We start from the raw sequence: 144179 nt of genomic DNA on the forward strand, positions 1-144179 counted from the left end.
TTCCCACCCCCAAGGGATATTGTCCATGTAGGATTGAGTTGTGGATTGGCTGGACAATTCTGTTCATCTTGGCTGAGCTTGATTGGATGATTTTTTTCTGGATCCAGCTAGGGCTTCCACATTAGTTGGGCAACTTAGTTTATTGATCCAGAATGTCCTCCGGTGCGATGGCTCATCTGTTCCTTGTGTCTCAATCCATAGCAGGCTAGCCCAGGCATATTCTCCTGGTTTTACAAAGGTCCAAGAGCCTTCCATATTTGTAATCATCTGACTCATCAAAGAGATCATTCTTTTTTAGCAATGCAAATTCTTTCTTAAACTTCCAATTAGTCTTCAGTATGAGCATTCAATATAGATACATATATGATAGAGCTGACCTTTCTGAAGTTTGGCAGTTCATTTTGTCTCCTTATGTAATAGGATAAGGTTTATTATTAACGTTTTCTAGCCCTTGTACTTACACAATTTTATAGACTTTCTGACGTGATGAGAGGTCTTTATCATTTTGTTCTTGAGCTTGTCAGTTCAATCCACACCAGAATTCTTTATTTCCTTTAATTTGTCTCATTGACTGTTTTACTTCCTGCAGAATTCTTCTCTTTCTTTTGACAGCCCAAGCAGGTTTACAGCAGTCCAGTTTTAGCTATGCCAACATATCTATTCAGCTTATCCTTGGGACATTCAGGAGAAACCTGTTGCAGTCAGTGTTTATGAGCTTTTATGATATTTACTTAACAAATGTGGCCTTCAGAAAACCAAGGTAGGCATTGAATGAGTTGACAAGAAAAATAGAGGATGGCAAATGCAGGCACGGGTAAATGGGAGAGTCACTCTGGAAAGATGCTTATATGAAATGAGGAATATTTTCCCCCTAATGTTAGAAGAAACTCTGCCCGATCATTCATTTTTTCAATAATTTACAGAATCTTGGATCTCTTGAAGTATAAAAACTTCAATATATATATATTGTGTTATATATACAACACAAGCCTAACTCTATGCTCAAAGGCAACTTCTTGCTCACCCCATATACAAAGGCAAGATAACTTATAGTCCAAACTTGAAGGATGATATATAATGAAGTATTTTACTGGAAAGTAAGAATTGAAACCCTCGGATGGATTTTGCTGACAATACAGCAATCTGGGAATGTCAAAGAAGTAGGAAAAAAAGAAAAAGAAAAAGAAATCTTTTATCAGACCTTAGCTAGGCTTATGAGGGTCACTAAGGAGCAAGCTCAACAATAATTAAAAGCTATAAAGTGCTTGCGTGTCCTAAATTATAAATACCTTTACAATCTTGGAATTACAAAAAAGGCTTTTTAAACACCATTATCACTAATCAGTTTAAAATATTATCAATTTAACACTGATTATTGGTAGTAAAACACTACCGGTCTAAAAATATTTCTTGAATGTCTTAATACTGTATTCTGTACTTCCAAGGAATGCAGATGAAAGTAAAATTTACCCTTTTAAAGAGAGAGTAATCTCTCTTGAGTCATAAACTATTTAAGACATTTTGGAAGCTGTGAATATTCTCCTTTAGAAAATGTACATTTGAACATATGTTCAAGATTTAACATTTAGCTTTTGGGGTTTTATGGGCGTTCCAGAAGCCCTCCCATGGATCTTGTAGGGGTGAGTTATGGACTTTACTTGCTCCTTGTGAATTAAGAAGAAACTTAGTAGGAGTCACATATGCCCCTAACTTGCTATCTGATCTTGATAAAGTCATTCAGCATCTTAGGGACTCAGTTTCCTCATCTGTCAAGAAAGGAGCATGGGGTAGATAACCTTCTGGACATAACTTTTTCTGTCCTTTAGGAGCTAACAATCTGTCTGGGAACATGAAATGATCAGAAAAATATTCAAGGCAATATTTTTTCCAACATTTATGAAAAATTTCAAACAAATTTCAAAATGGAAGGAAATTATAGTGACCACTCATATCTCCATCACTTAAATTCTAATATTCAATTTTATCACATATTTATCCATTTAGTCATTCCTCCATTCATCCAGCAGTTTAAAAAGTGTATTTCAAAGTAAATTACAGACATCCCTACTTTCTTCCTACATTTTTCAGCATGAATATCATTGAGTTCAATATTTGTTTATAGTTTTCTTCTTTTGATGTAAAATTTACATACAAAGGAATGCATAAATCTAAATTTCACATTTGTTGAGTTCTGGCAAACCCTATGGTCACTCTTTGTAATTGATTCCTTGCTATACCCCAATTCTTTTGTCCCACCTCTCTTTACTTACCTGGAGAAACCAAAACCGTGCTTAAACCCAACTCTCTAGCCAATAAAAAATTATCTGTATGGTTGAATAAGACTAGACAAAAGCAACTCTGTTGACTATGTGTGTTTTAAATTCATGATCACTGACATAATGCTTCCCAGCAGTTATACTCTATTTGCTTCATCCAGTCTCTCCCACTCTCTAAACAAGTGTTTCTCACGAACTATCTGGGTGAAGGGTCAATTTCTTATCATTTTAAATCCATGATGGAATAATACTTTTGTAAAATACAACTTAAATGAGTTACAAGAAAAATGAAATAAAACAAAGACATACAAAAATGCAAGCCCCAAATTTTTATCATTAAACTTAGCAGTCATAAAATTCTTCCATCCAATTGCTATAAAAGCTTCTACAGGCTTACCCTCAATTCCTATAATTGTCTTTTCATGGACGGATAACAAGGACTGTGAAAAAGCACTAGTCCCCAGACTATGCTCAAATGACTATTTTGTAGCTTCTCCTCCCTCCTCAAACCTTTCCTATTTGCCTGCCCTTCCTCCTGTGAGCTGATGATTTTGCTTCACTGAGATACTTGAAGGAATCAGAAGAGAATTTCACAGGCTCTCACCCTCATATCTACTCACCTACCTCTATCTGTGCCCATACACACCATGCTTTCTCATGTTACTATGGATGAACTGCCATGCTTCTAGAAAAGGCCAATCCTTTTGATGTACACTGGGGTCATGCCATCTCAACTCAGGGATGGGGCTCTGGCAAGTCTCCCCCTCCCTTTCACATCATGATTCCCCCCTCCCCTCTCTACTCCGTCATTCACATCAGCATATAATCATGCTGTTATTTCTCCCAACTTAGAAACCTCTTGGCCCTCTCTCCCTGTCCACACTTAACTTCTCTGTCCTTTTCCTGCAAAACTCCTTGAATTAGTTGTTTATACCAGCCATCTACAATGCCTTTGCCCGATTCTCCCTTGGACCCACTTTAGGCAGATTTTCACCCTCACTACAGCATTAAAACTGCTCTTTTTCTAAGGTCACCAGCGGCTTTCACATTCCCAAATTATTATTCATTTCTCAGCCCTCAGTTTCCTTGATCCATTGGCAACATTTCACAGTTAATGGTTCTGTCCTTGAAACATTTTCTTCTGTCTTCTGGGGTACCATTCTAGTTTGCTTTTCCTCTGACTTTTCCGGCTTTTCCTTTTCAGTTTCCTCTGGTGCCTTGCTGACCTGGAAATGTTGGAGTATCCAATCTTTGACCTCTCCTCTTTTCTGTCTACACTTATTCCCTCCATGATTACATGCAATTTTATGACTTTAAGTACCATCGATAGGCTGATGAACCTCAAGTTCCCTGAACCTCTCCCCTGAATCTCACTCAGATTTCCTATTTGTCCTCTCCCATTGGTATCTAATGAGCACCTGAGCATCTCAAACTGAACATGTCTAAGCACAGCTCCAGATATTCCCCTCTGCTCCCAAATGCTTTCTCAGTCTTCTCTACTTTAGTTAATAGCAACTTTATCCTTCCAAAGCCCTGAAACCTTGGCATCATCACTGACATCTCTTTTTTTTTTCTCATACCCCACCTCTATTTCCTCAGCAAATCTTGTTGCTAGCTCAGTTTACAGGAGACCCAAATGAGGAAGAATTTTTGCATAAAGATCAAAGAGTAATGTTTTATAAAACAGAAATATTAAGAGAATGCCAATACAGCCTCCAGGCTCTGAATATAAGGGATGGAAAATGAGTAGTCTCCACTCTACAGGGCTTAATGGGGTGGTTGGGGCACAGAAAGTTTCCAAGTTCTCCATAGGCAAGAGATGAGTGAGATTTTGGGAAGAGGCTGAGAATGAGAAGAAGTTGCTAACAATGAAATTACTCTTCCAGAGGGCAAAAAGAAGAAACCTGGGGAGGTAACAGTGGAAGCATACATCATCATCATCATTACCATCATCACCAATATATAGTCCAATCTCCCATTAGAAGGATAGTTAAGATACCTTTACACATAGGTGCTTTGGGTTAGACCATAACACCTTGAATGTGATATACATATGGCAGTGTTAACTTAAGAATTTAATGCCAAGACAAGGTAATCAAGAATGAAGTCCCAAATAGCAGTTAATTTTATAAGAATTGAAGAAAAAGGGACAAATATTATATAAGTCCACTTACATGAGATACCTGGAGTAGTCAACGTCATCGACACAGAAAGTAGAATGGTGGCTGCCAGGGCCCTGGGGGAGACAGACAGGAGTTAGTGTTGAATGGGTGCAGAGTTTCAGTTTGGGAAGATGGAAAAGTTCTGGAGACGGATGGTGGTGGTGGCTGTACAACAGTGTGAATGTACTTCATGCCACTGAACTGCACTTAAAAGTGGTTAACATGGTAAATTATGTGCAATGCATTTTTTACCATGATAATAAAAAAAAAAGGAATTGAAGCAGTGTGCTTTTAATGCTTGCTAGTCCAAGTCAGCTCAGAGAATGTCAATTCAGAGACCCTCATAGGGGTCTGACACTGTGGAAAGTATTCTATTCACCTCCTCTAGTTTAATCCTCACCAAAGCCTAATCATGAAAGTATTGTTGTCTCTGTCGCGGAACAAGGAAAACTGGGAGCCCCAAAGTGTTCTTATCCAAAGCCACAGGCTAGTAAATAATGGAGCTGGGAATTATACCCGAGCATATGTGTCTCCAAAGTCTGTGTGCTTTCTATGAGCTAACTACATTACACTGACATAGGGGAGATGTAAACTCTGCTTTAAAAAGTTCCAGTCCATGTTTTAAGCATATGGCACAGTGGTGGACTCCTGGTAAGCACTAGGAACAGATGGTTAAAGGCAGCTCCTTTTATTTTATTTTTTTTACTAGTTTCAGAGGTAGAATTTAGTGATTCATTGGTTGCATATAACACACAGTGCTTATCACGTCACGTACCCTCCTTAATGCCCATCACCCAGTTACCCCATCCCCGCCCCCACCACCCCTCCAGCAACCCTCAGTTTGTCCCCTAGAGTCCAGTGTCTCTTATGGTTTGAAAGGCAGCTCCTTTTAAACAAAAGCCAGACTGTGCTCAAGTTGAGAAGCTGGTGGTGTGATAGGAGCAAGCTCTACGAGAAATGGCTGAGGCCTTGAATGAAAGACCTCTGTTCAGAGGCAGCACTGTGGAAGGACTCATGATTACACATCGGATTTATCAGCCATATCCTCGCACACACAGACAATAATTGCTATCACGGGACATCACCCCCTGGTTAATGCACAACCAAAATATGATGTGCCCAGAGGTAAAATGAAAATTTCATATCTGTACTTTAGAAATATGAGTGTTTTGTAAATATGAGGCATTAAAATGATTTAGATTCCACAAAGCAGTCTGGGAACAAGACCAGTTTTATCAGATGGGTATCATAAAGCTCACTGACGGCCAAAACAACAGTGCCAAAAAGGAATTAGGTACAGACTACTCAGGGAACCTTTATATAATGCCAACTTGAACTTTTCTTCTTTTTTTATTCCCACCAAAACATGTTTTGGAAAATCTATGTATGTCTCCTATTGTATAGAGAACTTCAAAAGACTGAAGTGGACCACTGCAGAAACCTCAGAATACTGTCTTGAGAATACTTCAAATATTTCCAAAACACATCAGTATAAAACATCTGCACGATAAATTAAAGATGCCAATTGGGTTGCCAGTAAAGGCAAAGTTTAATATTCCCAGATGTTATTATATAGTATCTTATGATATGTTGGCTGAGTAGAGTATGCACATTTGTACAACATGGAATTTTTTCAAAATGTAGATCTAATCCCTGGAGATATAACAATAGCAAGACTGAATAAATTGTCTGAAAAGTAAAATTTGTATTTCTCTTTTTTTATTGTCAGTTTAAAAGATGGAGGAAGAGAAAGAGCAAGAAAACAAATTATTCTATTAAATGGTACTTTGTCTTATTGAGGTAGAAAATTCTTTTTTTTTCTGAAGTGTAATTGACTCATAACATTATATTAGTTTTGGGTATATAAGATAATGATTTGATATTTGTATAGTCACTACTATGATCACCACAGTAAGTCTAGTCACCATCGATCCCCTTACATAGTTACCAGTTCTTTTTCTTGTGATGAGAACTTCCAACATTAACTCTCTTAGTAACCTTCAAATATGCGATACCATGTTATTGGCTATAGTCACCATGCTGCACATGACATCCCATGACTTACTTATTTTATAACCTGAAGTCTGCAGCTCTTGACCCCCTTCGCTCATTTTGCCCACTCCCCAACCCAGCTCCCCTCTGGCAACCACCAGTCTGTTCTCTGGATCTATGAGCTTGGTTTTGTTTTCTTTGTTCATTTGTTTTGTTTTCACATTCCACATATAAGTGAAATCATATGGTATTTGGCTATCTCTATCTGACTAATTTCACTTAGTACAATACCCTGAAGGTCCATCCATATTGTTGCAAATGGCAAAATTTCTTTTTTATGGCTGAGTAGTATTCCACTGTGTGTGTGTATGTATACATATGCATTTATATATACATATACATATATATACACATACGTATATATACCATACATATGGTGTTTATATATATATCAATCACATCTTCTTTATCCATTCATCCATCGATGGACACTTAGGTTGTTTCTGTATCTTGGCTATTGTAAATAATGCTGCAATGAACATATGGATGCATATATCTTCTTGAATTAGTGTTTTGTTTTTTTGGATAAATAACCCAAAGTGGAATTGCTGGATAATATGGCAGTTCTGTTTTTATTTTTTGGGGAAACTCCATACCTTTTTCCATGCTGGCTGCACCAATTTACATTCCCACTAACAGTGCACGAGGGTTCCCTTTTCCCCACATCTTTCTTAACTCTCGTTATTTCTTGTCTTTTTGAGAATAGCCATTCTGACTGGTGTGAGGTGATATCTCATTGTGATTTTGATGTGCATTTCCCTGATGACTGGTGATGCTGAGCATCTTTTCATGTGTCTGTTGGCCATCTGTATGTCTTCCTTGAAAAAAATGTCTATTTGGATCCTCTGCCCATTTTTTGATCAGATCACTTTTTTAATTGTTACAGAGTGTGTAAGTTCTTTATATATTTTGGATTTTAACCCCTTATTAAATATATGATTTTTTTTTTAAAGATTTATTTATTTGCGAGAGAGAGAGAATGAGAGACAGAGAGCACAAGAGGGAGGAGGGTCAGAGGGAGAAGCAGACTCCCCGCCGAGCAGGGAGCCCGATGTGGGACTCGATCCTGGGACTCCAGGATCATGACCTGAGCCGAAGGCAGTCGCTTAACTGACTGAGCCACCCAAGCGCCCCTAGATATATGATTTGCAAATATCTTCTTCCAGTTGGTAGGTTGCCTTTTTAATTTTTGTTGGTTGTTTCCTTTGCTGGTAGAAGCCTTTTAGTTTGATGTAGTTACATTTTTTATTTTTGCTTTTGTTGCCTTTGCCTTTGGAGTAAAATTCAAAAAAATCACCTCTAAGACCCATGTCAAGGAGTTTACCGCTTATGTTTTCTCCTAGGAGTTTTATAGTTTCAGGTCTTAAATTCAAGTGTTTAATCCATTTTGAGTTAATTTTTGTGTATGATGTAAGATAGTGGTCCAGTTTTATTCCTTTGCACGTGGCTGTCCAGTTTTCCAAACACCATTTATTGAAGAGATAGTCTTTTCCCCATTGTATATTTTTGGCTCTTTTGTCATAAATTAATTGACCATATATTTGTGGGTTTATTTCTGGGCTCTCTTTTCTGTTCCACTGATCTATGTGTCTGTTTTTATGCCAATACCACTCTGTTTTGATTACTATACTATAGCTTTGTAATATCATTTGAAATCAGGGAGTGTGATGCCTTCAACTTTGTTCTTGTTTTCAGGATTGCTTTGGTGATGCAGTATCCTTTATGGTTCTATACAAATTTTAGGATTCTTTGTTCTATTTCTGTGAGAAATATGATTGGAATTTTGATAGGGATTGCATTGAATCTGTAGATTACTTTGGCTAACAACATTAATTCTTCCAATCCATGAGCATGGAATACCTTCCCATTTGTTTGTGTCTTCTTCAATTTCTTTAATCAATGTCTTATATTTTTCAATATACAAGTCTTTTACCTTCTTGGTTATATTTATTTCTAGGTATTTTTTCTTTCTTTCTTTTTTTGTTATTTATTCTTTCTGAGGCAATTGTAAATGGGATTGTTTTCTTAATTTCTTTTTCTAATAGTTTGTTGTTATTGTATAGAAACACAACAGATTTTTGTGTCTTGATTTTGTACTCTGCAACTTTACTGAATTTATTAGTTCTAATAGTTCTTGGTAGAGTCTTTAAGGTTTCGATATATAAAATCATGTTGTCTGCAACTAGTGTGAGTTTTACTTCTTCCTTTCCAATTTGGATGCCTTTTATTCCTTTTTCCCGCCTAATTGTTCTGTCTGGGACTTCCAACACTATGTTGAATAAAAGTGGCAAGACTGCACATCCTTATTTTGTTCCTGAAACAGAAAGGAAAACCTTTCTGTTTTTTCACTTTTGAATGTGATATTAGCTGTGGGCTTGTCATTATGGCCTTTATTTAGTTGAAGTACATTCCCTTTATTCCCACTTTGTTGAGAGGTTTTATCAAAAATGGATGTTGTATTTTGTCAAATGTTTTTTTCTTCATCTGTTGATATGATAACATGATTTTTACCCTTCATGATCCTTTTAATGTATTGTTGAATTCAGTTTGCTAATATGTTGTTGAGGATTTTCGATTATGTTCAATGGGGATACCTCAAATTTTTTATAAGCATAGATCTGAAATGAATAGTTTTTTTTTTAATTTCAGCATTTATTACTCTGATTGCAGACTTTGGAGAGGACGCAATGGAAGCTAAATATGCTTATTTACTTAGTAAACTCTCTTTTTGAGGTATTGACCATGTTATGGCATACTCCATTTTTAGAATTTCCTATATTTTAAGATGATTGGTTGAATTCTGTCTAGGATGTTCAAAACAAAATGAAACATGGTAGGGGTGGCTCAGTTGGTTAAGCATCCAACTCTCAGTCTCGGCTCAGGCCTTGATCTCAGGGTCATTAGTTCAAGCCCCACGTTGGGCTCCACGCTGGGCATGGAGCCTAATTAAAAAAAAAAAAATGAAGCATGGTAATTTCACAACACCAAAGAAGCCATATTTACATTATAGAAGTATTTTGGAGGATTTAGTAATTCATAGCACCCTTGCCCTGTGGGAATTGGTAGCAAGGATAAAATAGTGGAAGCAGTTTCATTCTGGAAGCTTTCTCCTACTTTACTCCATTTGGAGTTGAGCTTCAGTGGTAATAACCATAGAGACATTTTTAAATCCAAAGTTATTTTGGTTAATTCAAAAGACTACTTTTATCCATTCACCGTCTAATTCAATTATTCAATAGATTATGAACTCAAAATATCATTATCAAAAGCAGAAAGGGAGGGCGCCTGGGTGGCTCAGTTGGTTAAGCGACTGCCTTCAGCTCAGGTCATGATCCTGGAGTCCCGGGATCGAGTCCCATATCGGACTCCTTGCTCAGCAGGGGGTCTGCTTCTCCCTCTGACCCTCTCCCCTCTCATGTGCTCTCTCTCTCTCAGTCTCTCTCTCAAATAAATAAATAAAATCTTTAAAAAAAAAAAAAAGCAGAAAGGGAAAGTTGTTAAGTATGTACATCCTTTATATAGGTAATATAGCTAAGATACCAGTCTCCAAATACTTTGGCATTATGCAAAAACCTTCAGGGGTCAGTAAACTAGGTTTCTAGATTCTATCAGTAGCCAGTTGTGCAATCTCAGAAAAATAATTTCAGCTTTTTGGAACTATGTTTTTTCATTTCCAAAATAAGAATGTGGGGTTAGACTGGTTTTTTGGGTTTTTGTTGTTGTTTTGACCTGCTTCACCATCAGAGGACCTCATTTTAGCAGTTGTCTGGAGAATCCTAGTTGGGAACCACCAATTAGTTTATGTGGTCAATTTAGGACAATTAGGTGTTCCGCTGGCATCACAGAATTCCCAAAGTTTCCTGCAGATTCTAGCATGCCTATCTTCCCTCATCATCATCAACAAAAATGAGTTATGGGGTACCTATTATTTTACCATATTGGACTAGGCAAGGGGATACCAAAAAGTTAAAAAGGCTCCTCTTCAATCTGACTGGGAAGATAGGCTACATGGATTAAATTAAGGAAACAGGGTGATGTGTACTGGGTGATAATGATAACCCCGGGGCCAGAGAGTTTAGGAAGGCCTTTTCAGACAGGACCTGAGAAAGGGTAACAAGGTAGAAGAGGGTGGACCTGTGGGAAAAAGTGATAAGGTCGTGCCAGGTGGGATGAATGGAGTCATCAGAAACATGGCAGCAGGAATGTTCAATGTCTGTCTTAGAAGAATGAGCAGGCCAGTTTGGCTGGAAAGAATTGTATTATTTTTTTTAATTTTTATTTATTTTTATTTTTTAAAGATTTTATTTTATTCATTTGACAGAGAGAGACAGCGAGAGCGGGAACACAAGCAGGGGGAGTGGGAGAGGGAGAAGCCGGCTTCCCGCGGAGCAGGGAGCCCGATGCGGGGCTCGATCCCAGGACCCTGGGACCATGACCTGAGAGCCGAAGGCAGATGCTTAACGACTGAGCCACCCAGGCGCCCTGGAAAGAATTGTATTATTATTTAATGAGTCTTTAATCCCAAATTGTGTCTAGCAGCTTAGTTGTTATTTTAGCAAATGTGGTAGCTATTATTGCTATATTTAGCCAGCCTGTGGTACATCAGACTATCCAACTGTTTACAATTACTTTTATTAACCCTAGGGAAATTATTGATGTGTCTCAGAATCTAACACTGACACAGTGGAACAATCGGCAAATATTTATTGAATCCATATAGTATGCGGTCTTTATGAGGCAAAAGCTAGATTGGAAAGGTTCTAGCCCTAAGGAAGCAGACTAGTTGCTGTTATAAAATCCCCTCCAAGGAAAAAACAAAATAAAATACAAGATTATACAGCCAATTTAGCACTTTAAAAAATAAACCTCCAAACAACCTATACTTACAAAAATGATCTTACTCATACTTATGATGAGAATGAATCACTGACGAATCTAACCCTCTAGCTCAGATCCAGGTCTCTTCTTATCCCCATAAGCTCCAAGACAGTATTTCCTTTCTTTTTCACTCTACTGATCTCTTCATGGTGTCCCATAGCATGCCAAACTTTAAGTTCCGAAAGAACACATCATCTTCTCTCCCCAACACACCATCTCTCTCCAAACAAAATGTAACAGTAGTAGAAACCACTTTCATTGTCGCTACTATCACAAAAAACCAGCCACCAAAAAAACTCCAAAGCAAGCAAAACCAAGCCCGTCCTTTCTCTGGTAATTCTCATGTTGATGAAGGGCACTACTTCCAACAACCCAGTCACCAGGTCAGAAACTTTGGGCCCTGAAAGAAGAGCATGTTGAGATGGGGGAAGATGGCATACGTGAAGGGGGTAGGATTGAGGCTGTTGGGAGGCCAAGGGATGTGACTCTCTTGATTGCTGTATCTCTACAGTACCTGGCACTTAGTTAATTGTCCAATAAATAGTTGTTAAATTAAGTAGAAATTTGCCTAAGAGTGGACATTATTCTTTTATCAAAAGGAAGAAATAAATTAATATTCATCTTTTGCTTTATCTAGATAGCATAAAGTTTGACCTACAGATTCATGAATTGTTACTATTGGTACTTTTGCTCAGTTTCCTCAGGCGCTGAATAGAATTCTGAGAGCTACCTTCAAAGTCTAACCAGTATTTACAGTCTGACTTCTGAGGTAAATTGAACTCAGTGGTTTAAGCAGCCAATTTACAAAAATACTTTTGGAACACACTTGTTTGAAAATCGAGGATTCACTGTTCTGTATGATAAACGCTAAGTGAACATTTCAGGTGCTAGACACTAACAGTGTACTAAGGAGGGCAGAATTGCTTCCAGGGGTGTAAGTGGAAGAACTTTTCAAGATGGAACATTTATACAGAACCTTTAAGAGTGGGCAGGAGTTGGGAAGGCAGAGAAAAGGAAGACGGGCCTTCTAGATGAGAAAAATTATGAACAAAAGCAAGAATTAAAAGGCGTAAAGAGGGATAGTGAGTAAATGTCTAAGTTGCATAGAGAAGTATCAAGATATGTAGAAAGAATGTTACTGCAAGAGCAGTATTTTTAGGAAGATTAATTGGTGGTTATCTGTGGCATGATTTGGAGCTGAGAGAGACTGGAAATGTGAAAATTAATTAAGAGTCTATTTCATAGATCCTGGCATGAGATAATGGTCTAGCCCAGAGTGGTAGTGGATATACCAAGAACATGGAAAAAGATAACAGGAAATGAATGATATTTTGTTACTTCACAGAGCAGAAATTATTTTCTAGGATTTCTGATTTATAACAAATATATAAACTTCAGGGAGATAGTCTCTCAAATACATCATTGCAAGGCCTTGTATTATTTTTCTTGAAGGTAGTTTTTGTTTATTAAAAAATCATATTAATGATATATAATTATACTGATACAGTAACCAGTTGAAATTTTCATTATAAAAAAGGCATACTGACACTTCTATTTCCAGCAAAACTGTGGATTAGACAACCTGAAAAAGTCTCTCATCATAAACACTTGGAAATCAGGGTAAAATAAAGCATCCCCACACACCAAAAGTGAAGACTGAATTGAGAATCAAAACAGTGTGGCAAAAGATGAGGTTATGACTGCCCTGGAGAGTTTATTGGTCTTGTTAACCCAGAAACTGGGGTTTATTATCCCATGCAAGAACATGAGAGGCTTTGGGCCAGTGTCAAGTTGGACACCCCCACAATGTTAAAGCCCCCAAGAATTGTACCCTCAGAGAAAGGGCAAGCTAGCAAAAATCTGTCTACCAACACAAGGAGGCAACCAGGAATTTTTCACCTGTATTCTAGGTGGGCTGAAATCATATCCACTTTAAATTTGTAGCCACAAGTCCTCATATGGATTTGTTGTTTGAATTTACACTATCTGTAGGGGCCCAGGAACTCTCCCACGCTGAGAAATCAACCAAAAAAAAAAAAAATGAGGTCTAGGCTAGGCTGGTATTACTGCTGGAGTGCTTGGTGGAAGCAAATGAAAAACCTTTCTGGAGGGGTATGCCTTTAATCATAGCAGCACATAATTCCCACAGAGGAAGCCTCACAGACTAAAATTATAGAATACATAGGAAATAATCTACTATGAGTGAAGGTCAGCAAATACATCATATGGCATGATTAGACCCCAAGAACTTCAATTAATGGAAGCATTGGTTAGATATTACAAAATATCTGATTTATACAACTGTAGACTCTAAAGAAGAAATTAAGAACGTAAGAAAAGAACAAGTTATTAAAATTTCTTAAAAAGTATTTTGGGGCCTCATTCCGGGCAGATTGCTGGGAAAGGGGACCTATTTGGGCATAAGCACGGCTAAGACTGATGGTTGGGAGTTGTCAGCATTCTAAATCATGATGTCCAGGGAACTGTTACGAGCTTTCATCCTATTCAATTAGTGCCTATGCTAAAAACATCAGATATTTGGGTTGAGGCCTCGTGGCAGGGTTCTCCATGAGGTGGTGATAATTTAAGTCAAATGGTGAAAGAATAGTGGCTGTGAGATTTCTGTCCGGTTGGAGGCAAGGCCCCAGCAGTCCGGTAGAGTGTAGGGTTGGTGATGGTGTTGGGGAGGTGTCAAGGTTAGCTACTGACAAGGACTAGGGTGACTGTCAAGACCCCAGTCAAAAGGGTTTAGGACAGATATATATCTAGGAGGAAAATGGGTTACCAAATAAACTGGGGAAGAAGTCCTGTCATGCAGATTAGGTATGCACAGGGAAGATGGGGACAGGGAAGATGGAGGTCAGGTAGGTACGGGTGCCCTGGATACCACAGTTAGATTATCAAGACTCATTCCATACCCTACGAACTGATGGGAATGGGGTTTCCAATATGCTACCAGGCTTGGTTCAGACTTGTTCACAACTGGAACAAATTTAGGACCTGAAGTTGGGTGAAATTCTACGAGGCAAGCACCAATCCAGTGGACTGTATTTATATATCCACTTACCTCTAGACTGTGCAATGCCTCTAAGCCTTAAAAAAATTAAGAATCTTGCATTAGTATTGGATAATCAAGCAACTGTCATGCCTTTTAATTTACTACAAAATATCATGCAAAAGATTTCTTTTTGCACATGACTTCTATTTAAATGAATGCTCCATCTCAATGAACAGATTTATGATAAATCCATCCAACTCTTTGCTGTCTTCCAGGGTCACTATAATTTCTTTTAATGTGTTTATTTAGAGAAGCACTTTCTCCTATGCTGACAAAGTATTTCTTGAGGAGTGACTTCATTTAAAGTTTTCAATTTAAAAAATTTCATTTAGAATGTTGGACTATTTAGGATGTTTTCTATTTGAGAGATAGAATCCCAGTCAGCCCTGTCCCCACCCTGCCTGCCAGGTTTTTGCCCCCCTACAGCTTAGTCTGGAAGGACTCTGGCAGGAGCTGCTCACTTCTGGAAAGAGCCTGCAGCTTCTGGATTCCCAGGGTTGGGGATTTGCTTCTGAGAACCAGAGAGTCTTTCTGGCTCTCCTGGGTCAGACCTCTTGGGAACTGTGCTGCCAGATTGCTTGTGAGTTTCTAGAAACTCCTGGGCCTTTTGACTCAAATGGCTCCTTGCTTCTCCCCTGCCCTCAATATAGCCCCGCTCGGCCTCAGTGCACCCTCCTGTCATCTCCAGCTCTGGGTGCCTGCTTGAGAGTGGCTTCCAGAGTGTTGCTCGGCTGTGGCTGTGGTTGACGACACTAACACTACTTGGTGGCAATCTTCCAGAGTTAGAAAGGTCTGTTTCCTGTAAAATAGAAATAAAATTCCTAGATTCTGTGTTTTGACTTTGAGGGCAGAGAGGAGGCTAAGGAAAATTGGTTTACCATGTGCTCTAACATTTCCAAAGTATGTTCCAAGACGCATCTCATCTTGAGAAATTCTTTTGGAAAAAAAAGATTGGTTAAGGAAACTCTAGGTTAGTTGGAAAACAGAAATGTAGAAATCTGCATACCATTCTCTATTATGGAAACTCAGATTTCCCAGGAGCATGTTGATAGTTCTAACAAGTCCCATAGTAAAGAAACCTATTTAATTTGGATTAATCAGCGCTTTCCAAACTTTTTGATCTCCATAACATTTTTTGAAGAATACATATTATTATCTTGAAGGAACTAGAACGCTGGGGACCAAGCTTTGGAAAACATTAATTACCTGCGTCTAATGGCATTTGCTCAGGTTTCATTGTCTTTGTAGCTTCTGCCACAGAGGCCCACTTTTACTCTCTGGATCTTTCTTCTTTGTTGGCCTTTGTGACTTCCCTTATTCTGGTGTTCCTCCTACCTCCTCTCCGTGTCCTAAACCTGAGTGTTCTCCAACATTCAGGCCTCAGCTTGAAGTTTTTTATTTTATTTTAATTTTTTTAGTAACTCTCTTCCCTTAGGATCACATTCTACCTTCTGGTTTCAATCATCACCCATATATAGATTTAAAAAAATCAATCCCTAATATCTCTCCTAGCTCTTGTCCGGCATTTCAAAATGCCTCCAGAACATTTTCACTTGTATATTCTGCTGTTACCTCAAATTCAACATGTCTGCACTTGTCTTCCCACAATATGTACCCTTTTCAGTGCATATACACAAACAATAACCAGTTACAGTTCATAAAGGTAGAGAAAGCCCCATGTTAGTAGCAATAAAAAAGATTAAATACCCAGAAATATACGTAATGAGAAATGTGTAAAACCTAGACATGACAAATTTAAAACACTCCTGAAAGCCAAAAATGTAAACTTGAACAAATGGAAAGATATCATCTATTCTTGTATAGGATGAGTCAACATTATAAAGATGTCTTTAAGTCAATTTATAGATTTAATGCAATTCCAAAATAAATTCCAACAAGGTTTTTTTTTAATGGAGCTATATAAGTTGATACTGAAGTTCTTGTGGAAAAATAAACAGGCAAGAATATCCAGGAGAACATTAAAAAATTATGAGAAAAGAAAGACACCAAACAAGATAAACTACCTCATTTAAAAGGAAGGAGATTTTAAGAAAATAAACATGTATCTGCTTTTTTGTACAAAAGAAATGCAGAAAGGGTAAACCAGAAATGAGATTGGTTACCTCCAGGGAGTGAGTGGGAATGGGTAGAAATAATGTGTAGTAAGAATGAGGAACAGTGACACTTATCTGCATATGCCTTTTTATATGGCTTTGACTCAGAACCATGGTAATGTTTCACATGCTCTCCCTGCTCCCTGCAAAGTAAAGAAGTAAAATCATCCAGGACTTGGGGAGAACCTTAAATGGAACATGAAAAGTAATAAATGAACTTAAGTGTATTAAATGAATAACATAATTGCCCTGAAGCAGGTGCGGAAGAAAAGAACTAACCTAACTAACCTTGGAAAATAGTTTTTGACCAGGGCACCTGAGTGGCTCAGATGGTTGAGCTTCTGCCTTCGGCTCGGGTCATGATCCTGGGGTCCTGGGATCGAGCCCCGCATCGGGCTTCTGGCTCGGCAGGGAGCCTGCTTCTCCCTCTGCCTCTCCCCCGCTCATGCTCTCTCTCTCTCTCTAATGAATAAATAAAATCTTAAAAAAAAAAAAAAGAAAAAAAAAGAAAATAGTTTTTGACAATAAATTGTTAGGCTAAAGCCCAAAATCCTGCACAGAAATACTGTACTCTTCTTAGTAATTTTTTTTCTCATGGGGATATGAGCTTGCAATTTTGAAACTACTTTATGTGTATACTGTAATTGAACAAATAAGAAAATATATTGCAGATAATGAAAGCCAGGTTTCTCCCTGTCAGAGAAAGAAGAAATTTTTATTATTATAAATAATAAAAGGGGGAAAACCTAGAATGAATTTTGTGGTATTGGATTAAAATTGAAAGTATTAGTATGAATCCATGGTTTACATATATATGTATATGTGTGTGTGTGTGTGTGTGTAAAACACAAAACATATACATACACACAGAGAGATAGATAGTTTGGAAATAAATATAGACATGTGTGTGTGTGCATGTGTTACTACCTGCACATATATTTCCTATCTTTGTTCATTGAGTGGGCCTGGAAGCAATGACAACCCAATAGCATTGGGCATATCTAACAACCAGATCTTGGTTTCTAAATATCATTCTCTGCTAAAAGAAACCGGAGTTTTTTGGAAAATGGTTGATTCCATGCGTAGGGCAGGGAAAATACAAAATGCACCTGGAACATCTTCTAGTGCCAGAAATAAGGAAATGCTCAAAAAATAACAGAGGTATTTTGAACAGACACAGGAATCAACTTGGACAATTTACCAATAGCCAAGTCTGGAGAAATTTGAGCAAGAAAATAAACAATGATAGTTTGGGATTATAATCAATAGGATAAAATAAATATCCACAAATCCATACTGAAATACATAAATACTTGAATAAATAAATAAATACAAGGGGAGAAGGCACAGCTCTTCCTTGCCGTAGGATTCTAATCAATAAATGTAGAAGGAACGATAAAAACAGAAAATCACCATTAGTTAAACACCAAAGTAATAACTGTTGCAGGCAAGACCCATCAACAGAGTAAAATTAGTGGACAAAATATGATCAGAAACAAGATTGCAGAGTCTTTTTTTTTTTTTTAAGATTTTATTTATTTATTTGGCAGAGAGACAGCGAGAGAGTGGGAGAGGGAGAAGCAGGCTTCCCGCTGAGCAGGGAGCCCAGTGTGGAGCTTGATCCCGGGACCCTGGGACCATGACCTGAGTCGAAGGCAGACACTTAACGACCAAACCACACAGGCACCCCCCGCCCTTTTTTAAAGATTTTATTTATTTGACAGAGAGAGACACAGCGAGAAAGGGAACACAAGCAGGGGGAGTGGGAGAGGGAGAAGCAGGCTTCCCGCTAAGCAAGGAGCCCAATGCGGGGCTCGATCCCAGGACCCCAAGATCATGACCTGAGCTGAAGGCAGACACTTAACGACTGAGCCACCCAGGTGCCCTAAGATTGCAGACTCTCAAAGTATCTCTTACAATATACTTCTTACTTACAAAGAAAAATGTAACTGTACAGTGAAGAAAAGTCAGAGACACTACCTTAACCAAGGGATCAAACTTAACATGACTAGTAATAAGATATATTGACTTGTACCCTGATATGATATACTGATAAAGGCACAACACTGCTTCTGAGGTACTTTTACCAAAAACATATAACGTCAATTTATCATGGAAATATCAGAGAAACCCAGATCGAGCAACATTCTACAAAATAACTGAACAGTATTTTTCAAAAGTGTCAAAGTCATGGAAGACAAAGGAAAAATAAAAACAGAGAAACTGTCATGTATTGCAGGAGACTAGAAACATGGCAACTAAAGGCAATGTGGGAACCTGGATTAGAAAAAGGAAGTTAGAGGGAAAACTGGATAAACTAGTATAAGGTATGTAGATTGGTTAATCGTGTCACATCAATGTTAATTTCTTGGTTTCAGTAATTTTACTATGTTATATTTTACATTTACAAATATACATACATTTTATAAACACAAATACATTACATATGCAAAGGCAACTTTGTATGTACATAAAATGAAAAATTTTACTAGTAGATATAGATACTAGGGAAAACTGAGTGAAGGAAATGGGAACTGTACAATTTTTGGCAATTTTCTATAAGACTAAAATTATTCAAAACAAAAGTAAAGGCAATTAGATAAAATAGGACCCAACTTCAGCTATTAGGAGTATATACTTTAAAACTCAAAAACTGAAATTTTAAAAATTACTGGGAAGGCTAGGATATTAATTTTACTTTTAAGCCTGTTATAATGCATTTTAATCTGACTTACACTTTCCTTAATATGCTTTCTTACTACCATATAATCTGGCAGGGCTGGTAAGCTTAAAGTGTTTTCCAATATGCTATTCTTTTTTTAAAAGCCTTATGTCTTGCTGTAATCATACATTTCAACAAAATAATGGACATTAATAAAAGTGGAAAGATACATGGATAGTTTATCATAAGAAAAACATATAGGCTACTTATATGACCTTTAAATTGTTATTAGATATCAAAGTAATTTTTTTATTATTATCTTTAAAATTTATTCTTTTTTTTTAAGTGGCCTCCACACTGAGTGGAGCCCAACATGGGGCCCAAACCCATGACCCCGAGATCAAGACCCGAGCTGAGATCAAGTCGGTCGATCAACTGACTGAACCACCCAGATGCCCCTAAAATTTATTCTTTTAGGTGTCATCTTTGCTCACTCTATCTTCACCTCATTTTAACGTACTGAGATTCTTTGTTTTTCTTGTTTGTGTTTAAGTATGTGTGCAACTACACTTCTATAGATACATTATATAGGCAGGTTTCTTCTCTCAGATAGGGGGTTCTCTTCTCTCAGTCTATCTATAAATCCTCTGGACGAAACTGGATGAGGGCATGCTGTGTGGAGACACTGAATGCTCTTATCCTTTCTTAAGCTAGTGAAAGGGCTTCTTATTTGAGTTTCTGATACTTCAGTTGCAGTCTATATACAACTAATGTGCTTTGAGTGCTCCACATGCAATGTCTTTTTTTCCTGAATTGGAAGACTAGCCTGATGACACTACTGTTGGGGGGCACCTGAGTGGCTCAGTTGGTTAAGCATCTGACTTCAGCTCAGATCATGATCTCGGGGTCCTGGGATCAAACCCCAAGTGGAGCCCCAGGACCAGCTCCGAGCTCAGCAGGGAGTATACTCATCCCTCTGCCCCTCTCCTCGCTCTCTGTCTCAAATAAATGAATAAAATATTAAAAAGAAAAATTAATACAACTTTGAACAAAGCAGAGGCAGATGTTCTTTGTAATTTTTATACTTGGAATTAGGTTCTCTACTGACAGTAAAATACAGACAAAACTAAATAGAAGATCTCACCAAGATACTAGCCAATAGGATCCATCAGTACATTAAGAGGATTATTCACCACGACCAAGTGGGATTTATTCCTGGGCTGCAAGGGTGGTTCAACATCCACAAATCAATGTGATACAATACATTAGTAAAAGAAAGGACAAGAACCATACGATCCTCTCAACAGATACAGAAAAAGTATTTGACAAAGTACAAACTCCTCACAGTGTAGGGATAGAGGAGACATACCTCAATATCATGAAAGCCATCTACGAAAGCCTACAGTGAATATCATTCTCAACGGGGAAAACCTGAGAGCTTTTCCCTTAAGGTCAGGAACATGGCAGGGATGTCCACTACCACCACTGCTATTCAACATAGTATTAGAAGTCCTAGCCTCAGCAATCAGACAACAAAAAGAAATAAAAGGTATCTGAATCAGCAAAGAAGTCAAACTCTCACTCTTTGCAGATAACATGATACTCTATGTGGAAAACCCAAAAGACTCCACCCCAAAATTGATAGAACTCATACAGCAATTCAGCAAAGTGGCGGGATACAAAATCAATGCACAGACATCAGTTGCATTTCTAACTATGAGACAGAAGAAAGAGAAATTAAAGGGTCGATCCCATTTACAACTGTACCAAAAACCAAAAGATACCTAGCAATAAACCTAATCAAAGAGACAAAGGATCTGTACTCAGAAAACTATAGAACACTCATGAAAGAAATTGAGGAAGACACAAAGAAATGGAAAAATGTTCCATTCTCATGGATTGGAAGAATAAATATTGTTAAAATGTCTATGCTACCTAGAGCAATCTACACATTCAATGCAATCCCTATCAAAATACCATCAACATTTTTCACAGAGCTGGAACAAATAACCCTAAAATTTGTATGGAACCAGAAAAGACCCCGAATAGCCAAAGGAATGTTGAAAAAGAAAACGAAAGCTGGTGGCATCACAATTCCAGACTTCAAGCTCTATTACAAAGCTGTAATCATCAAGACAGTATGGTATTTGCACAAAAACAGACACATCGATCAATGGGACAGAATAGAGAACCCAGAAATGGACCCTCAACTCTATGGTCAACTAATCTTTGACAAAGCAGGAAAGAATAACCAGTAGAAAAAAAGATAGTCTCTTCAATAAATGGGGCTGGGAAAATTGGACAGCCACATGCCAAAGAATGAAACTCGACCACTCTCTAACACCATACACAAAAGCTCAAAATCGATGAAAGACCTCAATGTGAGACAGGAATCCATCCAAATCCTAGAGGAGAACATAGGCAGTAACCTCTTTGACATCGGCCACAGCAACTTCTTTCAAGATACATCTTGAAAGGCTAGTGAAACAAAAGCAAACATGAACTTTTGCGACTTCATCAAGATAAAAAGCTTCTGCACAGCAACAGAAACAGTCAACAAAACAAAGGAGGCAACCCACAGAATGGGAGAAGATATTTGCAAATGACACAACAGATAAAAGGCTGGTATCCAAGATCTACAAAGAACTTCTCAAACTCAACACCCAAAAAACAAATAATCAAGTCAAAAAATGGGCAGAAGGCATGAACAGACATTTCTCCAAAGAAGACATACAAATGGCTAACAGACACATGAAAAAATGTTCATCATCATAAGCCATCAGGGAAATTCAAATCAAAACCACACTGAGATACCACCTTACACCAGTTAGAATGACAAAAATTGACAAGGCAAGAAACAACAAATGTTGGAGAGGTTGTGGAGAAAGAAGAACCCTCTTACACTGTTGGTGGGAATGCAAGTGGGTACAGCCACTTTGGAAAACAGTGTGGAGGTGCCTCAGAAAATTAAAAATAGAGCTACCTTATGACCCAGCAATTGCACTCCTGGGTATTTACCCCAAAGACACAGATGTAGTGAAAAGAAGGGCCATATGCACCCCAATGTTCATAGCAGCAATGTCTGCAATAGCCAAACTGTGGAAAGAGCCAAGATGTCCTTCAACAGATGAATGGATAAAGACGATGTGGTCCATATATACAATGGACTATTACTCAGCCATCAGAAAGGATGAATACCCAACTTTTACATTGACATGGAGGGGACTGGAGGAGATTATGCTAAGTGAAATAAGTCAAGCAGAGAAAGTCAATTATCATATGGTTTCACTTATTTGTGGAACATAAGGAACAGCATGGATGACATTAGGAGAAGGAAGGGAAAAATGAAGGGGGGGAATCGGAGGGGGAGATGAACCATGAGAGACTATGGACTCTGAGAAACAAACTGAGGGTTTTAGAGGGGAGGGGGGTGGGGGGATGGGTTAGCCCAGTAATGGGTATTAAGGAGGGCATGTACTGCATGGAGCACTGGGTGTTATACGAAAACAATGTATCGTGGATCACTACATCAAAAACTAATGATGTATTGTATGGTGACTAATATAACATAATAAAATAAAATTAAAAAAAAAATCCTAGAGAAGAACACAGGCAGCAACCTCTGTGACCTCGGCTGCAGCAACTTCTTGCTAGACATGTCTCCAAAGGCAAAGGAAGCAAGGGCAAAAATGAACTATTGGGATATCATCAAGATAAAAAGCTTTTGCACAGCAAAGAAAACAGTCGATGCAACCAAAACACAACCAACAGAATGGGAGAAGATATTTGCAAATGACATATCAGATAAAGGGCTAGTATCCAAAATCTATAAAGAACTTATCAAACTCAACACCCAAAGGACAAATAATCCAGTCAAGAAATGGGCAGAAAACATGAACAGACATTTCTCCAAAGAAGACATACAAATGGCCAACAGACACATGAAAAAATGCTCAATATCACTTGGAATCAGGGAAATACAAATCAAAACCATGATGAGATATCACCCCACACCAGTCAGAATGGCTAAAATTAACAACTCAGAAAACAACAGATGTTGGCAAGGATGTGGAGAAAGGGGAATCCTCTTACACTTTTGGTGGGAATGCAAGCTGGTGCATCCACTCTGGAAAACAGTATGGAGTTTCCTCGAAAAGCTGAAAATAGAGCTACCCTATGATCCAGCAATTGCACTACTGGGTATTTACCCCAAAGATACAGAGGTAGGGGTCCGAAGGGTATGTGCACCCCGATGTTTATAGCAGCAATGTCCACAATAGCCAAACTATGGAAGGAGCCCAGATGTCCACTGACAGATGAATGGATAAAGAAGATGTAATATATATATAATACACACACACACACACACACACACACAATGGTATACTACTCAGCCTTCAAAAAAAAAAAATCTTGCCATTTGCAATGATGTGGATGGAACTAGAGGGTATTATGCTAAGCGAAATAAATCAATCAGAGAAAGACCATTATCATATGATCTCATTCATATGTGGAATTAAAGAAACAAAACAGAGGATCATAGAGGAAGAGAGGAAAAAATAAGACAAGACAAAATCAGAGAGGGAGACAAACCACAAGAGACTCTTAATCATAGGGACTGAGGGTTGCTAGAGGGGAGTGGAGGGATGGGGTAACTGGGTGATGGACATTAAGGAGGGCATGTGATGTAATGAGCACTGGGTGTTATATAAGACTGATGAATCACTGACCCCTACCTCTGAAAGTAATAATATATGTTCGTTGATTGAATTTAAATTAAAAAATTACAAAAAAATCTAAACAGATCTAGATAAAATTCATGTGGGTTCATGTGAATGACTAGGTTCAACAGTGAAGACAGAAATATTCAGTCACTTATAAAAAATTTTCCAGAGACAAAATGGAAACCATTGCTGTAATTGGCAAGAGGTGCTGCTACCCAATATTAGTTGTTTCTATTCCATTTGAGTTTCTGGGATACTCTTTAAAAAAAAAGGAAGCTGGCAAGTTACCAAATATTTCACACTGAAATTTGAATTGAGCAACAGCTTAAGATGGTTGCTTCAAATTGAATTTAATTTGAAGAATGATATAGTGAAATGTTTTCATTTTATCTGGAAAGGAAAAAATTAAGAATTACCATGAAAAAAGGATGTTGTGCCCCTTAAAGATTGTAAAATTTAAACATGTGCCAAAATAAAGTTTTGTGTAAGATAGTTGGCAAGCTTTTGGAATACTGAAGGTGTACTTCACACCAGCCCAAGAAGTTATTTTTCATATATTTAAATTTGGTATCCTGGCAAGGGCATTTCACTTATACTGAAGAGTTGTGGTAGCTATGGCAACATGACAACTTGAAACATTTCTTAGGTAACATTGTCTATGACTTTAAATGGGTGCAGAAACTCTTTCTTTCCTTTTTTTTTTTTAAGATTTTATTTATTTATTTGAGAGAGAGAGAGCGAGCACAAGCAGGGGGGAGGGGCAGAGGGAGAAGCAGACTCCCTGCTGAGCATGGAGCCGACACAGGACTCGATCCTAGGACCCTGAGATCATGACCCGAGCTGAAGGCGGATGCTTAACCAACTGAGCCACCCAGGCGCCCATACACTCTTTCATAGCACTTGTTACACTTGTCTAAATGGCTTGTTGCCCTAACCATCTTTTCAACTGGATTGTAATTCAGAGCAGACACTGAATTTTGCTCACTATAGTATCTCCATGATGTAGGTGAGGGCCCAGCATTGCAAAATGGGGTCCAATAATTACTTGATGAATGAATGAATGAGTGAAATGAATCTCATTCTCTAAGATAGATTCTAATTTGAAAAGAAGGCAAAGGAAAATATTGGTGGCCATGTCATTGGGCATAATCTTCTAGATGCTGACATTATATCAGAGGTGACTTAGTTCTCCAGCATGGGAACATTTCTCTCAAAGTGACTCCAAGTGCTCAGGAGAGCTTTCAAATTTCTGTTGTCTTAGGCCCATCTCTTTACTGTGTTTTCGACACTCATGTTGTAGACACTCTTGCTTCAGGCTTCTTAATCACCACCACCAACTCTTCGGCTTTGTGTAAGGGTTATAAGGTAAAATATGATAACTCAGATAAAGTTTAAAACCAATGCCAAACTATCATCCAAAGCAAGAGTGTCTACAGCTGATCTACAAAAATTTGCTAGTTTCCATCACACATCATACAGTATTAAGCAATAGTAGTCACACAATGAGATGTGCTTGCCTATCTGTACACAGTCTCACATAAGGACATGCAAACAATAAGGTATTTTGGATGTTGTTCTATTATCTGCATGTGTTCTTCTTTCATTATTACTATAGACGTGAATCTCTGCTATGGAACGTGAAGCTGGTCTAAGATAAATGCTTGGCAGTATCATTAGGGCTAATGAGGTCTATATTATGCAAGGCCTAGATGTAGACAGATCAGACCACTTGCCATATTAGTCACCTTAAAGAAGTTCTATCCAGGGTGATAAAAACACTTTTTTTTTTAGATGACAAAAGTGGCATAAAAATATTTCAGAGAGTTTGAAAAACAACAAAAAGAAAAAAAAATAAAAATCCCACCCTATTATAACAAGGCTTTATCGCATTTGAGAAATGTTTCTTTTCATATACATGTTTTTACGTAGTTGTATTCACAATAAAGCACATTTCCAATTCTGCTCTTTTTACTTAACATAGCATCATTCATGTTTTCCATGTTGTTTTATTCACACATATTATTTATAGCTTCAGAAAGTACATATCCTTGTTAGCCAGCTGTGAAAGGGCAATATATACACATGGGATGAGACAATTGTGTGTGGGTTTTTTGTTTTCTTTTGAAAAACTGTAAGTTTACTGCTCTAGTGATTTAGCGTTAAGTTAGCTCATTACATTTATGTGAAAGTAGTTACTTTCCCATAAATATAGTAATATAATAAATAGCTATATAAATAAATATAATAATTCTGGTAAAGGCATCCTCAGCTTTTCCTCTTAGTTAACACGATCATCTGAATTTCTCTCCTCCTCCCCCACCCCAGGGGCTGTAGTTAAGGCATCATTACATTTTATTAGCCCCTTTATGGAAATAAAAATACTAAACCGCTTAAATGACTTTTGTGGTTTTAAAACAAGTGGTAGCCCCGCTATAGCGCTCTCGATTCTTCTCGTGGACTGTGGTACTATGATATGGGCTGCCTTGCATCTCTTTTCTCATTTTCCTTCATAACAGATCCTATACCTCCCTTGCTGGCTTGATGACTGAACCCATTCACTTGGACAAAGTATTTCATTCAAAGGTGACAACATCCAAACAATTATAATTCTTCCCTGAGATTAATTTATGGAAATTGGGGCTGCCAAGCTAAGAAGATGTCAAGTTGGTGCTATAGGCAGCTATTTTTCCTGCCAGCTAGGAGAAGGTGTGTCTTCAGGGACAAAGAATAAAGCTGAACAGAAATGAGAGGTATAAGGAGAGAGAGCTGACACCCTGGTTCTAGAGGTCTTCATTCAGTTTTGTGAACTACTCTGGTATATTTTCTACCACTACAAGGCAATAAACTTAAACTTGCTTAGCTAGGTTTAATTGTGTCTTTATAACTTGCAGTCAAGAAAGTCCTAACTAATTCAGTTCCTAGAAGAGTAGATAAGACATTTTTCAACCACCTGTGAAAAGCACCCACACTAGATATAGTTAAAAGACTCGACTCCCAGTAACAACATAAAGCTATAAAAGTGCCTAATTTGGCAGAATATTTTGGAAATTTAGCATTTTAAGTACTGTTGAAAACCAGTTAATATTTGAAGCATCCAGGCCCACTATAATCAATAGTGTAGATGTTTCCCAAAGTGTCGTGTTGTAGTCAATATGCCTGCAGTTCATTTGAGGGTGTGCTAGCCTAAAATACAAGAGGGTGGGATCAGAAAGTGAGAAAATGGTAAAAACTTAGTTCTGGGTCGGTCATGATTTCTTAGGAATTAAACAAAATGGACGAAAGTGGAGTTGAGAGATGTAAGGACAAATGATTGCCACATTTCTGTACCCTTTAAAAAATATCTTTGCAAACCCCATATATTAGATTGCTTGTAGTTGTCTACAATTCCATTATTTTTAAAGAAGTAAAAACTGTTAACAGATGAACAAAAAAGCTCTGAGGCATAACATGGTTACCTTAGTGTTTTTAATTGTATTAACACTTTATTTGGATTGATTGAATTATCTGTAATTCATTCTGTTGATGGGGGTGGGACTAAGTTGATAAAAAGGTCTGAATTTATTTTATCATTGTCAAGTAAATAGTTTATTTTTTTATTTTTTTAAAGATTTTATTTATTTATTTGAGAGAGAGAGAATGAGAGACAGAGAGCATGAGAGGGAGGAGGGTCAGAGGGAGAAGCAGACTCCCTGCCGAGCAGGGAGCCCGATATGGGACTCGATCCCGGGACTCCAGGATCATGACCTGAGCCGAAGGCAGTCGCTCAACCAACTGAGCCACCCAGGCGCCCTCAAGTAAATAGTTTAATTTTGAAGGAAGCTCAGCCTAATTTTTTTTTTTAAGATTTTATTTATTTATTTGAGAGAGAGAGAATGAGAGAGAGAGCACATGAGAGGGGGGAGGGTCAGAGGGAGAAGCAGACTCCCCGCCGAGCAGGGAGCCTGATGCAGGACTCGATTCAGAGACTCCAGGATCATGACCTGAGCCGAAGGCAGTCGCCCAACCAACTGAGCCACCCAGGCGCCCAACTCAGCCTAAATTTTATCTTGCAGGCATTTTTCAAAAAAGAAAATATTTACATTTAAAATATTAACATTCTGGGGGTGCCTGGGTGGCTCAGTCGGTTGGGCGTCTGCCTTCGGCTCAGGTCATGATCTCAGGGTCCTGGGGTCGAGTCCCGCATTGGGCTCTCTGCTCTGTGGAGAGCCTGTTTCTCCCTCTCCCCCTGCTCTTCTCTCTCTCTCTCTCTGTCAAATAAATGAAATCTTAAAAAAAAAAAAAAATTAACATTCGGTCAGAGAAAAATGAAATGCAGATAAAATGCCTTAGTATTTTAATGTTAATAAAGTATATATTCATCATGATAGCTGTGTATTTCCTATTTAATATAGTAATATAAAATCTAGATTAGAGACATGAAAATATTTTCATGAGAGAACAGTTTTGCAAGAAAAGTGATTTTGTTAGGGCAATGTTCATATCATGCATAAATGTTTTATTTTAAATAATTGTGTGATTATCCTTTTAGTAACATATGGATTCACTAGCACTTTTGTTTTATAACCTCATCCTTAAAAATTCCAGTGGCTTGTTTTCTTGTATTTTCCTTAATTGTGATCTTAAACAGATCTTCAGTTTTAAATCTGCCAGTTGTTCTAATATAGATGCATAAATACATTTACTCCAGTTGGTTATTTATTCAAAGACAGCTTGTTTGTGGATACCGTCAGGACATCTGCATTTTATTGGATCTAATTTTTAGTAATAAAGACCTCCCACATTATAGATTCTTTCCAGTCTAAATTAGCCTGTGTGGGAAGCAAAGGAACCATCAGTCAGGGAGAAAAAGTGAATCCATATGGTGCTGATGAGTCTGTTTCCCCAGCTACAATGATGAAAGGGTTGAGTATAGACAGTGCCCCTAGCAGATCCCTGTTTCTTTCTCAAAAGCTTGCTAGAACAGGGTTGGTTTCAGTCCCAACCCAGTACCTTTGAGCCAGCCCAGTTCGTCGATGTGATATGCATCAAGCCATAGACACCTAACTGAAATTTTGAGGGCACATTCTCCTTTGCCTCTCATCTTGCTCTGTTTCTCTTGCATGTATGCCAAGTCCCTGGATCTTGCCATTCTCCTTCCACTTTGGGGCTCACCTTTGCCCTTTGGACTTGTTGGATTTTGGATTCCCTGGTCCAATCCTAAGGGCTTTGGTTCACGTTCCCACACAATCTCTACGATGTGGAGAAATCTGTAAAAATATCCGCAAGTGTCAAAAAGTAGTCAAAAATTTTATTCCAGCTTTTAAAAAGTGACACACCAAACTTGGTAACGGAACTTGAATAGGTGACAGATCTTCACTTTTACAAGTTATACTAGTTCACTGTGCAGAGAAACAGACAGGAATTGAAAGCTTTTCTTTCAATTGACTCTCCATATCCTGGAACAGTTCATTTCTCTTGGTCAATATCACTCATGGGATAAGGAGGAGGAAACTGGGCACAGCAGATTCTTTACTATCAGTGTTATCTCCCTCAGCACAAACAAGAAAAACCTATTATTTCAACCCCTGTCAACTCTGAATCTCAGCCAGTGAGAAGATACTGTTTCTTAAAACGTTGCTGTATTAGGGGCGCCTGGGTGGCTCGGTCATTGGGCGTCTGCCTTTGGCTCGGGTCGGGATCTCAGGGTCCTGGGATTGCCTGCATCGGGCTCCCCGCTCCGTGGGAGGCCTGATTCTCCCTCTCCCACTCCCCCTGCTTGTGTTCCCTCTCTCACTGTGTCTCTGTCAAATAAATAAAATCTTTAAAAAACAAAACAAACAAACGAAAAAACCAAAACACTGCTGTATTTATGTTCGTGTACTTTTTTGGGTAAATTTGAATTTAGTTTAACAAATTTCCTAGTTGCAAAGGGTGATGTAAATATTGATGATTTATTTATTTATTTATTTTAAAGATTTTATTTATTTATTTGACAGAGAGAGACACAGACAGAGAGGGAACACAAGCAGGGGGAGTGGGAGAGGGAGAAGCAGGCTTCCCGCCGAGCAGGGAGCCCGATGTGGGGCTTGATCCCAGGACCTTGGGATCATGACCCGGGCTGAAGGCAGACGCTCAACGACTGAGTCACCCAGGCGCCCCTGATGATTTATTCTTAAAAAATTTATTATTTAGTGTAGTGGGTAGAATTTTATCCGCCCCCCCCCCCAAAAAGGTATGTTCAAGTTTCTAATCTCTAGTACCTGTGAATGTGAGCTTATTTAGAAATAGTCTTTGCAGATGAAATCAAGTTAAGATGAGGTCATACTGGATTAGTGTAGACTAATCCAATGACTGGTGTCCTTATAAGAAGAGGGAAATTTGGATACAAATATACTCTGCCATGTGATGATGAAGCCAGAGATTTGAGTTGATGTGTCTATAAACCAAGGAAGGCCAAAGATTGCTGGCAACCTCCAGAAGCTACAAAGAGTCAGGGAAAGATTTTTCTAGAGTATTGAGAGAAAGCATGGCCCTGTGGACACCCTGACTTTGGACGTCCAGCCTCTAAAATTGGGAGAGAATAAATTTCTGTTGTTTTAAGCCATTTAGTTTGTGGTAATCTGTTACAAATTTCTCATCAGTGAAAGGGGGCCCTGGTTTACCAGATGATCTCTGAAGTCAGTTTCACCTGTAATATATATATATATATATTTTTTTTTTTTTTTTAAAGATTTTTAAAATTTTTTTGGCAGAGAGAGACATAGCGAGAGCAGGAACACAAGCAGGGGGAGTGGGAGAGGGAGAAGCGGGCTTCCCGCAGAGCAGGGAGCCCGATGTGGGACTCGATCCCAGGACTCTGGGATTATGACCTGAGCCGGAGGCAGACGCTTACCGACTGAGCCACCCAGGCGCCCTCACCTGTAATATTTTATGCCTCTAAATTTGTAACATATCCTGATGTTTCCTTAATTGTATGCTTGTATATAAACTGTATAAAAAGCCACTTACGGATTTAATGTCTCCTCCTTTTCCTGACCCTCTCACCCCCCAAAAGGGAGAAGTATGTGAAACTTACCTTGTTCTGCAAGATGAGCTTCTTTTGGGTGTCCAGAATTGAAGGGCAAACTATCTCTCGGCTTAGGAGCTGCTCATGGCCTCCTCTCTGGCAAGCACGTTTGAATAAAGGAATAAACACTAATGTCTGTCCATGGACTAATCAATCTAGCAGTATAGTGAAACAGAAAATTCAAGTGGATTTGAATCTGGGCTTCATCATCCTCCCTGAGCAGGCAGTTTAAACTCTCTAAGCCTGTTTCCTTATCCATAAAATGGCGATAACAATACTGACTTTTTGGTTGTTGAGATGACATGAAATAGTGTATACATTTTTAAAAGGAACTGGTATGGTGCACTTAAAAACATTACTTGCTGGGGCGCCTGGGTGGCTCCCACTGAGGTCCTGATCTCAGGGTTGTGAGATCCAGCTCCGCGCCCGGCGGTGGCCCGGCAGCAGGGAGTCTGCCCTCCCCCCGCTCGGGCTCCGCTCTCAAATAAATAATTCTTAAAAAGGAAAAAAAAAACTTGCTTAGAAAATTCTCGCTTACAGAAAGGATACTGAAAACCTCCAGGATCCCTCTTTCCGCCCCCCAGGCTGGAGCCTAGAGCGGTCGGGAACCAGGCACCCCGCCCCCCAGCCGCGGGGCTGCCGCGAGGAGATTAGGACTCGGGAACCCCCGCGCCAGGGGAGGAGCGCGGCGGTGGCGCCGGCGGAAGCGCTCTCCCTCCACTGTCAGCTGCGCCGGAAGTTCCCGGCCAGGCCAGGCGGTAACCTTGGGGTCCTGCCGCTTCCACCGGCATCCGGGTGGGCTGTGCGAGTCCGAGCCTCAGCCGGGACCACGCCTGGTAGCAGCAGGAGACGCTGGGGTTTCAGAAGAGGACGCTGAGGGCCGTAAGGAGCAGAAACCGCAGGCGCGGGGCCGCCCAGCAGCCATGTCTTTAGTGGCGGAAGCCTTCGTCTCGCAAATCGCAGGTAGGACGCGTGGCTTCGGGCTGCGGATGGAGGCGGGGGCGGCGCGGGGCAGTCGCGGGGCAGTCGCGGGGAGCAGCGTGGGGTTTAGGGCTGCAGCTTTGCCTTTTGTGGCATTAGGTGCTGAACCCAGGCCTGGGGATAGAGTCGGGCACGGAGTACCAGCCTCATCTCCCGGATGAGAAAACTGAGGGGGAGACACTTAGCCAAGCTCACACCGCAGGGGCAGTAATAACGTCTTCCTTCTCGAGGGCTTACTTTGTGCAGCTCCGGTTGGGTGCGGAGGGGCTGGGGTGGGTGGAGGAGGCCGTGGGTTGGCATGGGGGGCGTGGCCACAAGGGCCGGGTATTTAAAAGGATTTAGTCTGAGAGTGGGGTAGCCTCGGTCGTGGGATCTGAAGTTTTGGGTGATTGTCACTAATGAGTTGCCCTTGTTACCTGATGCCATTTAAGGGCCACCGAAGTTCTTGCTTCCTCTCCAAGCAACACAATATTACCGTTTGCTAGATCTCTAGGATTCACCGAAATGTCTTTCAATCTACATATACTTTTTAGAAACACCTTTGATTTGATGGACAGTTACCAGGATAAATGGGTACATTTGAAATAAAGTAGTATTTTGGAAATGAAAGTACTGAATGTGTCATAAAATTTGCCAGAATGTTTTTCATTGCATTGCATTTGTGTGAACATACATTTCTTTTTTTCTTTTTCACTTAAATACATTGTTTTCTGGAAGAGAGAGAAGCTCTCACTAGATTACAAGCTTCATGAAAGTAAGGATCTACTTGTTTTGGCCCCCATTGTATCCAGAACACCTATTAGTTGGTGCTCAATAAAAATTTGTGACCTGAATCGTGGGGTGGCTGGGTGATAGACATTGGGGAAGGTATGTGCTATGGTGAGCGCTGTGAATTGTGTAAGACTGTTGAATCACAGACCTGTACCTCTGAAACAAATAATACATTATATGTTTAAAAAAAAAAAAAAGAAGTTAGAAAGGGAAGAATGAAGGGGGGGAAATCGGAGGGGGAGACGAACCATGAGAGAGTATGGACTCTGAGAAACAAACTGAAGGTTCTAGAGGGGAGGGGGTGGGGGGATCGGTTAGCCTGGTGATGGGTATTAAAGAGGGCACGTATTGAATGGAGCACTGGGTGTTATACACAAACAGTCATGGAACACTACATCAAAAAAATAAATAAATAGAAAAAAAAATTTGTGACCTGAATCAATGAATAATCTTGAGATTTCAAACAATGATTATTTCTATTTTTACTGTTTATGTTAAAAGTGAGATCATTGATTTAATTTCCATTTCTGCTATGTGAAAAAAATCAACCATTTCACATTGTATGCTGATTCTGGTATACTCTACCCATATGTCCCAATGTGTGATTTCTTCTAAAGAAAAAATCATAAATGTCTTTTGATAAACTTTTGATAAGTTTGGACTTTTGTTTCAGTTAGTGAAATTTAAGAATTCCTAGGAATTTCATTTGTGTGCCATCTTGGCTATTTGTAATCTATTACTCTAGAAGGAGGCATTTAAAGATGAATAATTCAATAAATGGTATTGGGACACCTCCAAGTCATAACACCACAAGAATAAATTCCAAATGAATTGAAGATCTAAATGTAAAATAAGGACAAAAACCAAATTGTAATAAAATAATTAGGAGAAAATATAGGAGATAGTTTCAGTAATCTTGGGTAGCAGAGGAGGCCTAAGCAAGATACAGAATCCAAAATCCCTAGGAGAAAAAATTGGCAGATTTGATTGCAGAAAAATTTAAAAAGCTTTATATGATAAAACACATAAGTTTCTATAAAAATTAATGAAAAAGACAACAGGATCAAGAGTAAAGGATAGGAACAGGCAGTTCACAAATGGAGAAATGCAAATGGACAATGAACATATGAAAAGATGCTGTCACTAAAAGTAGATAAAGTTTTCCATTTAGTTAGATGTGCAAAAATGAATATGATAATTTCTGGAACTGACAAGGGTATGGGGGAAAATCTACCCTCAAACTGTTGGTGAGTCTGTAAACGTACTTTTTGAGAACTTAATATAGCAATATTGATTAAAATGCCATCCTTTGACCCAGAAACTTCTCAGGGAATTTTTATCTGATAGAAATAGGAGTACCATTATTTAAAACTATATATAGCAATATTCATTATAGCATTAATTTTAATAGCAAGAAACCAGAAATGTCCTAAATATATGTCAAATTATGGTATGCCCACATTATTGCAAATAATAGAAATGAAGAGATACACCTGTTAAATATATTGGCTTGAAATGTATGATTATCTTAAGTAAAAATAAGTTATAGGATGATATATATACTGTATGAACCCATTGTTGTTAAATAAACCCTATGTAAACTTGTATATGTTTATTTAAGCAAAGAAAAACAGAATATTCAGCTCATTTTAACTAGTAATTTCAGAGTAATAAGGGTAGGGAGTTGATGGAGGGTAGTAGAGGAACTACATTTCTGAATTGTTCGAATTGTTACAGTGAGAATATTTTACTTATAATTTAAAATTTTAAAAGATTGTATTTGGGCAAGCAGTGAAATAAGGGGTGGCTAAAATAACAATTTATATGAAACATTATGTTTGACTTAAAAGTGACTTGTAAGTGTGACTCAGATCAAGCAGCTATGCAGAGTATTTTATTTATGGCAATAATTTGATTTTCATGGAAGAGGTCAACCTCAAAAGATTAGAGATACATATCTATATACTCCTATTATAAATACAATAATTGTGAATCGGTTTTTGTAGTTGAGTGCTCTCATTTTTAGTGTATTGCTTATTATTTTTCCTTTCAGTGGTGCTCTAATTTTTAGTGTTTGCTTATTATTCTTCCTTTCAGTGGGTGTGAGCCAACACACTGATACTTCTTTTAGAAACATTTAAAGGCGGGGCGCCTGGGTGGCTCATTCAGTGTTTGCCCTCGGCTCAGGTCATGATCCCTGGGTCCTGGGATCTAGTCCTGCGTCGGGCTCCCTGCTCAGTGGGAAGCCTGCTTCTCGCTCTCTCACTCCCCCTCCTTTTGTTCCCTCTCTTGCTGTGTCTCTCTCTGTCAAATAAATAAATAAAATATTTAAAGAAAAAACATTTAAAGGCGTCTTACATCTATCTGTGATAATCTTTTTTTTTTTTTAAAGATTTTATTTATTTATTTATTTGAGAGAGAGAGAAACAGCATGAGAGGGGAGAGGGTCAGAGGGAGAAGCAGGCTCCCCGCTGAGCCGGGAGCCCGATGTGGGACTCGATCCCAGGACTCTGGGATCGTGACCTGAGCCGAAGGCAGTCGCTTGACCAACTGAGCCACCCAGGCGCCCTATCTGTGATATTCTTGAGAGCCTTATTCTTAAGGCATCTTTTTGGAAGACTTCTCTGAACTCCCCAACTTAAGTGAACCGTTTTTGTCTCTTTACTACCAGTGTATTCTCCACCAAAATCCTGCAGTTCTTATTCCTTACAATTGTACCTTAGTGTTACTCTCTTTATCTCCACCACTGTTACCTTAGTTCAGGACTTTGTCCTTTCTCACTTGGATTACTGTAGTAGTGTCTGAATTGGTTTCCATGTTTCTAGTCTGTCCTCCTTCCAATATAGTCTCCACACTACAAGCTTCAGTGGGGTTTTGTTTATGTTATTTTATTGTTATTTTCCTAAAATGCAAATGTGATTCCTCTCTTCATTAGTTCGGAACTGTCATGTGGCATATAAGACCTGCCATAAGTTAGTCCATCTCTTCAGCCTCATCTCTTGTCACTCTTAAATTCTCACCTTTCTAAACTATTTGTAGAGTTCATCTTTGGCACATACTGTCCTCCGCCTGAAATGTCCGCTTTGCTTGGATAACTCTTGTTTGTCTTTAAGACTGGGCACATTTTAACCTGTAAGTCTCTCTTACATTTTTTCCTGTCAGATGAGAACTGGTTCTTTTTCTCTTATTTTCTGATAATAATTATGATACATGGCCATTGTAGACAGTGAAGTAATCCAAAAGAATCTGAAGAATAAAATAACAATCACCTAAAATCATAACACCCAGATTAAGACTTTAAAGTTTCACCATCATCATTAAAACTTTGGTGAGCAGAGCTTATCTTGTTCTCTGCCCCTAAATTAAACAAACAAACAAACACAACAACACATAATATAAAACGTACATACTTTTTTATAACCTATTTTGTTGTATAACATTGAGATGTGTTTCCTTGTCTAATGGAATTACACATCATCATTTTCAGTGGCTATACAATATTTCATTGTAATGAAAAAATCATTATTTATCTAGTCTTATTTTGGTAGGTATTTAGTGTGTTATATTAGTTCAACCAGAGAAGCAGAAACTGTAGGATCTTGATCTCTAGCTCTAGCTTTGGCTCTTGCTCTAGCTTTGTATCTATGTCTACACACACATGCATGCACACACATACACAAGGAATTGGCTTGTGCTGTTGTGGGGGTTGGCCAACCAAGGACCATGTCCACAAAGTAGGCAGCCAGGAAGGGGGGATTCAGGAGGAAGAAAAGGCACATGCAGCAGGTGCTGCTTGCAGCGTATGAACTCATAGGCCCTCTGTTAAAAGACTTGCAACAAATTAAATCCAGCACACCCAGGATAATTTCCCTTTAGATGAATGTAAAGTCAACTGATTCGGGACTTCATTTATATCAGCAAAATCCCTTCACAGCAGCACCTAAATTAGTGTTTGGGTAACTGGGAGAAGGTGTTTATATGCTACACAATGGCTGTTGCTTCTCTTTTGTCCTCCCAGAGCCTGCTGGAGAATGTCCTTTGTAGCTGACTGTAGTCAGAAACAGTAGAAAGGGAATTCTGGCAACTGTAGTTCCATCAAGCAAGTTGATGTATCCTAAAGCCATACTGGTATATATTATTTTTCTCTGATGTGAACAGTGCTTTCATAAACATATTTGTGTATCTACTGAGTAATTTCTTTGGATAAATTTCTTAAAGTGGAAGAGGATTTTGAATTGTTCTTGTCATTTAATAATATGGAAAGGAAGGGTAAATTATGATTTTGAATTTGAATTTTGAATTTTCTTAATTTTTAATTTTTGCATTAATAGCTTGGATCTTTAGGTGATATGCTTGATTTAAAACTTTAGAAGAGGGATAAAAATAATCCTGAATATTGAATCATTTTCAAAATTTTTTATAACAGCCTGTGTATTTTAAATTTTCATTGGCTTGTTTTTGTTTTTGTTTTCTTTTAAGATTTTATTTATTTATTTGAGACAGAGAGAATGAGAGAGAGAGAGCACATGAGAGGGGGGAGGGTCAGAGGGAGAAGCAGGCTCCCCGCTGAGCCGGGAGCCCGATGCGGGACTCGAACCAGGGACTCCAGGATCATGACCTGAGCCAAAAGCAGTCGCTTAACCAACTGAGCCACCCACGCGCCCCTTGTTTTTGTTTTTTAATGGCAAGATTTTCCAGTACATTACATGAGGTTTTTATTTTTCTTTTTAATTTTTTACTGTCACTGGGGTATATATCCTAGGGGAGGGTGGAGTATCCCCATTTGGGTTATGTGAGCACATTTGGAGCAGTCATTGTAGCCAAAAGGATGGAGTACTGTGATGGACGAGCCTGACTCCCTTGCTTATCCCTGTGCTAGGAGTGGCTCCAGGCTTTAGGGCTCCCCAGAGCCACCAGATACACATAAAAGGAGAGAGAGGTGCTGAACACTAAACAGTAGAAATCTCCCACAGTGTCAATCACTTTTTTTTTTTTTTAAGATTTTATTTTTAAGTAATCTCTACCCCCAACGTAGGGCTTGAACTTCCAACCCCTGAGATCAAGAGTCACATGCTCCAGGGACTGAGCCAGCCCAGTGCCCTATCAATGACTTTGTTCACCTTGCTTTTACACTTCCAATGGACTTCGGAGTAAGTCAGATCTGGCTGCTTACTAAATGTGTGACCTTGGGCAAATTACTTCCCTTTTTAAGCTTTAGGTTTTTTATTTGGAAAATAGTGAAGATAATTTTATATTTTTTAAAGGTGATGAGAAAAGGTAATGATGCTTAGCCTTGTGTCTGATACACTGTAAATGCTCCATAAGTGTTCATTAATTTCGTTTTTAGCTGTTTACCTGTTAGTTTTTCTCTTTTACCAGATTTTGCCTCTAAGGATTGGTGGTCTGTTTTTTAGACATTGCCAAAATGTTTTAGCCTTAAAAACTTAGCTGATAATTATCTAGTTACTGATAATAAGAGTAAGCATCCCTTTTTGAGCCACTGTCCTAGATGATTTAGATAGATAATTGCTAATATTAACAATTTGATCCTGTTTGATAGATATTATTCTTGTTTTATAGATGGAAATTGAAGCTCCTTAGGTAATAGAATATAAAAGTTAGGAACCGGGCCATAGGAGTAAGACAGAACTGAGTTCTAAGCTCAGCTCTGCCTCTTGTTCTGTGATTTTTTTTTTTTAAATTTTTTTACTGTTATGTTAATCACCATACATTACATCATTAGTTTTTAATGTAGTGTCCCATGTTGTTCTGTGATTTTGGGCAGACTTTCCTGGGCCACAGTTTCCTTACAAAATTTGTAAAAGGGCATAAGATGTTTTATAACATATATTAAGCATCCTGTTTTACAGTGGTACATGGTAGATTCTGTTACCACTTTTATTGCCTGAGAGCCTTTGAGGATATTATATTTGTAATGTTATCCTTTTGCTGTTTTGGACAGCATGTTGTCCAAAGTGTCTTTATTTCTAGTAACCCTATATCATCTTTCTGAATGACCTTATTACTTCACCAGTGCCTTGCTATATTTTAAGCATATCAGTTAATTTCATCATACTGTAATTATTAATCTTTTGAAATCAGTACAATATCTGTTCTGTTCTTTATTTGGAAGCTCAGTAAACTATATAAGGGCTAAAAAAAGACTTGCAATATTTCATTTATCTCATTGTGGGCATGTGGGTGCTTAATTATTTAAATTTATTAATAACTTCATTCTAGCAGTAGCATTAATTTATATTATGATCTGGAAAAGTAGTTTTATGGGTTCCATGGAACCCATATGTAAGCATCTTGAAAGTAAGTATTATCAAAACAGGCATGTTTACAACAGTTTGTTTTTATATCATCAATAAAGTATTTTCTATTTCATCCCTCTTCCACGTAAGTACTAGGAAATGTGGACTTTATTTATTTATTTTTTTAGAGAGAGAATTTTATTTATTTATTTAAGAAAGAGAGCGTGGGGGTGGGAGAGGGTGGGGCAGAGGGAAACGGAGAGAGAGAGAGAGAATCTTAAGCAGTCTCAAGCTTAGCACAGAGCCCGGCTTGGGGCTCAGTCTCACAATCCTGAAATCATGACCTGAGCCGAAATCAAGAGTGAGACATTTAACAGATTGAGCCAGCCAGGTGCCCTGGAAATGTGGACTTTAAAAGCAGTTTGGAAGGGTACTAGAAGCTCAAAGAAGTGGAAAACATAGTTTAAAAGTCCTTTGTAAAATCGAAGTGATGCTATTGCTCACAAGGCTTACTGAGAATGCAGAAAGTGATAAAGCTATTATATCTGATAGTCAAAGCTCTTATATCCACATGCCTGACTATCTAATGATGATGGTTGTAGCAGATGATTGAAAAAATACAGTGCATTCAATTCTTTTATTTGTGAAGATAAAGATATATTGTTAGTTTTACTTAGTATTCTGAGGATTCTCCAGGATTGAGGAAGGCACTGAGGAATTATTGAGAAGTTATTGAACTGGCCATCACATTTCAGAGACTCTTCTTTCATTCATATTAGTCATGTGAATAGTCTCATACTGTAGTGCTTATCACCTGGCACATGTGAAGGGGATATTGAAGGGGCAGATGGAAAAGCAAAGCAAAGACAAAATAGGTTCTACTTCAGAGTAGAGGCAAAGTACAATTTATTGAGAGCAATGTGGCTTATTTTATTTTATCATACTTACATTCATGAATAGGTTGGAAACCAAATTCTCAGAGGCAGTGTTTTGTTGCCTTTTAGAAAACTTTGATATGATGTTAAGATCTTGAAGTAAGTTCATAGTTAATCATAAGGTGAGTTTTAATTTTCTTGTATGCTTTATTAACATTCCATACTCTGAAATTACATGATTTTTAGTTTTTAATTTAAAAGATTTGGTGATGGGTACCCCATAAAGATTTGCTAGTCTTATTTCTGTGAGGACTTTTGAGTCATTAACGTTAGCTCAAGCCCTCCATATTTGAGTGAAAATTGAAAGAAAATATCATCAAACTTTTTAACAGTTTTCAGACATTTTTGAAATTTCTTGATAAGCAGTTATCAGATGGACCGAAGATACCAAATGGAGATGAGATATTAAATTCAGGCTTCTCATTTTTTGTTCAAAGACAAATTATAATATTCAACAAATCCAGTTACAGACATTTATGTGTAGAAGTATTTGCCTTGCCAGTAAGAGAAATGCATGTTTTAATTTTTTATTGCTTTGTAAATGATCCTCTATTCTTGAACACTTTTCTTATTTTTGTACGCTCTATAAATGAATCATGGTTTTGAACTTTTCTACATCAGTAATAAAAATGAATTTTGATTGGTTTGTGATAAAGAGGGTTCTTTTCATAAAAACAATCATTTTGTCATGGCAATTCCCATTAACTGTAACTGCGTTAGCAAAATAGAAACCGTAAAAAGCGTTTCATTGTGCTTATACACTTAGCTATGTTTTTGTGCTGATTATATATTTTTATCTTTATGAACTTTTATGCCAAAGAGGTTTCTTCATGACTTAATCCGCATTTGGATTGTCAGAAAAGTTTGTTGGGTATATTTATCCCAGGGGATGTAGTATCCTTAGATATTGTCATGGAATTGCCCCCATGTCATATTCCATTACCTGGACAAACTAGAGCACTGACTAGAACTTCATACAAATAAATTGTATCATTTATTAGACAGGAAGAGGGCCATAATTACTCCAGCATTTATTTCTGTAAGCTAATATTGGCAGCTGGTGCTTTAATGATCTGGCCTTTTGTTAACCTCCTTTTCTTTTGATTATTAGCCTTTACATTATAGGGGAATGTTTGGCATCATGAATGATAAGCTTCTGATTTTTTTATTGTATAAATTAAAAAAGATTGTATGTTAATAAGAATGTAAAAGTAAAAGCTACTTTCTTTTTTTATTAGACATTGTTATAATTGTAATTTTTTTTTTTTAAAGATTTTATTTATTTATTTGAGACAGAGAGAATGAGAGACAGAGAGCATGGGAGGGGGGAGGGTCAGAGGGAGAAGCAGACTCCCTGCCGAGCAGGGAGCCCGATGCGGGACTCGATCCCGGGACTCCAGGATCATGACCTGAGCCGAAGGCAGTCGCTTAACCAACTGAGCCACCCAGGCGCCCCTAATTGTAATTTTTACTGTCCATCAGTTTAACATCCTAGTTTGGCTAGTGGATGAGAATTGGTTATGTAATGTTAACTATATTTGTGGTAATTTATATTTATTTTTTAGTTGAGATTGTGAATTCTTTTTTTTTGAGATTGTGAATTATACTTAAAAAAATATATTTATTTACTTGAGAGAGAGAGAGAGAAAGCAAGCACAAGCATGTGGGGGGAAGGGTAGAGGGAAAGGAAGAAGTAGACTCCCCACTGAGCAGGGAGCCTGACCTGGGGCTCGATCCCAGGACCCTGAGATCTTGACCTGAGCCGAAGGCAGATGCTTAACTGACTGAGCCACCAAGGTGCCCCAAGATTGTGAATTATTCTTGATGTATTTTCTTCTTAAACAGATTTCTCCTTCTTGCCATATATACTTGTACTGATTTTCCCATACTATCATTTTGTGGCTGTTTGGAGAAGGTAAAGTAATTTTAATATTAAATATTTTGAAAGAATATTAAATATTCTTCATTTTTAGAAATGATAGAGTGCAGTTTAAAGACATATAAAGTATGTTTCATTATTTACTGTTTTGGATTATCTTTGTATCATAGGTAAATGGCTTTACCTGTCTGCTTTTTACAAAAAGATTATAGTAAGCTTTGAGTTTAGCTAGCATAATTACATCAATTTTCTCTTGGATTATTTTTTTTCTCATTTCTTGAATAATGTAGCAGAGTTTCTGATGGAGGTAAGCCATTGTAGTCACTGGGTTCCAAATTCTGGGGACTGGAGGTCAGGGAGCCAAGATGTGGCCAGGAAGTTGGAGAGTGAGGTATCACGAAGGTAAATTTCAAGTAATGAGTTAATAAAATGGCACTGACTAGAGGGAGGGTGGAAATGTCAAAATCTATGCCTGAAGCAGTGAATGGAATTTATAAATGTAACATGGTCAGGAGTCAGCTTGGTAACTGATTTAATTCTGAGGCTTCATTCAGATGGATTAATATTTAATTCTGTCTTTAATGATAGATCTGTAACTAATAGTAACTATCAAAACTGTAACTGTTCAGTTACTATTGTAGTATACAAATCACACCACAATTTAGGGATGTAAAGCAGCCATTTTATTATATTCATGGATCCTGTGGGTCAGTTCAGACACATCACAGGAGAGATGGCTTGTTTCTACCTCACAATGTTTGGATCCTCACCTGGAAAGACTCAAAGGCTAGGGGTCCAACAATAGTGGGCTGGAAACATCTGGAAGCATCTTCACTCACATGTCTAAGAATTGCTGACAAGGAACTCAGCTGTGGTGGTTTTCTGGAATATTTATACATGGCCTCTCCATGTGGCCTGGGCTTCCTTGGAGCCTGGGAGCCTCAGAGTAGTCAGTCATTTTACTCAATGCTCCAAAGGCATTTGTTCAAGTTACCAAAGGAGAGGATGCATCACCTTTTATGACCTTGCCTTGGAAGTCTTGAAGCATCACTTCTGCTGTATTCTGTCTGTCACACCAGAGTTAGAAGTCTGCCCAGATTCAAGGGGAGGGGATTTAACTTCACCTCTTTTTTTTTTTTTTTTTTTTAAAGATTTTATTTATTTATTTGACAGAGAGAGATAGTGAGATAGGGAACACAAGCAGAGGGAGAGGGAGAGGGAGAAGCAGGCTTCCCGCCCAGCAGGGAGCCCAATGCGGGGCTCGGTCCCAGGACCCTCGGATCATGACCTGAGCCGAAGGCAGACGCTAACGACTGAGCCACCCAGGCGCCCCAACTTCACCTCTTGATGGGTGGATGGGGTAGGTGGGTTGTTGGTGAGGTTCTAGAAGAGTTTGTAGCACAGGTTATACTGTTGTGGCCATTTTTAAGAATGAAATATGCCACAGTGGACAGTGTGATAATACACTGGTGCAGAGGGGTCAGCTGAGTCTGTTTTAATTAGATCTGGGAACGGACTAGTCCCATTCATATAGGTTCTAAAACAAGATGGGGTGGATGAGAGGTGGGTGTAGGTAGAATGGTGTGTAAAATGGTAGGGTGTTATTGCACATTACAGTCAGTTATCTGTGGAGCTCTCTAAAACAAGCCATGCTTGTATTACATGGCATATCTCAAACCTCATGCATGCACTTGCACACATGTTCCCTTTTTTCTCACCAAAGGCTCGTTATATGTGAAGGTTGAGGGCAGCTCTAGGGCAATTTTTAGGTATATTTTTAAAACACTTCATAGATGATTGGACTGTGCACCTCTTGTTAGGAACCATTAAACAATTTGGAGAGAAAGTGAGTTTATGAGTTTCCACTGTTGAATTTAGTACATATTATTGAGATGTAATCATTCCTTAATTTGCTTTGATGGTTTTATTTCCAGAGTTATAGCAACTTTTTGCTGTCAGGTATCTTTCAGGCTTTAGATAGCAAAAGACCTGCTTGATTCCTACAGAATATATTTATTTGTTAGATTGAGTACCTAATTTGCACCAGGTCCTCACTAGGTGCTGAGTTACCTAGAATAGTAAAACAATTCTTGCCTTTGAGGAACTTAACATTCTTATGTAGGACACATCCATTGAAATGGATAATTTCAATATAAAGTGGTGTGTTGCTTAATAGAAATGGTAATTTAGGAAGTCTTTACTGAGCATGTTTTGTCCCTTCTCAAACTGAATTGGGGTGTTAGATTTTTAGTAAACATCTCAGCTCCTCTCCCTGCCCCTCACCTTCTGTTTGGCACACTTCTGATTATATTTTGGACCCAGTTCAGATTTTATCTCTTCTTGTGAATTCTTTCTTGTCTTCCTCAGGCAGAATATGTACTTTTGGTTTGACACTTCTGTTAGTATTAATTATTGATATATTCTGTAAGCTAGAAATTGTAATAAGGCACTTACATGATTTAGGTAATATTTCCCCTTTTTACAGATGAATATTACAGGTAATATTTCCCCTTTTTACATAATTGAGGCAAGAATAGGTTAAGCAACTTGGTCAAGATCACTCAGATAATAAGCTGTAGAGTTGGGAGGGGAACTCAGATATGTCTGACTTTAAGACCTATGTTTTTCTCTATACCACCTGTATTATTGTATTTTAAACTTTTTAAAAAAAGATTTATTTATTTTAGAAGGGGGTAGAGAGAGAGAGCACATCTGTGCACACGGAAGGGGGGAAGGGGAGGGGCAAAGTGGGAGGGAGAGGGACAAGCTGAGTCTGAGCTGAGCGTGGAGCCCATCACAGGGCTTGATCTCAGGACCCTGAGATCATGACCTGAGCTGAAACCAAGGGTCGGATGCTTAACTGACTGAGCCACGCAGGTGCCCCTCACTCACTGTATTCTAAGTGGTTATATGTATCTCAGTCACCTGTTCTCCCCCCAAACCCCTCATGCTCTCTTACCCACTCAACAAAGTTAGATCCTAGAGAGCAATGATAGTTTTATATTCATATTTGTCTTTTTATCATATTTTGGTAGTTTGGTAGTTTATAAAAACCTATGTTTAGTTAAATGCCTTTAGTATGTATTTTCCCTATGTCTCTGAGGATTTTCTACCTTTTCGCTCTTACTCATGAAGGATTCTGTGACGGTTGGGCTATGTTATCTTGTTTCTTGTTTTTTTGTTGTTTGTTTTGTTTTTTGTTTTTGTTCTTGGGGAATCTTGCAGTTTTGCCAAGATTTTAGGAGGTATGACGACGCATTAAATGCATTGTAGGATCATTTGTTTCATGGCTAGCTGGGAGGAGTGAGGAAGGCTTAATGGAAAGGGGGTGGAGAGGAATGGTCACCTAGCTTGATGTGAGAGACTGAGTATATGTAGAGTACTGAGAGTAGTGAGCACATAGTAGATATTTAAAAACATAGGTCCTGTTACTACAGTGATTGTGTTTGATTTAAAGTAGTGGGAGAATTGCTCCTTAGTTTGAGAGACATCTATTTTCCATTTTCTAGGATTAGATTTGGAGAACTATTACACCTTAAATATTAACATTGTTAACAATTTTGAGGTCTGATATTTGTGTGGGGCTGTTTGTCTTCTCTGGGTTTTTTTGGCCAGAAATTGCACTTTTCATCATAATCAGCTGTTTTTGTATAGTTCTGCTGTTGATCTAATATTCATCTCCATTTCTGAGAAAAGTTCAGACACGGTGTCATTGTTTATTCTTTATGAATTTTACCATTTTTTAAAAGAGAATTCAATTTTGAGTCCTGGCTACCAGGTTCATATCCATAATCACATGTAGTTGGCCTGCTTTTAATTGGAAATTAATGAAAAATGGCTGATTATTTTTATAATGTGACAAAGTCTAAACATGACCATTTGGGAAGATGATGTGTACTTACTAAGAAAGAATGGAAGGTTTTAGATTCAACTTGTATCCACTTTAGCCTCAATTATTGGCTTGTTGATGCTGTGAATTAGTTTTCTTGGCCCTTGTTAACCTCCAGAAGTTTGTTAGTTTTATGAAATTGATCCTTTTTGAAATTGATCTCCAGTTTCACATAGATAGGTTTAGACGGCTCATGTTCAAGCCTCATAATGACTAACTTAATTTTACTTTCCTTATTTATTACATCTAATGGAAAAACTATCATTTAACCACCTTGGTTCCAAAATAAGTGAGGTCTCGATTCATTAATCTTAAAGGCTTGCTCTGGAACACTATATAAAATTGCAACATGTCACTAAGGCATGTTTTAAAACATGGCTTTAAGCCATATGTGCAAATATTTAAGTAGAATAAGATGGACAAAAATCTTCTTGAATAAATTAAACCACACAGGTCCTCACTACCACATTCCCTGAGGCAAATGAATGAAAGAGGTGAAAAGAACTTAATCTTCTATCAGGTGTATTCTGTGTCCCAGGGATAGTCTTTTTTTGTGGTATTTACAGACCATCTGCATCAGATTTACTGGGAGTTCTTGTGGCATGTTTGGATTCTTGGTCCTCATCTCTACAGTATCAGAATCTCAGAGGTTAGGGTTTGGTGGAAATACATAATTTTACGAAGTTCCACAGATGATTCTTACTAAGGGTTGAGAACTACTGTTGTAGGATGATTATAATTGCTTTAATTTAATAATTAATTATTACCCAAGAATGTTTATTTGTGGGCTGTGTAAGAGGTTAGCTGAAACAGCTGTATGTTCACTGACTGGAGCCAGGCTACCTGGGTTCAGACCCTGGCCCTTGTTACTTACTAATACTGTGACTTTGAGCAAATTACTTATGCTTGTGCCTCAGTTTTCTTACTGTAAAATAGGGATAATAATAATAGTGTCTACCTCATAAAGTTGTGAGATAGTTAACATGTCAAGCACTTAAGTGCACAATAAACACAGTAAGAATATTTAAATTTTCATTTACCTCAACTTTATTGAGGTATAGTTTGCATATGCTTTTAAAGTATACAATTCAGTGATTTTTTAGGATATTTACAGAGTTGTGATTATTACCACAAACTGTAGAACATTTCCATCATCCCAAAAAGAAATCCCTTGCCCATTTACAGTCACTTCTATTCCCAGCCTGAAACAACCGTTAATCTACTTTCTATCTCTGTAGATTTGCCTGTTCTGACATTCCATATAAATGGAATAATGCAATTTGTTTTCTTTAGCGACTGGCTTCTTTCACTGGGCATAATGCTTTTGAAGTTTATCCCTGTTATAGCATGTATCAATACTTGGTTCCTTTTATTGCCACATGCTATTCTATTGTATGGATAAACCACATTTTGTTCATCCATTCATCAGAAGTTGGTCATTTGGGTTGTTTCCACTTTTTGACTATTGTTAAAAATGCTGGTGTGAACATTCATGTACAAGTCTTCCCATGGATATGTTTTTTTCATTTCTCCTGGGTGAATACCTAGGAGTAGAATTGCTGAGTCATATGGTAATTCTGTGTTTAGCATTTTGAGAAACTGCCAACCTTTTTATATTCCTACCAGCAGTGTGTGAGTTCCAAATTCTCTACATCTTTTAAACATTTTTTAATTTCTGTCTTGTTGATGATAGCCGTTCTGTGGGTGTGAAGTAGTATCTCATTATTGTGGTTTTGACTTCCATTTCTCTAATGACTAATAATATTGAATATGTTTTCATGTGCTTGTTGGTTATTCATATATCTCCTTTGGATAAAAGTCTCTTCACATCCTGTGCCCGTTAAAAATTGTGTTAGTTGTCTTCAATTATTGAGTTGTAATAGCTTTTTATGTATTCTGGATATAAGATTTATGAGTCTTGGGGCATCTTAGCTGTCATCACCATTATCATTATCTACCTAGATAGAAGTTTAGGTAGTGTTTGACGAAAGGAGATAGATTCTCTTTATTTTCTAGTTTCATTGGGGCCTAATGTTGTGAAGGGGAAGCTCTGCCCTCTACTACTATTCTTGAATTTTCAATTTGTTTGTTTTCTGTCCTCTGCTTTCTGAATGACAGGTTATTAGAACTCATTTGCCTTGCTTAGTAATTCTACTCTATCATTCATTCATGTGCCCTCACTTTGGGTCATTTTAATTGCCCCTATAAAAGGGATCCCAGAGTGTTCCTTAGCTCCTTACACCATGTGAGAACAGAAGGCAGAGACTCAGAAGAGGACCTTCACCAGAACCTGACCATGCTGGCATCCTGATCTTGGACTTCCAGCCTCCAGAACTGTGAGAAAGAAGTTTCTGTTGTTTATAAGCCACCCAGTTGTGGTATTTTGTTATTGCAGCCCAAATGGACTAAGACAGTAGCCTTACCACCATGTTATAGAAAGCTTACCTGCCAGTGTTTTTAGGTTTATGGAAGTGGCACCATGACACTGCACTTCCAACATGAGCCATTTTCTGACATGAACATTGATCTCTGACTATTGAAGTGATGGGAGAATGGTTTTAAACTCTTTTTGTGGTAAGAGTCACTTCCTGCTTGTACATTCTGTGTATTATCTTTAAACATCCCCTATGAAACAGCTCAGGGGACATTGCTATTTAATACTTCCTTGGTTAGTATTTTCTTGGATACAGGGTTATCTTTGAATTGTCCTATACTATAGTCTGCAGGTTGAATTGCTTTAAATCTAACACATAGTTCTTAAAATTCTAGTTTTGATAAAGTTCCATGTCATCAAACTGAAAGTCTAGACATCTTAGAAATCTATTTTAAATGAAAGCTTTATGTCATAACTGCCTAAAACTTGATAGTTGTCTGTGTTGCTATCATGCATAGTAATTATGATCATCAGCATAGTAATTATGTCAAACTAGTAAACTTACTTCCTTCTTTTCTCTTTGTGTCTTGCAGTAACTTGTCCATGTTTGTGAGCTGCCAAATGCTTTTCGAATATTTTGTTATCTCAGTAGTATTTGCATTTATACCTTTGGCAGAAAGCCACCCAAATTTGGAGATAGGTTATACGTGTTTCTTACTCATTTGTATAACACTGTCTAAATAGTCTTAGGAAGCTGAAGAGATGACATCTGTGAGCTTTTGGAATCTAGTTGCCTAAGGATAAACTGGGTTTGACTTCATTAGTGCACAAATGATAGGGTTGTGTAGAGTTATTATAGCATTAATCAATTTGATGGATTGGAAATATGACAGTACTGAAGCAGCATGTAATATTAGTGCCTATTATTCTACAAATTATGTCTTCATCTACATTCATATGCCAGAAGAGTCATGTTGTGCATTAAGAATGCAGAACTTAAAAAACAACAACAGAGGGCACTTCTTTCCATGGCCCTTCCCTTGTCCACTTAGATTAGATCATCAAGAAATAGACTTTGGAATTAAACTTGTTTATTAGGTCATAGCACTTTCATACTGTGGAATACTCTGTATTGAATGGCATAGATAATCTGCCCCTAGAATGACCCAACTTGATACTTGACAGAATATTGCAGGTAAAATGTAGCATGTGTAAGAGACGTAGGCATATATATATATATGTGAATTTATGGGCCAGTAGTTATTTCTCTATAAGTTATAATTGACTAGTAGTAGATTTTTTGTTGTTGTTATATTGTTTTGGTTGATAAAGCTTAAAAATAGTGGGTACCTTAAAGATAATCAAATGAGAAGCAAATATGTATTTTTGGGGGCTGTGGATATTGTTTTACCCTGTGTGCATTTCTAACACTAATTTATTAATTTATGCTTTTGTTTATTTTATCTCACAGCTTTCAAAAGTCCAAGAGTATCCTCTCTCTTTTTAAAATTTTTATTTATTTTATTTTTAAAAAAGATTTATCCATTTATTTGAGAGAGAGAGATAGCGTACACGCACCAGTAGGGGGAAGGACATGGGGAGAGAACCTTCAAGCAGACTCCCTGTTGAGCACAGAGCCCCACGTGTATCACGACCCATGAGAAGATCATGATCTGAGCTGAAACCAAGAGTCGGTCGCTTAACCGACTGAGCCACTCAGGCGCCCCCCTCTTTTTTTTTTTTTAAAGGTTTTTATTTATTTGAGAGAGAGAGAGAGCATGGGGGGAGGAGGGTCAGAGGGAAAAGCAGACTCCCCGCTGAGCAGGGACCCTGGTGTGGAACTCCAGGATCATGACCTGAGCCGAAGGCAGTCGCTCAACCAACTGAGCCACCCAGGCGCTCCCCCCGCCCTCTTTTTATAAAATTTTGTTCTTCTCCAACATAAATTCTTAACAGGAGTGGAGAAAATGTCTTTGAAAAATTTAAAAATACTCATTTGGTTAAAAAAACTCCCATTCCACTGAAGACTGAAACTTTAGGAGGCGTGTCCTTTGCTTCTGGTAAAAAAGACACTAAATGTGAAATAACCATGGCAATTTTGCCTCTGCAGAATTGGAAAATAGGTAAAAGACTAAGGAGGTAAAAGACTCTTAACAAAGTTTGTTGTATAGAAAATTAGCTATGATGTGCTCTGATATTTGTTTTATTTCTAGATGTTCTTTTATTTATATCTATAAAATAGGAATGTGTTTTTTCTTTATAAAAATAATAAAAACTTTCATGGGTCTTTTGCTAAGGACTAAGGAGTCATTCTAATTTGAGATAATGAATTAATGTCGGTCACTAAGTACCTTAGAGTAAGTTATTGCTGTGTTATGAAAATGATGTAGTAGTTTTTTATTATGAAGGAGTTTCTGAAAGATGGATAGTTTACTTTGAAACTCTTGAAATAAAGATATTAGCTTTAAATGATACTTAGACAAAAAAATTAAATCTAGCTTAATTTGTATTTCATATTTTAACATATATTACTGTAAATGCCACATTCAGTTTAGAGCAGTTGAGAAGCCAAGTCTTTAATAAGTAAGGTCTCAGGACCGTAGGATTTTTCACATTCTAGGGACTTACTGCTGAGAAAGATAAAATATTGACATAATAATAGAACAGAGTAGAAAGTAATATAAGACAAGTACAAACTGCTATGGACAGTATAGATAAAAGAGAAATTAAATTTGTTCAGTTCAAAAGCCTTCTTCATGTAGGTGGCATTTAACCTTGGTGTTGAAAAAGGTATAGGATTTGGGTATGTGGTGGTGCAGGGAGTATTCTGGACAGAGGGGAAAAAGTTGAGCAAAGTCACAAAGGTGAGAAAGTATGAAGTATATAGGGGAAATTTTAGGTACTCTGGTAGGATAGGAGGGTCTTGTTGTATTCTCGCCCCCCCCCCCGCATTAATTTGTGTGTATTCTTTCCAACCTTTTCTCATAGTCAAAAAAGATGATTTCACTAGAATAGAGGAGGACTCATCTTTGTTCAAGGTTATATGAACGGCTGGGTTCCCTGCTAAAATGTCAAATAAGTAGTTATTTAATTAGAGCAGTGTTTTTCAAAGTGGAGTGGGGTGTATACCCCCTGTGGACGTAAGACAGTCCTTTGAAGTATAGGAAGAAAGTATTGGAGCTTGGACTTCAATTTATTTTTTAACTCTCATTTCTTTTTTCATATATGCTGTATAATGTGCATGATTTGTTGGCTTAGGAGTATTGACCATATGATATCTAAATCTATTTGAGTCTGAATGCTCAAATCTTTTATTGATAGGGACGTTTTTAAAAAGTGGTGGTGCCTGGGTTAGAGGTGTAGGCTGTGGAAAGGAGAGTACTGAGATGACACGTCAGATAACTGAAGGCCTTGGGTTAGTCTTAGGAGGGCTACAACAGTAATATCAAGTGGGAACTAGTTTATGGAATTAGATTCTGCCAACTATTTAGGCAGCTGTTTGGTATTTTTATATTTGTGTTTTTGGTTGTAGTATTAAAGTTTTCCTGGTCAAGTTTCCCTTTTTTGGCCATGTTGTGTAATTTCTTTATCTTCTCTGCTGCATTGTTAGCCTAAACAGTACAGAGTTAATAATGGTACTGATAGTGGTAATAATAACATTTATTCAGCCAACATTTACTGATTAGGTACTAAGTTCTGGGGATGAAGTGGTAAGCAAAGATCAGAAAGGAACACTGGATTCATGATGTTTATGTTCCATTAGGGGAGATAATCAGTCCTCAAATCAGTGTAAAACTGTTGTCTGTGGTAAGTGGTACAAAGGACAGTGCGTGCTGTCAAGCTTGTAAAGAGAGTATTTGAACTATTCAGGGAGGGTCAATAAAGGCTACCCTGAGGACAGGACTGGCTACAGAATGTGTAGGGTCTAGTGCAAAATGGTAACATGAGGCCCCTTGTTTAAAAGAATTCCAAGACTAACAGCAGAACATGAAGCTAAATGCAGAGCCCTTCTAAGCACTGGCCCTGTGCAGTTGCTCAGGTGGCACATCCAGGAAGCCGGCCCAACATCTCAGCATGTTTGAGCTGAGACACAGTAGGAGTGGGAGATAGCTCCAGGCCAGATACAGCACAGATGAATCTCTGGGGCAGGAAGGAACATGGTGCATCCAAAAACTGGCTGAAGGCCAGTGTGACTGGAGTGTAGAGTAGGTAGAATGGAGTTATGATGAGGCCAGAAAGGTAGAGAGGTAGAAAGGGTGATGTGTAAGGTCAAATTGAGGGATCTGATCTTTATTCCAAGAGCCACACCAACTGTTGATGTGTGGGAAGCATAAAGTTTACTTTTGATGTGCTCATAATACCAGTATCTTGTACCTTGACAACATTGGACAGCAGTCTCTCTCGGTCCCCATTTCCTACCATACTTTTTTTCAGAAGCTTTGAGTTTCACCTTCTGTATGTATTCTAAAGCTGGTCTTTCCCAAAGGCAAGTTTAAAAAGGCACTTCACTCTGGGAATGTTTTTGGTGGTAGAAGTTGAAAATAGCATAGATGAGTCATGAAATTTTGTTCACTATGGAATTAGTTTATGGTCTAAAACGTTTTAGGTCAATGGAAGTAAAACTAGTAACAGATAAAAATGTTTTATTATTGTTTAAGATGTTTCTTTTTAAATGCTACAGATTTTTAAGGTCTTTTGTTAGCACCATAATTATAAATTCTTAATCTCCCTCTTTTCACGTGCTCAGGAGTAAGGGGTGGGTATTGACTTGCCTAACCTTGGGAAAGAGAAATCGGGAAGCAGTTGCATTTTTGGACTTTGTCTTTCATGTAATAGTGTTCTCGGTAAAGAAAACTTCAATTAATATTATCCAAATCAAGAAATAGGCATTGTTCTTTGTCATGTGTGGATAATAGTGTTCATGATTCATGGATTTACTTATGAAGGCAGTTAATAGAGTTCATTTCCTGGAAAGATACTTGCATGGTTGGTTTGTAGATCCATTGCTATGCCACACACTTAGGATTTTCACTTTTGGCACTCTATCGAATAACACTCTAGCTATTTCTTCTCCCATGTCATATTTAAAATGTAATTATTTGAGCTGGTTCATGTAGGCAATGCACTTAAATCGGTGATGTTTGTATACTTTGAGCTGCTCATGGGTGAGATAGGTAGTTGATCATTCCTTGCATACTCCACCACCATTTCTTGCCTCTTGGTCCATGGATAAACTGGAATGCCATGCTGCTAAACTGACATATATATATAGGGTTATATCAACCTACTTCCCTTCTCTTTTTAAATGATAGGTTCTATTTGTGAAGATAACATCAGATGTTTTGGAAGAGTTACTTTCTGAGAATTTATTTTCAACAGTAAATTCTGAGTTGGAATATATTTTGTATACTGGATCAAGGAAAACATACCCCTTCACCCCAGTTTCCATCTTTAGATTCTTATTAATAACAGAAATTTTAGTATTTGTAGGCAACTTCTTTATTTTTATTTGGTCATCAGGTTTCTTTACTTTCACATATGTCTGTTGTATTAGATCTGGAGAATCCATGGTGGTGATAATAAATTAACTTTTACCTGGTCATTGAGAACTCATATTGCTGTTTATATGAGAACTCTGCTATATTGCTGAGTAGTAAAGTAGCTTCTGATTAATCAGAGAATACTTAAATTATATTGAGCATATGCTTAATGCTAAGTGTATGTTATTCCATTGTTTTGAAAACTTGTAATCCATGTCTAGTACATATAAAACCTAGCTAACCGTAAGTTAAAATTGCCAGAATATTTAATTAGAACACCCCATTGCTTTATATAATATTAAGTTCAGTAAAACTTTGATTAGCCAGAATGTTGAGGGAACAGAGTGGTAGATTTAATCTTTCTTTCTACACACAATTAATATATGCAAAACACGGTACAGGGTAGCAGACACAGACGGGACACATCTGTGCCCTCAAGAAACTTAGTTTCAGTATCTTCAAAATTTCTGTAAATTTTATTCTTATGCTTTATTGCTTTAATTAGATTTAGATGCATATAATTGAATCTTCAATGATGTAGGATTTTACAATGAATGAACCTCATTGTATTGTTTCTCATATAGATGTAAATGGTATAGGTGTGCTGACCATACAGTTTATCCTAAAAGGTTATTTTTTAGTAATTTGCTGATGTCAGCTTGTTTTTGTTTCCTTGACTTTTATTTTAAAAACTATTTACCCAGGTTAATTGGGTTCTTATTAAAATTCTGCTTTGTTACAAGTTTACAGTAACATATAATATTTAGTTTTACTGCCTTTTTGGTATGTGAGTTGAAACTCAGTAGCTTTTATATATATGTATAATATTATGAGCAACAGCATACAAAACTATGTATGGTACATTATTTGCTCGAAGTTTTCATGGTATTATCCCTAAATATGAGTCTAATTTTGCATAGCCCAGCCCAAACCAAAAGTAGCATTTATAATTTATCATAATATGATTTTTTTCCTTTTCATTCTAAAGTATGAGTTAAAGCAAATTAAAGGGTTCCTACCCCCTACTCCCTGGACTGTTTAGTGCATCTCAGTGAGAGGTTGAGAGTTATGGTCAAGTCTGACTTCAGGCCTAATATTAGTTTTACTAGCTTTATTTCACATTGTAGGTTCTTACTGCTTCATCATGCTATTCCACTTTGTTTTTGTGGAGTGGTGGTGGTGGGTTCAAGGTAATGGAATGTTCTATAATACAACAGGGTTCTTCTGTATGTTTAAATACTACCAGCTTGGGTGCCTGGGTGGCTCAGTCAGTTGAGCGTCTGCCTTCAGCTCAGGTCGTGATCCCACAGTCCTGGGATCGAGTCTTGCATCGGGCTCCCTGCTTTGCGGGGAGCCTGCTTCTCCCTCTGCCTCTGCCTATCTCTCTCCTTGTCTCTCATGAATGAATAAATAAAATCTTTAAATAAATAAATACTACCAGCTTATAAGGAAAGATGCATAGCTTGAAAGAGATCTATTTGATTCTCTCATATAGTGTTATCCGTTTGAAAATTAACTTTGTTCAAGTTTATAGTAAAATATTGATTCACTATTTTTTTGATAGTGAATCAAGCTGAGTATCTTATTTTTTTAAAGATTTATTTATTTGAGTAATCTCTGCACCAACATGGGGCTTGAACTCACAACCCCAAGATCAAGAATCACACGCTGTCCTGACTGAGCCAGCCAGGTGCCCCCAAATTAAGTATCTCGTAAGTAACATTTTGGAATGTCTGTGTTTGGGAGCTAAAGGAAGAGTAGCATATAGGCTGTTTTCGTTTTTAAATTTTCACTTTTGATTGGGCAAGATGTCTTCCACCTCTTCTCCGTTAAAATAACAACAATACAACTCCCTACCAAATAAACCAACATGCATTTAAAAGAAATTATCTAACCTACTTATACAGGATACCATACAACCTACGGTAGTGTGATTAGTTGCCATATTTAAGGTAACCTTGGCAATTGACTTTACTTAAATGCTCTAGGCAAATGTTTGTGCTTATTAATTTGGTTATTGATATGTTTTTGCCCTATGTATCTAATTATCACTGCCTTGTTTCCACAGCTGCAGAGCCTTGGCCTGAAAATGCTACCTTATATCAGCAACTGAAAGGTAGGTACTTGTTCACAATTAAAAATGGCTACGTATAAAAATATATCTAGGGACGCCTGGGTGGCTCAGTCGGTTAAGCGTGTGCCTTCAGCTCAGGTTGTGGATCCCAGGGTCCTGGGATGGAGCCCCACATCGGGCTCCCTGCTCAGCGGGGAGTCCGCTTGCTTCTCCCTCTGCCTCTGCCCCCCCTCCTCCTGCTTGTGCTTTCTCTCTTTCTCTGTCTCAAATATATAAATAAAATCTTTTAAATAAATAAATTAAAAAACATATATTTGTTACCAAAAAACCACAACCCCTCAGTAATATCATTTACTTCTGAGAGAACGTAAAGAAGGGCTTCTCTTGTATACTTTGTCAAGGAGATTTTGCCTAAACTGGTATCTGCCAGTGTAAAGCAACTATTCATGGCCTGTTAAGGTCCTTAGTTATTACGGACTCAGTATATGGGCTGCTGTAGGCCATGTAAAATGATTGGTTGCAGGAGCACTTGGCACATTTACTGTGCCAGTAGCTGACACAGCAGAGTTTTGAAGTCCTGTGTAAAGTGGGCTCTCAGTAAAAAGGAACTGTTAAAATGTATAGGCTAGGATGGTTCAGGCTTCCTTTAGCAGCTCTTCATATATCATCAGATCACATTATGGACCCCATTTGGGGCTCAGCAGCCTGCTGCAGTTGTCAGAAGACTGCAAAGTAATGAAGACTAATAGGCAGCAGCCCTAGTCTTCTAAGCATGGAATTTTTATTGCAGCAAACTTGTCATCTTTCTTTTGTGTGACAGACCTAGACACACTGTGCAATATTAACTGCAAGCAGGTTTTATATGATTTTGAATGCTTTTACTTTTAACTAGAGGGGTTTGAGCACATACTATTTTACTTAATTTTAATGAAAAGAAGAGGAATAATATTTCTTGAAAAGTTGAAAAACGAATTTGTTTTTAAGTGAGTGACTTTCATTAAATATTGTTGATAAAATGAGAAAAATGATCAAATAGTTTTAGGGGAAATAGTCTATGTTATGTACATATTGTGATAATTTAATCAGAATTATAATTACCCAATAGCGTTCATATAGAACTTCATAGTTACTTTGGTGAAAGGCTGTACCTTTTATTTTTAAAAATAGGAATAGTGTTTTAAAATAAAAATATTTATAAGTATATTTTGCTTGTGTAGCAATCTCACTTTTGACTCAGACCTTTCATTGTATTTCCACAGGGGAGCAAATTTTGCTTTCTGACAATGCAGCTTCTCTTGCTGTGCAGGTAAATATGTAAATAATGTAATAATTTTCACTTTTGAGTTGCAATTATTTTTTCCTCTCCAGGCAGTTTGTGATTTTTCTGTGTGATTTACCATTATCAATATAACATCTCTTCTGTGAAGTGTAATTTTATTATGTTAATATTTTCAGTTAATTGTTGCAGTATATAAAATAAAAGTCTTCATTCTTTTTATAAAAATCACATATGCTAAATATATTCTCTTAGTAGTGTAGCTTTTGGCTAGATATGGTATTGATTATTTGTGGTGATACGTTCATTTATGGACACAGTTATTTTCTAACTTATTTGTAAAGATTTATTTACCACATATTTTTAAGCATCATTCTTTCACTGTGCTCATTCTAGCCTAATCCATTTGTTAATCTTGAAGCAGACATATACTCTTCTCTAGCTATTCCTTATATATTTATTGATTACATTAGTGTCTCTTATTCCCAAACCACTTATTGAATGCAGTAGTTCTTTATGTTGTATACCACAGTTGTATAATCCAAGAAAGGTTAGTGGTCCTGTAAACTTTAAACTACACCACAGGAAGAATAGAATACTTGGGGATTATTTGCTTTAAAAACTAATAGTTGCTTTAAAAACTGTGTATTAACGAACTGGAATTAAAATAAAAACTTAAAAAAAAAAAAAACCAAACCTTTCCAGATATTGCTAAAGGGCTCTGTATAATCTTCACTGATTCTGTTTTCCTCTTCCTTCTCTTCCTTTATCCTGAATTTGCTTATCATATGATGGGACTATAGATAACTTATGCATACATAAGAAGGGAACAAAAATAACTAGTATTATAGATTGCTTTTTTAATTCATGTAAATTTAACAAATTGTCTGTGTTTGATTGTTTTTTTGGTACTTGACTTGGTTTTTTATATTTGTCTGTGTTGATAGATATACCTCTGATTTACTCATTTTTATTGATGTATGTTATCCCACTGTATGAATACACCACAATTTACTAAAGAAAAAGGGAGAGAAATGTTTATGGAGATTATAGAATTAAAATTATTCAAACATTTTGCATATGTAGCTGTTATTAGTGTTAGCTTACATAGTTTGAATCACAAAGAGGATTTTATTGTGCAGCACTAAAATAACTTAAAAGAGAAACCTAAGACATGTGGCATTTTTGGAGATGGGACTGTGAGCTTCTGGAGGACAGAAAGAAAGGCAAGAGAAAAGCCTGTGAGCTTTTGCTGTGTTCTAGGCATGATGGTAAGCACTTGGGTCATCTCACATTTTTTTTATGCAACTTGATATTCTCTGCATTTAGTTACTGTGTCTGATAGCATGTCATTCAGTATATCTTTGTTTTTATTAAGGCAGGGAAAGAAGGAAAAGATGGAAAGAAAGGTATTTGGACAATAATTCATATGAGTATCTATGAGTAGCTAAGTTTCTTTCTTTTAGATTTATTTTAAATCTTTTTACCAAAAATGTAAATTACATATATTTTATTTATTTACCTTTGTTTTATTTTTATTTTTTTAAAGATTTTATTTATTTATTTGAGAGAGAGCGAAAGCACAGAGGGAGAGGGAGAAGCAGACTCCCCACTGAGCCGAGAGCCTGATGTGGGATTCGATTCCAGGACCCTGAGGTCATGACCTGAGCCTCATGAGGTCATGACCTGAGCCGAAGGCAGACGCTTAAACAACTGAGCCACCCGGATGCCCCCCTTTATTTTATCTTTAGATACTACAATTATAACTAGTGAATTTTTTTTCTTATGTTAACTTTTGAGAAGCAGAAATTCTCAGTTGATTATATGCAATAAATGTGGACTTTATACTGCTATTAATCTTTTTCTTTTTTTGGTGAGGGTGAATTTAAATTTGGCTTTCAGATACTAATAACACAGGGTGTAGCATACCAGATGTACTCAGTAAATGTTTGTTAAGCGAAAGGTTTATAAGTGTGGTAAAAGCAATTTTGCCAGATAACTGAAAGCACAAACAAATTATTTGCTGTGTATAAAATAGAATTTTCAATGTTTATCTTTGAAAAAAATAGCTTTCTAACACCGTGAATATTTTAGTTGAAACACTAATTCTTAACCCTCTTTTAATTGCCATTTTTGGGATAACTCTTTCAGGACCTCATGAAAACTGTGAAACATTTCTCCAGAAAACATTCTAGCATACACACACAAATAGACACATACCTAAGCTATTCTGCATATGGTTTCAGGGGGTTTACTGATCTCCTTGCTGAAGCTATTTGGGGATCTCCTATGAAAAGACCCTAAAATTACTGATGTAATTTTCACCAAGTAGAAAGGTATTTTGAGAAGGAATAGAGCAGTGGTTCTTAACTGAAGGAGATTTCTACCCGACAGAAGACATTTGACAGTGTTTAGACATTTTTGGTTGTCATAACTGTTGGGGAGGGTGCTATTGGCATTTACTGGGTAAATGCCAGGATGCTGTTAAACAGCTTACAATGCACAGGACAGTCTCTCCACAACAAAAAATTACCCAGCCCCAAAGGTGAATAGTGTCAATGTTGAGAAGCCCTGGAATGAACTAGTTTTCAGTACAAACCAAGATAACAGTATGTTATCATTAAAAAAATAATAATAATGTTTTAAGTAATCTGGGGAAGGGAAGAGAAAAGAAATCTTAGTGTGTACTTTATTTAGCAACTCTGTTTTTATGGTTCCTATTAATTTACTTTCTCACCATGGCTTCTCAAATCATAGTGACAATTAACAATAAAACCAGAAAAAAAGAGAACCTTTTAAAATGCAGAATTTGCTTAACCATTTCAATTTTTTTGTTATCCTACATATGTCACCTAGATGATAAATTAACCAGCATATATTAAAAATTCTTAGTTTTCTTCAATATTCTTTGACTTGACAGCTGATAGTAGCCATGACTATAAATGTGACTTTTCCAGATATCTGATGTAAACTTTATGGAGTAATTTTCTTCTATATAGTGGACCAGTATCCGTTTAGAAAAATCAGTTAAATGTGTAAAATTGATCAAAACAATGTGACAGGTATCCATAAATTGGATATTTTCTAGAAAATACCAGATATCAAGCATCAGATATTTTAATAGTCTGCCAGTTAAGCCATCAGGAAATTTAAATTTTATTTAAATTTTACATAGACTTGGCATTTATTATATTCCTGGAACTAAGTGGTTAGATCTTTTTTGATTAAAGGAACCCTTATGATTTCAGTTTAAAAGAAAATAAATTTTTCCCCCATGGCTGTTATTTCCTTGTAGATTTACTTTTTCCCCCTCATCCACAAAGTATTGGTATTACCTGAAGTGTTTGTCTAGTCATATAACAATTTTGTATGTTGAATATAGTATAGTATTAGCGTAGCATGTTCCTCTGGTTCTCATGAGCAGAGTGTGTGTGTGTGGGGGGGGGTGTAGCAGTATGTGGATACTGTATAATCAATTTGTGTGTGTGTAATTGGGAAAAGAATTTTGATAATAACTCTGTTACTGAACAGGCAAATCCACAGAGAGAGAAAGTATATTAGTAGTTGCTAGGAGCTGGGGAGAGGTAGAAAGAGGAAGTGAAAGGTATTGGGAATAACTGTTAATGGGTACCGGGTTCCTTTTTGAGGTGATGAATATGTTCTAAAATTAGACAGTGGTGATAGTTGCACAATTTTATGAATATACTAAAAATCAAACTGAACACTTTAATAAAAAGATGAATTGTATGGTATATAAATTATATGTCAATAAATCTGTTATTTTTTAAATTAAAAAAAAATAATTCTGTTACTACTCTCTCACCTCCTAAACTTGAACCACTGTCCAATAGATATGTAGTGTATATAATGTTGGGCACATATGTAGTTAAAAATTTTGTAGTCCCATTAAAAAATGTAAAAAAACCCCGATGAAATGAATTTTAATCATGTTTTATTTAACCCAGTGTATCCAAATGTTACCATTTTAACATGTGATCAGTACAAAATTTATTAATGGGATGTTTTACTTTTTTATATTAAGTTCAAAATCTGATGTGTATTTTACACTTAGAACACATCTCAATTTGTGCTAGCCACATTTCAGGTGCTCAGTAGCCACATGTAGCTGATGGCTCTTGTATTGAACAGCACATATCTAGAAATACAGTATGAGCAAATGCATATGAACTTCCCTTCAGTTTTTCTGAATAAAATGTCTTATTTTCTTCAAGTTTATGACTTTACTGATTTGGTATATGCTGTCTTTTGAAGTAGCTTTACCAAGTGAAATGTGAGTTGGTCTCTTCCAAATACAGTATACCTTAAAACATTACTCTGTTCCTCATCTGTAAAACGGAGATATAATAACAGCTATTTTATTGTATGTCATGAGGATTGGATGTGATAATATATGTAAAGTACTTAGAAAAGTACTTGGCACAATGCAAATATGCAATGAATGTTGGTTATTATTTCCTTCTCTCCTACTCATTGACAGAAGTGTGTATAATCAATGTCAGCAGGAGGAATGGAAGCTTGCAGGCTTTATAATGTCTAAACACACTGAAGTAATTAAAATAAATTTTAGGTTTAAGAATTTTTTTGGAGGGACACCTGGGTGGCTCTGTCGGTTAAGCGTCTGACTTTTGGTTTCGGCTCAGGTCATGATCTTGGGATCGTGGGATGGAGCCTTTTGTTGGGCTCTGCACTCAGTGCGGGTGTCTGCTTGTCTCTCACCCTCTCCTTCTGTTCCTCTGCTCCTCCCCCAGCTCGCGTGCTCTCTCTCTCAAATAAATAAATAAAATCTTTAAAACATTTTTTTTGGGGGGGGACATACTTGAATTTGTGTAACATTCATGCCATACCTAAAAAACTTAATTCAAACAAAGTACTTTTTTAAAGAATGCTGAATAAGATTTGTTTTAAAAGTGAGTTTTTATTGAATACTTTTATTGTTTAAGGCATTCTACTGAGAGCTTTTATGTGAAGTATCTCATTCAATCCTTACCATAACCCTGGTGTAGGGGACTATTATGAACCTCATTTGTGGAAACTGGAACTAAAGAGCTTTTCCCAAGGTCAAAGAGCCCACAGAGTGTGGAGGTGTAAACAGACAATAACAGCAATAATGGTTGAGTACCTACCATGTGCTCATCACTATGCTGAGCCCTTAATTCTTATTAGCTCATTTAATCCTTAAGACAACTTAAGGGGTAGGTGCTATTATAATTCGCATTCTGCAGGTAATGTTAGTAAGAACAACAATAATAACTGAAGCTAAAATGTACACAGCACTTACTCCATGTGCCCCGTCTTGTTAAATGTACCTTTATGTATCATAGGTAACTTTCACACACAGCAACTCTAGGAGGTGGGTAGTAGTAGTATTTCTGTTTTACAGATTAGCAAGTGAAAGTGAAGAGGTTAAGCAAGTGGCTCAAACATACATGGATGGTACTTGGTAGAGCTGGAATGCAAGCCCAGGGGGAGTCTAGAGTCAAGAATTTATGCTTATAATACTTTGTTGCATATCATCAGTTCAGTCCAGGGACACAGATCTTTGAATTTTTATTCAAACATAAGTGGACATTGAATTCGAAAATCATTTCTGACACTTCCTAGCAAGTTATATCTTACAGTTTATAGATTACTTTAAGATGTGAAAGATAAACGTGTCTCTGCTTTTGGATCTCTGAAATGTGATAAAGGCAGTTTTACCTATATTATCAGTTATTGTAAAGCTCAAGTTGGATAATAAATGAGAAATTCTTTTGAAAAAAGTGAAAGGAATAGAAATAGCAATAGCATATTTTATGAATGTATATAATAAAATTGTTACTTTCTAATAAGTTTTAGAAAGGATGTTATTTATTATAGGAAGCCAATTTAAAAAGAAACCTGTTTTCCTTTTTTGTATGGCTTAATCTTTTGTAAAAGTTTGAATTTATTTTTAGAGAGTGTCTCAAACTGATGGTCATTATTAGAATGCTGCATAAAAGAGAATGCTACTTTTTACTTACTCAGTTTTTATACTCCCTGTAAGTAACATTTAAGCTCAGGTTAAGGGAAGTATCACTATTCTACTTAATATTCTCATTACCCTACTTTTTGTGAATGAATACTCTGTCTCTAAAAATGAAAGGGCAGACAACAAAAAAACTATTTTTTTCTGTTGAATATGTTGTCTCATTTAAAAAAGGCAGCATTTTTATAGGCCCTATTAATTCTGGGCCATGAACACTTACACGTCACATCTGCTGATAAATTGTTAGCTGACCCTTGCTTTTTCCTTTTAGCAAAAGATGCCTTTTAGGTAGACATATTAATTAGCAGTTAAATGATAATATCCTCCTGTAGTGATTGGGAAGAGCAGGAGAGAGGAGTATCTCTCTCTCCTTTGGACTGTGAGTCATTTGTGCCATTGGAGAAATAACAGTGATTATGCAAATACATCCACTGTAAACATGTCTTGTCATTCAGATGGCTGCTGTGGACAGCTTACCTTGAGAATGGTAGAGGAAATGATTTTGAATTTTCAGTTTGGTTGGATACATTTTTTCTTTAAACAAGTTGTTCATGGTTATATACAATTTTTTTAAGTGTTCAATCCTGATAAAAATCTAAGTAGGATGCCACCACTGTATATGTTTTAATAGAGAATTATGAGAATACTGTTTTATGAAAAACATTTTTAAAATTGATGTAAGTTAAAGTTTCATGGAGCATAAAAGTTTTTTGAAGTTTGTTCATCCCTTCATTTTGATCATCCTCTGCAAAATGAGGCTTCTGTTTTTACTTTCAGGATTAGAAGAAGGAAAGGAAAGCTTAGAGGTAGAGAGAATTTAGGGAATGTTTATTACGTAAGGGGACTTACAAAATCCTTTTCAGTAGAATTTTAGTAAAATGAGAAAAATGGAGGCTGTAGGATGTTTTCTTGATATCACTGAATTTAAATTCTTCAGACTGAATGTCTTATATCACCTTTTATACAGCAGTATTAAAGTATTTTGATGATTTATGCTTATAAAACTTGGAAGAATTTAAATATATAAAATACGATCTTCAGAAAAGATAATTTAAATTGAGATAATTAAAATTGAACTTAAATTACAAACAGAATTTAGCAGATTAAAAACATTTTCAGTATTAATATTAATTACTCAACATAAGTGGTATGGTATATACAAAATATTTAAATTAGTCTTATAGGATTTGTAAAAATGAAGCATATTCAAAATAGAATTAGGTGGCTATTAGAGTTGTCATTTTTAGTAAATAGTGAAATAAAATGATTTTGCAGGGTAATGGTTTACTAACATAAGTATTTAACTTAGCAAAAATGCACTTTCCTGCAGTCAGGAGAGATTGCAAGTTAGAATATCAACCATATACTTTTCTGTTTAAAAAGTAAATAGCGAGCAGGATTTTAAAATTTGTTGCTGTTAAACAGAACAATGAAGACATAGCAGTAAGATGAAAAAATGACAGTCTATTTTTTAAACAGAAAAGGGCTAGGATTCTTCATTATTAGATATACAGTATCAGCATAATCGATCTAGCAGCATTATATTTGAGCTGAAAATACACTTAAATTTGAGGCCATACACTAGCTTGTGTGAACGAAACATCTTTCATATAGTTCTAAGATGAAATTACCCTTGAATGAATAGCATCTTCATTTATCTTCAAACCTCTTCTGTGCTCTTAGTGTATCTGCTCTTTCAACATTCCACAACAAGAATTACATTACACCATTATACCAGGGTACTTCCTCAGTGTGAAATAGATTGGTTTGGAAAATGAACCTGGCTTTGCTATAAATTACATTCTCAGGTACAAAGGAATTTGTTATTTTGTTTAAAATAGTCACAAATATAATTAAGGTCTTAATTTATGTTAAACTACAAATATGCCTATTACTTTAACTGGATTAGGAACTTAATCTGTCACTTCAGGAATGATACCTAACACTTTTCATTTGTAACCTTAGATACATTATTTCAATTACAGGGTCTGCAGCTGTTTGATATAAAAAATGAATCATTTTGTAGGTAGATTTGTGCATGGTTTTTAATTTTAAAACATGCTTCTTCAGTAAGGTGGAAAGTAATTCTTTGGTTGTCGTCACAGATTTTTCTTTTGTGTCCTGGTAGAATAAGATATGAATTAAAATTCAGAACCATTTTCATTTTGTGCCCTGAAATTGCATGCTTTAAAATAGTCCTTAGTGAATTCTTGTGTGAAATATTTCAAATTTAATTATGAAATGAATAGGAGCTTTGTCCTAAAGAAGAAAATCCAAAGTCTGCTTTCTAAGGATAGCTTTACGTGGTTAGACTGAAAATTGCTTGTTTCCCTATCTAGAATTTGGATAACTTTGTTAATGGGATCTACATACATTTAGAAGCTAAGCTATGTTTATAATCCCTTAAATTCCATAATATTAATCTGTGTAAGGCACCTGATCTTTTAAACATTCAAGAACAATTCTTTAAAATTTTGTAGTATTTTTATATTTTTATTGGCAAGCAATGTTGATTTTATTGCTTAAATACAAAGAGTATTCTTTTGTATTTAATTTGTAAGACAAGTAAATGTTCATTTTGTTTTTGGAATAAAGAAGAGGAAAGAAGGTAGTTGGTGCTGTTTATTGGTAAATGATCCAATGTTGAGTTACTATTAGTTTATCACAATGAATACATATACACAGGCTAGTGTATGGCCTCAAATTTACATTCTGTTCTTCTACTTTTACATATTAGTTAGTTTTACATATTAGTACCTCAGTTAATCTGCCTAATTAATTGTATTCATTTTAGAAATGAGAATTTCTATTTTTTACATATCCCTGCCGTCTGCTATTTAGCTTGTCCTAAGAATTTAAAATTTGTTGGATTTTGTTGTTGTTGTTGTTGTTTTTCTCAGTTGGGAGTATTTATCTGTAAATAATAAAACGCTCATTATAGGAGCTCAAAAAAAAAGTAGTTTCCTTTCTTGACTCCCAAACTGTTCGTTATTGAGTGCCAAATATGTGACTGGTATTGCTTTAGGTTCTTGGGTTATAGGAATTATTCTCTGTGCCTTTGACTATCTTATAGCTCCTTATACTTAATATTGACCTTACAACTTACTTTTATTTATATTTAATTCTAACAGGGAGAGCTTGTATCTTTTCCTATTCTGGTTATCTTTTTTTTGTTGCTTTCTTTGTGAATTGATTTTTTTTCTACAGCTGTCAGATGTTGATGTATCTAAAGTTGAGTCAGATATTCAAAAGTAGTTTTCAGGTGAGAGTTGTGTTAAGGGAGATTTATTCTCTGATGTGATCTGTCTCATATGTTCTCTTTTCATTGTTCATTTCATGTTTTTGATACCAGATTTGCTCTATTTAAAGCTATTTATGCTCATTGAATTGTGGTTTCTGATAATTTTTTAAGTTAAATTCCTGTTACTGTTTTTCTCAAACGTTATCTGCTTATGGATATATTTGTCATTTTATTGATTTTTAAAAATAACTCTGAATTTAACAGGAGTTACATTTAACTTTTTAATGCAGGGAGCTTTGGTTCCATAAAATAACAAAATACTAATCTTTGTTGTAGCTTACTAGTTTTCTACAAATTTAGGTATGTTTTCATTTATTATTGTGAATACCTATGGCTTAGTCATTGAGCAAATGTTACATGGGAGCCTATGGTATGCTGAGGATGAAGTAGTGAACAAGATAGACATGGTCAGTGTGTGCTAACAGAGCTTACATTCTGGAGGCCTTTTATCAGTTCATTTATCAGCTTCATCAGTATGTGTGACTTTGAAAAATAATTCATAAAATAAAAGTTTATGTTAATATCAAAACATCTTTATTCACTTACTTTTGCCTTGTTTAAAAGGTTTTATATAAGGTACATACTGCAGTCATAGAAATCATTATTTACTCTTTACCTTATTATTCTTTAAAAAAGTACTTTTGGTTCTGTTTGCTTATTTATCCTTTTAATATCTATTTAGGGATTTTTTAATTTTATGCACAATTTTACTATTTTGATTATAAAGGAAATTATTTATGTTTTTCTCTTAAGGAGGTATTAAAGGGTAATAAGTGAAGTCAACTTTCTTTTGAAATCATGAAGGTTAAGCAGTCTTTCTTCCTTTACAAATGGATAAATGAATATTGTTACTAATATTATTACTGTTAATCTTAATAATACCTTATATTTATTGAACTACTATGTGCCAGATAGTATATAAAATGTTTACATATTAATACCTCAGTTAATCTGCCTAATTAATTGTATTCATTTTAAAAATGAGAAAGCTTATGAGGTAAAGGAACTTGAGATTCTCAAGACTGCTGCTCTGTTAAGCCTTATCGTTCCTTATTGACTCTTAAAATTGATACAGAGGATTTCTATTTTTCTTCCTTTTTTTTAAAAATTTTTTTAGTAGGCTCCATGCCCAGCATGGAGCCCAACGTGGGGCCCGATCTCATGACCAAGATCATGACCTGAGCCAAAATTGAGTCAGACACTTAACCGAGTGAGCCACCCAGGTGCCCCCTTCTGCTCACTTTTTAACCAGATTATTTGTTTGTTTGTTTTTGATGTTAACTTATGTTAGTTCTTTTTATGTTTTGGATATTGACTTTTCAGTTTTTAAACTTAGTGGGCTATAGATGCAGGGGACAGAAGAGATCAAAGATAACTGTTTTTGGTTGTTTTTTTATTCAGCGTAATAATAATAGCTCTACCCTTTTCTTAACACCTCAATACTACCATACTTGCAGGAAAATATTGACAAAGATTATACGGATTTATAGGTACTTTTGTCACCTCTTCCACAAAAGAAATGAGGATGGCCTTTAAGGTTGGGCTTCTCAACATTTGAGTAGAATTGCTTATATGGTTTCAAAGCATATAACTGTGCCTTAGTGACCAGGTCTTTGAAAAGAGAGCAGAGTTGTCTACTAAGTGATATTAGAGAAGTCCATCTTAAAGACTCCCAAGTCTCCCTCTTCCCACCAAAACCTGCTCATCCCACAGTTTTTTCTATTTTGGTAAATGGCAGTTCCATTATTCTAGTTGTTTATGTCAGAAACTTTGAGCCATCTTTGGAGTCCTCTCTTTTTTCCTATATTCACAGCCAGTTGTCAGCAAAACCTTTTGGCCCTAGCTTAAAAATACAGCCAGAATCTGACTTCTTGTTCCCTTCAGCACTCTTGTCTTAATCCAGGCCACCATTATTTCTTGCCTGGATTGTTGCAGAATCCTTCTGACTAGTGCTTCTGCTTCTGTTCTTCTACTCTCTACAGTCTAATCTTTGTATAGCTGCTTGTAATCCTTTAAAATATTAGATTCCAGCAATCAGCTCAGCACCTTCATGTGATTGTTCATCTCACTCAAAGTAAAGGTCAGAATCCTTAAAATTATCTGGAAGTCCTACATGATCTCCTGGTTATCTTTGATGTCATCTCTTAACACTCACTTCCTTAATCTGCTTTGTCAGATTGGTCTTGTTCCTCAGACACACCACTTGGAGCATAAGACTGCATGAGCGCCTTTGAACTTGGACTGCTCTTCTCTTAGATATATACATGGCTTGCTCCCTAACTTTCTTCAGATTTATGCTCAAATGTTGCCTTACTGGTGAGCCCTTATCTGACCACTCTACATATAACAGCAGGACCTTCATACTGCTTTGTATTTCTAAGTAGCAGGGATCACCATACATATTTTCTAGTTTGCTTATCATCTGTCTCATTGGAATGTGAACTCCATGAAGGCCTAGAATTTATCATCTGTCTCCATTGGAATGTGAACTCCATGAAGGCCTAGAATTTATGTTCACCGCTGTTCTCTCAGTGCCTAGAACAGTTGTGATACATAGTAGCTGCTTAGTAAATCTGTATCAAGTATGTGGATGAATGCATAAATGCTTTCCATTCATTCTTCTAGATAATCAGAATTGTGTCTTCCTATCAAGTTAGTTCACAGAAAGCTATGCATTAGACCAAATAAATTAGCCTTTTGCAGGCCTTATTGAGTTGTGTTTTAATGTTTTGCTCCAAGGCTTTAGAAAAGAAATAATTTCTTTTCAAAAAGCAATTCTGCATATGGTGTATGTTGTCTCATGTCATTCAGTAGCCCTTAGAGAAGATCCAGATGAGAAATGTCTTTTGGAGTTTAGTATGAGGAGTAGTTGAGGAGTGACCCCATTCTTTTTTGAAGACTACAAATACTCCATTGATGGATTCACTGCAGTTTATAGAATCAGTCTCTTATTGATGGATATTAGGTACTGTTATTATTATTCTAAGTATAAATATTATAAGTATACTAAAGTAGGGTTTAGGCATGAATATCGTTACATATATCTTACGAAATTTTATGCGGATATGTTCATGTATTTCTAGCAATACAATTGTGGTGTCAAAAGATATGTACATTTAGGATTTTTGTAGCTGTTGCCAAACTAACCTTGTAAAAGATTGCATTGATTTATACTCCAACCACTGGTTGAGTATAAATTTTGTGTTTTAAATTTTGACTAAGCAGTCTTTTAAAAAATGTTTTTATTATCAGAAGTTTCTGTTGCTTCATTAAAAAAATTCACATAGGATTAGAACTAGAAGATTTACTGAGTTTTAGACTTCTTTAGTCTTCGTTTTGTGACTTGATGTATTTTCAGATTTTCATGTTTATGCATTCATTTATTGAGCTGATAATCATTATCTGGCATGTAACTGGGAATTACAATAGTAAATGCTAGTTTTAGAAGACAGAGGTATCTGAAAGGAGGAGCAAGAAGAATCAGAAGCTTGCCACCATATTACTGAAAGATTGCTATAATAGGATCCCTGCCTGTATTCCTGATATTCTGTTATCTACAACATTTGAAAGGGTTTTCCCAGCATTGAAGCTGCTAGTTTTATAATCTAATCAAAGCAGCAGCGTTGTTATTTACAGTAACAACTTTTGAATCTAGGATTTAAGGTATTTGTAAGGGTTGAATTGACTGGTAACAGATTGTTCTTGTTCTTTATACTTTGGGCTTTGCTTTCACGTATGTGCAAATAATGTATATTTTATTTTTCAAAATCATTCTTTATGAAAAAATCTGAGCCATGGTTCCCAGAAGATATGATTCAGAAGTAATTACTAAAGAAATAGAATTTAGAATCTCCATGAACATATTCTTTCTATATGATTTTCCCCCCTCAGATTAATAATTGTTTTATTTAATTCATTTGGGTAGTTTTCTCTCCTAAACTCTGAACAATAATGCTCCCCCTCACAATGGTCAAAAACATCAGATTCTTTTTTTTCTTTTTTTCTCAGAAATACTACCTTTGAAACTTCTGTTCCTTCTACTCTAATTGGAACAGTTCCTTTCTCTACTGGCTTCAGAGCTGTTTTCTTATGACTGCTGTTCATCATCATCCAGGGAATTCTCTTTGCTTTTCTTTTATGTTGGATCCCTTATTCTCTGGATCCTGTATTCTTTTTTTTTTTTTTTTTTTTGGTTCATTATTTTTATTTTGTGCAGCACATTCTTCATTAGCTTTCTGAGAAAGGGTACACGGGAAATAAAAATTTAAAGACCTTGCTTATATGATACTGTTTTTATTCTTTCTCCACACTTGATTAATACCTTGACCACATGTAGAATTTTAGGTTGGCAAGATTTTTTTCTTAGCATTTTGAAGGCCTTGTAATACCATCAAGCTTTGGGAGTTGCTGTTGAGACATGAATGTCATCTATTTGCTCAGTCCTTTGTATGCTTCACTTTTCATTTTTCTGTTTTCCCCTTTCTTTTCTTTCCTTTCTTCCTTTCTCTCCTTTCTTCTCTCCCTTCTTTCCTCCCTTCTTTCCTTTCTTCTTTCCTATATGCTGTGATCAGATCCCTTAAACTCTTTTTATGTTTGTGTGTTCCCATATTAAAATAGGCATATTTGTTGTACCTACCTCTTGGGCAAAGCTCTTATGCAAGTACCTGGCACATGGTAGTAAGTGCTCAATAAATATTAACTATTAAGTTTTTCTTTAAAGTTGTCTTTTCTCTGCTATTTTTCTTTCCTGTCAGTTCCTTTTTTGTGGCTTATTTTGGCTCTAAATTTTATGTTGGAGGCTTTCCTCAAATATCTATTGGTCTGTGCTAACAGTTTATATTTAAGAGCAAGGCACTAAACAGCTGATGGGGAGGGCGCCTGGGTGGCTCAGTTGGTTAAGCGACTGCCTTCGGCTCAGGTCATGATCCCGGGGTCCTGGGATCAAGTCCCACATCGGGCTCCCCCTGCTCTGTGGGGAGTCTGCTTCTCCTTCTGCCTCTGCGTGCCACTCCCCCTGCTTGTGCTCTCTCTCTCTCTCTCTGTCAAATAAATAAATAAAATCTTTAAAAAAAAGAAGCTGTGGGCGCCTGGGTGGCTCAGTTGGTTAAGCGACTGCCTTCGGCTCAGGTCATGATCCTGGAATCGCTGGATCGAATCCCGCATCGGGCTCCCTGCTCGGCAGGGAGTCTGCTTCTCCCTCTGACCCTCCTCCCTCTCATGCTCTCTGTCTCTCATTCTCTCTCTCTCAAATAAAAATAAATAAATAAATAAATAAATAAAATAAAATAAAGAAGCTGATGGGGAGATGAAGGAGATGACATGTAGGCCTCACTGTAGACTGCACAGTGAACTGCTATTTTTGTTGGTTACTATTCCACCCTCCCCCACCCCTACCCAAACTATCAGCATTTGTAGGGCTTTTCTACAGTTATCTCTCTTATCTTGGAGGGACTTAATTTGGTTGCCAGTGTATGGGAGCTGAGAGGGAGAGGGCTGCTGTGGGTCTCTTCAGTCAATGTGTGCACTCTCCCTTAGCCTTTCTCTTTTCAGTGTGATACCCCTACCCCCACCCACCCAGTGCCCACTGCTATTCTTGAGACTTGAGTCAGGAGTCTCTCTGTTTCGGTTTCTTCCAGAAAATGAACCTCTGTCTCCTACCAGGTTGGGGGGCGGTCTAGTTGTGTGATGCTTATACAGACTTTCAGCCACTCTTATTTTTAGTTCTTTACCTCACCTCTGCCTTCTGTGGTACTTGGTGCCTCCAGTTTTGGAATCTCCCTAGTTTCTGTGATGTGGATGCATTGATTTTTTTTCCTCTGCATATTCATAGGCTTCAGCTTCCTCTGCCCTGCTGAGTCTGTTCTTCATCTGACAGAAATGGGCAGACCTCTCTGGTCGGCTTTGGTCACCTCTCCCCTTTCTTTGTGTCATTCTGGGTTTATCAGTTTTCTATTTCTTCACTGTTATTTTAGTAGAGTTTTTTTTTTTTTTTAAAGATTTATTTATTTGAGAGAGAGAGAAAAATCTGTGTGGGGGGAGGGGCAAAGGCAGAGGAGAGAGAGAATCTCAAACAGACTCCCCAAGGAGTGCAGAGCCCTATGTGGGGCTGACCCCAAGACCATGACCTTGGCCAAAATTAATGAGCCACCCAGGTGTCCTTATTTTAGTAGAATTTTTGAAAGATTGCAGAGATGAACGTGTAACTTCAGTTCTTCATGTTTAACTGGTTATGCATTATCTGGTATTACTCTCTCTTTTTTTTTTAAGGAAATAAAAAAATGTATCAACATCCCTTCAATGAGTTTTTTTGATGTTATGAATTTCATTAATTTATTCCATATGTTGAAACTACATCAAGCTTATTAAATTTCAGGGTTTAGAAGTCAGGTACTGGATACTGTGTTCTGTGTATATGTATGTGTGTTTAAAAAATTCCTTACCATTCAGGGGCGCCTAGGTGGCTCAGTTGGTTAAACGACTGCCTTCGGCTCAGGTCATGATCTCAGGGTCCTGGGATCGAGCTCCGCATTGGGCTCCCTGCTCGGTGGGAAGCCTGCTTCTCCCTCTCCCACTCCCCCTGCTTGTGTTTCCTCTCTCGCTGTCTCTCTCTCTGTCAAATAAATAAATAAAATCTTAAAAAAAAAAATTCCTTACCATTCAAAGAATGAATGTATTTATTGAGTCTAGTTTTAATTTATTCATTCTTAAGTTCTTAGTTTTCACATGTTCATAAATTTATGTGACCATTTTATCAGTTGGAGTTGCTTGGCAGAGTAAACTTATATTAGTTCTCTTTAAAATTGAAAGTATTATGGTGCTTAATGTGTCACTGTCATCAAAAGTTGATTGATCGCATGCAGAGTCTGTGGACACTAATATTGTGCAGATTATTTTTATAAAATATTTAGCCTGATCACTTTCAGATGATGTCAGCCTGTCTTGCTAAGGTGTCTTTTATGCACTGATTACCATTGCTGTAGATCCATGTTGTCTAATAGAACTTCCTGCAATGATATAAATGTTCAGTTATTTGTATTGTCCAATAAACACAGTAGCCATTAGCCACATGTGGCTCTAGAGCACTTGAAATATGTCTAGTGTGACTGGGAAACTGAATTTAAAATTTTATTCAATTTTAGTTTATTTAAATTTAAATAACCACAGGTGACTTGGTGGCTACCATATTGGGCAGCACAGTTCTAGATTCTGATAGTATGTACTAAATTTTTGGTGCAGATTATTTTATATTGTTAATCACTTGAATTAGTTTGGAATAAAGTATCCAGCTGAAGAATAGGAGTTAGCGGAGTTATCCTAAATTTGCTTCTTATAATTAGAACTACATTTTCTCTTTGGATTTACATAAGAATAAAAATACGAAGACTGCAGTTTCAGAATTGAAAATAAAATGTGTTTTAGGTTGGTGTATCATGCCGTTTTATTTGGGGGCTGATAAGAAATGGAAAGTGAAGGTTGAAATTATTATTTTGTAACCTCTCAGGAATTTTCTTCCATTCTACAAAAGAAAGGAGGAACTACTGTTTGAATCAAAGCCTAGTTTGGATTTAACATTTTTATATTCTCAAAGACAGTCATAGTAGTGTTCTGTTTTATATTTTTAACGTTTGAATGAAAATACTGTGTGCCATCAGACTTCTTTGTAAACTGCAGGTTAATACATAAAATTTCTTTTGAATCGGGGATAAAGAGTAATTGTAGTAAATGCTGCAAAATTAATCTTTGGCTAACTACAGTTATGCCATCAGTTGAGGTCTGTGGTGAGTTGAGTGTTGCTAAATTGGTCAAAATGCAATCAGTTATATTTTAGTAAAAAAGTGAAAAATTCACAGGCCTGGAAACACGGCTTTGATTGCAGAACATTACCATTTTGCTTAATCCTTTTTGGTGAAATACAACTTTTTGAAATAGTGGTTAGTACAGTTACACTGTACATTTAGTTTAGCAAAATATACAATATTTACTATTTTTATAGTAGTATAATTGTTAACTAACAAGGGAATATATTCAGACATTTAAGAAGATAGTATTAAGTAGTTCTTTCAGATTCTTTTTGTTCTTCTCTGAAGGCCTCCATCCCCTTTTATTTCTTCATTCTCAGAAGATGATTTCTTTCCCATTTCATAGAATGTGAACATTCTCTCATCTTCTTGTCCTTCTTGCTTATCAACTGCAGTCATTACTGGCTGCAACCACCCCTTGCGTTAGAGTGGGGAAAGTGTCCTGTTTCCTGGCAGAAGACCAGATACCTGTATCTGTGCTCTTACATCCCTTTTTACCTTCTCATGGATCTTGTATGCCTGTTACTCTACCTGTTTTTTGTCCTTTCAGTGTGTTTCCGCTGTGTTTTTTTCTTTTCTATTTATGTTTTAACAGTTTCAGCCTTTCTTTATCATCGGGTACAGATACATATGTAATAGGAGGAAGACCCTTCTAATCCCTTCTTCCTTTTCTTATCCATTCTTCTTGAAAGAGCTGCTGATACTTCTTGTCTCTAATTCTTCCATTCCTAGCAATCTGTGTTTTTTGATCCTACTCTATACTTGTGGGTCAGTCAAGTAGTTCACTATCGTTGTTACAATTTGGGAGCACAGGACTCTGAGAAACAAACTGAGGGTTCTAGAGGGGAGGGTGGTGGGGGCTATGGGTTAGCCTGGTGATGGGTATTAAGGAGGGCACGTATTGAATGGAGCACTGGGTGTTATTCGCAAACAATGAATCATGGAACACTACATCAAAAACTAATGATGTAATGTATGGGGATTAATATAACATAATAAAATAAAATTAAAAAAAGAAAAAATAATTTGGCAGCACAGGTTATAGTATTTAGAGGACAGTATACACTTAAACAGACACAAAAGAGTCAACTTCTGGTTGGCTGAGGCGGTGTTTAAAGCTAGAAACAGTAATTATTGATGAATTAGTTAAAATTCACTTTGGCTATGAGTTATAGAAAACCCAAAATAGCAGAGACTTAAAAAGATCGAAGTTTATTTCTTCTTCTTACAAGCACAGGTAATCCAGGTTCGGTGACTCCATGATTCTCAAGGAACTAGGCTTTACTCTTGTTGCTCTGCCATCTTCAACTCTCAGCTTCTGTTTCATGGTTCAATTTGACTGCTGTGGCTATAGTCATCCTTTTCCTATTCTAGTGAGCGGGAAGGAAAAAAAGCAGAGAGGCCATATCCCTTCCTTTTATTTTATTATTATTATTTTTAAAGATTTTACTTATTTTTTAACAGAGAGAGACACAGCGAGAGAGGGAACACAAGCAGGGGGAGTGGGAGAGGGAGAAGCAGGCTCCCGTGGAGCAGGGAGCCCGATGTGAGGCTTGATCCCAGGACCCTGGGACCATGACCGAAGGCAGACGCTTAATGACTGAGCCACCCAGGCGCCCATTATCCCTTCCTTTTAAAGAAACTTCCTAGCAGTAGCCCAGAACTTTAAGGCCCATTGGCTAGAATTTAGACATTGGTCACATCCAGTTGTAAGGGAGGCTGGGAAATAAGCTTATTTCAGATAGCCATGTGTGAAGATATAATTCATGGTTTTTAAAAGGGATTGCATAACATTCCATGATTTGGATTCACCATAAATGATTTACTTGTTCTGTATTGATAGACATTTAAGTTGCTTATGAGATTTTTGTTACTATAACAAAGTACAAATCAACAACTTACGTCTTGGGGATCCTGGGTGGCTCAGTCCTTGAGCGTCTGCCTTCGGCTCAGGTCATGGTCTCAGAGTCCTGGGATTGAGCCCCGCATCGGGCTCCCTGCTCGGCGGGAAGCCTGCTTCTCCCTCTCCCACTTCCCTTTCTCGCTGTGTCTCTCTCTGTCAAATAAATAAATAAAATCTTAAAACAAACCCAAAAACTTATGTCTCTAAAAAGTGAATTAGTGAGCATAAAAGCTACACATTAGAATACTGAGTATTATAGGAGAGAACTTGGAAGTAGCAGAAATAACATTTTGAGAGTTTTTCTCTAAGTCGAGAAAGGTGAAGATCCCGTAAGGAGTAGTGGAATTAAGCAATACCTTATAAAATTTGGACTTTAGTCATCATTAAAGAAAATTAAACCAAAATATAGTATTGTTGGCTTACACAAACTAATGCAGTAAAATAAGTGTAGATAATTTACATTTTTTTTCTTAAGTGTGTATAAATGTCATACATTTACTGGTGTCTAAGTTACATTGATTTTTTTAGTACTGAAATGACGTTTTGTTTTGTTTGGAATACAGATCTTTCACTTTAATTTGTTTCATTCTTTTCCAATAAAGTGTTACTATGTGAGCTATTAAGTTTAGAAAATAAATAAATAAAAAGTTGTGTTCAAATATATATATACTTTCACTAGGCTAACTATACTTCTCTTGATTTGCAGGCCTTTTTGCAAATGTGTAATCTGCCTATCAAAGTGGTTTGTAGGGCAAATGCAGAATATATGTCTCCATCTGGTAAGTTTTTAAAAATTCTCTGTTAATATTCTGCATTGATACAATTGTAGTGTTAGTCCAGTTTGTACCTATAATTTTAAAAGGCCTATTTTTGTTTGTATATTCATCCTTTGAAGAATTTCCCCATGGTTTTGTAAAGTAACAGTTGTAAACTTGATAGTCTTTGGGTGGACATGGCTATTCATTTCAACTCTGTGGTCATAGTTGGTTACTAGAAAGTTACAGAAATTGTTTTAAGTAGTAAATATTAAGAAAATACATAATCTCAGATATCCCCAGTCTTATTTACATAGGACTGTTTCCACTTCAGAAAACAAATTTTGGTATTAATGAATCCATTCGGTATTAAACACACTTCTCCAAACTATGTTCTATTATTCAGAGGGAAGAAGAGAGATTATGGAATAATTAAATTTACTTGTCAAAGATCGTAAGTTCATCTCTGAATGCTTTTGGTTTCTAATCTTTGTTTTATTTTTATTTCAACAGATTTTAAGATACTTATTAAGATTTTAGCCTTTCTGCTATTTTTTATGATCAGTATTGCCTTTTCTGTGTGTCATGTATTAGTAGATTAAGGTAAAGTTTTAAATAAATGTGGTTCAGATAATTTCTAATATAAAAATATAGTGCACAAAGCTGATAAATGTTAACTAGAATTGGTATGGATTATAATTATGGTTCTGCTGCTGCAGCAATAACACAGAATCATTCCTTTATGGGTAAATCCATTGAATATAAATGATTGGGATAAATGTGTTACATTGCTTTTTTAGGGAGACATTTATCTATCTCCTCCCTCTGAAGGTAACTTAGAAATGATTTGTGTAAACCATTTTCTTTTTTTCTTTTCATCTTAGATTCTTAAAGGTGGTAATAATTGTCAAAAGCTGTGAAGACAGCCTCCATACACACTGAAAATTCTACATTAATACCTCTACACTTAAAGATTTATGAATATGGGACACCTGGGTGGCTTAGTCGGTTAGGCGGCTGCCTTCGGCCCGGGTCATGATCCCAGGGTCCTGGGATTGAGTCCCACGTCGGGCTCCTTGCTCAGCAGGGAGCCTGCTTCTCCCTCTCTCTCCCTCTGCTTGTGCTCTCTCTGTCAAATAAATAAAATCTTAAAAAAAAAAAAGATTTATGAATATACATTTTAAGACATCTCCATAAAAGAATTTCTAGACTTGTAAACATAGACATATTTTAGATTGTTGAAGGCCATTAATTGACTCATTTTCTGTTAATTTTGAATGTAGGTTTTATAAACTTTCTGAATTCTGGTGAGATGAATTATATTGGATTCTGTCCATCTTTTTCCTTTATGTAGTCATACAAAAAGAGTGTAGCTGTACATATAAAAAAGTTAATAATCTGATATTAAAGTTGATATCTTTGGCGAATGAGGAGAAGCCATAGAATTCATCCACCTGTTTCCTAAAAGGACTATACTGAGTACCACCCAGGTAGATATCTTTTTATAGACTCTATGAAAGACAAATAACTATTATAGAGGCTGCAGGACATACACACACACACACATACACACACACACACAGTCATAGGAGGAGTCTCCTGTAGGCAGATGAAAATGGCATTTTCTGTTAAGGCATTTATTTAAAATTTCATCATAAGTAGTATTATTCTCTTTTATCATATGATTTGGGGTGATTAGGGGAATGTTTTATTTTTTTGCTTGATCTTATTGTGGTAGGTTTTTAAAGCAGAGAACATCGTGCAGTATTCAGAAATCAAGTCACTTTTGGCTAAGAGTTAGGAAATTTTTACTCTAATCCTTCTGTGACCTTGTCACATATTGACAGTTTCCTTGGGAAATTTCACTTCTCTTTTTTGAGCTTCAGTGACTTCATCTGTAATATGTGGTGGTTGGACTAGATGGTATTTGAGGCTCTTTTTATTTCTAATATTTTCTGAATCTACAAACTTGCTTGCTTTCTTCTTGCTTCCTTTGTTTAAGCTCTAAGAATGATTATTCTGCCTAAAATAAGAAATAGGGCCCTCAGTTTGTTTTTCTTCTTTTAAAATGACCTTTGGTGCCAGAGAATAAATGTCTCACCGTGCTTTTGCTTGATACCTGCAATAATAAGAATATAACATTGGTTTCACTTTAAGTCAGGCGAGTGACAAAAAACTTTATTCACTTCTAATTTGTTGCCTTGATTTTTATATATTTCTTTGTATTTAGGGATAGACTACCCACACTGCTTTCCTGCTTCAGAATCAACAATACTGAAAGTATTTTTACAAAAAGAAAACACAAACTCCTTCTTCCAAGAATGCCAAACTGGATATTGAAAATGAGAAATACACTTCCCTTTCAAAATGTTACAACCTAAAAATAGCCTTCAGTCTAGGCATTTATCCACACATAGTTTTCATTCTCAGATCATTTTATCTCAGAGGACCTGTACTATTTCTAGCATTAGAGTACTTACAAAGATTTTATCTCAAGTTAAAAAACAGTATGACCTAATACCCAGATAAATTCTTTTCTTTTTTGCAAGATTTATAAAGCAGTAGAAGAAGGGAATGTGGAATTCAGTGTTTTTATATTGGTTACATGGAAATGTCTTCTAAATATATCTATTGAGTTGTTGTTTCCCTGAAGGCCTGCCTGCCTTTTGTGATACGTGTTATCCTATGGATGTAGATGAAGCTTTTGTTGGTGCTGTGCACCTCATCCATTACCCTTGGGCTGAGTGAGACAGAGAGGAGTGAATCTGTTGAAAAGGACCATGAAGAAGCCTGCTGTTAGTGTGAACTCTATTTGAACTAGGTCTGATAGCAAGTTTCATCCTCTAGCTTTTGGGGTGAACTTTGTTGCTATTTAGAGACTATTTTGTTATCATCTCTGATAATTTCATCAAGTATTGGTATTTATAAAAATGAAATACTACTTTTTTTAATGTGACACTTATTTAGAGAAGCCAGTTTTTATAAGCCTACTTCTTATTTTTTCCCCCCAAATGTGTCTGGGAACATATTTTGTATTATAATTCATACACTAGCATATCTTCAAAGATTGCTAATTCTCTTAATTCCTGATTTTTTTGAGTCAAAGACATTATGGTACCATTATGTGCTTAAAATTTTGAACTTAATGGGTATCTGAGATTTAAAAATAGATATAAAAAGAAGTCATCTTTTTTTTTTTTAAAAGATTTTGTGTATTTATTTGACAGAGAGAGACACAGCGAGAGAGGGCACACAAGCAGGGGGAGTGGGAGAGGCAGAAGCAGGCTTCCCGCAGAGCAGGGAGCCCAATGCGGGGCTCGATCCCAGGACCCTGGGATCATGACCTGAGCCGAAGGCAGACGCTTAACGACTGAGCCACCCAGGAGCCCCAAAAGAAGTCATTTTCTTAAATGTAGTTTAAAATATAGATTGATTCATTATACTCTGAATAGGAGGTCCCATTACATTTCTTTCAAATCTGTCAGTGGCTGTGAACCAGTGTTCGGCCTTGGTTCATGTAATTTCAATAATTAGTATTTACTGCTATATTATATAGCGATTTGTTAGGGTTAGTTCTGAAAAAGGAATATTGTGATCAGTTATTATATACAAGTGAGAACTCTAGAAATGAATCTCCTTTTTTTTTTTTTAAGATTTATTTATTTATTTATTTGACACAGAGCAAGAGATAGAGAGAGCAGGAACACAAGCAGGGGGAGTGGGAGAGGGAGAAGCAGGCTTCCAGCCGAGCAGGGAGCCCAATGTGGGACTCGATCCCAGGACCCTGGGATCATGACCTGAGCCAAAGGCAGATGCTTAAGGACTGAGCTACCCAGGCACCCCGAATCTCCTTTTTCTCTTAAAATTAGTAATTGTTGTTTAAAACTTATAGAATTTAATGTACACATTTAATTATAATTTTCCAAAAGTTATAGGGATACAAAATCAGTATATTAATAAAACACATTCTATTTTTGTATTAATTTACTGAAAGTGTTTTCATACATTTTTTTTTCCCTCAACAGGTAAAGTACCTTTTATTCATGTAGGAAATCAAGTAGTATCAGAACTTGGTCCAATAGTCCAATTCGTTAAAGCCAAGGTAATAAAAAAAGATATTAAATATATTTGATCACAGTTAGTCTTAAGTCATTCATCATTCTTTAGTGTGCCTTAACATTTATATTGATTTTAACCTAGTTTTATAAAATGCCAATATAAACTAGTAGAGAAATATTTCTAAAGTGTAATTTTTTCCCCCATAATGTAAATCAATGGCAGAAGATGTAATTTGATCTTCACAAAATGGTACATAATTTTCTAACTTACACTTATGAGAGTTTTGTTTTTATAACAACCTAAAAACTTAGTTTTTATAACAACCTAAAAACTTAGGTTGTTATAAAATGTCAGGTTAACCTTTGAGAAGGGAGATATAGGATATATTTAGAAGTTGAACGTATTAATATATACATTTGAATTCAGTTTAGGTTTTAATAGTTACAAAGGACAACCTCCATTAACATTTTGGGGAACATCCTTCCAGACTTTTCCCTATACATACACAGAAAAATATAGACCATACTATTATGTGGTATTTTGCAACCTGCCTTTTAAAATCATCAATATGTTTGGAGATTCTTCCATGTTAATGACTGTAGAAATATATCATCCTTTTAAGTTGTTGTATAGTATTTTATTGTATGGATGTATTATAATTTATTTATGTAAGCCTTTATTGATGGACACATAAATTGTTGTCAGTTTTTGGCTCTTATTGAGTGTTAAGATAAATATTCTTCTACAGATGCCTTTGTACCCTTGTCAGATTATCTCCTCAGGATAAATTCCTAAGAGTGATACTGCAATATTAAAGGGTATGCATTTTTAAAGTCTCACCACAGATGGCTGGATTGAACTAAAGGGTTATATACCATTTTATGCATCTACTCATTATTATAGTATATGAGAATTTTAAAATTAGTGTCTATTTCCCTATACATTTACTAACATTTTTTTTTTTCACCTTTGACCACTTTATAAGCAACACGTGTCAATCTTTTGGCATTTATTTTATTACTAATAAGGTTAGTCTCTTAAAAAAAAAACCAGGTTTACTGACCATTCTGTTTTCTTCTTTTGTGAAATAATTGATAATGTAATTTTGTCCATTGAAAGATACATTTTTATAATGGCACATAAATACTACTTATTAATATTTTGTAGTGATAGATTATTAACTATTTTTTCATATATAATTTTATTTTAGGAGATATTTTAGAAATTTATTAGACATTTATAGTAAAAACATTGATGTAGTAAAAACATTCATATTCACTTGGTAGTAAGATAACTGAAAGTTTTTGTCTATTTAATATGATGCTCTTTTAAATTTTTTTAAATTCCCTTTAGGGCCATTCTCTTAGTGATGGGCTGGATGAAGTCCAAAAAGCAGAAATGAAAGCCTACATGGAATTAGTCAACAATATGCTGTTGACTGCAGAGGTATAATAGAAGATAATAGGCCTTGAAAAGAAACTTTCCTCTCATAAAAGATCATCTTTCTTATGAGCTATTTTAAAGTTATTGAGAAATACGAATATAGTCAAGCAATTCTAGGGCTAGGATGGTTACTGAAATTATTTGGTTATTATGTTTGAACAAGTTGTCTGACATTTTCAGATCCAGTTTTCCTATTGTAAAAAGGAGTGATTCTTGCCCACTCATTATTTGACTTTGGCCTTGGGAGGTTTACTTAAATAATATCTGTAAAATACTTTAATGGTATTTAGAGATGTACTACTGTATGAATAAGAAATACTTTTATTAAGTATTACCATTAATTAAATTTAATAATTCTGTATAGCAACATTAGCCAGAGGAGGGAAAACTCATATATGTGACTTTTATAAAGTTGGCTTATAAAAAAAATCACCATGGCAAGAAATGTTTCTTTATCCATTTTCTCTTTGGTATTCCAAAGTTTTAGTGACTGTTCTTTTGTTCCTAGTTGTATCTTCAGTGGTGTGATGAAGCTACAGTAGGGGAGGTGAGTGGTTCTGCAGCATTTATCTTAATTAAAATTTAATGAGAAAACACTTTTGCTCAGAATCGTAAGTCCCTGCTCATAAATGAAACATTGTGGTTTATACCATTAGTGATACAGTTTTTCACTTACTTTAATTTTGCTTGCACATACATTTTAGGGAAGCTATATGTCATTGTTTGATATAACTGGTTGCAACGTACATAAAAGTTTATATATTTTTAAAGGAAATGGTTTGAAATTTTAATTTTTTAGATTGCAAGCTATGTAGTTTTTTCAGATTGCTGTATTTGTGTTCTGAAAATATATTTTCCTAAGTATTCTGTTTGTAAAAACAGGCTTTGTTTTTAGAAAGAATCATGTTTGTCACAAAATCTTTTTGCTCTAGATCACTCATGCCAGATATGGATCTCCTTATCCTTGGCCTTTGAATCATATTTTGGCCTATCAGAAACAGTGGGAAGTCAAACGTAAGATGAAAGCTATTGGATGGGGTAACAAGACTCTGGACCAGGTGAATTCAGATAATTCAGATCGAAGTGAGGGTTTCCTCAACTTTAAGGCATAAGAAACTCATTTTTTGTGTTGATAATCTTTAAAAATCTCAGCATAATAAAAAAATTAAGAAAACATTTGCTCTTATTTTTTTCTGACATGAAGTGGTTTTTATTTGTTTTATAAAAATCACACATGCTTATTGTAAAACAAACTATATAATACAGAAAAGTTCAAAAAGGAAATAGAAATTGCTTGAAGTCCTACCACCTAGAAATTGCCACTGCTAACTGTTTGGAGAACATTCTTCTAGATGTCTCTGAATAACATTTTCCTTAAATGGGGATCATACTATACCTGGCACTCTGTAATCTAATTTCCATTCACCAATACATTGTGGGCATCTTTTATGTCAATAGATACAGATCTGCAGCATCAGGGCTTAAAAACCGTGTTAAATACAGCTCTTAATATATCTATTTTTCTTTGGTCTTAAATTTACCGAAATCGCAAAATTTAAAAAATATATAGCTTTTCAAGGTCATGAGATTGAACTAATTCAGTCATTAAACTAATAATGTCTCTTTTCCAAGGCTACTCATAGTCCTAGCCAGCCAATTTACTGATGTGTGACACACTGGGGGATTGGGTAAATGAATAGGGATTGAGTATATAAAATCCATCTCCACTAGTGGGAAAACAACTCAAATGCTTTTTTACTCATGGTGGGTCAGCAGTGTCATCTTTATGAAGCAGATTTTTTTTATATATGTAAAGTCATTTGAATCTATGGATTCAGGAAAACATTTTTGTAGGGGGTGAAGTTTTGAGATAGAAACTTTCTTAATAGTAATCCTTGTAAGTAACTTAAATGTACTTGTGTTTAAAGGAACTTTGCTCTCAAATTTTCTTCCTATTTCTTATATAGAAAGTATTACTTATGTTCTATACATGTTCTGTAGTCTGATTTAAATATATTTAAAAGGTTACCTAAATTTACATTTTTTGTTATAAACTGTGATACAAATTAAGTTTTGACACATTTAATTGTTTTGCTAATTTAAATATTTTCCTTTGGGTCTGTTGCCTATGTTAGGTCTTAGAAGATGTAGACCAGTGCTGTCAAGCACTTTCTCAAAGATTGGGAACACAACCGTATTTCTTCAATAAGCAGTAAGAAACTTTATCTTTTTTTTTAGTTTCTTTTCTGTATTGTTAGGTTCCAGATTTTTTTTACCATGGAGGAATTGTTTTATCCAGAAATATTTATGAAAAGATTTTGTTTTCTTTTTCATTTTTGCCATCATTAAATATTTACTTAGCACTTCTTGGTTATCAGGCACAGCTCTAGGCTCTGGGATCCTAAAATTTCTAAAATGCAGTCCTTGCCATTAAAAATTTGTCTTAAGGGCAGACGTGGAAACCAGTCATTATTTTATGATATGATAGAGGTACTACTAGAGGTAGTTGGAGGTGCTGTGTATGGAACTACATTATCTTAAAATCTACATTTGCAAAATACTGTTAAAACATGAAGTATAACCATACTTGTTTATACAGGGTGATACCCTGGGGACCAGAAAAGTGAATAAAACTAAACAATAAAAGATTTTGTTGGATGGACAAGCACCATTATGAACTTATCTTTTAAAAGTTAATGAAAATATTTGTAAAGCACAGAAATTAGTATGAAAGATATAGATTAAATATATATACACATATATCTAAATTGAATAATTCATGTTTCATTAAGACAGAATTATTTTGTAATCTGGAAAAGAATATCTAATATAGGCAAAGAATGGATTTCCTTTTTTTTTTTTTGTTTTAAGTTACAGTTTTAATGTATTAGAATCATCCTGTGATCCAGTTTAAGATGGGCTTAAATTAACATTTTAATCTTAATGTTTTACTTAGAAATTCTAGCCTTTTCTTGGCTCTGTAATAAAAATGTTTCCTTTTTAGAGTGATAATTTTTTAAAAGGTTTATTTGCTATTAATTATTATATCTTTATAGGCATTCATCTTCTATAGCCATATCCCATATCTTTTGGTAGAGATACTAATATTAGCAAAAATGACAATGATGATAGCTTGGAAGTATTTGTTATATTAATGTATGCTACATATAACTGAAATTTGGGGTCTTTTGATCTCTGAAGCACAAAGGTCATAGAATTCAAACCATGAAATCCTGGTAGGTAAAGCTTCACCAGTTATGTTCCTATTTCTAGTGATGTTTGTGATGCGGAGTCTATTTGTTTAGTCTCTAACACAAAAGAAATATAGCTACATATTAGTACCAGGTAGTTCCTTTTCTTGCTGATATAGGAATTCTTAGGGCTGAAAAGCCCAGAAGAGGTGTGTTTTACTGTTTGAAGTGCATCATTATGTGTTAGGAGTTAGTTTTGTTATGCATGCTCTCTTCATGGGAGGCCAGGAGAGAATATATCTGACTTATTCTTCTCATTTAAACCCAGTGTCAAAGACTTCATTCATAAACAGGTTCATTCAGCATGTGATTTAGTGGAAATATCAAAGTATATTTTTTCTTATAAGGGTACAATTATATTTAAGCTCATAATGAAAAACTCAAAATTTAGAACAAGCACAAAACCAAAGATTTGCTATGGAGGAACCGTTTAATTGATATTAAGATGTAGGTTTCTGAAATAATTTTACCTTGTATGAGACTTACATAAACATTTTTCCCTAATGATTGAAAAATAGATTTCATTTTTTTTAGATTTCATTTTTAATTTTAGTTTTACCCCATTGTCTAATTAGTAGTAAACTGTAATTACGAAAAAGTCATTTGTATTTTCACTTTGATGTGACAGCATTTTTCTCATTTTTTTTATCTGTCAGGAATCATTACTTTGTGAGATACTGTGCTTTAGTGAATAGAGCACTGGCTTAAGTCTAGATAATGTAGTATTGGATTCCAGGTCAGTGGCCCTGAATTCTGTTCTTGGCTCTAATATATATCAGACTTTGGCAGGTTACTTTATTTCCCTGTGTATCTTCCCTTTACCCCCTAAAATTAGAATAAATTTTTCTCCTAGCTAACCTCCTGGGGATGTTGAGAAGACTCATGAAAGAAACTCAGTAGTTTTATTTGATGAGAGAAGGGGAATGGGTAGATGAGGGAGATCCTGCAGCAAGAATAGGAATTGGGAAAAGAGGACAAAGAAGATAAATGGTGGAAAGAAAAATTTAGGAAAGTGAAATTGAAAGAAATTAGAAATAACACAAGATAGATACTAACACTGGTGGCTTTTTTTATCTTTTATAATATACAGTGTTACTTGGTAGCTTTTAAATATTTAAGTCATATTTCCGAAATGCAACAAAATCGGTATTTCCTGTTGTATACAAGCTATCTTATTGATGTGGTATCTGTTAAGACACCTATCCAAAGGCTACTGGGTCATTTGTTCTTTTTCATGTGGTGGGCATGGACTCAGAATGAAAAAGTAAAACTTTTCTTAAAGTGTTATTTTTATGTTACCTTTTTTCCCCTACGTGTAGTCAGGATAGAATGAGTTATACCATTGTAAAGCATTTATGAGCTCCTTGCAGGTCTCTATGTTTTCTAAACAAAACCTGCTTATCAGCAGAGGGTCAGTAAGTGTTGGTTAAAAGTAGCTTAAATTGGGAAGTTGGAAGAGGAGTTATATTTGAAAAAGAAAGAGTTCTGCATTAACTATTAAATGGTAAAACTTGAAAATATACCCTCATATACTGATGGGAAAGGGTATTGAAGAAATGCTGCAAAAATTATACATGGGGATCTTAAGATGAAAAATTTCAGGGAAGAATTGGATTTTATTGAGGTTTATTCAGTAAAGAAATTACCAGTGGAGAAATTGAATCAGTAATCAAAACACTCCCAACAAACAAAAGTCCAAGACCAGATGGTTTCACAGGTGAATTCTGCCAGACATTTAAGAAGAGTTAATACCTATTCTTTTTAAGCTATTTCAAAATACAGAAGAGGAAGGAAAACTTCCAAATTCATTCTATAAGGCCAACATTATTCTGATACCAAAACCAGGTGAAGATACTACAAAAAAAAGAAAACTAGGCTAGTATCTGTAATGAGCATCGATGCAAAAATCCTCAACAAAATATTAGCAAATTGAATTCAGTGGTTTATTAAAAGGATCATTCATCAAGATTAAGTAGGATTTACTTTATTTTATTTTTTTAAAAGATTTGTTTTAGAGAGAGAGAGCGAGCACATGTGAGCAGGGGGAGGGGCAAAAGGGGAGGGAGAGAGAAAATCTCAAGCTGACTCCCTGCTGAATGTGGAGCAGGACTCGGGGCATGATCTCTTGACCCCAAGATCATGACCTGAGCTGAAATTAAGAGTGGATGCTTCACCAACTGAACTGCCCAAGTGCCCCAAGATTAAGTGGGATTTACTCCATGGATGCAGGGGTGGCTCACTATTCTCAGATCAATCAGTATGATACATCACATTAATAAGAGGAAGGATAAAAACCATATTGATCATCTCAATAGATTCAGAAAAGGCATTTAATAAAATACAATATCTCTTTAGGATAAAAACTCAACAAAGTGGGCATAAAGAGAACACACCTCAACATAATAAGTGCCATTTATGAAAAATCCAGCTAACATATTCAGTGGTGAAAAACTGAAAGTTTTTCCTTTATGATCAGGAACAAGGCAAGAATATCCATTCCCACCACTTTTATTCAACATAGTACTGGAAGTCCTAGCCACAGCAGTCAGCTAAGAAAAAGAATTAAAAGGCATCCAGATTGTTAAGGAAGAAGTAAAACTGTCACTGATTGTAGATGACATGATAATATATGTAGAAAATCCTAAAGACTCCATCAGAAAACTATTAGAACTCAAATGAATTCAGTAAAGTTGTAGGATACAAAATTAATATATAGAAATCTTTTGCATTTCTATGCACTAACAGACTAACAGAGAAATTAAGAAAACAATCTCATTTATAATTATATCAAAAAGAATAAAAATATCAAGGAATAAATTTAACCAGATAGGTGAAAGACCTATACTATGAAAACTATAAGACATTGATGAAAGAAATTTAACATGACACAAATGGAAAGATGCAGCATGCTCATGGATTTGAAGAATTAATATTGTTAGAATGTCCATACTACCCAAAGTAACCTACAGATTGAATGCAATCCCTATCAAAACACCAATAACACTTTTCACAGAAGGAGAACAAATATATCCAAGGTATGCATGGAACCACAAAAAACCTTGAATAGCCAAAGCAATCTTGAGAAAGAAGAACAAAGCCGGATGTATCATAATCCCAGATTTCAAGATATACTACTAATCTATAGTAATCAAAACAGTATGGTACTGGCACCAAATCAGATACATAGATCAGTGGAACAGGATAGAAAGCCCAGAAATAAACTCATACATACATTACATGGTCAATTAATCTATGACAAAGGAGGCAAAAATATACAATGGAGAAAAGGATAGTCTTTACAATAAATGGTGTTGGGTGAACTGAACAGCCACATGTACAAGAATGAAACCAGACCCCTCTCTCACACCATACACAAAAGTAAACTCAAAATGGATTAGAGACCTGAATGTGAGACCTGAAATCATAAAACTAAAAGAAACATAGGCAGTAATGCTTTAGACATCATCCTTAGCAACATACTTATGGGTATGTGTCCTCAGGCAAGGGAAACAAGCAAAAATAAACTTGGGGCTAAAAAAGACAACCTACTGAATGGAAGAAGATATTTGCAAATGATATATCTGATAATGGGCTAATATAGAAAATATATGAAGAATTTCAACAACTCAACATCAGAAAACCAATCTGATTTAAAATGGGCAGAGGACCTGAATATTTTTCCAAAGAAGACATACAGATGGCCAACAGACACATGAAGAGATGCTCCACATCACTAATCATCAGGGAAATGCAAATCAAAACCACAATGAGATATCACTTCACCAGTCAGAATGGCTATTATCAAGAAGATAAGAAATAAAAAGTGTTAGTGAGGATGGAGAAATTGTGTGCTAGTGGTGGGAATGTAAATTGGCACAACCACTGTGGAAAACAGTATGGAGTGTCTTCAAAAAATTAAAAATAGAAATATCCAGTAATTTCACCACCAAGTATTTATCCAAAGAAAATGAAAACACTAATTTGAAAAATATATATATACCCCCTATGTTTATTGCAGCGTTACTTATAATAGCCAAGAAATAGAAGCAAGCCAAGTGTCTATCAGTAGATACATAGATCAATGGAACAGGTGTCTATCAATAGGTGAATGGATAAAGTGTGTGTGTGTGTGTGTGTATGAAATATAAAATGCTATATATAATATATATGCATATAATATGGAATATTAATCATAATCCATGAGATCTTGCCATTTGCAACAACATGGATGGATAAATCAGACAGATGGATAAATCTGAAATCAGACAAAGAAAGACTATGATTTTACTTATATTTGGAATCTAAAAAACGAACAAAAAAACAGATTCTAAAATAAACTGGCAGTTACTAGAAGGGAGGTGAGTAGGAGGGGTAAGCAAAATAGATAAAGGTGATTAAGAGGTATAAACTTCTAGTTATAAAGTAAGTCATGGAAATGAAAAGTAGAGCATAAGGAATATAGTCAGTAATATTGTAATATAGTTGTATGGTGACTACTCACAAAGTGCCTCTACATTTATCTACCTTCTGCATCCCTGATTCTTTTCAGATATCCATTTGTTATTGATTCTTCATTTGTAATGACATTATTCATGGTGCTACTTAGTCCAAGGACACTTGTGATTTTTTTTTTAACTATCTTGTTGGCTACCCTCTTAAACATGACCATTGACTGCACATCTGACTTTGATTAATAATTCTTGATGAATGTGTCAAAAAAGGGAAGGCTTTTAAATACCCTACATACCTTAGGGAGGATGCTTTCCCTCTATTTGCATTCAGCAAATACTGATTCAGTTCCTTTCATCCTTTTCTAAGAAGTGGGGATATAAAAGATGTGTGCAGTGTCACCTCTAACCAGCTTAGAGTATGAGGAGAAACGGTTAAGTGGACACAGTTATAGTGTGGCCTGAGAAATGCATCACCTTTTTATTGATTCATTCAAAACATATTAAGAACTCTCTCTCAGACATTGTTCTAAGTATTGGGGACACAGCAGGAAACAAGTAGAGAAGATCCTGGTAGAGGGAGACAGACAATAACAAATATTAGATAGTATTAAGTGCTACATGGAGAATTCAAATAGGATCACATGGTAATATGTGACTGCATGTCCACTTTTTTTTTTAAGATTTTATTTATTTATTTGACAGAGAGAGAGACAGCAGGAGAGGGAACACAAGCAGCAGGAGTGGGAGAGGGAGAAGCAGACTCCCCACTGAGCAGGGAGCCCGATGTGGGGCTCGATCCCAGGACCCTGAGATCACAACCTGAGCCGAAGGCAGACGCTTAACCATCTGAGCCACCCAGGCGCCCCATGCATGTCCACTTTAGTTTGGGTGTTCAGATGTGACATTTAAGCCTTGTTCTGAAAAACAAGAAGGAGCCAGCAATGTGAAGTCAAGGGAAAAGTGTTCCAGGCAGCAGGAATAATTGGGTCAAGGCCCTAAGATTGGCTTGAGTTTGTTATGTTCAAATGGAGAAGGCAAGGCCAATATTGGTTGTATGTTGACAGTGGTAGGAGATGAGACTAAAGAGAAAAGCAGGGGCCGGGCCAGGTCATCTAGGCTTTCTATGCTTCAGGTAAGGAGTTTGGCATATTAGTGTAAGTGGAATGGATATTCATTAGAATAGTTTATGCTTGGAGTGGTATGGTCTGGTGACATTTAAAAAAAAAAATCACTCTGGTTACTATGTGGACAATAAATAGGAGCAGGAAGGCATGTTAGGAGGCTATTGTAGTGGTCTAGGTGAGAGATGATGGTGGCTCAGAGTAGATGATAATGGGGAGAGAGATATGGTAGTCTTCAGGACATATTTGGCAGTCCTGTCTCACAACACTTGCTAATGGATAAGAAGATTCAGGAGTAACCCTGAGATTTTTGGCTCAAATAGCTGAGTGGATAATGGTGCCTTTTATTTTGGGAATATGGGATAAGCAAGTTTGAGATGCTTCATAAGCATTCAAGTAGAGATGTTATGTAGACATTCGAATTTATGATTCTGGGCTTTAGGGGAGGGACTGGGATTAGAGATAAATATTGGGGAATTAGTGGCATAAAGATGTGTTTAAAACCATGCAACAGCATGAGGTCCTTCATCATTAGTGATCAAGACCACATAGCTAGTAAGTAAGTGGCAGAGTTAGGGTTCAAACTTCGATTTGATGGACCCCCAAATCTGTTCTTCCAAACCAGATTACTGAAACATACTTTCACATGTAGGTAGGCTAATACATATTTTGTCAAAAACTTTATCATGATGGGACTGACAGCAATAATTAGTTCATAATTATGGTGATAATTTTCTCCCTTCGGTAATATTTTAATATTATTGGCAATATTTTAATATAATGTAGTTTGGTGAAGCCTCATCTATAGACCATTAGTAATGAGGTAGATAAATTTCAGTTTTTTATTACTAATACCTAATTAAAGGGGAAAAAAACACTAGAAAATTTTTTGTTGAAGACATCTTTATTTCTCCTTCAGAAAGTTAAATTATTGAGGTGCTTGGGTGGCTCAGTCAGTTAAGGGTCCGACTCTTGATTTCATCTCAGGTCATGATCTCACCGGTCCTGAGATTGAGCTCCACTTTGGGCTCTGAGCTCATCGGGGAGTCTTCTTGAGATTCTCTCCTCTCCATTTGCCCCTCCAAACCTCCCCATCTCTAAATAAATAAGTAAATCTTTAGAAAAAAAAAAAGAAAGCTAAACTATTTTTAAAAGTGGTGAAGTTAAAATTAAATCATGTTGTTAATATATGATTGGGTAATCAGGTGTCATTTGTCCAGCACCACAGTGAAATCCTCTGTGCTTTGATACCATTTTGTTTATGCTTCTATTAAAACACTTACTAAATTGCGTTGTTAATTTATGTTTTGTGTCCATGTCTTAGAATATCTTTCATGTTCTTACATCTCTATCGTCTAGCACAGTTCCTGGCACATTGGAGACCTGCTGTATTTATTTAGTGGATAAATTAATGAGTAAAATGAATATGATCCGTTACACCAATATTATTTTAACTCATTACTACTTTAAAAAGCAAGTCACACAACTAGCAAATTATAATTTAAAAGTTTTTTTTTTTTTATATCTAACAGCAGAAACTCCAAGTAAAAACAAAATAAATTCTATCAAGTTGAGGTAGGATTTATTTGTGTGACTTTTTCTTTTAAATAGATGAATAAAATGTTTTAAAAAGTAGTGTATATTCTGCCATACAAGTTAAATGCTATTCATGTTACTTTCATTTCTACTTTTGTTTTAGGCCTACTGAACTAGATGCACTGGTATTTGGCCATTTGTATACCATTCTTACCACACAATTGACCAATGATGAACTTTCTGAGAAGGTGAAAAACTATAGCAACCTTCTTGCTTTCTGTAGAAGAATTGAACAGCACTATTTTGAAGATCGTGGTAAAGGCAGCTCATCTATCAAATCATCTTAGAGATAATGTCTTAATTTAGTCATTATTTAAAAAAAAATTTTACCTTGAAATGTGTTACTTGGAAGTTACAGTAAATAATGGTATCAGAATTTTAAAACCAAAAACACTGCTTTTTGAAACCTCAGAATAAATTATATAATGCATCCTATACATGTACTTTATACTGTTAATTAAAATAATTCTGAATGATTTCATTTGATATGTTGTACTTGATATCTTGAAATTTTTGTTTTCGTGGAACATGTATGCATATAAAAATAAAGCTCAAAGAACTGTATGGCTGGTGCATTTATTTCCTTTTGATCTTTCTGAAAGCCACTCTGGAAGTCTTTTCTAAGATAAGTAATCTGTGTTCCATACTTTTCAGGTGACTTTAATAGATATATGGTGAACCTGGGCATGGGAAAAATGTTCTTAACAAGTATGTACTTAGAAAATGTAAATAATTGCAAGGCAGTTAAATCCTGGAACAGATTACCATTTAAGAGCATTCTTCATATCTAAACCTAATTGAATTTGTGAACATTTCATCACAGCAGCTATATTTTTATAGTTTCAGGGACCTTATTTTTTTGAGTCAAGAATATTTTAATAATATTTTATTCCTCTTGTGGGAAAAGGAGTATAGTTTTCACAGAGGTGAAATTTGTATATAAGCATAAGGATTATAGGTTTTATCCCTTTGAAATTTTTAAATATCTTGTATAAAACCAAGGATGCTGTAAAGAGATGTGAAAATCATGTCATTTTTTGAAAATATCGAGAATAATATTTATAATATTATAATTTATAACACATATTAAATAGTATACTTATTATATATTATATATTATAATATATTTTATATATATAATAATAATATTTATAGGGGCACCAGGTATTTTTACCTCATTTAATCCTTACTAAAACACTATGAAGGATATTATTCCCAGTTTACAGAGGAGGGAATGGTAGACAGAAAGCATAATGCCTTGTCCAAGGTCATAGAGTTAGCAAGTAGTAGAGTTGGAATTCAAACACAGGCAGCCTGGCATCTGTTTGGGTTTTAGTGAACACTACACTTTTTTTTGTTGTTGTTAAGAGTGTAGATTTATACAATATAAAGAATATATTAGGTTCTCCTTAGTCTAAATCCCATATAAACTTTGGGTACTCTCTTTGGACCATAGTGCTATTTATAGCTTTCCTAAACTAATTAGTTTTGTAATGTGTATTATTAAAATAAAAAATCCCAAGTCACCTGTGTTTTTGCAGAGTTTTTATGATGGGTTTTTTGGTTTGTTTTTTGGTATATATTTTTGTGTATTTGTTTTGTACTTGATGCTTTTTTCTTTTTATCGTAACATTCATTTAATTGAACGAAAATCATTTGTACTTCAGTATATGAAATCTAGACTTTTTTTCTTTGAGTTTTTTGGATATTAAGATATTCCATCAAAATAAGTTGTGGTATTTTTATCTTTACTACCGGCTGTATTCTTATTTTAAAATGAGGAACATTGGGAGACAATGGTTATTTATTCCAAGTTGAGTTATTTGCTCTTCTTTAAGACTTACTGTATCTATGGATCACTCTGGGAGGCCTTGTTTTTCTCTAGTGTTGAGTGAATCACCATCAAAACAATGCATTAGAAAGTAGAAACCTTGATTATCCCATTTTGGTGATTCAGTTACCTCCTTTTATCTTTTAAATTTGGGTCCACAAAGCCAATTCTTAGTAGCTAAAAATGATCACTGAAAGGCTAGTTTGCTGTCTAAAAAGTTAAATGTTGTTTTACTGCCAAAATAATGTGTGTACTGAATTTGAGAATAACTAGGATGATCCTTTATTTAAATTAAAATTTAAATCATGAGTAGTGAGAAAGTTTAAATCAACGTATAGTCTACAGTGTCATTTGATGACTTCTGAATGATGTGCATTATTGGGTTTAATATATCTTCTATGAAATCCTTTAGAAGTCCAACTTGTTACTTTTTAATTGACTTTACTATTGGACAAGTAGACACTGTATTAATTCATTAGGAGCCCAAATCCAGGAAAAGTAGTATTATAAAATGTCAATCTGAGAGATTCACTTAATACATCTTGATACTTTTTTTTTAAGATTTTGCTTACTTACTTAGCAGAGCAGGGGCAGAGGGAGAGGGAGAAGCAGACTCTCCACTGAGCAGGGAGCCTGACACGGGGATCCCATCCCAGGGTCCTGGGATCATGACCTGAGCACATGAAAGCAGCCGCTTAACAGACTGAGCCCTCTTGATGCCTTTTTGATGAACAGGTAGTGAGTAGTAGTTTTCTTACTGTTGTGTATGATTGTCATTCAATGAGGATGGGTAAAATGTAGCTGTACATTGAGATATTTCAAGATACTGTATTCTAAAGTAAAAATAACTTTTTTGAACTTATTTTAACTTATTGTTTTAAAGTAGTATAACCAGTTTCTTAGGAGCTAATTTATTTTTTATTGAGTCTTAAAAGGAAATATTTAAAATATTAAATATTAATATTAATATTAAGATATTGATTTAATATTAAAATTGATTATAGCTAGACTGATATAAATATTTTCCTAATCTGTTTTTAAGTTCCTAAGAATTGGGGTTGGAATTCTAGCTTTAGGTTTTGTTTGTTTTTCTTATGTTTTTGTCAAATTACAGTAATTGAATTTGTGATAAAACTGTAGTAGATTCTTTGGGATTTCCTATTTTGACAATCCTGTGTTCTGTGAATAGGAATGGTTTTATTTAATTCTGTCTAATCCATATGCCTTTTGCTTGTATTGTTTTATTTCGTTTTTTGGTTTTGTCTATAGCACTGACTAGGACTTCTAGTACAGTGCTGAACAGGAGTAGTGAGAATGGACATCTTTGCCTTATTCATGATCTTAGGGGGAAAGTATTCAGTCCACTATTAAGTGTGATTATAGGCTTTTTTAGATGCCCTTTATTAGGTTGAGAAAGTTCTTTTCTGTTTCTAGTTTGTAGAGTTTGTATATGTGTGTTTAAATCATGAATGAATGGTATATTTTATCAAAGGCTTTTCTGTACCCATTGAGATAAAATTTTTTTTCTTTAGTATGTGGGAATGAAAAGTTACATAAATTCATTTCAAATGTTGAATCAGCTTTAGTTTCCTGGGATAAATCCCATAGGATGTGATTTCCTAGATTTTATTAAGGATTTTTGTGTTTATATTCATGAGAAATGTTGGTCTTTAGTTATCTTGTAATGCCTTGGTTTTGGTATCAAGTTAATGCTGGCCTCATTAAATGAGTCAGGAAGTATTCCTTCCTCTTAGAAGAGTTGACGTTGGTGTTTTTTCTGTTTGGTAGAATTTACCAATGCAGGTGTCTAGGCCTAGAGATTTCTTTGTTGGAAGATTTTAAACCTAAAATTTTAACATATTTAGTAGATTTAGGACTATTTGGTTATATGTTTCCTCTTGAGTGAGCTTTGGTGTGTCCCTTTCCAAGGAACTTAGCTCTTTTATCCATGTTGTTGAATGTATGGCCATAGAGTTATTCTTGGTATTCCATTATCCTTTTAATGTCTGCACCGTCTGTAGTGATGTCCCTTCTTCTTCATATTTGTAATTTTTGTCTTCTCTTTTTCTTAGTCTGGTTAGAAATTTATCAATTTTATTGATGGTTTTTCCAGAAATCCAGCTTTTGGTTTCATTGATTTTATTTTTAATTTTATTTTATTATGTTATGTTAGTCACCATACATTACATCATTAGTTTTTGATACAGTGTTCCATGATTCATTGTTTGCGTCTAACACCCAGTGCTCCACTCAATACGTGCCCTCCTTAATACCCATCACCGGGCTAACCACATCCCCCCACCCCCCTCCCCTCTAAAACCCTCAGAGTTTCTAAGAATCCATAGTCCTCTCATGGTTTGTCTCCCCCTCCGATTCCCCCCCCCTTCATTTTTCCCTTCTTACTATCTTGTTTCAGAGGTACAGGTCTGTGATTCTTCAGTCTTACACAATTCACAGTGCTCACCATAGCACATACCCTCCCCATTGTCCATCACCTAGCCACCCCATCCGTCCCACCCCCCACCACTCATTGCTGCTATAAACATTGGGGTGAACGTACACTACACTTTTTGGATCACTACATTTTTATCTTTGGGGTAAATACCCAGTAGTGCAATTGCTGGGTCATAGGGTAGCTCTATTTTCAACTTTTTGAGGAACCTCCGTACTCTTTTCCAGAGTGGCTGCACCAGCTTGCATTCCCACCAACAGTGTAGGAGGGTTCCCCTTTCTCTGCATCCCCACCAACATCTGTCGTTTCCTGACTTGTTAATTTTAGCCATTCTGACTGGTGTGAGGTGGTTTCTCATTGAGGTTTTGATTTGGATTTCCCTGGTGCCGAGTGATGTTGAGCACTTTCTCATGTGTCTGTTGGCCATTTGGATGTCTTCTTTGGAGAAATGTCTGTTCATGTCTTCTGCCCATTTCTTGATTGGATTATTTGTTCTTTGGTTGTTGAGTTTGATAAGTTCTTTATAGATATTGGATACTAGCCCTTTATCTGATATGTCATTTGCAAATATCTTCTCCCATTCTGTCGGTTGTCTTTTCGTTTTGTTGACTGTTTCCTTTGTAAGGAAATGGTCCAGTTTCATTCTTCTGCATGTGGCTGTGCAATTTTCCCAACACCATTTGTTGAAGAGACTTTTTTCCATTGGACATTCTTTCCTGCTTTGTCGAAGATTAGTTGACCATAGAGTTGAGGGTCCATTTCTGGGCTCTCTGTTCTGTTCCATTGATCTATGTGTCTGTTTTTGTGCCAGTACCATACTGTCTTGATGATTACAGCTTTGGAATAGAGCTTGAAGTCCAGAATTGTGATGCCGGCAGCTTTGCTTTTCTTTTTCAACATTCCTTTGGCTATTTGGGGTCTTTTCTGGTTCCATACAAATTTTAGGATTATTTGTTCCATTTCTTTGAAAAAAGTTGATGGTATTTTGATAGGGATTGCATTAAATGTGCAGATTGCTCTAGGTAGCATGGACATCTTCACGATATTTGTTCTTCCAATCCATGAGCATGGAATGTTTTTCCATTTCTTTGTGTCTTCCTCAATTTCTTTCATGAGTATTCTATAGTTTTCTGAGTACAGATTCTTTGCCTCTTTGATTAGATTTATTCCTAGGTATCTTACGGTTTTGGGTGCAATTGTAAATGGGATCGATGCCTTAATTTCTCTTTCTTCTGTCTTGTTGTTGGTGTATAGAAATACAACTGATTTCTGTGCATTGATTTTATATCCTGCCACTTTACTGAGTTCCTGTATGAGTTCTAGCAGTTTTGGGGTGGAGTCTTTTGGGTTTTCCACATAAAATATCATATCATCTGCAAAGAGTGAGAGTTTGACTTATTCTTTGCCAATTCGAATGCCTTTTATTTCTTTTTGTTGTCTGATTGCTGTGGCTAGGACTTCTAGTACTATGTTGAATAGCAGTTGTGATAGTGGACATCCCTGCCGTGTTCCTGACCTTAGGGGGAAAGCTCTCAGTTTTTCCCCGTTGAGAATGATATTCGCTGTGGGTTTTTCATAGATGGCTTTTATGGTTTCATTGATTTTTATGTGTACTTTTGTTGTTCTCAGTTTCTTCCTTGTTCTTATTATTTCCTTCTACTTGCTCTACATTTTTTAAAGCTTATTTGAGTAATCCCTACATCTAACATGGGGCTCAAACTCATGACCCCAAGATCAAGAGCTGCATGCTCTACTGACTGAACCAGCCAGGTGCCCCTACTTGTTCTGCATTTTATAGTTTGATGTGGAAGTCTAGACTGATTTGTAAAAAAGTCTCTTTTCTAATATAAGCTTTTAATACTATACATTTTCCTCTAAGTATTGCTTGAAGGGAAATCTGAGATGTTGTGCTTTTATTTTCATTCAGTTTGAAATACTTTCTAATTCCCTTGTGATTTCCTCTTTGACCCATGGATTATTTATAAGTATATTCTTTTATTTGAAAATATTTGAGGATTTTCCAGATATCATTCCATTATTGATTTCTAGTTTAATTCTGTTCTATTTCTAGAACATACTTTATATTTCATTTCTTTTTAGTTTGTTAAAGTTTGTGTTATGGTCCAGAATATAGTTTATCTTGGTGAATTTTAATCAAATTACAGCGATTTGTGATAAATGTGCAATTGAAAAGAGTGTGTATTTTGCTGTTATGGGATAACAGTATTCTATAAGGTTAAGTTAGTCTAATTTGGTTGATACTGTTGTTCAGGTCTTTTATGTCCTTATTAATTTTCTGTGACTTGTTCTACATTACTGAGAGGAGTGTAAAATTGTTTTTTTCTCCTTTCATTTTTATCAGATTTTCTTCATGCATTTTGAAGATCTCTTGTTAAGGTGTATATAGATATTTAAGGTTATTATTTCTTCTTGGAAAATTGATCCCTTTATTGATGTGTACTATCCTTCCTTATTTCTGGTAATGTTCTTGCTCTAAAGTTTTTGTCTGATATTTATTATTTCAGTTAATTTAGTTATTTATTTGATATAGCTACTCTATTTCTTTAGAATAATATTTGCAACGTCTTTTTATTTTTATCATTTTACTTTTAGCCTATTTATATCCTTTTGTTTAAAATGTTTTTCTTATAAACAGCTTAGAATTGGATCTTGGATTCCCTGACAGTTTCTGTCTTTTAATTGATGTGTTTAACGTGTTAACATTTAAAGTAATTATTGATGTTGGTGGATTCAAATATGTCATCTTGCCAGGTACTTTTTATTCCTTCTACTCGTTCCATGTTTCTTTTAACTCTGTTTTCGAATTGTTTTTTTTTTTTTTTTTAATGAGGCCATTTTATCTCCACTGTTGGCTTATTATTTATACATTAAAATTTTTTTTATACTGGTTACCCAGGGTTTACAATATCTATCTTTAATTAGAGCCTAAGTTCAAATAATACATATTGCTTTACTCCCAGTCTATGGCTTGTCTTTTCATTTTCTCAGTGGTGTTTTTAGAAAAGCAGAGATTTTTAATTTTGATGAAGTAGTTTATCACATTTTTTTTATAGATTATGCTTTTGTTGTCATATCTAAGAAATCTTTACCTAATGCAAAGTCCTAAAGATTTTCTTCTGTGTTTTCTTTTGGAAGTTTTATTGTTTTAGCTCTTAAATCATTAGGTTCTGTGATCTATATTGAGTTAATTTTAGTGGAATGAAGTGAGAGTCTAAATTGGTTTTATTTTTCCATATGGATATACAATTGCTTTTGTTTGGCACCTTTTGTTCTGTGTGAGAAATAGAGGAGAAAGATCCAGGTGGGGGTTTTGTGCCTTTACTGCAACTACTGCTGTTCTCCTCTCCAAGGGACAAGGGACACTTTCTTAGATTCCCACCATGTCTCCAGTTTTTTTTTTGTAAACTTCCTGTGAGGTCCTTGGACAAGAGCCTGCGAGTGAATGTGAATTCCTCTTTTTGTCTTTGGCCCCAAGGGTTTTAATAGTCTTTTGTGAGGCCACACTCAGCTTTTAGCAATTAATTAGAAATTTTAGCTAAGTTCTTACTGTTGACCAGTATTTTTAAAGTGAACAAATGCTTGTGTATCTTCTCTTCTTAAGCTGGGCTAGTTGGCCCTGTAACCTCAGCTCTCTGCTGGTCAAGAACTGGGGTGAATTTGTAGATTGTCTGTTCATCATTATTCTAAGGATGGGAGCAATGCTCTTTTCAGCTTTCTACATTCTAAAAATGGAAATCTGGAAATCTAGGCTGCTTTTTAATCTTGAGATAAGAAATGCTCACTTAGAATTAAAAGTGCTAAATTCTTAAAGAGGTTTTATTATGTAAAATTTCAAACATGCAAAAAGGAGACAAAACAATAAAAACTCCCATGTACCTATGAACCACTCCCTTGCCTCAGATGCTACCAACTGAGGGCAGTCTGTAATCCCATTCTTTTTTATTCGCTTTATTTACTTAATATATGTTGTACATAAGTTCATAGACGTTTGCTTTTTAAGATATAATATACAAATGTGTTTTTTTCTTATTACTGTTGCTATGTAGATCATACCCGCACCTAGATTTTAAAATAGAACATTTACTAGTATCTTGAAGACCTCTATATGACACTATTTTCACCTGATCCCAGCTCTTTACCCTACCACTGGAGGTTGTGACTCTCCTGAATTTTGTGTTAATCATTCCCATGATTTAGTTTTTTTCTTTTGATCTTTCTATAAATGCAATCATAATATATGCATTGTTCTGTGTTTTGCTTCTTTCACACAATATTACATTTTCTATTTCATCCATTTAACAGTGGTTAATTATACAGTATTTTATATGCAAATGTAACAGTTTCTCCGTTCTCTTGTCAGTTGACACTTTGGTTGTGTCCAGAGTTTTGCTGTTATAAAAAATTTTGCTTATGAACAATCCTGTACATATGTCCTGTTATGAATGTGCAACAATTTTTCCAGAGCATATACTTAGGAGTCCAATTTCTGGGTTGTCAAGTATGTGTATATTTAACTTTACTAGGTAATTCCAAATTGTTTTCACAAATATTTGTGCCAGTTTGCAGTTTATACTTCTTTCTTTGCCAACATTTGGAACTATTAGACACTTTTTTTTAAGTGTGGTTATAGTTTGTGTTTTCTTTTTTTTAAGATTTTATTTATTTATTTATTAGAGAGCACAAACAGGGGGAGCTGCAGGCAGAGGGAGAGGGAGAAGCAAGCTCCCCTCCTAGCAGGGAGCTGATGCGGGGCTTGAACCCAGGAGCCTGGGATCATGACCTGAGCCAAAGGCAGATGCTTAACCAACTGAGCCATCCAGGCATCTCTATAATTTGTATTTTCAAGATTACCAATGGGCTTAGTGTAAATTTATATGTTTATTGGCCAATGTTTTTTTTTCTTTTTTTTTTTTTTTGTGATATGATTACTTACGTTGGCTTTGTCTGTTCTTAGTATATGGGAGTCCTAGTTGTATTATAGATATTAATGCCTACTGGGTTATAAGTGCTGCGAGTATTTACTCCTAGTTTGTGGTTTGTCTTTTCAGTCCATTTGTGGTATGTTCTAATGTACAGAAGGTCTTGAGTTTTATATAGTTGAAGTGTTGGTCAGTCTTTTTCTTTATGATTTGAGTTTTTTGTGCCTTGTTTATAAAAAAGGAAACCCTTCCAAATCCTTATGTATAATTCAGGGGTCAGTTTTAGTGTCCCATCATTTATGAGAATAAGAAGGCCTTATTTTTTCCATGGGAGGTGACCCCTAAGCCCTTGAGGCTGACTTATTTTCTGTATTTTAACCTATCAGGTGGACACAGTCTTGAGAACCAATATGGTTATGGTGGATCTCAGCGTCATAGAGCCCATAACTGGAAACTAAGTGCATTGTGTGATGTTGAGTAAAATATTTCTGTGTATTTTAGTGTTTCCCTTATAAGTTTTGCCTACTTTATTAACTTAGGGAGACCTTAAAAAACCATATGTCAAAGTAATACAGGCAAAGAACACTTTGTGTAATGCCTAAGCACATTCACTTTACTTTTCATTGAAATTTGTAGAGGAAGACAATGGGAAATCAGATATGTTGAGAAAGATGTAATTTTCTCCTGCATAACACACCTCTATAAAAGTTAAGGAAAAAAGTTCTTCAGGTACTGGTTGGCATGAAGAATTGTCTACAAAGGACTAAACTCTGCTTACTTGGCTCCTGTGTTCCTCACAGGGTATTTTGATGACAATTTATGATGACTGTATTAATGAACAAATCTTCCAAAATATTAAGGAGCAAAACTAAACAAGATCCCACTAGAATTTACTCTAGGTAGTTTAGGTAAGAAGAAATTTATTACAAGATATTAATGGCTTACAGAATTTTTTAGCATACTGAAGAAACACTCTAGGTTGTACTTTCAGGAATGAGTCCACAGAACTCAGTCACCAGTGATGCTCCTGCCTCCTATAATCAGGAAACCATGGGCTCTACAACCCTTCCATCACTGCTGTGATCAAAAAGGTGCCATGATTGGGATGCCATTGCCATGCTGCAGCATTGAACAAGAGTCAGACAATGCCTGCTGGAATATGCATTGGATAAATGGATGCCCACATCCTGCTTCTTAACAAAGCTAGTGACTAGATTATCGGGACCTCTGCTGATGCTGCTAAAGAAAAAACAGAACCTTTATGAAAACACTTGCTAGAAAAACAGAATTGTACCTTGAGCCTTATTTTCACTTTTCAAATCTTTCACAAATGCATCTGAATGACTGAACCTAAATAACGTCCAGAGCCCTGTTTGTAAAGGAGTCTGGAAAATGTTAAGTTTTTACTTAGTGGCTTCTGCAGGAGAGAAAGGCACCCTAAAAGGATGGTGCAATGGGTGTTGAACATCAATCCACCATATTCATCAACTTTCCTCAACATTTTCTTATACAAGTTTTGCCTCTCATATTAAAGTTCTTAATGTACCTGGAATATCTTTTTTTTTTTTTTTAATGGTATGAGGTAGCTATTTAATTTCATTCTTTTCTCAAAATGGATAACTAATTTTCCCAGCACTGTTAATTGACCTTCTTGACTGGTCTGAGTTTTTTTGGTTGATATATAATCCCAATTCTGTTATCTATCCAGTTGCACATAGAATTGTTTCTTGGCTATCCTATTACATTGGTCTATTAAGTTGACTATCCTATTTTGCATCAAAATCAAGTGCTCATAATTACTGTAGTATATACCAAGTTTTGACATCTGATAAGGCAAATATCCCATCTTATTCTTTGTCTTCAGGAATTGAAGTTGGATCTTTGCACTTTCATGCAAATTTTAGAATCAATGTTTAAAATTCCATCAAAAGCAAAAAATAGGATTTTGATTGGGTTTACATGGAATGGGTTATTTTGGGAAGAATCAGTACCTTTACAAAATTGTGTCTTTATATTCATAAATGTGTCATGCTTCCATATGTTTCTTTAATGTCCTTCAATAAAGTTTTTCTCCATAGAAGTCCATCCTGTTTGTTGATTTTGTTGCTATTTGCTCACGTTTTCTATTTTTAGCTATTATAAATAATTAAAAATTTAAATAGTATAAAGAAATGTTTTTGACTTTTGTGTGAAATCTATCCAGTAATCCTATTGAACCTACTTATTCTTTTTTTTTTTTTTTTAAGATTTTATTTATTTATTTGAGAAAGAGTGCGTGCTGGGGAGGAGGGATAGAGGGAAAGGGAGAGGGAGAAGCAGGCATGAGCAGGGAGCCAGCCACAGGCTCCATACCAGGACCTGGAAATTAGGACCTGAGCTGAAGGTAGATGTTTAACAGACTAAGCCACCCAGGTGCCCCTGAACCTTCTTAATTCTTTTTTTTTTTTTTTTTTAAAGATTTTATTTATTTATTTTGACAGAGAGACAGCGAGAGAGAGAACACAAGCAGGGGGAGTGGGAGAGGGAGAAGCAGGCTCTCCACGGAGCAGGGAGCCTGATGCGGGGCTTGATCCCAGGACCCTGGGATCATGACCTGAGCTGAAGGCAGACGCTTAACGACTGAGCCACCCAGGCGCCCCTGAACCTTCTTATTCTAACGATCTTTCTAACGATCCTTTTTGGTTTTCTATGGATAAAAGAATATAATTCCCAGGAAATGGCAGTCTTTTAAATTTTTGTTTTTTTTTCTTGTCATATTATGGTAACCAGCACCTCTAAGTTAATGTTAAATAAAAATAAAAGACCTTTTTATTTGCAGATTAATTAGATGGGAATTGACATCTTAAAAATACTGAGTTTCCTTTCTTAAAACATGTTAAATCTCTCCATTTATTTAGGTTTTCTTTTGTGTACTTCATGAAAGTTTTATGTTTTGCTACATATAGACTCCTAGGTTTTATCTTTCTGTTTCATTGCATGCCTGGTAACTTTTCATTTGATGCCAGATATTGTGAATTTTATCTTTTGGGGACCTGGAAATTTTTGTATTCCTTTGACCATTCTCCAGCTTTGTTCTAGGGGGCAGTTAAATTACTTGGAAATGGTTTGATCCTTTTAGGTCTTTTTAATATTTGTCAGACATGAGAGGAACAGTATTTAGTCTAGGGCTAATTTTCTCTTCTGAGACAAGACCCTTCTAAATACACTAACATTTTATGAATTATGAAAAAAATCTCAGTGGTAGGAATAGGCACTATTCTTACCCTTGTATAATCTCTGAATACTGTTCCCTCTAATCCTTTCCTTGTGTTTTCCTGGCTCCAATCCCAGATAGTTTCCCCATACATGTGCACTGATCAGTATCCTGCTGAATATTCAAGGGGGATCCTCTGCAGATCTCTGGAGTTCTCTTTCGCCTCTACTATTCTACCCTGCAGACTCTGCCACTGTCTCCCTGGACTCTCCCCTCTACCTCCTCAACTTAGGGAGACTGCCAGGCTCTGCTTGAGTTCCTCTTCCTGAGCCCTATCCTGGATACCCAAGACAATCGGGCAAGCATAGGAATCACCTTGTTTCTTATCCCTCAGAGAAGGGATCACTGTCCTTTGTTGCCTGATATTCAGTGTCTTGAAACCATTGTTTCATGTTTTTGTCTGGATTTTTAGGTATTTCAGGTTGGAGGATAAATCTGGTTTCTATTACTCTTACCTTAGCAGAAGCTGCTATCCAAATAAGAGTATTTTTAATTTCCAAAGTTTCTATTTATTTTTGTTTCACAGATACAGTCTGTGAAGTCTCTGAAGATCTTATTTTGAGAGTCTCTGAAGATCTTATTTTAAATTTATCTTTGGTTACATAAGTCACTCTTTTTGGATGATAGTTTCTCTTTTGAATTTGGAGTCTTTCTCATGGGGTTGGTTTTCTTCATGTGTTTGACAATTCTTGGTTGTCTGCTTATCTTTCTTTGCATTTGAGAATTGTTACACATTTTTTGTAGATGCCAGTAATATAACCTTATCTGGTTCTTCTCATTTTTCATGCTAGACTTCTAAATTTAGTTTGGTGGCCGTTTGTCTTGTGAGTGTGGTGTTTCTCATTCTTGGGATTAGTTCATTGTGTACTTCGCTGTCTCTCTGATCCCACATCTGTGCTCACTCCATCATCCTGGGAGCAAATACTACTGTTGAACATTTGCTTCTTATTCTTAGCAAAAGCTAGAGATGGAGAAGAGCACCATCAGCCTGGCTTCTCAGAATTCATTTTTCTTTTTCTTTTTTTAAAGATTTTTTTATTTATTTGACAGAGAGAGACAGCGAGAGAGGGAACACAAGCAGGGGGAGTGGGAGAGAGAGAAGCAGGCTCTCCTCTGAGCAGGGAGCCCGATGCGGGGCTCGATCCCAGGGCCCTGGGATCATGACCTGAGCCGAAGGCAGACGCTTAATGACTGAGCCACCCAGGCACCCCTAGAATTCATTTTTCTAATTAATCACTTGAATACATTCCTTCCTGCACTTTATATAAGGTGCCACTGACCTATGGAATTTCCTTAGACTCATTTTTTGTGATAACCCTCTGCTATCATTTGGAGTTTTGGTTTCTTCCAAACTTACTTCTATGTAGATCTAATGCCATCTGCATTCTTTTTTAATCAGGAGTTCTTCAGAATTTCTGGCCCTCTGGGAACATTTTTTTCTTGCTTTCCACTGTTGTTATGAATATATTTTTTAAAGATATGTATCTTTTTTGACAGTTTATGGGCTATAGGGTAGGAGATGTGTACACATGTTCAGTGGTTCCATAACATTTTATTATATAAAGATGTGCCATTAAGAGATTTGGTGGTTTACGGTGTGTATAAGTTACATTGTAATGAACATTCTTGGACATATATCTTTACATGTTTATGTAGTATTTCTGAAGGGTAAATTCCTAGTAGTGGAAATTTTCTGTCAAAGAGTATGTGCTTCTTGCTTTTGATAAATCTTTTTTTAAATTTTTAAATTTTTTTTTAAAGATTTTATTTATTTATTTGACAGAGAGAGAGAGAGAGTTAGCGAGAGCAGGAACACAAGCGGGGGAGTGGGAGAGGGAGAAGCAGGCTTCCCGCCGAGCGGCGAGCCCGATGCAGGGCTCCATCCCAGGACTCTGGGATCATGACCTGAGCCAAAGGCAGACACTTAACGACTGAGCCACCCAGGTGCCCCTTTTGACAAATCTTTAAAATATATATTGTCAAATTATACGTGCACCCCGATGTTTATAGCAGCAATGTCCACAATAGCCAAACTGTGGAAAGAGCCAAGATGTCCATCAACAGATGAATGGATAAAGAAGATGTGGTATATATATACAATGCAATATTATGCAGCCATCAAAAGGAATGAGATCTTGCCATTTGCAACGACATGGATGGAACTGGAGGGTATTATGTTGAGTGAAATAAGTCAAACAGAGAAAGACATGTATCATATGATCTCACTGATATGAGGAATTCTTAATCTCAGGAAACAAACTGAGGGTTGCTGGAGTGGGGGGTGGGGTGGGAAGGATGGGGTGACTGGGTGATAGACACTGGGGAGGGTATGTGCTCTGGTAAGCGCTGTGAATTTTGCAAGACTGTTGAATCTCAGATCTGTACCTCTGAAACAAATAATGCAATATATGTTAAGAAAAAAAAAAAGAAGAAGAAGAAGGTAGCGGGAGGGGAAGAATGAAGCAGGGGAAATCGGAGGGGTAGACGAACCATGAGAGACTATGGACTCTGAAAAACAAACAGGGTTCTAGAGGGGAGGGGGGTGGGAGGATGGGTTAGCCTGGTGATGGGTATTGAGGAGGGCATATTCTGCATGGAGCACTGGGTGTTATGCACAAACAATGAATCATGGAACACTTCATCTAAAACTAATGATGTAATGTATGGGGATTAACATAAGAATAAAAATAAATAAATAAATAAATATATATATATATATTGTCAAATTAATCTTTCTAAAAAGTGTATTTACATTTGTCCAGACCCATAGAATCTACAATACCAAGAGTGAACTGTAATGCTCTATGAACCATGGACTTTGAGTGATTATGATGTGTCTGTCAATGTGGATTTGTCAGTCGTAACAAATGTACCACTCTGGTGGGGGATGTTGACAATGACTATGCATATGTGAGGGCAGGGAGTATATGAGAAATCTTTACTTTATCCTCAATTTTGCTGTGAGCCTAAAACTGCTCTAAAAAATAAAATCTGAATTTTTAAAATGTATTATTTAATGAAGATATATAGTGCTTACAGTTTATGAGGCACTGTTCTAAGCTCCTTACAGATATTAAATAATTTATTCTTCACAACCCTATGATATAATATCATCACCTTTTTTCAAGATGAGAAAACTAAGGTACAGAGAGATTAAGGAATTTGTTCAAGGTCACATAGCTAAGTTATATCAATTTATATTCCCATAAAACTTTTACTGTGAAACAAATCTGCCAATCTAAGTGAAAAATATCTCATTACTCTTTGATTTTGTAACTCCAGTTATATAAGTGAGGCTTAACATTGTCTTATCTTTATTGGTTATTTGTAATCTCTGGTTTTGTCTGTTGCCAATTGAATTTTTTCTTTTCTTATTTACATGACATGTGATCTTTGTATCATAGATAAATTAACCCACTGTTTTCATAGGTGTTGTGGATATTTGTCCTCAGTTAGCTATTTGACTTTATTTTTTCCAGAAGTAAATTTAAAGATTTTAAATGTGTTGAGTTATATCATTCTTTTTCATTATGGCTTTCTGATCTGTGTGCTTCTTGTGGTCTCTAGAAATTGTGAGGCAAGAGATGGGAGACGTAAAGACTTGGCTTTATTGTTTGTTTATATATTTATTTATTTACTGGCTTATGCAAATGGCTAGGCTGTTGTCCCAATACTATTTTATGAATTCACTGATTAGAAATGCCATATTTATCATACTAAATTGCAATTTGAAATTTTGTCCAGAAATGTTACAGTAATTTTAGTTATTATAGTAAGCTATAGCTTTTCTTGTTAACATGGATTATCAGTTTTCAAATAATTAAAATGCAATAGAAGGTACTTAACAGTGAAATTGCATCTGGCATACTTTGAATTCCTCAGAATGAATCAAAGTTTTCTAGGCTATTGTAATGCTTTAGGGTTATTTTTATTAAAAGCAGTTATAATTAGAATGAAGAATTTTAGTGCCAATTAACTAATATATGTGGTTGCTAGAATGCTAGATACATGTTTATATTATAATTAATAATCTTTATAAAATTCTAAAACTTTGATTTACCCACATCATTACTATTTATTTATTTACTTCCAGTGTCATTGAGAAATAATTGACATACATCATTGTATTAGTTTAAGGCGTATAGCATGATGGCTTGATTTACATATATTGTGAAATGATTACCACAGTAAGTTCAGCTAATATCCATCTTTTCATATATATTAAAGAAGGGAAAAGAAAGAAAAAAAGGAATAAAAAATTTCTGCCTGTGATGAGAACTCTTAGGATCTACTCTCTTAAAAACTTTCCTGTATATCATACAGCAATATTGTCTATAGTCATCATGTTGTACATTATATCCCCAACACTTAATTTATTTTATAACTGGAAGTTAGTACCATTTGACTACCTTTTTCATATTTTCCCTCCCCTTACCTTCTGCCTCAGGTAACCACAAGTCTTATCTTTTTCTATGAGTTGTTTTTTTTTTTTTTTTTAAGATTTTATTTGACAGAGAGAGACACAGCTAGAGAGGGAACACAAGCAGGGGGAGTGGGAGAGGGAGAAGCAGGCTCCCCGCCAAGCAGGGAGCCCGATGCGGGGCTCGATCCCAGGACCCCGGGATCATGACCTGAGCCGAAGGCAGACGCTTAATGACTGAGCCACCCAGGCGCCCCTATGAGTTTGGTTTTTTGTTTTTGGTTTTGTTTTGTTTTGTTTTAGGTACCACATATAAGTGAACTCACACAGGATTTGTCTTTCTCTGACTTATTTCACTTAGCATAATGCCCTCAAGGTCCAATCATATGGTCACATATGGTAGAATTTCCTCAATTTTTATGGCTGAACAATATTTCTCCTGGCTTGAAAAGTTTCTGTTGAGAAATCCAACAATAGTCTTATGGGAGTTCCCTTGTATATAACTTCTCTCTTGTGCTGCTCTTCAAATTCTTCCTTTGTAACTCTTGACTATTTAATTATAATGTGTCTCTGTGTAACCTATTGAGGTTCAACTTATTTGGCGTCCTTTGAGCCTCATGGATCTAGATGTTCATTTCCCCAGGTTTGGGAAGTTTTTAGCCTTTGTCTCTCTAAATATACTTTTATCCTTTTCTCTTCTCTTTTTTGGAATTTTCATAATGCAAATACTGTTTTCGTTTCCTTGAGTCCCATAATTCCCATAGGCTTTCATTCTTTTATCATTCTTTTTAACTGGTGCTTCTCTGACCAGGTACTTTCAATGTCCTATCCTTCAGGTTGCTGATTCTTTCTTCTGAATGGTTGACTACTTTTATAACTATTCAGTTCTTCAGTTATTGTATTTTTCAGCTCTAGGACGTGTTTTGTTTTTGTTTTAATGGTTACTATTTCCTTGTTGAACTTCCTGTTTTGTTCATGTATTGTTTTCCTAATTCTGTTTAGTTGTCTGTTTTGTTTTCTTGTAGTTTACTAAACTTCCTTAAGAGGATTAGTCTGAATTATTTGTCTGACAGTTCATAGATCTCTATTTCTTTAGGGCCAGTTATTGCAGCTTTATTAATTTGCTTTGATGGTGTCATGTCTACCTGATTTTTCATATCCTTGATTCCTTACATTGCTATCTGCACATTTGAGTAATCAGGCTTCTCTTTCAGACTTTAAAGGTTTGCTTTGGTCGCCTAGCCATTCAGCTTGTTTTGGGTTTCTAGGTGTGTCTTCTGGTAATGTCCTTGGGCAGGTGGGGCCTGCCATTATGTATTTTTGGATGAGGCAGCTGTTTGAGCTCTGAGGACAGGGATGGAGCGGGGGTGCCTCTGACTGAGAACAGTTGGATTGGACTGCTGGCTTGGTTCTCTACCCAAGTGAGGCTATAGGATGGGCTCCATGGTTGCCTGGATTCTCTGGTTAGGCTTACTAGATGGTCAGGGCTGGGTACCATAGTCAGTAATAGATAGGGCTATGAATTAGCTTCCCTGCCCTGGTAGGGCAGGACGACAGGACCAAGGATCAATACAACTTGTTGTTTGGGGACCCAGTTCAGTCTAGAGTGTGCACTTAATTCTCTGGTCAGGTGAAACTACTGGTTTTGCTCTAAAGACAGGGGAAGCCATGGGCTGTATTCTCTGTACATAGGGCTGTTGAATGGGCTTCACAACTTCCTGTGTGCTCTGTAGGTGTCCTGAGCAGAGAAGCTGAAGGCTGTATTCCGCAATGAGCAGGGCTATGATTAGAAATAGTGGCACAGTGGGAGAAATAGCTCTAAAGCTGGTGAAGCACTTTGATGTTGTCTTAACTCAAGCCAACCCACACTCAAGTTCCCTGACCAAGCAGGACCACTGGCTTTGTTCTGCAGACTGTTGGCTCTGCCTGCCTCTGAGCTTGGGTGCTGCAGGGCCAGTACAGCTTTCAGAAGTTGTCACCAGCCCTTCTGGTCAGATGGGACTGGAAGACACTCCACAGTGTGTGGGGCTATGACTTAGCACTTCACCTGGGCATGGACACCTGGGTTCTAGGGCCAGCAAAACTCCTTGTTTGAGGATCTGGATAGGCAGATCTGCACCTCATTGAGTCTCCATGGTCAGAGTGCAACCCTGACTTCGTTGTACAGATGAGGAAAGCCACTGGTTGGGATTACTACTTGAGCATTGTAGATATGCATTTGGTCTGCCAAGATCTGTGTGCTGGTTGTTGCAAGCCCCTCTCCTCTGCCACAGTCAGATTCCCAGTGGTGCTGGGCCCTGCAGGTCCCCCTGCAATCTTGTGATGCAAGATCAGAGTAGAGGTGCCTACAAAGTGACCTTCTCTTTTCCCAATGGAGGGATCACAGGCTCAGGGGAGACCTCTCTGAGTGGTGCTACGCTGGCCTGGGGAGGGGCGAAGTGGTCAGTGTGTAGCTGCTCTTCTTACTCTTCTAATGCAGCCTGTCTTGGTCTCTGAGGTACTGGGGGTGCTTTGGCCTTACCCCATGTTCTAGGATTCTGGGTGGTGTCTTGTTCTTTTTTTTTTTTTTCCCCAAGTAAACTCTATGCCCAACGTGGAGCTTGAACCCACGACCCCAAGATCAAGGGTCACATGCTCTACCCACTGAGCCAGCCAGGCACCCCAAATGGTGTCTTGCTCTTGAATAGTTGTTAGTTGTTCTTGTGAGGGGGAGTGAAGTCAGGAACAACCTATGTCACCATCTTGGTGATGTCACTTCAGCATTCACATCCTATAAAACACTGAAGATATATAGTATTCATTTTATCCTCGCCTACCTATCGATGAGGTTGTGTTGGAGGAGAAAATATTATTCTAATTTGAAAAATGATGTTTTTCCCTCATGACCCCTACCTTCTTCCATTAGTGTGAGATAGTCAAAGACTACACCTTAAAAAACACTTTGTTATTTACTAAGTATTTTGAAAACTTTACCAAATATATCAAATTACTGAAATATGAACTTAGGTGATTCTTTTTTTTTTATTATGTTATGTTAATCACCATACATTACATCATTAGTTTTTGATGTAGTGTTCCACGATTCATTGTTTGCATATAACACCCAGTTCTCCATGCAGAACATACCCTCCTTAATACCCATCACCAGGCTAACCCATCCCCCCACCCCCTCCCCTCTAGAACCCTCAGTTTGTTTTTCAGAGTCCATAGTCCCTCATGGTTCATCTCCCCCTCCGATTTTCACCCCCTTCATTCTTCCCCTCCTGCTATCTTCTTTTTTTTTTTTTTAACATATAATGTATTATTTGTTTCAGAGGTACAGATCTGTGATTCAACAGTCTTACACAGTTCACAGTGCTCACTGTAGCACATACCCTCCCCAATGTCTATCACCCAGCCACCCCATCCCTCCCACCCCCCACCACTCCAGCAACCCTCAGTTTGTTTCCTGAGATTAAAAATTCCTCATATCAGTGAGGTCATATGATACATGTCTTTCTCTGACTGATTTATTTCGCTCAGCATAACACCCTCCAGTTCCAACCACGTTGTTGCAAATGGCAAGACCTCATTCCTTTTGATGGCTGCATAATACTCCATTGTGTGTGTGTGTGTGTGTGTGTGTATTCTTTATCCATTCATATGTCGATGGGCATCTTGGCTCTTTCCATAGTTTGGCTATTGTGGACATTGCTGCTATAAACATCAGGGTGCACGTACCCCTTCGGATCCCTACATTTGTATCTTTGGGGTAAATACCCAGTAGTGCAATTGCTGGATCATATGGTAGCTCTATTTTCAACTTTTTGAGGATCCTGCATACGGTTTTCCAAAGTGGCTGCACCAGCTTGCATTCCCACCAACAGTGTAGGAGGGTTCCCCTTTCTCTGCATCCCCACCAACATCTGTTGTTTCCTGACTTGTTAATTTTAGCCATTCTGACTGGCGTGAAGTGGTTTCTCATTGAGGTTTTGATTTGGATTTCCCTGGTGCCGAGCGATGTTGAGCACTTTCTCATGTGTCTGTTGGCCATTTGGATGTCTTCTTTGGAAAAATGTCTGTTCATGTCTTCTGCCCACTTCTTGATTGGATTATTTGTTCTTTGGGTGTTGAGTTTAAGAAGTTCTTTATAGATTTTGGATACTAGCCCCTTATCTGATATGTCATTTGCAAATATCTTCTCCCATTCTGTCGGTTGTCTTTTGTTTTGTTGACTGTTTCTTTTGCTGTGCAAAAGCTTTTTATCTTGATGAAGTCCCAATAGTTCATTTTTGCCCTTGCTTCCCTTGCCTTTGGCAATGTTTCTAGGAAGAAGTTGCTGCGGCTGAGGTCAAAGAGGTTGCTGCCTGTGTTCTCCTTTAGGATTTTGATGGACTCCTGTCTCACATTTAGGTCTTTCAACCATTTGGAGTCTATTTGTGTGTGTGGTGTAAGGAAACGGTCCAGTTTCATTCTTCTGCATGTGGCTGTGCAATTTTCCCAACACCATTTGTTGAAGAGACTGTCTTTTTTCCATTGGACATTCTTTCCTGCTTTGTCGAAGATTAGTTGACCATAGAGTTGAGGGTCCATTTCTGGGCTCTCTATTCTGTTCCATTGATCGATGTGTCTGTTTTTGTGCCAGAACCATACTGTCTTGATGATTACAGCTTTGGAATAGAGCTTGAAGTCCAGAATTGTGATGCCGGCAGCTTTGCTTTTCTTTTTCAACATTCCTCTGGCTATTCGTGGTCTTTTCTGGTTCCATACAAATTTTAGGATTATTTGTTCCATTTCTTTGAAAAGAGTTGATGGTATTTTGATAGGGATTGCACTGAATGTGTAGATTGCTCTAGGTAGCATGGACATCTTCACAATATTTGTTCTTCCAATCCATGAGCATGGAACATTTTTCCATTTCTTTATGTCTTCCTCAGTTTCTTTCATGAGTATTTTATAGTTTTCTGAGTACAGATTCTTTGCCTCTTTGATTAGATTTATTCCTAGGTATCTTATGGTTTTGGGTGCAATTATAAATGGGATCGACTCCTTAATTTCTCTTTCTTCTGTCTTGTTGTTGGTGTATAGGAATGCCACTGATTTCTGTGCATTGATTTTATATCCTGCCATTTTACTGAATTCCTGTATGAGTTCTAGCAGTTTTGGGGTGGAGTCTTTTGGGTTTTCCACATAAAGTATCATATCATCTGCAAAGAGTGAGGGTTTGACTTCTTTGCTGATCTGGATGCCCTGAACTTAGGTGATTCTATTGACTGTTAGATCAATGTCCTAAGTTTGGCTTATTAGATATTATTCAGTATTTTTGTTTTTTACACCCAAGTATTTAATATGTGCACTTTCAATGATTATTGAGTTGAAATTCTGTTCCTGAGGGGAGAGTGTACTCTGCTCCCATATTACATGTATATTTTGTTAATGTTCAACTTGTAATTATTTCATTTTGGTTTAATAATATATTTGAAAGAAATACCATTCGCAGGCAGAAAGTTGTTTCTGGGAGATTAGCTCCTTATTGTTTTTCACTGCCTAGGTTTTCAAATTAAACTTAGCAAAATTGTTTTAAAAAATAATAATGTGTAAAAGAACTATAAACTAAAACTATTAATTTTATGCTGTTTTTTTCTTTAAATCAGAAATGTTGCCTTACTGTACTTAATGCAATATACTTTCATCAGTGTAATGTGTCATTCCTATAAAACCAGAAAGAATTTAAAACAAAACATTAAGGATATTGCTATTTTTAGGTTTTTCTTGTATGTATTTAGTTTGAATTCCTGGTCCTATTTATTTTTTTTTCTGTTGGAATAAGCAAGGTATGATCACAGGAATATTATTTAGAACTAGTATAACAAAAAGGAAAACTGAAAACCAAGAAGAAGATACCATGAGGAAAAACATATAAGCAAGTCTCGTTATTGATAATACATGGAGTCTCAAAGTAAAAAGACAAATCTAATCATAAAATTAAGGCAATTAATGATTTTTTTTAAAAAATCCAGGCTTCTCACTAGGAAAGATCACTCCCTAACTATCTAGTTGTTTATCATGATAAATACTTGATGTTCTAAATAGACTGAAAGATTAATCTATGATATATTCCTGGATATAAGGCCATAATTATGTAAACAATAATTTAACACACTCATATAATGTAGATTCACAGTATCATTTATTGCCAGTCATTTGACTATATGATGTTAAAAGTTTTTTCTGACTAAAAGCAATAACAGAATAGGCATCCATTATCTGTCTGCTCCCTTGGAGAATTTAGAAGTGCTGCATTTCTCTTTGGACAGCACAGGAAGCCTTTCGTCAAGTTCTTGAATAACCATATTGTCTTTCTCTTGGTATCATATTCTTATTTCATTGCTAGACTAATACTGTTGACAGTTAAGTTCTAATCAGATTTGATGTTTACATTCCCCAAACTGCTTATTTTTACTTATTTAATAAAAATCTTTAGTTTGCAGGATCTGTGCAATATAAGTAGTCTGGATAAAGATCTGCTACCTAATTTACTGCTCCTTATCTCCAAGAGTGTACCTATTGAACTTGTAGATACTCACCAAATAGTTACTGAATGAATTTAGGTAGGGATAATCCCCTGATATTTGCAAATGAAACAACACACTTCAAAATAACCTAGGATCAGAAACAAAATCACAAAGAAAACTAGAAAATATTTTGAAGTTAAGAATAACAAAAATATATCCAAATTTGTGGGATTTAACTTAAGCTGTGCCAAGAGGGAAAATTATAGCTTTAAATGTTCATATTAGAAAAGGAAAAATAATTTATGATCAGTGATCTCAGCTTCCACCTTTAGAATCTAGAAAAAGCAATTAACCCCTAATAAGTACTATAAAGGAAATAAATAATGGAAATCAATGAAATAGGAAATGGACATACAATAGAGAAACCCAAAATGACATAGAAAACAGAAACACAATAGAGAATAATAAAACTCTAAATAATTCCAAAAGAAAAATGGATAGCCTTTTAGACAGGTGGTTCTGGAACAACTCAATATCATATTTAAAAAAATCTTACCTCAATTATCCACAAATAGTAACTCAAAATATATTATAGATCTAAAGATAAAAGTTAAAACTTCTAAAAGAAAATACTGGGAAAAACCTTCATGACCTTGGGATAGGCAAAGATTTTGTAGGTAGGACACAGAAACACATAAAAAATTAAACTATTAAAAAACTGGACTTCATCAAAATTAAAAACCTCTGCTCTCCCAGAGACACTATGAAATGAGGAGGGTTGGCACAGACTGGGAGAAGATATTTGCAATAATGTAACTGATAAACATCTTGTATCTAGAACACATAAAGAACTCTTAGAACTTAATAAAAAGACAACCCAGGTTAAAACACGAACAAAAGACTTACACAGAAATTATATAAAAAATATTGTCAATGGCCAATAAATTCATGAAAACAAATTTAATGTCATTAGTTATCAGGTAAATGTAAATTAAACCACAATGAGATACCACTACACGCTTAATAAAATGGCTAAAATTGAAAAGTTTGACACTAACAAGTATTGGCAAAGATGTGTAGTAACAGTTGGAATTCTCATACACTGCCAGTAGGAATACAAATTGATGTGAGCACTTTGGAAAACTAGCAGTTTCTTAAACATGCATTTACTATATGACTGAACACATCTACTTCTAAGTATTTGCCCTAGAAGAATGAAACCATATCCATATAAAGAATTGTACCTGAATGTTCATTCCAACTCAATTTGTAATAGCCTGGATTTTTTTTTTAAAGATTTTATTTATTTATTTGAGACAGAGAGAATGAGAGAGAGAGAGCACATGAGAGGGGGGAGGGTCAGAGGCAGAAGCAGGCTCCCTGCCGAGCAGGGAGCCCGATGCGGGACTCGATCCAGGGACTCCAGGATCATGACCTGAGCCGAAGGCAGTCGCTTAACCAACTGAGCCACCCAGGCGCCCTGGATTTTTTTTTTTTTAAGATTTCATTTATTTATTTGGGAGAGAGGGAGAGAGCATAAGCAGGGGGAGCGGCAGAGGGAGAAGCAGATTCCCTGCTGAACAGAGAGCCCGATATGGGACTCAATCCCAGGATCCTGGGATCATAACCTAAATCGAAGTAGCCGCTTAACTGACTGAGCCACCCAGGCGCCCCTCTAATAGCCTGGATTTTGAGAGAAATCCAAAAATCCATCTATACATATATCAATAAATTATGGTATATTCAAACAGTGGAATACAACCCAGTAATAAAAAGGGACAAACTACTGTTACTTGCAACAGTCTGGATGAATCTCAAAACCTTAGTGAGGGTAGGAGGCCAGAAGTGAAAGTGTAAACTCTATGTACATATATATGAAATTCTAGAGTAGGCAAATTTAATTTATAGTGACAAGAAATCAAAGGTTGCCTGGGGTGAGGTGTTTTTTTTAATTGAATACAGAGGAGCACAAGGGAACTTTTTGGGGTAATGGAAAAAATTTTTATTTTGATATGGTGTTGTTTATAGGATGTATAACAAATTTTGGCAAAACTCATCAAACTATATTTTATTCTAGGAAAATTATAGTATACTTGAATAAGGTTGATTTAAAGAGATGAATTAAGTGACACTTTCTCTTTGTTCTCTGAAACCTATATAAGATAGGGATTACCATTCTTCAAAAGTTACTGGATTTGTGTAAGACTGTTGAATCACAGACCTGTACCTCTGAAACAAATAATACATTATATGCTAAAAAAAAAAAAAGAAGAAGAAGAAGAAGATAGCAGGAAGGGAAGAATGAAGGGGGGGAAATTGGAGGGGGAGATGAACCATGAGAGACTATGGACTCTGAGAAACAAACTGAGGGTTCTAGAGAGGAGGGGGGTGGGGGGATGGGTTAGCCTGGTGATGGGTATTAAAGAGGGCACGTATTGAATGGAACACTGGGTGTTATACGCAAACAATGAATCATGGAACACTACATCAAAAACTAATGATGTAATGTATAGTGATTAACATAACATAATAAAAAAAAAGTTACTGGATTTGGGGGAGGAGTAGAATTTTTACTACTAGTTCAACTTATATTTTTGGTTATTAATTTCTTTAGGTTTTCTATTTCTTCCTAAAGAGCAAATCAGTGATAAATCAGTATTCTAGATTCCAATTTAAGTTACTTCTCTTTACTTTTTATTAAGAACTTTGAGATATTAATGAGGGAATTTTCATTCTCTTTCTCCACTTACTTCAAATCCTAGTTAAGACTATTCTTAAGAGTCATCCTGAGATCTAGGTTTGGTTACTTTCCCCTCTTCTGTGTTTCCACATCACTTCCAACACTGTGCAATTTTCAAGTGGTTTTGATACCATGCCAGGCAATGCTTGTTTAGATAAGGCAGAAGTAAAATATTTCTTAGCTGAAGAAATTGATGCTTATATAACTTGTGAATCTTGAAAATCTCTGGATATATTTAGCCACATATCCCGGATCCAAGTTATTTTTTTTAGATTTTTTTTTCTTGGTTGTTATTTAATACTTCTCCATTTAGCCAGGAATGACAAATTCAGTTCAGAAGCCAGGCTTGTAATGAAGAGAACAAGACAGACTGAATATTAAGACAATAGGTAATAGTGGGGGCTGTGCCAAATTGGAGAATGCATCCCTCTACCTAAGCATTAAAATAACATTAAAAAAAAAAAAAAAACAACTTGCCTGCCAAACAAATATGTCTATAGGCCATACTAAACTTGTTGACCACCATTATGAATCCATTGACTTGTGACTTAAAATATATAGTACCACTCAAAGAAGTTTCTCAATTAGGAAGATGGTAAGGGGAATATGTATTGTTTGAAAAGCTTCCCACAATATTCCTTGTCTCCTAATTGAGAACCACTGGTATACTATCTTCGTATCTAGTGTTAAATGATAATAATCAAGTTGATGGCACCATGTGGCTTTAGTTACTGGCCATTGCTAACAGTTTTCATTTTGCCAGCAGAGAATGGTAATTTTGCTATGGGTTTGAACAAAACTACATTTGTGCACAATTGCATTATTACAGATATGACAAGAGATAACCATATGTAGCTCTCAAATGACCCATATTACAATGTTGAGTCCTTGGGCAAAAATTCTATTTTCTCATTTATTATTCATTCATCCATTCATTCAACCATTCAATAAATATTTAAATGCATGCAAAAATGAGTTAGTGGTTTCTTTTCTCTGAAGATACTTAAAACTTAGTGTTGGGAGGGAGAAAACCTAGCACTGGTATTCAAATGGCGAATGTCGCTGAGCTGGGCTTAATGAAGCCTCTTAGGATCAGCTGGCCTGCCAGCAAACGCTTCATTTCCTGTGGATTTCTTTCCTCACAGGCTGAGCGGAGCTCCAACAGTCCTCACAACAATTATCACCCACTTGTTCTGTAGGTCTCAAGTTTTTTTGCATTAGTCAGGTTGAAGGATTCATGGTATTAATCACGACTGAAGTTGTTATTTATCACCTGCTGGGTGAGAAATAATAATTTTGGCACTAGTGGGGCAGCAGGCCAGAGGTACCAAATTAAGTAAAACATCTAAACACTAGCAAGGATCATTTCTCTGATTAATGAATTGTTGCAAAGAAAAAGTGCTACTCATTATCTGGTCGTACCAATACAAAGTGGGGCATGTAAGGAAAAAAGAAGTACCAGCTTGCTCAGTCCAATTCTTCTGTTTATTTTATTCTTTCTTTTTTGCTCTCCTTCTTTTTCCCTTTGACTATGAACAGATTTGTACAGCCAGTCACATTATTTTTTATTTTTTTGCTACCACATAACACAAAGGGAGAAATACCTTATATTTTAATAGTATATCAGGCCATTTCAATACAGTGCTTTTTGTGACCTTTAAGAAATTAAAGTGATTTCAAAAGAGGTTAGGTAAATCACCTTTAAAATGTTGAATTAGCTCCTTATACCTGTAGAAGTCAAAGATTTTACTCTAAAGAGTTGATGTATTTTCCTTTTTCTACTCTGAATTGAATACCATTGTTGAATGGTTTCTTTTAGAAAGGGTAAATTTTCATTTCTGTTTTTTTTTTTTGTTTATTTGTCTGTTTGTTTTGTTTTTGAGTTCCAAAAAAGAAAAGCTCATTTTTCCTGATACCCTAGAGTAATCTTTACCTTTCAAATTTGATCTAAGAATTTCCACTTGTAGTCCTGATAGGAGTATAGGAGTAACAGGGACTGGATTTATTCTCCTGCCTTAAACAACAACAAAAAAAAGCAGACAAAATATAGGAAACAATGGTTTTCAGACATGAAACGGTAGTCAGTTCAGGATAGTGATGTTTGCATGAAGGAAAACAAATTGAGCCCTTCAGTTGCCCCAGCTCCTGCTTGGTGAGCATTTCTCAGCTGCAGCACAAGAGAGGGGAACCCAAACAGAGTCCACGAGGTTCCCTGAGTTGAGAAGACAAGAGTTCAGAGTTCAAGAAGGCCAACATGTCCAGAAAACACAAAGCAGAGTACCAGAGAGGAGACAACAGCATAGAGAACTCTAAGAGATCTATAGAAGGTTTTGCTTCTGGTCTTGAGTGTTGATCATCACATGCATAAGAAGAAACTACCAAGACTCAAGGAACTATTGAAAAAAAGCAAGCAAGATGATCTTTAGAGCTCATGGTGGGCTGGAAATAATTTGTGTTCCAACCAGTCAAGAGTGGAAAGATCACTTGATACACGTGGCATTAGTGTTGCCTCAGAAGGGGATTAGGGCCAAATTTGGCCTAGAATGAAGGCTGTGTAGACCTTCCTATGAAAGCGTCAAAGCAAACCTCAAAAGAATTGAATTAATTCCGAGTAACTTAACTTCATTCCAGAACAAAACCTTAAAATATCTAAGGGACATAAAAATCTCCAGCACCCAGTAATGTAAAATTCACAATGTCTGGCATCCAAAAAAAAAAAAAACAAAAACAAACTATCAGGCATGCAAAGAAACACAAGAAGAAAAATCAATCAGTAGAAACAGACCCAGAAATGATACAGATGTACAACAGCTATTATAAATATACTCCAAATGTTCAAGAAGGTAGATGAGAGAACCTATGTAAAATAAGTGTTATTCTATGTATACAATTGATGTTAGAACTCTGAAAGTGTGCTAAGGACCCAATAAATGCAAATAAGCCAGGATTGGTATGATTGGCTTTTCAGAGGAATCATTTCAGTAAGTATAGAAAACCTTTCAAAAATTGTTATTTGTATTTTCAAACAATAGGAAAAGAAAATTATCCTGAAAGGAAAATTGAAATGCTCAACTTTATCATATTTATGCTTGTGTTAGAAACCATCTTAAGATGATTAATATATAAAGGAGTAAAGTGAAGGCAAATGTCCACTTCATTTGGTATGTTGTCAAAGCTTTATAATTTATTCAATAATTACTATTGATTAATGACACATTTCTGTTATAGAAGTTGTTTCAAATGGTTTTCTAAAAGGAGTCAGTGAACACCATCTCTGTGTAAACCTAATCAGAAGATAATGTGTCACATGAAAACTTGACTTCCAAATGAGACCAAGAAAAAAAGTTACTTTATTTTAAAATCCTCATTTTATGATGATTAATAATATATATAGCATTTAAAGAACTAAAATTTAAAAAATATCAAATTAAATTGAAAGCATCTAAGAGAGGGTAGTCAAGATGCCTGTATATGGAATACTATAATAATACTTATAAGTATTGTTATAATACTTATAATAATAAGGCCAGATATAAAAGCCATCTACTAACAAAACTCAATTGAAATGAATTTAATTCAAGTAAACAAATATTTACTGAACATCTTGTATTTGTTAGATTCTGAAGGAGATACAAAGACAGACACAGCCTGTGTTCTCTAGCAGATTGTAATCTATAGGGGCAGATAAGGAGAAGATGTGTGCAAAGTTAAATGAAAAGGCAAAAAAGCAACCATTTAAGAAGAGACAGAAGGTCATATGTAATTAAGTGTTCCAAAAATGACAGAGTTTAAATATGTGAAAAATTATTGACATTTAATGGAATGGTTGTAGAAAGCTTCATGGAGAAGGTAAACCTGAATTGTATTTTAAAAGGTAGGAAGGTAGACTTTGAATAGGGGAAGACTTTTATTAAAAGGTTACAGTATGCGTAAAAAGTGCCCAGCAAATTCATGGGTGGTAGGTAAATCAGTGTGTTGGATCAAAGGTTTCTGTAGGATAACCATAAAAGATGAGGTTATAAATATAAATTTGGACTAGGTAACAAATGGCCTTGAGCATACTTAAAAATTTTTGACATTTAGGCAAAGAGCAGTTGTCCTAGATAGTATGGTGTAATGGAAATTTCTCTGGGCTTGGAGTCAAAAAGCTTGCGTTGGACTCCTGGCTTCAACTGGTAACTGTGTAAATGGTCTCAGGCAAGTTGTGCCCTCTCCAAGTTTTATCTTCCTCATCTACAAAATGGAAATGTTAATACCTGTTCTGTCCACTTCACAAGTTTAGTGTGAAGATCAAACAAATTAAGAGATGTGAAAGCGCTTTGTAGATTATGAAGCAATCTACAAATCCAAAGTATTATTTTTATTGAAGAGAAGGATAAGCTATGATTAAATTGGCTCTTGAGCAAGCTTGGTAAGGAAATGAAGTGTTCTATGCCTCCTATAGCTAGGAGAAAAAATGAAAGCCCCTTTCATTAATTTAAGTTGAGGTAATGAGTACTTGGATTCGGAAGGTTGCCAAGAAAAAGGAAATAGAGGGGTAGATCTGAGAAAAACTTGGGAGAAAAAGGTTACAGGCTGATAGCTAATGAGATGTGGTGGAAGAAAAGGTAGTGGCAAAATTTGGAGCCTCAATGGCAGAAAAAAACCCAGTTGATAGAAAAGCATATTCATGAGACATTGACAGTCTGGGCACCAGTTTTGGACATGTTGAGTTGGGCGTCCACGTGGCAATGTCCTGTAGGCAATTTAAAAAGACATTAATTTTTACAATTCTAATTTAACAAATCATCCAAAGAATCTTCTCTACATAAGAGAGATCTTTACTATCCATGTCCTTGGTATTTGTAGGGTATAGGAAAACAAAAAGCCTGGGGATGGAGGAGGGATAAATCGGGTGTAATTTAGCTCTGCCAACCTTGACAATGCTCATTTTAAAACATGTAAATTAAACTTGTCAGAATAAGTTCCTAGGGGGCTGCTGGCCACATCTTAAAAACTCCCCAAATGTAAATTCACAAAATCCATCTTGCTTGTTTTTCTATAATTTTATTATTAACATATGTATGTTTCCATTTTCTTCCCTCTTGTCGTTAATTGAAAGAATTACAGGTAATCAGAAGTGGCAAATATTGATGGAAATTCTGTTAACTGGCTGTTCTTTTCAATTGAGAGTATTCATTTTCTGGAAATCATATCCTATTGATTCACTACTAAGATGGCCTTGATGGCTTTTATTTCACTTACTCCCATAAGCATAACTGGTTCTAAATGGGATTTTTTTCATTTTGGTAAGTACATAGATTTTTGTTTTGTAAATTAATTTTGAGGAATGGTTTCTTTTTATTAAAATTAAGTACTTTTGCTCAAGCTTTCAAAGTCCATGTTTGAAATTTTTTTTGTTTATATAATATGGTAAATGATAGAAGACAAGAACTAAATATCACATGTCTTCGTTTAGTTCTTCCACACACACCCGCACAACCCGCCATTGAAAGAGGGGGGCTGGGGAGATATTTTATGTCCATGTGAATTTTATAGGAAAATAAATCCATATGTTTCTGATGAATTTACACTTAACTCATCAAAATGTGTGGTTTTGTAAAAACTATTTGATGTCTAAACAGATCCCTTTGGGACAATCTTTAAACTTTTTGGTTCTTCTCTATTGCTCCCTCTCCCTCCCTGATAAAAACAGAGGATCATAGTAAGAAAAGAATCAAATGTCTGGATTCTGGAGAGCATTTACAAGTTAAGTAAGTAAGTAAATAAATAAATAAATAATCCCGTCTTAATAGGGGATTTTAGGATCTCACTTGTATTAGGATCTCACTTGTACCCTGTGTGTGTGTGGGGGGGGGGGCGTGCATATACATAAAAGAAAATCTTATTTATGTATTCCTAAAACTTCAGACCTGCAGAAGAGAGCTGCCTTGTCATGTCATCGTAGGGACGACAGTTCCCTCTACTTCTTCTGGTCTATAGTCACGGCAAATCCCTACAACTAATTGCACCTTCTCGTTGTAGGTGTGACCTTTCTGTTTACAACTAATGACACCAAGTACACCTTACGCTACGTTCTCCTCCAAGGGGACAAAACACAGGCCGTTTGGAAGGCTGTTGACACAGCAGCTAACCAGGGGATGGCCAGAGTGCCCTTTGCTTTCCCCTTTATCAAAATATCTTCATTCCAGTTTTCAAATCGCTGTTTTTGAGTCCTAAATCTCTCCCCGCACTAATTTCTGCAGGTCAGACTTTGACCCTGATTGGAACAAAATCTGGAGGCAGATATTCACCCCAGAGCAGCCCGCCTCCCCGCGTGTCAGAAGCCATCTCGCTGCAAATGCCTCACACACCTTGGAGCGCAGCTTGTGGAACTGATGAGGTGAGAGCGCAGCACAGCGGCGCGGGCCTGGTAATCACAGGGCTGAGGAAACACATACATCATCTGCCACCCAGGTTGGCATTTCAAGTAAAAAACCTTCACACTGGGTAAGATGTTGGACAAATGATGGCCATATGCATGTTTGTCTGGGTGCAGATGGCTCTGCGTTCTCAGAGAGGAGAAAGCTGAGCTCGGCTCTTTTTGCAGACAGTTTAATATTGGTGACACAGTTTATGTCCTCTGCAAAAACAATAATGGAGGAGAAGGTGACATAAATTATTTGCAAATCGTTTGACATATGCAGGGCATTGTCCTTGCAATAATCACCATCAGTCTGTCAGTTTAAGATATGAACCGTGCCACGGCCATTTTATATCACTGTGTTAAGCTTTCACATGCTGTAATTTTACAGATTTGTTCTTTGGAGAGCCACTGCAACACAAATCAAATTGGATTACGTTTAGTCATGTACTGTATCATGAACATTGCTTAGATAAAAATAAAAACGCGCCTTCTGTGGGATGGGGATCTTGAGGCAGTCTTCCATCCCGTATCTCTGTGAGGTGGTGGTTAAATAAACGTTTCCATCTGCACCATTATTCAACTTCTGTTCATTTGTCAAGTTGGTGAGGTTCTTTTTTGAGAATATTGACTTGCGTCTCTCACTATAAAGATATCTAGATTGTGTATAGAATGAAAATGGCCCATCGGGAGGATTTTTGTTATGTTTTCTAGTACATTTAAGAAATTAATATGCAAATGTTCAATGACACCTCATGGTGACCTTTCAGTTTACATGTGGTAGTACTGGATGTCTCTCTCAACCCAAGAAAATGACTATAAATGGTGCTTCAAAAGTAGACCCGTGGTCCCGGTTGCTGTAGTATGAACTTAATGCCACATGACACATTGTGCTTACTGAGTTCCTGATGCCAACTGATGTTGACGACTGTGTCTTGCAGTTGAACCATGCAGAGCAAATGTAGGCACTCCTGAATCATTGTTCTATTGCCTATATTTGGACCAAGTGATAAATGAAACAGTTTCTCAGTTTCCCAGAGTTTCCAAGAAAACTACCAATTCCAAAACAGGGCTTTCAGAAGTTGAGCACAAAGATTTCTAAAGGGAAATAGGATTTGTTTTCATTTGGAAAAGTTAGCTCTGTTTAGTCACATCACATCAACCGAACTGCATCTACCTTCCCTCTCTCAGTACACAGCCCTTGAAACAAAGAGTTATTGCATTTCCCTCTTTGAGGTAACATTTTTTCTCACTGAAGGCAGCCATTATCACTATACCATTTTATATCTGTACTGATAAATGCAGTGAGGCAAGCATTTATAAATAAATTGCTTTAATCTATCTTAAATGATGCACTTAAACAGTGCGTCAGGGAATTTAACATTAGGTTCAGATGATTTCACGAAGTCTTCATAGTAGCATTAAATTGGAATATTCTTTACTTAGCATTCAGGAAAGATTTAAATAAATAAAAATGTAAACTCAATGAAGAAGCTGATAAAATAAAATATTGCATTTATAGGACCAAAGTGAAAAGATGGCAATTTTTGCTGTCTTCCAACAAACTTAACTAGTCCATTTATTTTGGAAGTCGTTGCTATATGCTGATATGACCTCCGTCTAACCTTCCTTTGGACCCATGCAATTGGATGTCCCATTAAGCACCTCAGATTCTACAGTCCTTTCTTAATTCATTTTTTTAAAAGATTTTATTTATTTGAGAGAGAGAGAGAGCACAAGCAGGGAGAGGAGCAGGAGAAGCAGACTCCCCACTGAGCAGGGAGCCTAACATGGGGCTCAATTCCAGGACCCTGAGATCATGACCTGAGCCGAAGGCAGACACTTAACCAACTGAGCCACCCAGGTGCCCCTCTAACAATCCTTTTCTGAACTGCTCTTCCTCAGCATTCCCACCATCTCAGTTAATGCCACCATCTATTCAGTTGCTCCTTAGTCTATGTTCTCTTACAACTTTCATGCTCATTTCTGCCATAAAACATTTGTATATATCATAGTTAATTATTTAAATTATTTATCTCTCCAATTAGACTGCCAGGTCTTCGAAGCCATGTGCGGCACACAGCTGTTCAGTAAAGAATTGTTGAATTGAATTGAATCATCTTTGGCTCCTCTTTCTCCCTCATCTCAGTATCAAGTACTGTCAATTGTTCCTATGAACTGTCTCTAGAATTATAGCACCATCTTCATTCCATTGCTTTGTTCCTGGTTTCTGATCCTCATTGTCCTTCTATTACTTTGTGCTCGCTATTCAGTCCAGACTGAAGTCCCCCATTTCTGCCCCTGCTCTAGGTGGACACATGTTTCCTGGTGGTCCATATGCTGCTTTTGTCTTGCTGTTCCAGGGACTCATGGCCTCATTATAGGATTGATTATTTATGTTACCAATCAGGACTTATCAAATATTAGCTTACTGTCAACTTTTTGCGTAGATTGAGTTTTAGAATATAATTCTTTATATCGAGTTGCAGCTTTCACCAAGTCTGATCTCTCTTCTTTGTGACATCTATTTTTAGCTTATATGCCCAGATTAGATTTCTCCTTTCCTTTCAACTGTTTACTGGTGCTTAAAAAAACTTTTTTATTTTGACAAATTTTAAACATACAAAAATCTAGAGAGAATAACATAATGAACTCCCTGTACCCACTGTCCAGCTTCAACAGTAATGAACTCATGGGCAATCTTCTTTTGTCTATACATCTATTCCCATTTTTTCTGTGCATCATTGGGTGGAGTCGGATCCTAGATGATCTGTCAACTTTAAATATACTATATATTTCTAACTGACAAAGACTCCCTTGAAACTTTATGAAACACCGTTATCACACTTAGCAAAATTGACAATAACACCTTACTGTCATCTAATATGTAGTCGATGTTCATATTGCTTGGTTGTCTCATAAAATATATTTTAAAAATTATGTTTGTTCAAATTAATATCTAAATGAGGTGTACACATTGCTGTCAGGTTGATGAGTGACTTAATCTTGTGTAATCTATAGAGAACACCCCCAACTCTTTATTTTTTCTTGGCATTTAGTTGTTGAAAAAACTAGGTATATATCCTACAGCTTTTTCTGCAGCCTGGATTTGCTGATGACATTTTCTTTCCCTTTATTTACCAGTTTTCAAATTAATGAATTGGTTTCCTAACAATCTTTAGTGACTAATGAGTGTGCTTTTTTTTCAGTACCATTATGAACAAAAGGATTTTTAAAATTTGCTTGTTCACTCCATGTATTTATATTCTTTACCGATGCTCAAATGGTCTCGTCCTCGTCCAGTGGGAGGTTCTCGAGTTTGGCTCTGAATCCTTTTGACTCGGGTAGTATTTGTTGGCTTCCAATTTTTATTTGGGTTTTATTATGATCCATTTATACATGTCCTTTCCCAGGCCTGGGATGAGCTGTCTGTCTTAAGAACTCTGGCTTTTTCTTGATGGGAAACGGTATTTAGAGAACACAATTGAGATACTCATTGCAACTGGGTTGATCATTATTTTAGGCATTTTCAGTGACTAGAAGTAGGAAACATAGTATAAGTATATTCATATACATAATTGAAACAGGAGGCATATTCAGAGAAGTCTAACTTGCATTTCTGTCCTGAATATATCACGGTCCTTAGGTATTTAGGTGTTTTCCTATTGTTCTGCTTTCTATTGCAGAAAACACAGTACTTTAATGAAAAATTGTGTATATATATTTTTCCATATTTTTGCTAATACACCTTTGGAATTGATTCCTAGAAGTGAGATATATGAGTTAAAAGTAAATGCCTATGTCATTTGGTCACTACTGGCAAATTCCCTATGGATGATCTAATTTTGCATTGTCACTAGTAATATATGAGTTTCTATTCCCTCCACATCAACATAGTATGTTTTCTAACTCTTTGATTTTACCAATCTGATAGGTGAGAAATAATATCTCAATCTAGCTTTTAAATCAACTTTATTGTGGTATAATTTACATATAGTAAGTGTAAATTTTAGGTATACAGTATTCAGATTTAGAAAAATATATATATCCATGTGACTCCCACCAAAATTAATATATAGAACATTTCCATCATCCCTCAAAGTTCTTCTGTAGTCAGTCCTCACTCCCTACCCCACTCCTGGTCCCAGGCAACCACTAATTTGCTTTGTATCTCTATAGATTAATTTTTCCTATTCCAGAAGTTCATATAAATGGAATTATATGTATGTACTTTTGTGTTTGACTTTTTTTCAATTAATATGAATTGAGATTCTATGTAAGATTCATCTATGTTGTTGCATGGATCAGCTCATTTTTTGAAATGCATTTTATAAGTTGTAGGGATATACTACACTTTGTTTATCCACTCACCTCTGGATAGATATTTGTGTTATTTTAGGTGTTTGGCTATTTTGAGAAATGCTGTTATGAATACTCATGATCACGTATAAGTTTTTATGTGGACATGTTTTCATTTGGCTAAACACCTAGGAGTAGAATTGCTCAGTGTATGCTAAGTGTATATTTAACCTTATGAGTAACTACAAAATGTTTTCCAAAGTGGTTGTACTATATGGTAGTCCTACCAGCAGTATTTGAGAATTTTAATTGCACCTCACCTTTGCTATCACTTGGTGTTGGCACTTATTTAAGTTTTAGCCATTTTAATGCATGAGTAGTGGTATCTCATTGTCATTTTATTTTGCATTGCCCTGATGACAGTGATGCTGGGCATCTTTTGTAGACCTACTGGCCAGTTAATATGTCTTTGGTTGTGAAGTGTCTGTTTAAATCTTTTGCCCAATATTAATTGGGGTCTAAGAGTTTATTTAAAAAAAATCCTGGCTATAAGTCTTTTGTCAATATTGCTAATATATTTTCCCAGGCTGTGGCTTGCGTTTTCAATTTTATAAAGAGTATTGTTGGAAGAGCAAAAGTTGTAAGTTTTGATGAAGTACAATTTATTACTATTTTCTTTCTAGGTTTGTGCTTTCTGTGTCCCATTTAAAACGTCTTTTCTTACCCCAAGGCCACAAAGATTTTCTAAAGTCTTAGCTTTCACATTTATTTCTGTGTGTGGTGTGAGGGGTAGAGTCCGTTTTTTACCCCATATGGATATCCAGTTGTTGTAGCCCCATCTGTTGAAAAGACGGTTCTTTCCACACTGAATTACTTTGGTACTTCTGTTGTAAATCAGTTGATCACATATGTATCTGTTTGTTTCTAGACACTTTATTCTGTTCCATTAATCTATATGTTTATTCTTATGCCAATACCACACTGTTGTGGTTACTGTAGTTTTATAGTAAGTCTTGAAATCGGGCAGAGTACATCTTTCTATGTTATTTTTCTTTAACAAAAAAGTTTAGGTGATTCTAGGTCCTTTAAATTTCTATGTAAATTTTAGAATCCATTTGTCAATGTTTATGTACACGCAAAAACTTTCTGGGATTTTTGCTGGGATTTCTTTAAATTTAGGGAGAATTTACAGCTAAACAATATTGTTTCCTCCATCTAGTTATCATAGTATTTATTTAGGTCTTCTTTGATTTTTCTCAGCAATACTTTATAGTTTTTAGTGGATAGTTCTTACTCATGTTTTGTTAACTTCCCTAGGAATTCCATGTTTTTTATAAAGTTGTACTTAGTGCTTTTATATTTCATTTTGGACTTATTTGTTGTTAATATATAGGCATTTATTTAAGTTTTGTGTATTTCTTTTGTACCTACAGCTTTGCTAAGTTTACTTATAAATACTAATAGCTTTTTGTAGATTAGTTAGATTAGTTTTTTACATACATGGTCATGTTACATCTGCAACTAAAGACAATTGACTTCTTCCTTTCCCATCTGTATGCTCCTTATTACTTTTTTCTTCCCTTATTGTACTGGCTTGGACTTCTAGTACTCTGTCGAATAGAAATGGTGAGATGAAACATCACTGCCTTATTCTCAATATTAGGATCTCAGATGTTTACCATTATATGAAATTATTTGCAGTTTTTTTCATAGCTTTTTTTTTAAAATCAGGTTGAGAAAGTTCCCTTCTATTACAGTTTGTTTTTTCAAATAACTTTAATCAACTTGTTTAACTCCAGAAGTGAGAGGAAGATAAGTGGGAGAGGTACTTGTTGTTCAGAGGGTACAGATCTATAGATAAAGTTGCATTTCAGCAGCATTTTGAAGGTCAATATTTCTGAAGCAGGTGTTGCATGGAAGGGTAATTGGGATAAAGGTCACTTGGAAAGTTGGAACCTGATGAAGACATTACTAATCCTTGATGTTTCAGCAAGCATGTATGAAAAAACAAAGAACAGAAATCCAAAATAACAATGAAAGAAATAATGATTTATCTTATTCTTTTTGTACTAATCTGATTTTATGTGTCCCATTGCAGTTTTCAGTGAGAGCTAATTTGTCCAAACCTTGACATTTCTCATCCTGTAAAAGAACAGAATTGTCTGCTGCCCTTTCAGATAGGAAAAGACATCCCCAATCCAGTCTTGGTCACATATATATACCAAATTGACTAGCCACTAGCAGAAATGGTCTGCTGTAAGCCATCTGCTCTTGGTGTAGTGGGGGGCATCACGATGCCTTAGCAAAAGTGCAGCCTTTGGAATCAATCACACCTGGGTTCAAATCTTACCACTTCTGCTTCCTAGTTTTGTGACCTTGGGAAGTCAGTTTCTCCAATTGTAAAATGAGCATCTAATACTTACACTATAGGTGCTGAGCTGATTAAATGTCAAATGCATAGTAGTCTCATTTCTCTCCTGCCATTTATTAAGGCATCATTAATGCAGGTGAGTAGGGAGGGCTACGATTTATTTTCATGCCCTGGTCTTTCTCTGTAGTATGCCAATTGACATATCCAGGGGTTCAAGCTGTGATCTTGGCCTTATTGTCATTGTGTTGGTGAAGAAACTCTAAATTTATATTTCATTTTATTTGGAGTTAGAATGTTAGAAAAAATAAAGAATGTGTTTGTCTTTTTGCTAGAATCATATTTGAAACAACAGCTGGTAAAGTAGAGAGTAGTAAATAAGCCTCCTGGCCAGGCTCCTCGAAGATGTGAATAGATCCAGGAATATCTGCTGCTCTCCTTCCACAGACACAAATGGAATCTTTCCTGGATGCAGAGAAAACCAGTACACAATTTGGGAGATCTTAGAACTAGAGCCGAAAACCAAGCTAGGGCCTGATGTACGTTTTCTTAGACTCCAACTACAGAGATTTTTCAAAAAAACTCATTTCAAATCTTACTCAATAAAACCTATGCTAAAGGTCATTCAACACTTTTTAATATTGTATGTGCCATCTGAACTATTTCCAAACAAATCTTGCTGGAATCCTTGATTTCACACAACTTCCTGAGCACCTATGGTGAGTCAGTTACTGCCAGGTGACTTTCTTGTGCTAAAGTGATTTCTGGACAAATAGAGGGAAACTAATGTGTGTAATAAAGAAGTTCAATTTCAGTTGTATTTTGGAATCAGTTTCTGATTTCCTGATGTGTAATGGGAAGTAATGGGATTCTTTTTTTTTTTTTTAAAGATTTTATTTATTTATTTGACAGAGACACAGTGAGAGAGGGAACACAAGCAGGGGGAGTGGGAGAGGGAGAAGCAAGGAGCCCGATGTGGGGCTCAATCCCAGGACCCTGGGATCATGACCTGAGCCGAAGGCAGATGCCCAACGACTGAGCCACCCAGGTGCCCCAGTAATGGGATTCTGTGTATACTAAAAAAACCAGAATACCCAAGAGTATAGGAGATGGCTGAATAATTTCCTTAGTCTCTAAGATATCCCATGTATTTGGAAATGAATTATGCAGGATAATTTTTGATCTTGAGTCACCTTGGTATTTTTACTATAATTAATTTTTTAATTAATTAATTAATTAATTTTTATAAAAATTATTTGACAGAGAGAGAGACAGCGAAAGAGGGAACACAAGCAGGGGGAGTGGGAGAGGGAGAAGCAGGCTTCCCACCGAGCCGCCGAGCAGGGGATCATGACCTGAGCCGAAGGCAGACACTTAACCACTGAGCCACCCAGGTGCCCCTAATTTCTAATTTCTTAATTTATGCAAATGCTTAATCAGAGGTGTTCTGTGCCTTTTACAGGTACATATTTATAAAAAGAGATATATGTATTTTGCATTGCCCAAAATATCTATAATTTTATTTTTTATTGCTGACTTTAAAAAATAGTCTGTTTAAATCAGTGCAGTCAGTTCTTTTCTGATTTAAGGGGAAAGCCCTCAAACACACGCATATCCAAACCTTAAACCCCAAACAGTAAATAAACACGCCAAGTTTGCCGATCTCAAAGCATAAGTGCCACATTAACACTCCCTTCTTTCTTTAATTTAAATGTAACTGAGTGTACTTAGCCCCTTGTCACTGTGGTCTTGTTAGAAATGCACAGATTCCCATAGAGATGGCGGTCTTCCTGTTTGGAAGGCTACTACAAAATGCAAAGTATTAAGGCTTTGTATTGTATTAACTCAAGGGAATTTAACAAGAATAAAAGCACTGTGATAGCATGCAATGTCCTTCTACTTTAAGCAGGAACAAGATTATCACTGAGATTTTTCCTTTGTACCAAATCTACTGCTTTCTGCCTAAGTACTCATGGTGTTTGGGTAATATTGAACCAGGTAAATTAGTTCAAATTTAGTTTCTTATCTGTAGACTCAAGTGTGGTCTCCTTTTGTAACAATGAGCTGGTAGAGTTACCAGGTAAAGTATAGGATGTCCAGTGAAATTTGAATCTCAGCCTAAGAATGAATATATTTTTAGTATAAGTATGCCCCAAGTAGTGAATGGGACATACTTATACTAAAAAAAATTATTTATCATTTATCTAAAATTCAAATTTAATGGGTGTTCAGGATTTTGATTTCCTCAATCCGGCAACCCTAGTTCTTGGGCTTCTTGGAAAAAGACCATTCTTATAATATTCATATTTATATATCAATGAATTTAGCACAGAAGTATGTCAAAATAAGCCCAAAATACATGTGTATTTTGTTTTTACAGACAGATGTCTCTGTCCAGAGATCCTGGTACAACTTACCTGTTCCACATTTAGAACTTTTAGAATGATTAAATAATAATGTAAACATTCTGGGAATGAAAACACCCCTGGGATGTTTGCCTTCTCTTACCCCAGTCCATAGGGAGTTACTCTGAGCTGGATTACATGATCATTTTCTGTTTTCTGGCTCAATATGAGACTGGGTGTTTCCATTTCACCTCCAACAGGTCACAGTAGGAAAAAAGTCTTCTTCTCCAAGTCCAAGTTCAATATTTGGCTTTTGTTAAATATTTCACAACTACTGATTTTGCATTCCAGTATTCCTTTTATTGGATTTTGATGTCTGATTCTGTCTCCTTCAGAGGAATTGAATCTGCTCAACACAAAGATTCAATTTGAAACTTGTTATAAGGAATTCCCACCCTTACATCTGGGTATCCAGGGCCACCAGCAATGGTATTGTTCTCCTGTGTTACTCCCACTGTAATGAACTTACAATCCTGAATCTTTAGATCTACTGCAAGTTTAATTGAAAGAAGCATTTCAGCATAAGATCTATTATCCAGTAAATTGAAGGGGAAATAAGAAAATAACATTGATGTATGTCTAGGATCCACAAACATACCAGATGAACAAATATATTGGCTCATAATTTATTTTGAAAAGGGTCTTGTAATACAAAATGTTGAATAATGAAAAGTGGTTGATAGGTGCCTATGACTAAGGCTGACATCATTAGAGAACTATCCCCTTTTCCAAATAAGAGTCCACATCATAAGTGGCCAGTCGTTAATTATATGGAGAAACAAAAGTGATAGAGTGAACATATCCCATTCATGGGCAAGCATCTGAATAGGAGAATTACCATTATCAAAGGCCTGTACACTGTCTCATGAAGGCAATATGTGTTTTAAAAATAATAGGTTATGCATGGGAGTGCCTCGCCTGGTGATGGCTTCTACTCCCTGTGACATTTCATGTAATTCTTTTAAGAAGTCACTTCGCTGTTGTAAGCTGATTCTGATCTTGGCTGGCAACATCTGTTCAGTTGTAAACATAATTTTTACAATGGTTGTACTTGTTTAGGATGTGAGAAATTTTTGCCCAGAAGAAACTTCTCTTGGTCCTCTATGTTATCCAAGAAGAGGTCTTCCCAGATTTTTCAGACTGAGTGTCCCCATATAGTGAATCAACATCTGTTATTGATTGATTTGTGATCTTTCCTCTGCCTTTTGTTGAAGGTTTTAGCAATCAGGGAAATGACTATATACAAGGGATCAGTTTGACTCAGACTTACAAAAATATTAACCTTGTCCTAAACCTTTGGGGGTTTTGGAATTGGTGTGTGAAACAGTTGTATTTGCGATTCTAGTTAATTGAGCTCTTACTTAGAACATATTCACTGATCACAAACTATTGAAATACGAGTATGTTTTAGAAGCACCCATGTACCATATTTATTAAGCTTCATATGTCTTCCACCTGCTGGCAACTTATACAAATCCAGTACAAGAATTTTCTTTTCTTAGTGGTTCCTAGGATGCAGAAACCCCATAATCTTACTGATTTGGACACTAAGTATTTCAGATGCTCTCAAGCTGAAATTTGGCAAAACCATTTCTATTCTAGATATGTTTAAAAAAATCTTTTATCTACTTGGGATGCTATTTAAAATGGTAGCCATGAATGTTAAAATCCATTTTTTTACAAGCAGGTGAAAATCATGCCTTTTTGGGGGGACTGCCTTGCAGCAGCGTAGTGCTGGGTAAGTTAAAGCAAGAGTGGGGATGCAGTGCAAGTCCCGACCCCTTCCTCAGACATTTATGGTCAGGAAGCCTGAAGGAAGGAACGGGGCTGAAGAGAAGGGCATCTAGAGGGAGACCGGAGAGGGACACAGGAGGACCAGGAGTTGCAGCTGCCAGGTGGTGGCTCCCTTGAATGACCTGTGGCTTGTCAGCTTCCATGATGATTCTTGAGAGGAAGATTTTGAATGGACTTGCTCCGAGGGGCAGAACTTGAGGAAACCACAAAGGACATTTTGGAGGAGGCTGAAATTTTACACAAGCCCTTGGGAAACTGAGCTAATCACAGTCAAATATTGTTACTTGGACCTTCATGGTCTCCAGAGGCTTGGTGAGGCTGGGAGATCTGGGGTCAGTCAAGCTATCCACAAATAGCCCCAGGCATCATGGAACATCCCATATCAGTGAGAACCTTCTGTACTTTTCATCGGTACCACCACTCAAGGGGATTCAAGCCATCTAACATAGTGCTAATTGGTATATTCGAGATGAACCACTGGCCAGGTGAGAGAATTTTTGCAATTAATACTACTGATCCTAGGAGTTTCCCGCCTATACTTTTAGAATGGTGTTTCCCAAATTTGCTGCAGCATAAGAATCATCTGAGACATTTGTTGAAAAACAAATCCCAAGGCACATCTTTTGGAGATTCTGACTCAGGAGGCTGGTAGGAAGGTGAGGTGGGATGGTGATCTGTGCAGTGAGGTCTGGGATCTGTATTTCTAACAAACTCCTTAGGTAATCCTTATGATCAACAGGTTTAGGAGACATTGACTTTAGATAGGGTTTATGTATGAAATGCCCTGGTTGGCTGGATTTTGTCTAGAATTTGATCTCTGGGATTTGATGAGCAAGCACATCGTTATCCTACTCATTGTTTATCTTAATTTCATAGATTTTGGTACATTTTTCCTTTTAGCCTTTATTGGATAGGGAGTCAATTTTTTTTTAGTATTTCTTTCTATGAGAAATGCTTCACCCACATGATCATTTTAGTTGCCTTTTATCTAAGCTTCTGGTCATGTTTGGATATTGAATATGAGGCCAGAATTGTATACACTTTTCCAGACATGGATGTACCATCGTTCCCATGAGGGTAAGAGCAAGTATTTACCTCTCACCCCTGATCACTTCCAGACCCCATCTCTCCGTCTCTGCATTCCTACCCCTCCTAACAGCTTCATCAACACCCCCAAAGCCTCCCCATGGGCCTTAACTCTTGTAGTTTTTTCTTTCTGGGACACCAAATCCTTTCCAGCCAGCCATCTACATTCAACTAACTCCCACCACTTCTTTTACCTTACTTGACCCCAACCATCTAGGGTATGTGTTCTTTTTCCATACAGCATCATGTGGTGCGCCTAGGAGAGAACTCATCACATTCCATCAAGTTGTTACACTGTAAGACCAGAAGCTTTGCATTTCCAATAGCAAGCGTAGTGCTTTGCACATAGTCTATGTTCAGAACATGTTTATTGAAAGAAATAGTGTTTATTTGTTATATCTTCTGATACCATCCACATATATTCACTTATTTGCTTGCAGGAAGATGGCAGGGGGCAGCGTGTATTAGAGAAAGCCCTTAAACTCTTTGGCAAGACTAAAAGCCCAGACTGTGGAGTTTCATAGAAACACTTTGCATGACTTCTCTAAATGCTGACATTCATCTTTCAATTTTATATCAAATCACAGAGTTTTGAGAGATCCTTTTAGTATTTTGCTCCTATCAGCACTTCACATTTTAGCTATCTTAGTGTTGTCTATACTCTGGGAGCTTTCTCTTGTGCTCTCTTGCAGAACACTTATAAAACATCAGATGGTCCCAATTCTGATCTCTATGAAAACCAATTTTGTACTCAGAAAAATGTTTACTTTTAGCTGTTTTTTGTTTTTTTGCCTTTATTCAGTAGTCCTTACCCCTCATCCACAGAGGATACATTCTAAGACATTCTCAGTGGATACCTGAAACCGTGGATTGTATTAAATTCTCTTTATATATACTATTTTTTAAAATACATACATACCGGGGCGCCTGGGTGGCTCAGTTGGTTAAGCGACTGCCTTCGGCTCAGGTCATGATCCTGGAGTCCTGGGATCGAGTCCCGCATCGGGCTCCCTGCTCGGCGGGGAGTCTGCTTCTCCCTCTGACCCTCCTTCCTCTCATGCTCTCTGTATCTCATTCTCCCTGTCTCAAATAAATAAATAAAATCTTTTAAAAAAATAAAATAAAATAAAATACATACATACCTATGACAAAATTTAATTTATAAATTAGGCACAGTAAGATATTAACAACAATAATAAAAGAGAACAATTTTAACAAAGTACTGTAATAAAAGTTAAGCAAATGTGGTATCTCTCTCTCAAAATATCTTACTGTACTCACCCTTCTTCATGTGATGATAGGAGGTGATAAAATGCCTGTGTGATGAGATGAAGTGAGGTGAATGACATAGGCCTTGTGCTGTAGTGTTAGGCTACTATTGACCTTCTGACCTTTCATCAGAAGGAGGAGCATCTGCTTCTGGACTGTGGTTGACTATGAGTATCTTACACTGAGGAAAGCAAGACTGCAGGTAAGGGAGGGATGGGGACTACTGTACTTCTCTCTTCTTGACAAAACAACAAAACTTTCAAGAATAAAGATCTTGAGCTCATGAATAGCCATTTGGGTAAGAATGAGTCCAATAGGACATATATTGGTGGATTAGAATGGGAAGCAGGCCTATAAAAATACATCAACTAGAACTCATAGCAAATCATGTTATTTTGAGAGCCATTCCTTAGAAAGAAGTGGACTTTCAGAATGTGTATGAAAGCATCTTTTAGGATTTCATGTCTACCAACTCAACTCAAAGTCTTTACAAAGGCCTATTAGGCCAAACATGATTTGGCCCCTGCTACCTCTCGGAACACATCTCCTGTCATATTCCCTTCACCTCCTCGTCTCCAGCCAGAGGGCCTTCATGATCTTTCTTGTTTACTCAGTCTGGACCACTTTTCCACCTCGTTTCCTTCAATCTCTGCTCAAATATCATCTTCTTAGTGAGTTATTCCCTGCCTATTCTATTAAAAAAATAGTACCTCCCCCAGCCTGTAGGTCCTACCTGTCTCCCTCTCAAGCTTTTCCTCTATGGCCCTTACCAGCTTCTGACATACTTTATGTTTACTTGTGCATTTGTTTTTCTGTCTTCCCTGCTAGGCGGCAAACTCCTTGAAGACTGAGGTTGGTTGGTCTGTCTTTTTTTTAACCAAAGTATAGTTGACACACAATGTGCTATTGGCTTCCAGTGTACAACATAGTGATTCAGTAAGTTTATATGTTATTGTATGCTCACCACAAATGTAGTTACCATCTGAGGTTGATCTCTCTTGTTCACTGCTCTATCCTCAATGCCTAGATCAATGCCTGGAAATACAGTAGGAGGTCAAATCAACATTCATTGTTTAATATTGAATTGGATCCTATTGTACAGTCTTTGTAAAATCTGCATTCTTATTAAAAAATGGAAGAGAACATGACCAAGCTAAGGAAGAATCAAATAGTTATGGCATGATTATCTCCTAAATGATTGGATTTTAGACAAATCTTTCATGGGATATTTTTTTTCATGTTATATGTGTGTAATCTTTATTTTTAAAATTTTTTAATTATTATTAACATATAATGTATTATTTGTTTCAGGGATCCAGGTCTATGATTCATCAGTCTTACATAATTCACAGTGCTCACCATAGCACATACCCTCCCCAGTGTCCATCACCCAGCCACCTCATCCCTCCCACCCCCATCACTCCAGCAACCCTCAGTTTGTTTCCTGAGATTAGGAGTCTCTTACGGTTTGTCTCCCTCTCTGGTTTCATCTTGTTTCATTTTTTCCTCTCTTCCCCTATGATCCTCTGCATAATTGTCTTTCTCTGACTGATTTATTTCACTTAGCATAATACCTTCTAGTTCCATCCACGTCGTTGCAAATGGCAAGATTTTGGGTTTTTTCATGGCTGCATAATATTCCATTATATATATATATACACCACATCTTCTTTATCCATTCATCTGTCAATGGACATCTAGGCTCTTTCCATAGTTTGGCTATTGTGGACATTGCTGCTATAAACATTGCCCCTTCAGATCACTACATTCATATCTTTGGGGTAAATACCCAGTAGTGCAATTGCTGGGTCATAGGGTAGCTCTATTTTCAACTTTTTGAGGAACCTCCATACTGTTTTCATGGACTATTTCAATCCAGTACTATTAAGCTCTTTTGGAAGGTAGGAAAAATATTTATTATAGTGAAAAATGGAAACAATGTAGGTGTCCAGCAAGTTAATGCATATTTGTATGTTGTGTTCTTATACAGTCATGAGAAATAACATTGACATGGAAAAATGCTTTTGTTATACTCTTAAGTGTATAAAATAAGATATAAATGTACAAAAATTAAAATTTCAACTCTGTTGGTGTGTAAGATTACACACACACACACACACACACTCAGAGGACTGGAAAGAAATACATCAGACAGTAATGAAACTGAGATACAGATGGGCTAAGTAAGCCACCCAAGGTCACACTCCACAGTACATGAAAGTACTGTGTTAAATCTAGCCAGTGCAGCTCTAGCCTTAGCCTCTTAGCATCTTCTGCATCACAGTGCTGGTTCTGCACGTGTCATGCTGTTCCCCTCAGCCTCACCAGCACCACTCCCTCTAGCTGTGAGCTTCTCCAGTGCAGGGCTGGGTGTCTAACCCAGCACCCAGAACATGCACCAGCTCACTCCGGTTGTAGAGTTGAATTACAGCCTAATATAACTTTGGGTCTTATAGGTCTTCTCTCTGGGATAACAGGGTTAGACTTCAGCAGACATAAGTCAGTCTTTTAGTTTTACCTGGAAACTACTGTTGAATAGTAGTGTTCTGTGGGCTAATAATTAGTGATTTCTGTAATGGCAGTGAAAGAGCCTATCAGCATTGAGTTGATTTTTATTTTCTTCTTTTCCAGGACTGGTACCTTTGCTGTTGGTCAGCATGGCCAGGGTTTAGCTAAAAAGCGGATCCATTAAAAATAGGCCCAGTTGCTCAGTTGGAAGTATGTATGTTAACACGTTGGGCAACTCTTAGGGTATGACATCAGTGTGTTTGAGGCAAGCTTAGACAAAGCATCTTCCGAGACTCATCATTGGTAAAGTTTATTTGGATGTTTAATCAAAATACAGAGTCAGTAAATATAGCCCTGGACTAAAGTAATCTCAGGGAAGTAGCTTACAAGATGGTCACCATTTGTTCTTCTGTTTCCTTAAGCAGCTGTCTTGATACCCAAGATGTCCTGTTTATAAACTGTCATCTAGGAGGCCAGGGAGCAGAGAGCCATGTGATGGATCACCTTCAGCAGGCTGACTCCGCCTGTCACTCTCGCTGGCTCTAATTAAAAGACGACTAAGTCAGGGGTCTAAGGCAGGGATGACAATAGGGCAGCAGTCCCCAAAATAGCAGCAAAGGAAAATGGATGCCTTTGAGTGATTGCATGATGTCTGAATTAATGGCCAGGAAATGAGCGATTATTGCATACTTAAAGCTAGGCTGTTTTATAAAGCTTGTGATGTGCTCAAAGCCATATACTTGAACTTGGGGGAAATTTAAGAGAAGAATTTGTTTAGTTATTGCTTGGCTGGATATAATGCATATCCAAGCAGTGCTTAAACTAAGGGAAGAAACACTTTCTGTTACTGCTGTTTTAGTATTGATGTTTCTAAAATAAGCATGATCTTATGAAACTCATTTTGTAGACACATGTAGTCTCCAGCCAGTTGTTGACTTAGAGAAACAGCTTTTATTGCCGTTGCCTGTTTCTGACTTATAATAATATTAGTTGGTATTTAAATAGCTGTTTTCTACAGAAGCAAAGCTTCTAAGATCTCTCTCCTTTTTTTAAAAAATATATTCTCATAGCACTTCTATTTGGCAAGTCAGTGATAAGCATCCTTATTTTTCTGTGGCTGATTAGTTCAGTAGGTTAAAGCACCACACAAAAGAGGCCAAGGTCCAGCGTTTGATTCCCCCATGGGGATGAGCTCCTCTAGGCTGCACTCCTAACCCCAGTCGCCATCTTGTAATGGTGCCCATTCATCATGGGCGGAAACGGGAGAAAGGGTGAGGGTGGATCAGAGCAAATCCATCACCACTACTGGAAACCCAACTGATCATGCTGGCCTCACAGATTGGGGGCAGGGAGGGGTCAGGGAAGTCATTTCATGCAAACAACAGTGCAGTATGCAAATGGGGAAATTGAGGTACAGATACATTATATTGCTGAATTTTAAATAAGTGATCCTTTAGATAAACTTCAGATCTACATTATTTTTTTTTCTACTTTTCAGTTTGAATTTTTTAGACATAATCCTAAAAACATTTACTGCTATCTAGCCTGTATCACATATGGGCACCTAATTATTTCTTAAACTATCTTTTGTTCTAAAAATAACCAACACAAATTTCATAGTTGGAAAACAGATGTCAAATGAAACCTTGCTCACATATATCTTCTCACAGAGAATGGCCTACCTTAGAAGAGCCCATAGGGAATAAAGGAGAAAAAAAATACCAGAACATCACACTGACTTCCAAAGGCAGATGATTTTGGCTGAGGTAGGAGATGTTATATTTGGCCTGGTTTTGTTTTTGCAGGACACTTATTCTTAGAGTGGCTGACCTTCCTATTGTGGATTTCTTTTATCTTGACTAACTTTGGTTCCTCTGTTTCTCCCCCCTTTTATTTATTTCCTTTCACCTCCAACTGGTGATGCTTCCGAGAAGCCCAGCCGCTCTCAGTTTGCAGACAGTGCTGCAGGCTGCTCTCAGGGGCCCTTGGTGGCCGAGGTCCCCACTGAACGTCTCATGCATACCAAGCCCACAATCAAGTTAAATGTAAACACCTCGCTGAGGTGAGAAAACTCTGGACTATGCTCCTTAATTCATTCTGCCGAATGTTATGCTTTCCTCATAGACGGTCTTTATGAACGTTCACTGAGTTGAAAAGAAGCCAAGGTCTGTAAATGCTATTTATCTGCTTCTCGGATGAGAGTGATTCGGCTTCATTTCCCAGAGTGCTACATCCACACGTAGCCAGTGTCCTCTTATCAGTTCAGGCCTCCTTTAACCTCCACTTCTGGTTTATTTCCTATTTATGAGTGGCCTCCGGGACTGGAGTCACCTCCCCTACCTTAGCCGCTAACATTGTCCCACCCCAGGTATGTTCCGGCCACGGAGTACCAGACTCTCACTGTCAAAAGATCCTGTCCTCCAGGACTCTCCTTCCCTGATCCCTATTCTAAACCTCTGTTCCTCTGCCTGGCTGGCAAGTTTCTTGGCTTTTCTCAAGCACTTGCCCCACCTCTCTCTATGCCTTCTGATAGAAAAACAGCTTCTTGATTATCCCAGGAATTAGGAGGGTAGAGACTAGGCTTTCTATCTCAGGCTCAAGGAGTTATACAGAGTCATAATTAAGAGCACAGACTCGGGAGCCACACTGCGTGGATCAAATCCATCACCTTACAGCTGTGTGACTTTAGACAAGTTGCTTAATCTCTCTGGCCTCCATCTTTCCATCTTGCAGTGTAAATAATAGTATCTGCCTCACAGGTTAGCATTTGTAAAGCACTCAGAACAGGCCTGGCAAAAAGTACGTGCTATGTAAGTGTTATTCAACAAATGTGAATGTTTCCCTCCCCCGTCTTCCCTCTAACTATCTTGCCTTTTCCTATCGCATTGTTATTCTGGGCGGCTGGAGGGTTGGGTTGTATGTGTGGGCATCCGGAACCAGGCCTCGCCTGCCTGCAGCCCGTGGCAAAGGCGTAACTGCATGGTTAGAACATTTTCTCTGAATGAGCTCACGTGAAGCCTTAGCCCTGAAGTGGGATCATGACTGCAGGTTTGGGCCTGCCAAGCCCGGGAGCCTGCTGGCAATGTGAGCTGTCAGGTGCACGTGGAGTGTGTGTGTGTGTGTGTGTGCAGTGTGTAAATCAAGATGTATATATGTGTGGTCTGGGAGGTATGTGGGGTATGGTATCAACCAGGATCTCTGGGTGAAAACCTGTTGATACTGAGATATTCAGACAGATTTTTAGGATGAGAGGAAGCAACTCAAGA

The 144179-nt window shown here is 36.5% G+C and overlaps 1 protein-coding gene across 2 annotated transcripts; it reads left to right on the forward strand.

The window, feature by feature from the left end:
* Positions 1-31709: 31709 nt before the first annotated feature.
* MTX2 (metaxin 2) lies at positions 31710-93215 on the forward strand. 2 transcript variants are annotated; one of them, XM_021702833.1, is made up of 10 exons: positions 31710-31934; positions 55666-55713; positions 56931-56977; positions 76682-76754; positions 80756-80832; positions 82143-82235; positions 82741-82779; positions 83165-83290; positions 84368-84444; positions 92755-93215. In XM_021702833.1, the coding sequence occupies exons 1-10, from the start codon at positions 31895-31897 to the stop codon at positions 92936-92938; spliced, it is 804 nt and encodes a 267-aa protein (XP_021558508.1). In that variant the 5' UTR covers positions 31710-31894; the 3' UTR covers positions 92939-93215. The 2 variants fall into 2 exon arrangements, with proteins under 2 accessions (XP_021558508.1, XP_021558509.1); XM_021702834.2 differs by having other exon boundaries at positions 83165-83315; positions 92755-92774.
* Positions 93216-144179: the final 50964 nt, after the last annotated feature.

This window comes from Neomonachus schauinslandi, chromosome 3 (genome assembly GCF_002201575.2).
Source record: "Neomonachus schauinslandi chromosome 3, ASM220157v2, whole genome shotgun sequence".
NCBI classification, from domain to species: Eukaryota; Metazoa; Chordata; class Mammalia; order Carnivora; family Phocidae; genus Neomonachus; species Neomonachus schauinslandi.

What these genes read in the sequence shown, in the direction of transcription:
- MTX2 (XM_021702833.1), top strand. Translation starts at nt 31,895, where the DNA reads ATGTCTTTAGTGGCGGAAGCCTTCGTCTCGCAAATCGCAG. An exon ending in CTTCGTCTCGCAAATCGCAG is followed by an intron (nt 31,935 to 55,665) that starts GTAGGACGCGTG and finishes TTGTTTCCACAG; the next exon opens with CTGCAGAGCCTTGGCCTGAA. An exon ending in ATATGCTGTTGACTGCAGAG is followed by an intron (nt 82,236 to 82,740) that starts GTATAATAGAAG and finishes TTTTGTTCCTAG; the next exon opens with TTGTATCTTCAGTGGTGTGA.